Source organism: Amphiura filiformis, chromosome 1 (genome assembly GCF_039555335.1).
Source record: "Amphiura filiformis chromosome 1, Afil_fr2py, whole genome shotgun sequence".
Lineage (NCBI taxonomy): Eukaryota > Metazoa > Echinodermata > Ophiuroidea > Amphilepidida > Amphiuridae > Amphiura > Amphiura filiformis.
This window is the reverse complement of record NC_092628.1, coordinates 72,150,665-72,294,843: the sequence shown is the minus strand read 5'-3', so window position 1 is coordinate 72,294,843 and position 144,179 is coordinate 72,150,665. Positions and strand designations below refer to the sequence as shown.

At 35.0% G+C, this 144,179-nt stretch overlaps 5 protein-coding genes across 5 annotated transcripts; 4 read left to right on the top strand and 1 right to left on the bottom strand.

The window, feature by feature from the left end:
* Positions 1 to 5,631: 5,631 nt before the first annotated feature.
* Positions 5,632 to 55,406, top strand: LOC140152800 (nodulation protein NolO-like). Its single transcript, XM_072175302.1, has 14 exons — positions 5,632 to 6,223; positions 14,630 to 14,663; positions 15,751 to 15,846; positions 16,520 to 16,570; positions 17,394 to 17,553; positions 18,011 to 18,178; positions 18,486 to 18,608; positions 19,452 to 19,622; positions 20,088 to 20,197; positions 49,336 to 49,501; positions 50,236 to 50,431; positions 50,826 to 51,012; positions 54,064 to 54,175; positions 54,934 to 55,406. Exons 1-14 carry the CDS (start codon positions 6,136 to 6,138, stop codon positions 55,072 to 55,074), a joined length of 1,803 nt encoding a protein of 600 aa, XP_072031403.1. The 5' UTR covers positions 5,632 to 6,135; the 3' UTR covers positions 55,075 to 55,406.
* On the bottom strand, positions 11,592 to 14,561 carry LOC140152793 (uncharacterized). Its single transcript, XM_072175289.1, has 2 exons — positions 13,714 to 14,561; positions 11,592 to 11,834 (listed from the first exon to the last, which is right to left on the bottom strand). Exons 1-2 carry the CDS (start codon positions 14,434 to 14,436, stop codon positions 11,655 to 11,657), a joined length of 903 nt encoding a protein of 300 aa, XP_072031390.1. The 5' UTR covers positions 14,437 to 14,561; the 3' UTR covers positions 11,592 to 11,654.
* A 21,262-nt stretch (positions 55,407 to 76,668) lies between the features above and the next one.
* On the top strand, positions 76,669 to 86,989 carry LOC140162780 (uncharacterized). The gene is made up of 8 exons (XM_072186082.1): positions 76,669 to 76,740; positions 78,848 to 78,976; positions 79,666 to 79,770; positions 81,172 to 81,321; positions 82,484 to 82,783; positions 83,867 to 84,019; positions 85,442 to 85,592; positions 86,847 to 86,989. Exons 1-8 carry the CDS (start codon positions 76,669 to 76,671, stop codon positions 86,987 to 86,989), a joined length of 1,203 nt encoding a protein of 400 aa, XP_072042183.1.
* LOC140162773 (uncharacterized) lies at positions 85,506 to 90,420 on the top strand. Its single transcript, XM_072186070.1, has 4 exons — positions 85,506 to 85,592; positions 86,797 to 87,527; positions 88,704 to 88,928; positions 90,117 to 90,420. The coding sequence occupies exons 2-4, from the start codon at positions 87,004 to 87,006 to the stop codon at positions 90,418 to 90,420; spliced, it is 1,053 nt and encodes a 350-aa protein (XP_072042171.1). The 5' UTR covers positions 85,506 to 85,592; positions 86,797 to 87,003.
* Positions 90,421 to 109,318: 18,898 nt separating this feature from the next.
* On the top strand, positions 109,319 to 138,107 carry LOC140162764 (somatomedin-B and thrombospondin type-1 domain-containing protein-like). The gene is made up of 5 exons (XM_072186060.1): positions 109,319 to 109,844; positions 128,815 to 129,003; positions 129,331 to 129,421; positions 130,038 to 130,117; positions 132,694 to 138,107. Exons 1-5 carry the CDS (start codon positions 109,595 to 109,597, stop codon positions 132,888 to 132,890), a joined length of 807 nt encoding a protein of 268 aa, XP_072042161.1. The 5' UTR covers positions 109,319 to 109,594; the 3' UTR covers positions 132,891 to 138,107.
* The last annotated feature ends 6,072 nt before the right edge of the window (positions 138,108 to 144,179 follow it).

Here is a 144,179-nt window from a genome sequence, read left to right as displayed (position 1 = left end):
TAAAGTGGTTCAACGTTAAGAACGGATATGGCTTCATCACCCGCGATGACACCAGAGAAGATGTGTTTGTGCATTGGCGAGGTATCACCATGAACAATCCAGCAAAAGTTCAAGCGAGTGTAGGCGACGGTGAAGCGGTTGTATTTGACATTGTGCTTATTCCCGGACGCACTCCTGAAGCCATTCATGTCACCGGCCCTGGAGGCGCCTGTGTTCTTGGAAGTAGCTATGCCATGGACAGACCAGATAATGTACAGCATCAACCTGTGACTTCTTATACGCAGACAGATCATGAGAGCCTTTGTAGTGACAACTCTCCTCTGGATATATTGGACAGTGAAACTGACTCTGAACCTGATCATGTTGATAGTGATGATGATAAGTTTGCATACAATTCTGATGACTTCCCGTGTGACACTAGTGATCAACCATCTGAACACTCTGTACCTGATAACTTGCCGCCAGCTGATGATATTGTTCCCTTAGTTGACATTCCTGCTGAAGATCCATCATCTGAACCATCTGAATCTGATACATGTTGTGACTCTGAGTCTGAACTAATTTCCACACCAACAGCTATCAACCATGCACAAACTCTTGATAATCACCTGGTTAGCGAACATGAAAAACATTCTATGTCTCAAGCTTGGGAGAAATTGAGCAATTTCCACACTGATAATTGTTGCGATGAATTACTAGATAGAAAATTTGATTTCTTGATACTATGCCAACTGGAAGATATTTCACGTCGTGTCCCATCGCAAGATATTTTGGAAGTGTTATTGTGTTTGTGCCAAAACCTTCTAGACATTGACCACCATGGACATCTTCGTGATATTATACCATCTTTTGTGACAGTACTTAGGAAGTACCATGCTTTTATTTCCTGTGGATATGTAGCCATCAACTCTCACCCCTCATATCGCAGTTTATATTCTGATGATTCTGCCATCCTTTATTCGGACTCTGAAATTGCCAATGCAACAAGCACCAACGCAACTAAGATCTTCTGCAACCATCAACATACTAACTTGGAACAATATGGACATTTGCTTGATAAATTATGTCACCTATTTTACATTAGTAAGGAACAAGAGCTCATCGCCACTACATTATACAATTGCTATCGGAGATGGAAGATATATTACCAGCGAGCAGCAGAACAACAAAAGTAAACTGACTTTTGAAAAAACCACTTCAAATGACATTATCATACAACATTTAAATTTCAAATTATTTTGCGATCTACATATTTTTGTCATCTGAACAATATCTATCAAAGACTGTACTGACTCTATCAAAATATCATATGTAGTGTTTGTTCCTAAAATCTACATCAAAGTTCAAACATTATTTTCATCATGTTCTAAAGTGTCATTATATAAATGTCGAGGACGCCATTTCCTCGCAGCAGAGTTGAATGTAGCTGTCACCCCCATCTGAGTAACTTTATATTATGTTTGTCAAATAATAGTTCTAAATGCTTCATTTTATGATCATGATTAAGTTTGTTGTCTTCTTTGTGTACAACTTAAATTCTTAAATGATTATTTAAAGGTGTTTATCATGTTTATTTATAGTTTTGCAAAGAGTAAGTTTGAAGACGTGCACTTATTCAAACTTAGTTCCTCTTTCAAATTAAGAGTTGCGTTCCTCTTTTGTGATTCTATTATTTTTGCTCATAAAAAATCTGAGTATGTCATGGCATTTTATTAATCATGTTATTGCTTTGAGTTTGAAGCCATTGTTTACTTCATTATTTTATTTCACTCCATGTTTTATGTAGGCCAAAGGACTTAAGTTGAGCATAATAAGTGCTCACATCCAATTTCTCTTCAAAACAGAAATTTTGATATTCTCCTGTTGTTTTACATGTTTATTGATTTTCATTATGCAAACTGATGTTTTATTAATTGATTTGAACAGGTTTCCAAATTAAACCTATTGTTGTGGTATTTTGTGTTTTGGCATATTTTAGATCATTACCAAAAGTGATCCAATTTGCATGCAATTGTCAATCCAAAATTATCATCAAATCATCTGAATATTTGTATTTGGCATCAGTTATTTAAACAAAGGTATTTTTCATTTCCATCATGATACCATCTTGAGTAATTTGCCAACCAATTTATCTCATAATTTATTTTTTTGTAAACATGTCATTTGATATGATCTAAGTTATGAACTTTAACATTGTGTTCTATCATTGTGTTCAATAATCATATTATAAAGATTATGGTTTGCTAGGATTGTTTGAAGAAGTTATATTTAAGGACCTATTTGGTTCACTATTTTGTTTGAGTAGTGTAGGTTTTGTAAATTAAACCTATATTTTATTAATTATGTTTTTGGCATGTAGATCACAGGAAAAAGATGATCTTAATTTGCGCAACATGTCATCACATTTTTCCAAATAGCTACTCAGCAAATGTTTTATTATTTTATGATATCATGTCTCATTCATCATCATGATATTGATTTTATTGATATGTCATCTACATGAAAGAATTATTTGTAGAACCATCAATCATGTTTTCTATTTTGTTCTTGATTTCAATGTCAGGAATATTAATGATTAGTTAATTATGTATCCTCAAACTTAAGTTCATTAAGTTCATTATCTTGTCATCTTATAATTTTGTTTTCCATCGTATTCGTATTCATGCAAAGTTATTCACTTGTTTATTTTTGATCTGTGTCATTTTCACATGACTAAATTAAAAGTAGAATATCAAAAATGTATTCTACATTGATGTAGGCCTGTATTTTCTTCCAAATTAATCTTGTTTTAATATCATGCTTAATTCAAAATGAGTCATTGCATTCATAACATTGTGAAGTTTTGTATCTTCCAAAGTGTTAATTGGTTTATCATGAAAAGTACTTTTGATTTTGTAAGTCAGATTTGGAAGTGGTCATGAAAGTCATAAAAGTGAAGTATGGTTATTGATTCTTTTGTATTGTTTGGTATTATTTACAGCAAAGTGTACCTTTTGGATTTCATACCAAATTAGCAGGTCATAATACACTTAAATTGAAAAGAGATAGTAATTATATCGCTTAAGTATTTGATCATTATGTTTTTGTTGAAATTTGCAACATTCTTCAAATTATCATTTTCCAAATTTCATGTAAAATGCCGAGACGTCATTTTCTTTGCAGCAGGGGTGAATGTAACCGGCATCAGAATCGTTGGTCTTAATAATAAGTGTAGGGTTTGAAATGTTAGAACTTAAGGTAATATCATTATTTACCATGTTTATTATTTTGTTTATTTTGATTGTGTCATTCTTAATTAATGTAGGTTTTTGGTTTCATATCAAATTATATTTCTATCTGTTGTATGACTGTAATTAATCGATCAGGATCATCATCAAGTTAACTTATTTTCCATCATAATCATCATTGTCAAAACTGTTTTTAATAGATCATGGTTTATCTTTCATTTGAAAAGGTCATTTACCCCATTGATCATGAACATGCTGCATCCTTTGATTCTCAAGTTTATGAGTACTTTAAATGTTTATGTCTTCATTGTTTACTGTCTTCCATTCATAGAAGTTTTAAGAGCACTTTAGCTATTGATCCCTTTTATATGAGTGTGTATTGTCATCCCAATTAGTTAAGTGTGATGGAATTTATGGCCACTTATGTTTTAGCTTGAGATTGAGTGTAGGTGACCTACTTATGAATATTCATGAGAAAGTTTTATCTCTTTATCAGGTTATGTATTGTTAAGATTTGTATTAAGTAAATGCTTAGTTAAGGTTATTATTTATGCTGTTGCAGAGATGGTACTTAAGTTGGTTTTCAAGTGTTTTTCCCATATGAACTTGTCTTAGATAATTTTACCTCTCTTCCATCCGAGCATTCAACTGATTAACATCAAATCTTCCATCTTAGCTTCCAACTGGTCAACATCAACAACTTAATCTTCATATCATATTATTACTATTATTAATTGCATCCATCTTCTTCAAGAATATTGTTTCTGCGTATCATCATATTATATTATATTAAAGCCGGAGCATAACAGCGTATATATCTTCAAGTTTCCATCTGTGTGTATTTTATTTTGTGTAACGGGATTGGACATTTATTATCGCCCGAGTAAGCCCCTGGATCCAAAGTTGAACAAAAAGAAAATCACCCTAAAAATCTCTACCGTTACATGGATAAAAATTATCTAATTATATTCCTCTCATTTATAGGATTCAAAAAAGTATAGTTTGACCTATATCCGATGTATTATAGTTCTTGAGTTATTATATAGACATAGGCCTAAAGATCAAATGTCTCAAATTGTTCTGCTTAAAAATTAACCGAAGAATAGTTTGCCATATATCTGGGTAACAGGGAAATAAATTCAAAGCCCATTGAATTATGTTAATCTTGTCCTATTTTGTGATGTTACACAGGTAACAAAATACCTGAGATATAGCAAACTATTCTTTGTTTAAAATGTTGTTCCAAGCAGAACACTTTGAGACCACCTTTATACGCCTTGCTACGCGCCTGAATATCAGGGTCCATTAACAGAAATTTATTGAATACCGGTATAGCATTCATATCTACATACTAACAAAGTATGATGTTTTGCATAACTTTTATTTTGCATAAAGAAACACCGCGCGATGTGTGTTGTAAGGGTGCATACCACCAAATTAATGTCCCTCATCATTTATTAGACATTTATAATCATCCCTGAAAACAGAAACATACAGTCATGCAGCGTACACTTAAGTGTGAAACATGTGTTTGAACCTGAGGTATACTAGTCTCAGGTTTGAACAAGAACACTAATTTATGTAGGATACACCCCATGTATATAGCCTACGCCTATACGGTAGGTCTGACCAAACACGGAGAAGCTGAAGGTCACTCTGTTATTTATCTTCTACCTGACCAGCATGCAAATCCCTCAGAATTTAGACAACTGCAGGTCAAGGCCGTGTAGGCCCTATGTGTTGTTCGCTTTAGTGGATCCAGGATGGTCACTGTTCTAATATTCTCTACTTTCAAAGAATAATTTATATTGTATGTAGCCTAATACTTTAGGATTGTGGAGACAGATACAGATATTGCTAATTCATTTGTTACATACACAGTCCGCTATATTTTGCCTTTTAAAATATAAGTTACCAATCATTGTGACATGCGCCCTTATTCACAAACACGAACTGCACGGGGTTTCCCAGCAAAACTTGTATTTTTTCATAGTGACCGTAAAGTATGATATTTTGCATATGCAAAACTACATATTTTGTCGAAGTATGTAGTTTTGCATATGCAAAACTACATACTTTTGGAAAGTATGTAATTTTGCATATGCAAAATATCATATTTTGCAAAGGTATGTGGTTTTGCACGCAGCACCGGGCCAACAAGAACTTCTTTAAAAACAATAGCTGATGGAAGACAGTGGAAGCCTTCAAAGTCAACGCAACAAAGTATTTCTCAGGTCACTAAATCTTCATGCGAATCACCAGCCAGGTCATTTCAGTTGGTGTGATATGCACATAGCTAGCCTGCACTTTAATTTACCGACTAATCAAAAGAAAAATGAAGAAGAAGCTTAGAAACGGTCAGCCGAGCGTGAAGTAATTCTGTTGCTTGTGTGACCATGACCTCGGTGACAATTGTGGCTCACAACACAATTGATCATGAAGCATGTAGGTTGTAGAGACAAGAAGGTACTATAGGTATAGTACCCATGTTAGTACCTTCACAGGCACCCAACAGGCACCTTCATGAATTTATTAATCTGCAGTATACAATGCGTTTCATATTCTTTCATCCATGTCATACCCAAGGATTTCTTGAAAGGAATGAACCGCTTGAAAGATTTTCGAACCCACTTTTATAAATTCATTTAGATTACATGCACTATTGTAGGCCTACATGTACAAACGGTATATCTATACCTACATGACCAGAGCTTATTACAGTGTATGCCTATATCGAGCTGATAAATACAAATGCAACTGTAGTTCGCGTGGCAGAGTGAAAGAGACTTCATGTGATTAGAAAAACACCGATATTTAAGTTCATCATCAGCTATCATCGTATTATAAAATATTAAGTGACTGCATGTACGCCAGTGTTGAACAAAAGTAGGCCTATATCAAGAAGAAAATGAAAGTCATAGGTTTGTTTTCGTCACACGATTCCAATGTTGCTGTATCTGTGGACGGAGAAATCAAGGTGGTTCTGGAATTGGAAAGTAAGTATAGACACCCGTTGATTTGAGAACTAAACCCTGGAACTAAACAACCCCGGGCTAAACAACCCTGTCTATGAACTAAATATTTATTGAAAAACTCTAGATATTTAGTTCATAGAAGTTCTTGAAGCAAATGTGTATATTTTAAATATCTAAATAATTTGATGTATTTATTGTTAGGTGTTATGAGTGTTTGTGTGTTTTAATGTCAATAATGTGGTGTTTAAAATTGTTGATTTAGTGTACCTATATCCTAACTGTGATGAACACTTAGCAGTGTTTGAAAAGTGTTACGTACACTTTAACTCCTTTAAATTAATACTTTTCAACAAGTTATGCGTTAGTAGCCAACTTGTTATTACAGTTCGGGGCACTGCTAATTCAAAGACGTCTCTGATATCAAAGACTCTTCAGTGCCGAGTCACCTGCCAGTATCATAATTCAAAGACGTCTCATAAATCACATACTCCCTAGTCTCAAAACCCAGCCGCAAACACTATTGTGAACGTGAACTGGCGCAACGGGAATCATCATTGCGAATAGGCCTAATCAGCATGATCAGGGTTGTAGCTAGCCCAAGTGCCTGCTAGCTCCTGCTAATTTTACTATCAATTTATGAATTAAATCGTGGGCTCAGGATACACTCTTTCTAGTGAACGTGAGAATCGGAGAATGCTAAAAAAAATGTTGCTCTTTTTCATAATTGAGCTTAAATGCTGCAGAATAACTTTGCTCCCTCGACGACATTTTGCAGACCTTCAATTCTCCGGACACATCAAAACTGTTCATTGGTTATATTCGGAGCATATATTTTTTTACAGATTTCCAACTGAGCCGCGAATTTTAGTTTTAGGCCTATATGAACACTCGTGCTCAGTAATTCCTCCAATTCAGCCTAACTTTAGGCTTTTCTGTTTTGCTTGATGTGCTATTAATAGGCCTATAGTCATTATATCTATGAAAGATAGGCCTATAATTCCTAACAAATTTCCTGCGGACCTGACTTCTGCATGGGTATGAACCTGCTCAATTAGGCCTATATGGATAAATGCAAGTTAGCCTTTCTTTTTTGACGGAGAAGGGTGCCTGAGGGGGATGTGCTCCCTCAGAAGTTGGAGAATTATTTTCAAAAAGTTGTGAAAGGTACAATAAAGTCATTTGGTGTAAAAGTTTACACTTATTATTCGTATTATTTTGGGCATAACAGATTTCAACGGACCCGACTTGTGAGGGGATATTATCCTCAAACTAAAATTTTGCATTAGGCCCCTATTATTAACTTATTTTTCCGACCATCCTGATTAAGCATAGCCGATAGGCCATATAACCATGATAATGCATAATATGTATTTTAGAATGGATTTCCAGTGGATGCGACTTCCGTGTCACAAATTTCAAGCATGAACATAATTATGATGCGCAATGACTGACCAGGGCCGTTTCTAGGGATTTTGCCGCCCTACACAAAGCCTCTCTCTGCCGCCCCACCAAAGCATACCAAAAAGTGTTAAAGGGTTACCCCTTGAAAACTCATCAGTTTTGATCATTTGTATACCGTACTGCCCACGACCGTTTTTCTCAGTAGCGTAGATTTCTTTTTGTCATTTTTTGGAGGGACGGGGTTGGGAAAAAAGTCTTTAAGTAAATTCAGCAACTTTGGCGACATAATAAGTTTATGGTACCAATGCGCGCGAAGAATTTTGCCATTTTGAAGCTACACTGTTTAAATGTGGTGCAAAAAAGGATTAAATTCGCGCGAAGCGCAACAAAAATTGCACTTTTGGACAAAATGGTCAACGGTTAATATTTGTCAGAAACCCACATACAATCGTCAACATTGGGGGGGGAGGCTATTGTATGGACCAACCCCCTGGAATTTACCCCGGGATCTACACCTACGGTTTTCCCTCTTTTCTGTACTTTTTATCCCACTTTTCGTTCTTCTTCGACACTTAGTGGTTTCTTTTCTCCTCTCTTCTGTTTTCCTTTTTTCCTTCTGTTTTTTCACCGCCCATTTTCATCTTCCTTTTCTCCACCCGTTTCTTCTTTCTTTTTCTCCGCCCGTGTCTTCTTTTCCTTTTCTCTGCCCCGTTTCTTTTCTTTTTCTCAGGTCCCCCTTTTCCTTTTCCGCCCTGTTTTCTGTTTCTCTTTTCGTCCCATTTTTATTTGCTCACATTTTTTCTTTTTATCAGCCCTCATTTTTTCTCCCCTTTCTTTCTCCATTCCTACTTTTTTTTTTTCGCCTTTTTTGCGCCCTCTGCGTTTGCCGCCCTAGGCGACCGCCTTACCTGGCCTAATGGTCGTAACGGCCCTAAATGACTCAGAATGTACTCTTCCTCGTTTCTTCTTGTTTTCTTCCTTGTTTTCTTTCCACTTTCCCCCTTTCGTTTGCCTAAAAATCCCCGGATATTGAAATGAGCCTGGGTGGCTGTGGCAAAACAAAATTTTCAACCCAGTTTTGCTAATATTTTGTCCTGATTTTTGTAACATTTTCGTCCCGGTATTGGCAATTATTTTATATATGTTTTCAGTTGTCAGGATATTTCTTTCAAATTTTGGGAAATCAGACCGAAAAAGTAGACATTTTCCTTTTCCCTCCCTTTTCCGCCCTTCAATTTTTTTTTAGGGGGCACTATACTGCCCCACTGGCTATGCCCAGGCCCGTACGCAGAGTGGCGCCGTGCGGTGGGGCAAAAGTCCTCAAAAAATCCTAATTTGCGACCGTAGCGAGCAAAAAAATATGTTTTTTATGCTTTTTTAGTCAAAAAAAGGTCCAAAGTTTGTGACGAAGGTCCACTTTTTACAAAATCGCCCCCTGGAAAAATAAGAACCACTTTTCAAAACCAGCACACCCCCTCCAAAATACACTGGCCTGGCTATGCCATTGCTCTGTCACTCCCCTTCCTCTCCCTCCCTCATTTTTTTAAGACCCGGGGCTGCAGGCCCCAAAGCCCCACTCCCTGGGCAGTGGGCACGCGCCTGGTTTACCGTAATTTGTTGATATATTTTGAGCCACCTAATCATAACATAACCCTACCCCTATCAATAAAATACATGTACAAGTGTCCATATTTCTCCGAATTCATCCCATGCACATGTTCAAGAGTCAGGCCACGAGGTTAGGCTTGAACGTTTACGTAGGGGCCTACCATTTTCGAATATATTTTTGAAAACTTGCCGCCACAATGCGTGCCAAAAATCGCTCCCCTCCCCCTTCGTTGACTGGCCAAAAATTCATTGTTCCCTCCTTTTTTTGCCTTGCCAAAATATTCACTCCCCCCATGACTTGGGATTTTTTGTTACTTCAAAACGTTGGATATGGCTCGATTTTGCCAATCTAAGTGTTTTCTGGGACCATTTGTCAGAATTTGCACAGATAGATATGATGTTTGCACAGGCAGATATTTGCTAAACATAGGAAAGCATATTCCGAAACAGTCACCTTCTTTCCGATGTGCTGCATCTAGTGCCAAACTGTAAAAAAAGCACGACGTATGTGATATCACAGACCCCGTATGTGAAATCACTGACCCGTCTTTGATATCAGAGACGTCTTTGAATTAGCAGCTATATTATTATACCCTTTTCAGAAAAAAAAAGTTTCATATTTTGAAGCATATTCTCCAACACATCACAAGTCCAAAATAAAATCAACACCTTCCTTTTGGTTTACAAGTATTTCAATTTGTATCTCACGCATCCTAAACGCCTAGTGTTTAAAAAGTGTTACAGCTCTACCGTTTAGCTAATCGACATATTTCCTGTATATAACCTGTTTAGATAAATTAGATTATATACGGGTTGATGTTTGATGTCTAAACATATATAGGCTAATATAAACGCTAAACATGGTGTTTAGAATGTGGTATAAGTGTTTGGATGCGTTAAAATACTAATTCAAAGAGCGACATTGTTGATTTCAGTTTGGATTTGTGATGTTTTAGGAATATTGGTTTCCAAAAATACCAATCATTTCATTAAAATATAGAAAATAATATTTTCAGTTATTCCTAAACACTTTAACGTGTTTAAAAAGTATTTATATGTTTAAAAGTGTTACAGTTGGATATTTAGAGCCAAATCACATCAGATTCACAGTGTAAATATATTGAAATGTTGATTTTTATTTTTTACCTAAAAGGAGTTTGCCCAAAATATGCTGCAGATTCACATGTCAGGGGAGCCTCGAAATATTACGTCTTTTTTTATTTAATTCAAACAAATTAAGATCCGTTTCTTTTTAGCTTGAAAATAAAAACGGGTGCTACATTGGTTCTTTAGGGTGTACATTTAAAGATTCTCTAAAGGCGTCTTTAGAACCCCTATTGGGGCTATAATATAGGAACCTTTTAGCTCCTTTTGCTGTTTTTTCTGTCTGTCTGTCTGTCACAGTCTGTAAGAGAGCTCGAACAGAGGGAAAATGTAGGCCGCAAAGAAGGAGACGTAGACATGAGGGAAAGAAAAGAGAAGATGATACGAGAGCTGAGCTTATGAGGAAGGAAAGCGGAAGTAGGAGTATAAAATAGGACAGGAGAGGGAGACTGGGAGAGAAACAGGCAGAGAAGAGCAGCGCAACAGATGAGAAGGTAGCGAGAAAGAATCCGGGAATAGAAATTTTAATTAGGGGAACGGGAAGAGAAAGTCAAGAAACAGAGAGAAGTCCAATCCATCATACTCTTGGCTCGTTCAAACAGCTATTGCTAACAATTAGTAGGTTTTAGCGGGTTCGCCGTCGGACAAGTTTAGAACTGTCAAGCTTTCGTCAGGAGTAGCTCTGACTGCTTCAGGACAAAGTACCTAAGAATGAGACATGTAGACCGCCCCTTGTCTACTGATGACTCTGAAAAGAGCCGTTTGTTGAAGACTGCCCCTTGTCAACAGAAACTAGCATATCTCGCCTATCTGCTGATTTTGTAAGTTTTGGTGGCTCTGAAAAGAGCCGTTCAATGAAGACTGCCCCTTGTCTACAGAGAACTAGCAGATCTCGCCTATCTGCTAATATAAAGGTTTAGGTGGCTCTGAAAAGAGCCGTTTGCTGAAAACTGCCCCTTGTCTACAGAAACAAGCAGATCTCGCCTATCTGCTGAATTTGTAAATTTTGGTGGCTCTGAAAAGAGCCGTTTGCTGAAGACTGCCCCTTGTCAGCAGAAACAAGCAGATCTCGCCTATCTGCTGATTTTGTAAGTTTTGGTGGCTCTGAAAAGAGCCGTTCACTGAAGACTGCCCTTGTCAACAGAAAACAAGCAGACCTCGCCTATCTGCTAAATTAAAGGTTTGTTCGCTCTGAGGAAGAGCTGTTCAATGAAGACTGCCCCTTGTCAACAGAGAACATGTAGACTGCATATACTGTAATAGAAGTATGCGGCTTACCAGGAACCGTTTGGCCACTCATGGACCAATTGATTGATTGTATGCACGATGAGCGTTTATATCACTTAATTGCGGACGTGGTACAGATTAGCGGCTCTGTGATTGGTTGTTTGAAAATAGAGAGCGCCACATACGATGTGATAAGATTAGCGGCTCTGTGATTGGTTGTTTGAAAATAGAGAGCGCCACATACGACTGATGTCTTTGCCGTCATTTCTATTGATAGTAGAAGTTTCATTACCTAGCTGGGGGGTTTACACCCCCCAGCTAGGTACTGTAATGCTCTCCGATTCTTCTTTCTTCTTCTTCTGGCAACAAACTTCAAAATGCTTCTCCTCCTACATGTTACACCCTACAATTATGTAACTTGCACATATGTATCGCCTATATCCAGTGCCCATATGGTGCAAACAGAATTGGGATCAAAGGTCATTAAAAGGGCATTTTCGGTATATAACCAAATATATCTTCAAAATGCTTCTTCTGCCACATATTACATAGCACAATGACGTTACTTACACATGTGCATCGGCTTTACCCAGTGCCCATACCTTGCACACAGAATTGGGGTCAAAAAGGTCATTAAGGGATAAAATCTTACAATTGCATTATCTGGACATCTGTAAGGAGTATGGGGCTCAAACTCGATACAATAAATCTCATGACCAGGGAACATTTTGCGGGGTCAGGTCAAAGGTCATGCAGAGGTCAAATTTTAGAAACGCATTTCCTGGATATCTGTAAGGGGTACGGGGCTCAAACTTGGTGACAACAAACTTAATGATCAGGGGAACATGTTGGAACACTTTGCAGGGGTCAGGTCAAAGGTTATCTGGGGTCAAATCTTTATAACTTCATTTTCTGGATATCTGCAAGGGGTATGGGGCTCAAACTCAGTGACAACAAATCTCATGACCAGGGGAACATTTTGCAGGGGTCAGGTCAAAGGTCATGTAGAGGTCAAATTTTCTAAATGAATTTTCTGGACATCTGTTAGGGGTACGGGGCTCAAACTCCACAACAACAAACTTACTGACCTGGGGAACATTTTGGAACACTGTGCAAGGGTCATGTCAAAGGTCATCTGGGGTCAAATCGTAGAATTTCATTTTCTGGATATCTGTAAGAGGTACTGGGCTCAAACATGGTGACAACAAACCTCAAGAACAGGGGAACATTATGGAACATCATGCATAGGTCAGGTCAAAGGTCATCTGGGGTCAAATCTTAGAATTGAATTTTTTGGACATCTGTTAGGAGTACGGGAGTCAAACTTGGTGAAAACAAACCCCATGACCAGGGGAGCATTTTTGGAACTTTTTGTAGGGGTCAGATACCTCCACAACACCAACATGCCCCAGCTAAACCCCCCAAGGTCGGTACTGTTTTGCTATCCGATTCCTCTTTCTTTCTTCTTCTTCTGGCAACAAACTTCAAAATGCTTCTCCTCCTACATGTTACACCCTACAATTACGTAACTTGCACATATGTATCGGCTATATCCAGTGGTCATATGGTGCAAACAGAATTGGGATCAAAGGTCATTAAAGGGGCATTTTCGGTATATAACCAAATATCTTCAAAATGCTTCTTCTGCCACATATTACATAGCACAATGATGTCACTTACACATGTGCATCGGCTTTACCCAGTGCCCATACATTACACACAGAATTGGGGTCAAAGGTCATTAAGGGGGTAAAATCTTACAATGTCATTATCTGGACATCTGTAAGGGGTATAGGGCTTAAACTCAGTGACAACCAATCTCATGACCAGGGGAACATTTTACAGGGGTCAAGTCAAAGGTCATGCAGAGGTCAAATTTTAGAAATGCATTTCCTGGACATCTGTAAGGGGTACGGGGCTCAAATGTGGTGACAACAAACTTAATGATCAGGGAAACATGTTGGAACACTTTGCAGGGGTCAGGTCAAAGGTTATCTGGGGGAAATCTTATAATTTCATTTTCTGGTTATCTGTAAGGTGTATGGGGCTCAAACTCAGTGATAACAAATATCATGACCAGGGGAACATTTTGCAGGGGTCAGACACCTCCCGAGCACCAACATGTCCCAGCTAGGTTTGTGGTCTATGACCACCATTTGCCTCTAGTTAACTCTGATTTCCAACGCTTCACGGGTCAACCTCATCCCCAAGTGAGAAACTTGTGCCAGTTTTGTTGTTTCGTCCCACAGAGGTTCATGGCCTTCTTTGCAAGCATGTTCAGCTAATGCCGAGCCTTCTTCTTTCTTTTGTCTTGTGGCTCTTCGGTGTTCAGATATTCTGACCTTTAGTGGTCGTTTGGTTTGGCCTATGTATTGCTCACCACAACTGCAAGGTATAGAGTACACACATGGTGCACGATCCTTGGGCAGAGGATCTTTTGGGTGGCTTAGGATGTCTCTTAATTTGGCCGACCTAGAGTAGAATGTTTTGACCCCTGATCGGTTTAGAAACCGACAGATTTTGTCTGATACACCTTTGATATATGGCATGAAGGTAACGCCTTTGTGTTCATCGTCCACCAATTCTTCTGATCGTTCTCCTGTCTGTTTCTTGATTGCCTTGTGAATGAGGTTTGAGGGATAGCCATTCTTGTTCAACGCTTTTTCAATGTGTTTGAGTTCATCTTTTCGATGTTCTTCATCACACAGAGTCAGTGCTCTGTGAACCAGTGTATTGACAACACTGTTCTTGGCAGACATATGGTGACTAGAGTTAAAATGAAGATATTGATCAGTATGAGTGGGTTTTCGGTATATGGCGAAACTCAAGCTAGTGTCTGATCTCTGCACTTTGACATCAAGGAAAGGTATGCCACCCGCCTCCTCAATCTCCATTGTGAACTGGATACACTTGTGTTGATTGTTGAGATGACTTAGGAATTTGACCAGTTCGTCTTTGCCATGTCGCCAGACGACGAATGTGTCATCAACAAATCTGAACCAAGCAACGGGTTTCAAAGGATACGTATCTATTAGCTATTGCTAGTTAATATCTGGCTTAATATATTGGCTTTGGTTTTTTTTACAGGGATGACGGGAGTTCGCTATTATTGTTCACCACAGTAAGTTCATCATTTCAAGTTAAATGCAAATTGCTCATATATTTTGTAAGGCGCTGTGCTCATTGTTAGAGCGCCATATAAGTGTTGATTAATAATAATAATAATATAGATAGTTTAATATGAGGGGCTAAATCATCATAGCCGCAACCATGTACAATTTCGCTTCCAAGTTTGACCAGTTTCTTCAGCATTATACTCGACCATAAGCTCGAAGGCGGAGGATGCTGATATCAATGCCTGCTGGCCATCTTATAAGCCAAGAATATTTGATGAAATTTGATGATATCTTTACCGTCCTCTGCCCTATATATGAACTGATGAAGAGTTTTACCGAAATTTCGAAAATGCTGCAATCGGCAGATATACCGTAAAAATTCGATAATAAGCATATGTGCCTAAAACGGGTAGCTTGGACAAAAACGATTTTTAAGGAAGTTTGTTTATACTTTTTCATCGTGTTTCTCAGGTGGTGAACGACGTGCATTCTCTAAATTCAGTAAATTTCCATCGTCAACCGTGTAATTGAATGGGATTATTTTGACATTTTAAAACACTTGAAATATCACAAACAAATAGGCCTATGTTAATAAATAATATAAATACAAGCTAAAACCGTTGGGGTTCGATAATGAACCCCACAAAACTAACCGAGTATATGGAAAATGCCATACGGCCGGGCGGTTTCACAAGTTGCCGGCTCGATCATGTCATCCGCCGCCTGGTGTTTCTTTTAGTTAATACTAATATGCCTACCTATAACACACATATTTGAAAATTAAAAGAAAAAAATGAAAAAGTTTACCCAACTACCCTAACAATTCGTTCTTGTCCGAGCAACTCGTTAATAGGCACATTATGCTTATTATCGATTTTTTACGGTACTTCGTCGTACAAATTATGATGCCCCTAGCTCAACCATCTTTTTCGACCCCCACACCTATTCCCACAATTTGCTCTCATAAATGCGGTAGTAATTTGTCAATGCTGAATGCGGCGAAAATACGGATTACAGTCACGTACGTCTATATCCTCATACATCCATCACACATGTTACAAGTTTAATTTTCATGTTTATATAATCTAACAGATCTAAAAAGAACTTTACCTCTGATTGGAGCAAGGCAATTTCTCTCGTTACTGAGTTTACAGGGATTCAACATTTTGACGTCTGTGTCTCAAACTGGTTGGTATTAACTCATTTTCTTATTTAAATGCATTTGTAGAAGTTTGGACAGGGCAGCAGCCTAGCCATGAATCAGAGTTAAAGTAGCTCAATGTTGAAAAATCGCCCCCCCCCCTCAATAATAGTCCCGTTTTTTTACAAAAGGAACTGTGAAGAAAGTTCTTAATTGTTGGCAAGTTCCTCCGTGTCAAGTTTCGCTTCCGAATTCCAATTATTAAAAGCGTTCAAATTGTCCAAACTTGTCGCACTATCTCCATTTGGTACGGTTTGAAATTAATTGGTACTCTATAGGTCGGTAAACATGAGTAAGACTTTTAAAATCTTTCCCAAGAGAAGTCCTATACAGAGGGCTGAGCTTTCAGAACTCTAGCGAGTGCCATCTTCATATCTCCAAATTTGTTTACAAAAATTCGTGCAGACTGTCGTGTTGGCGAATAAATCCCAGGGAGGTAGGCCCTATATCCTCGTTTGGATATGCTTGTCACTGCTGCTGCTGCTGCGCCAACTTTTTTTTTCTGATAGCAAACAGAAGTCAAAATGATCTGACGTGGCATGGCTTCATTAAGTTAAAATCAGGCTAATGAGAAATTATCCATGAATATTTGTATTGAGGACTCTGCTGGCTATGGGATCAACATATGCTAAATGTTTTGAGTGCATCTTGTTTTTTCAGGTTTGGCAGAGCACAATTCAATATTATGAAGACATTGATCGATGCAGAAAGGTAGAACAATCACTCAGTCTTATACATAAATAATAATAGCGTTCATACACAGGTTGTTTTATTATCAAAGTTAGGCCTATAATGCGACAATCGTTCTATAATCGTCTGGTCAAAACCGGACTGACTTGTCAAGTTATCAATTAGTTAAACAGACTAATTGATAACTTGTATACATTAGACCTGTTGCAGCTGCATATGTGGCACATTTTGCTCGCCTCAGCATACCACAAATCCAGGACAAATCGTTGGCTCACTTTTAACCTGATGTTTGTCATTTCCCTTTCCTCTTTCCAGTGAAATGTAATATTTTGTTTCTGCTGCTGTGGAAGTGCCCATTGGAAGACCCAACATTGATGGGAAGTGGAAGGGGTCGGTGGATAGAAATGGGTTTAAGCCATATGCGATGGAAGGAGGGGGCACATCCCCTCTAAATGTTTGCAAGGGGTACGACCCCTCTAAAATCATAACAGAAGAAATCAAATAAAGCAATAATGCCTGGCATTAAAAAGATAATAAATGCCTGGCGTTTGTCTTTTTAATACAAACAACACCGTGTTTTGGGCCCAAATATGGTAAAATTTTGTGATTTTGCGATTTTTTTTTTGGGGGGCAGTCAGAAAAATATCGAAACCACCGCTATCAGTTTAGGGCAAAAGCAAAGCTGCCAATTTTTTAGCCCCCCCCCCCCCGGTAACCATGGTAATTGCTATTACCTTTCCGCATGAAATTTTGATCAAAATGTCCAAAAACTCGGAAAGAGCCAAAGAGCAAATCTGGTTTATTTTTTCTCATTGTATAATATTTCTTTTCTCGTAATCCATAGATGGGTTGAATTCGATCACCACAAGTGCCATGCATCCTTGGGTTTCTACGGTTCTCCGTTCAATTCAGCCTTGGTTATTTCCTCGGATGCTGCAGGAAATATAACTGCATTTGAAACTTTCTCTGCTACCCGTGAGAATGGATTAGTCTCACTTAAGAAGGTATGAAACCCCTTAAACCGGTTTCTCTCCTGGAGTCCATTTGGGCCCCTTCCCCGCCAAGTCTCCTTTTCCACCTTCGTCAAAGCTCATATCATGGAGATCAAGTTTCCTAAGATTCCCGCCCCTCTAAAGATATTATTATATTAACCAGGTTTCTTTTCTTCCGGTTTTCTGTCTTGTACATTGTTTGTCTGTTGATTTGTTTTGAGCAAATACTTCGTCGTGAAACTGAGATTCCCTTTTATATTTCAAGTTCAAGTCAAAAGTGTGACTTTTATTTTGATCCATCAAAGGCTGCAATTATACTTGAGTTCCATTAACCCATCACCATGCATGCATGCATATCACTTTTCACGAATACTCCTAAATTAATATACCGAGTATAATAGTTTGACAAAACATAGACGAGGAACGATTTCAGATAGATAATTTACCTGTAGGCCCTATTATTTTGTAGCCTTCTACGCATTATGGATTAACATTCATACAAATTGCTACGATGTTAGAAGAAGTAACAGGACCGAATTTTTGGGACCAAGATAACCTCGACTTTATGCCTGAAGGACCTACTGGAGGAGCGGTCAGTGACGGAGATTTCGCAAGATTTCTTGTGCTTCCCGGAAAGGTATGTATCGCTTCACCTCTCACGATCCGCTCTCTTTCACCTCTCTCTATCCCTCACCCTCTGTCTATATCTCTCGACCTCTTCTCTTCTTTCCCCCTTTTCTTTGAGTCTGAATCTCTCGCCTTCTTTTCGTCTACTGTACGTCTCTTGTAGTCTCGTGGTGTGTCCGTGTCTGTCTGTCTAGTCGTCTTTTTGTTCGTCTTATGTCATGCAGGGTTTGTGGCATATATGGAAACCATGCATGTGTGGAAAATAAAAGGAACCCTATACATCCCTATACTGTATAGTTCTTCATTTCTTTTAACAGAAAATGGGCTACGCGGCTCTCGGAAAACCGAGACAAGGATGGTTTGAATGCATGGAGGAACTTTACAAAGGGGCGTTTTTCTCTCAGCAGATATCATACACACTTCTTAACAGGTTACAATTGGTAAGTTATATCGAATAATACTGTGGACCACAATAGCCTCATCCCAATGGCATAGTCTAGTAACCTCAACTACATAATCATAGTGCACAATTTGACCTCAAGTTTTGTACCCAAATTTTCAAAGGTGATTCAATGAATGTACAAATGTATTGGGGTTTAAGAAGGGCCCCTGATAGAGGAGCATGTTGTGGATCCTAGTGTAATGCATGGAAGATGTTTCGAGAGGATAGGCCAATCTTGTGAAGAAATTGTGGCAGTCTGTTGCTTTATTCAAAAGTCTTCTTTTAAAAGAAGAAGAATTTTAGCAATGTATTGGTAACGAACTCATCTAAAATCGTCTTGCTCCATTTTGAAGTCATTCATGGTGGAAAAGGCTGCAGTGTGATATATATACTTTAAGTAATTAAAGCAGCACCGTTTAGGAAATTATCATCTGGGCAAGGATTTTGTACACAAAGGATATATATTACGCAAGTCAACAGTGGTCTTCGCTGGACAATTTGAATCAGGATTTTACATGTGTCGACCAGGACATTGAGTGTAACATAAGACTGCCGGTTATGTAAACATTATAAATCATTGTATTCATTGATGGTATGGATTATGCAAGAACATTGTCCATTTTTTGATAAAAAATTCAATTTTGTTAAGTAGTGTATTATGTTGTGCATTATAAAGTGTTTTTGGGTAAAACGGGCTTTGGCCTAATTGGGTAGGTGCTATCCATAATAGTCTCGGTACCAGCCGGTGTGTGCTCCTCCGTCACTTAGCACAAACCGGCTGGTACCGAGACTATATCCATAACAGCTGCAACATTTAGAATATCTCTTTGGCTTTGTACAGGATGAGTTTCCAATCAACGATTCGTCAGTTGCGCGTGACGTGGCAGCCACAAGTCAGTATTGGTTCACCAAGAAACATTGTAATAAAATTAGTGAACAACTTGACAGGTACTTGTCTGACCCTAATAACCCAGCCATTGATGGTATTGTGCTTACTGGAGGTTGTGCATTGGTAAGTATTAGATAACTCCTGCTCCCTAGCTCTTTCTCCCTGTCCTCATTAATATTGCCCTCCTGATCCGCATAGTCTTCCTTTTCCTATCATCTACATCACCCCGCTTTCTCCCCGGCCTAACTGCTCTTCCTTCTTTTCCAGAACCAACACGAACGACCTGTTTCTTACACACCTGCACCGTCTCTTCACCTGGTCTTTTTACTCCAACCCCATTGTCAAAAGCCAGCAAAAATGCTTAAATGTCAAAAATTGTTTTTCTTTTAATTCGCCCCTGATTAGTACAATAGTCCACCATCACCGGCACCTCAAATGTCGCCACCAAAAGTCATCATAATTTTCTCGAAGATGTAAAAAACATACAAAATTAACTTGGCCGAATTAAATCAATGTTTGCGTCCAATTATTTGTACATGATATGCGCCATTAACGATGTGTTGTTTCTTGTTTTTTTCGACTATTTAGAATGTTTTCTTTAACCAAGTGGTCGTCGAGAAGTTTGGACTCCCAGTTCACGTCCCTTGTGCTCCAAATGACTGCGGGATTAGTGCTGGTGCCTGCTGGTTAATAGAACCGTACGTAAGATTCATTTACCTAAAGTAGATAACTTTTAAATAATAATATGCTATCAGCAGTATAACTATCAAATAATAATTTGTTATCAGCAGTAGATAGCTTTTACATAATGATTTGCTATCAACAGTAGATAGCTTTTACATAATTTGCTATCAGCGGTAGATAGCTTTTACATAATAATTTGCCATCAGCAGTAGATAGCTTTTACATAATAATTTGCTATCAGCAGTAGATAGCTTTTACATAATAATTTACTATCAGCAGTAGATAGCTTTTACATAACAATTTACTATCAGCAGTAGATAGCTTTTACATAACAATTTGCTATCAGCAGTAGATAGCTTTTAAATAACAATTTGCTATCAGCAGTAGATAGCTTTTACATAATAAATTGCTATCAGCAGTAGATAGCTTTTACATAATAATTTGCTATCAGCAATAGATAGCTTTTAAATAATACTTTGCTATCAGCAGTAGATAGCTTTTAAATAATACTTTGACTAATAATTATGCAGCAGATATAGCATTTATAATGAGTTGCTTGCAACCGATAATTTAATAATAAAAACATTGCCGAAGCAATATCTAATTGACATAACTAGCTGTGCGTGAATGAAAAATACACATTATACATAAGTAATGATTTGGTATCTAAGTAGATAGCTTTTATATAATAATTTACTATCAGCAGTAGATAGCTATCAAGTAATAATTTGTTATCAGCAGTAGATAGCTTTTACATAAAAATTTGCTATCAGCAGTAGATAGCTTTTACATAATTTCCTACCAGCAGTAGATAGCTTTTACATAACAATTTACTATCAGCAGTAGATAGCTTTTACATAATAATTTACTATCAGCAGTAGATAGCTTTTACATAACAATTTACTATCAGCAGTAGATAGCTTTTACATAATAATTTGCCATCAGCAGTAGATAGCTTTTACATAATAATTTGCTATCAGCAGTAGATAGCTTTTACATAATAATTTGCTATCAGCAGTAGATAGCTTTTACATAATAATTTGCTATCAGCAGTAGATAGCTTTTACATAATAATTTACTATCAGCAGTAGATAGCTGTTACATAATTTCCTACCAGCAGTAGATAGCTTTTACATAATTTGCTATCAGCAGTAGATAGCTTTTACATAATAAATTGCTATCAGCAGTAGATAGCTTTTACATAATAAATTGCTATCAGCAGTAGATAGCTTTTACATAATAATTTGCTATCAGCAGTAGATAGCTTTTACATAATAATTTGCTATCAGCAGTAGATAGCTTTTACATAATAATTTGCTATCAGCAGTAGATAGCTTTTACATAATAAATTGCTATCAGCAGTAGATAGCTTTTACATAATTTCCTACCAGCAGTAGATAGCTTTTGCATAATAATTTGCTATCAGCAGTAGATAGCTTTTAAATAACAATTTGCTATCAGCAGTAGATAGCTTTTACATAATTTCCTACCAGCAGTAGATAGCTTTTACATAATTTGCTATCAGCAGTAGATAGCTTTTACATAATAAATTGCTATCAGCAGTAGATAGCTTTTACATAATAATTTGCTATCAGCGGTAGATAGCTTTTACATGATAATTTGCTATCAGCAGTAGATAGCTTTTAAATAATAATTTGCCATCAGCAGTAGATAGCTTTTACATAATAATTTGTTATTAGCGGTAGATAGCTTATAAATAATAATTTGTTATCAGCAGTAGATAGCTTTTACATAATAAATTGCTATCAGCAGTAGATAGCTTTTACATAATAATTTGCTATCAGCAGTAGATAGCTTTTACATAACAATTTATTTACTATCAGCAGTAGATAGCTTTTACATAATTTGCTACCAGCAGTAGATAGCTTTTACATAATTTGCTATCAGCAGTAGATAGCTTTTACATAATAAATTGCCATCAGCAGTAGATAGCTTTTACATAATAATTTCCTACCAGCAGTAGATAGCTTTTACATAATAATTTGTTATCAGCAGTAGATAGCTTTTACATAATAATTTGTTATCAGCTTTAGATAGCTTTTACATAACAATTTACTATCAGCAGTAGATAGCTTTTACATAATAATTTGCTATCAGCAGTAGATAGCTTTTACATAATTTGCTACCAGCAGTAGATAGCTTTTACATAATTTGCTATCAGCAGTAGATAGCTTTTACATAATAATTTGCTATCAGCAGTAGATAGCTTTTACATAATAATTTGCTATCAGCAGTAGATAGCTTTTTACATAACAATGTGCTATCAGCAGTAGATAGCTTTTACATAATAATTTGCTATCAGCAGTAGATAGCTTTTACATGACAATTTGCTATCAGCAGTAGATAGCTTTTACATAATAATTTGCTATCAGCAGTAGATAGCTTTTACATAATTTCCTACCAGCAGTAGATAGCTTTTACATAATAATTTGCTATCAGCAGTAGATAGCTTTTACATAATTTCCTACCAGCAGTAGATAGCTTTTACATAATTTGCTATCAGCAGTAGATAGCTTTTACATAATAAATTGCTATCAGCAGTAGATAGCTTTTACATAATAATTTGCTATCAGCAGTAGATAGCTTTTACATAATAATTTGTTATCAGCAGTAGATAGCTTTTACATAATAAATTGCTATCAGCAGTAGATAGCTTTTACATAATAATTTGCTATCAGCAGTAGATATCTTTTACATAATTTGCTATCAGCAGTAGATAGCTTTTACATAATTTGCTACCAGCAGTAGATAGCTTTTACATAATTTGCTATCAGCAGTAGATAGCTTTTACATAACAATTTACTATCAGCAGTAGATAGCTTTTACATAATAATTTGCTATCATCAGTAGATAGCTTTTACATAATTTGCTACCAGCAGTAGATAGCTTTTACATAATTTGCTATCAGCAGTAGATAGCTTTTACATAATAAATTGCTATCAGCAGTAGATAGCTTTTACATAATAATTTGCTATCAGCGGTAAATAGCTTTTACATAATAATTTGCTATCAGCAGTAGATAGCTTTTACATAATTTGCTATCAGCAGTAGATAGCTTTTACATAATAATTTGTTATTAGCGGTAGATAGCTTTTACATAATAATTTGCTATCAGCAGTAGATAGCTTTTACATAATAATTTGCTATCAGCAGTAGATAGCTTTTGATAATTTGCTATCAGCAGTAGATAGCTTTTACATAATAATTTGCTATCAGCAGTAGATAGCTTTTACATAATTTGCTATCAGCAGTAGATAGCTTTTACATAAAATTTGCTATCAGCGGTAGATAGCTTTTACATAATAATTTGCTATCAGCAGTAGATAGCTTTTACATAACAATTTACTATCAGCAGTAGATAGCTTTTACATAATAATTTGCCATCAGCAGTAGATAGCTTTTACATAATAATTTGCTATCAGCAGTAGATAGCTTTTACATAACAATTTACTATCAGCAGTAGATAGCTTTTACATAATAATTTGCTATCAGCAGTAGATAGCTTTTACATAATAATTTACTATCAGCAGTAGATAGCTGTTACATAATTTCCTACCAGCAGTAGATAGCTTTTACATAATTTGCTATCAGCAGTAGATAGCTTTTACATAATAAATTGCTATCAGCAGTAGATAGCTTTTACATAATAAATTGCTATCAGCAGTAGATAGCTTTTACATAATAATTTGCTATCAGCAGTAGATAGCTTTTACATAATAATTTGCTATCAGCAGTAGATAGCTTTTACATAATAAATTGCTATCAGCAGTAGATAGCTTTTACATAATTTCCTACCAGCAGTAGATAGCTTTTGCATAATAATTTGCTATCAGCAGTAGATAGCTTTTAAATAACAATTTGCTATCAGCAGTAGATAGCTTTTACATAATTTCCTACCAGCAGTAGATAGCTTTTACATAATTTGCTATCAGCAGTAGATAGCTTTTACATAATAAATTGCTATCAGCAGTAGATAGCTTTTACATAATAATTTGCTATCAGCGGTAGATAGCTTTTACATGATAATTTGCTATCAGCAGTAGATAGCTTTTAAATAATAATTTGCCATCAGCAGTAGATAGCTTTTACATAATAATTTGTTATTAGCGGTAGATAGCTTATAAATAATAATTTGTTATCAGCAGTAGATAGCTTTTACATAATAAATTGCTATCAGCAGTAGATAGCTTTTACATAATAATTTGCTATCAGCAGTAGATAGCTTTTACATAACAATTTATTTACTATCAGCAGTAGATAGCTTTTACATAATTTGCTACCAGCAGTAGATAGCTTTTACATAATTTGCTATCAGCAGTAGATAGCTTTAACATAATAAATTGCCATCAGCAGTAGATAGCTTTTACATAATAATTTCCTACCAGCAGTAGATAGCTTTTACATAATAATTTGTTATCAGCAGTAGATAGCTTTTACATAATAATTTGTTATCAGCTTTAGATAGCTTTTACAAACCAATTTACTATCAGCAGTAGATAGCTTTTACATAATAATTTGCTATCAGCAGTAGATAGCTTTTACATAATAGCTTTTACATAATTTGCTATCAGCAGTAGATAGCTTTTACATAATAATTTGCTATCAGCAGCAGATAGCATTTACATAATAATTTGCTATCAGCAGTAGATAGCTTTTACATAATAAATTGCTATCAGCAGTAGATAGCTTTTACATAATAATTTGCTATCAGCAGTAGATAGCTTTTACATGACAATTTGCTATCAGCAGTAGATAGCTTTTACATAATAATTTGCTATCAGCAGTAGATAGCTTTTACATAATTTCCTACCAGCAGTAGATAGCTTTTACATAATAATTTGCTATCAGCAGTAGATAGCTTTTACATAATTTCCTACCAGCAGTAGATAGCTTTTACATAATTTGCTATCAGCAGTAGATAGCTTTTACATAATAAATTGCTATCAGCAGTAGATAGCTTTTACATAATAATTTGCTATCAACAGTAGATAGCTTTTACATAATAATTTGTTATCGGCAGTAGATAGCTTTTACATAATAAATTGCTATCAGCAGTAGATAGCTTTTACATAATAATTTGCTATCAGCAGTAGATATCTTTTACATAATTTGCTATCAGCAGTAGATAGCTTTTACATAATTTGCTACCAGCAGTAGATAGCTTTTACATAATTTGCTATCAGCAGTAGATAGCTTTTACATAACAATTTACTATCAGCAGTAGGTAGCTTTTACATAATGATTTGCTATCAACAGTAGATAGCTTTTACATAATTTGCTATCAGCGGTAGATAGCTTTTACATAATAATTTGCCATCAGCAGTAGATAGCTTTTACATAATAATTTGCTATCAGCAGTAGATAGCTTTTACATAATAATTTACTATCAGCAGTAGATAGCTTTTACATAACAATTTACTATCAGCAGTAGATAGCTTTTACATAACAATTTGCTATCAGCAGTAGATAGCTTTTAAATAACAATTTGCTATCAGCAGTAGATAGCTTTTACATAATAAATTGCTATCAGCAGTAGATAGCTTTTACATAATAATTTGCTATCAGCAATAGATAGCTTTTAAATAATACTTTGCTATCAGCAGTAGATAGCTTTTAAATAATACTTTGACTAATAATTATGCAGCAGATATAGCATTTATAATGAGTTGCTTGCAACCGATAATTTAATAATAAAACATTGCCGAAGCAATATCTAATTGACATAACTAGCTGTGCGTGAATGAAAAATACACATTATACATAAGTAATGATTTGGTATCTAAGTAGATAGCTTTTATATAATAATTTACTATCAGCAGTAGATAGCTATCAAGTAATAATTTGTTATCAGCAGTAGATAGCTTTTACATAAAAAGTTGCTATCAGCAGTAGATAGCTTTTACATAATTTCCTACCAGCAGTAGATAGCTTTTACATAACAATTTACTATCAGCAGTAGATAGCTTTTACATAATAATTTACTATCAGCAGTAGATAGCTTTTACATAACAATTTACTATCAGCAGTAGATAGCTTTTACATAATAATTTGCCATCAGCAGTAGATAGCTTTTACATAATAATTTGCTATCAGCAGTAGATAGCTTTTACATAACAATTTACTATCAGCAGTAGATAGCTTTTACATAATAATTTGCTATCAGCAGTAGATAGCTTTTACATAATAATTTACTATCAGCAGTAGATAGCTGTTACATAATTTCCTACCAGCAGTAGATAGCTTTTACATAATTTGCTATCAGCAGTAGATAGCTTTTACATAATAAATTGCTATCAGCAGTAGATAGCTTTTACATAATAAATTGCTATCAGCAGTAGATAGCTTTTACATAATAATTTGCTATCAGCAGTAGATAGCTTTTACATAATAATTTGCTATCAGCAGTAGATAGCTTTTACATAATAAATTGCTATCAGCAGTAGATAGCTTTTACATAATTTCCTACCAGCAGTAGATAGCTTTTGCATAATAATTTGCTATCAGCAGTAGATAGCTTTTAAATAACAATTTGCTATCAGCAGTAGATAGCTTTTACATAATTTCCTACCAGCAGTAGATAGCTTTTACATAATTTGCTATCAGCAGTAGATAGCTTTTACATAATAAATTTGCTATCAGCAGTAGATAGCTTTTACATAATAATTTGCTATCAGCGGTAGATAGCTTTTACATGATAATTTGCTGTCAGCAGTAGATAGCTTTTAAATAATAATTTGCCATCAGCAGTAGATAGCTTTTACATAATAATTTGTTATTAGCGGTAGATAGCTTATAAATAATAATTTGTTATCAGCAGTAGATAGCTTTTACATAATAAATTGCTATCAGCAGTAGATAGCTTTTACATAATAATTTGCTATCAGCAGTAGATATCTTTTAACATTTATTTACTATCAGCAGTAGATAGCTTTTACATAATTTGCTACCAGCAGTAGATAGCTTTTACATAATTTGCTATCAGCAGTAGATAGCTTTTACATAATAAATTGCCATCAGCAGTAGATAGCTTTTACATAATAATTTCCTACCAGCAGTAGATAGCTTTTACATAATAATTTGTTATCAGCAGTAGATAGCTTTTACATAATAATTTGTTATCAGCTTTAGATAGCTTTTACATAACAATTTACTATCAGCAGTAGATAGCTTTTACATAATAATTTGCTATCAGCAGTAGATAGCTTTTACATAATTTGCTACCAGCAGTAGATAGCTTTTACATAATTTGCTATCAGCAGTAGATAGCTTTTACATAATAATTTGCTATCAGCAGTAGATAGCTTTTACATAATAATTTGCTATCAGCAGTAGATAGCTTTTACATAATAAATTGCTATCAGCAGTAGATAGCTTTTACATAATAATTTGCTATCAGCAGTAGATAGCTTTTACATGACAATTTGCTATCAGCAGTAGATAGCTTTTACATAATAATTTGCTATCAGCAGTAAATATTTATTACATAATTTCCTACCAGCAGTAGATAGCTTTTACATAATAATTTGCTATCAGCAGTAGATAGCTTTTACATAATTTCCTACCAGCAGTAGATAGCTTTTACATAATTTGCTATCAGCAGTAGATAGCTTTTACATAATAAATTGCTATCAGCAGTAGATAGCTTTTACATAATAATTTGCTATCAACAGTAGATAGCTTTTACATAATAATTTGTTATCGGCAGTAGATAGCTTTTACATAATAAATTGCTATCAGCAGTAGATAGCTTTTACATAATAATTTGCTATCAGCAGTAGATATCTTTTACATAATTTGCTATCAGCAGTAGATAGCTTTTACATAATTTGCTACCAGCAGTAGATAGCTTTTACATAATTTGCTATCAGCAGTAGATAGCTTTTACATAACAATTTACTATCAGCAGTAGGTAGCTTTTACATAATGATTTGCTATCAACAGTAGATAGCTTTTACATAATTTGCTATCAGCGGTAGATAGCTTTTACATAATAATTTGCCATCAGCAGTAGATAGCTTTTACATAATAATTTGCTATCAGCAGTAGATAGCTTTTACATAATAATTTACTATCAGCAGTAGATAGCTTTTACATAACAATTTACTATCAGCAGTAGATAGCTTTTACATAACAATTTGCTATCAGCAGTAGATAGCTTTTAAATAACAATTTGCTATCAGCAGTAGATAGCTTTTACATAATAAATTGCTATCAGCAGTAGATAGCTTTTACATAATAATTTGCTATCAGCAATAGATAGCTTTTAAATAATACTTTGCTATCAGCAGTAGATAGCTTTTAAATAATACTTTGACTAATAATTATGCAGCAGATATAGCATTTATAATGAGTTGCTTGCAACCGATAATTTAATAATAAAAACATTGCCGAAGCAATATCTAATTGACATAACTAGCTGTGCGTGAATGAAAAATACACATTATACATAAGTAATGATTTGGTATCTAAGTAGATAGCTTTTATATAATAATTTACTATCAGCAGTAGATAGCTATCAAGTAATAATTTGTTATCAGCAGTAGATAGCTTTTACATAAAAAGTTGCTATCAGCAGTAGATAGCTTTTACATAATTTCCTACCAGCAGTAGATAGCTTTTACATAACAATTTACTATCAGCAGTAGATAGCTTTTACATAATAATTTACTATCAGCAGTAGATAGCTTTTACATAACAATTTACTATCAGCAGTAGATAGCTTTTACATAATAATTTGCCATCAGCAGTAGATAGCTTTTACATAATAATTTGCTATCAGCAGTAGATAGCTTTTACATAACAATTTACTATCAGCAGTAGATAGCTTTTACATAATAATTTGCTATCAGCAGTAGATAGCTTTTACATAATAATTTACTATCAGCAGTAGATAGCTGTTACATAATTTCCTACCAGCAGTAGATAGCTTTTACATAATTTGCTATCAGCAGTAGATAGCTTTTACATAATAAATTGCTATCAGCAGTAGATAGCTTTTACATAATAAATTGCTATCAGCAGTAGATAGCTTTTACATAATAATTTGCTATCAGCAGTAGATAGCTTTTACATAATAATTTGCTATCAGCAGTAGATAGCTTTTACATAATAAATTGCTATCAGCAGTAGATAGCTTTTACATAATTTCCTACCAGCAGTAGATAGCTTTTGCATAATAATTTGCTATCAGCAGTAGATAGCTTTTAAATAACAATTTGCTATCAGCAGTAGATAGCTTTTACATAATTTCCTACCAGCAGAAGATAGCTTTTACATAATTTGCTATCAGCAGTAGATAGCTTTTACATAATAAATTGCTATCAGCAGTAGATAGCTTTTACATAATAATTTGCTATCAGCGGTAGATAGCTTTTACATGATAATTTGCTATCAGCAGTAGATAGCTTTTAAATAATAATTTGCCATCAGCAGTAGATAGCTTTTACATAATAATTTGTTATTAGCGGTAGATAGCTTATAAATAATAATTTGTTATCAGCAGTAGATAGCTTTTACATAATAAATTGCTATCAGCAGTAGATAGCTTTTACATAATAATTTGCTATCAGCAGTAGATAGCTTTTACATAACAATTTATTTACTATCAGCAGTAGATAGCTTTTACATAATTTGCTACCAGCAGTAGATAGCTTTTACATAATTTGCTATCAGCAGTAGATAGCTTTTACATAATAAATTGCCATCAGCAGTAGATAGCTTTTACATAATAATTTCCTACCAGCAGTAGATAGCTTTTACATAATAATTTGTTATCAGCAGTAGATAGCTTTTACATAATAATTTGTTATCAGCTTTAGATAGCTTTTACATAACAATTTACTATCAGCAGTAGATAGCTTTTACATAATAATTTGCTATCAGCAGTAGATAGCTTTTACATAATTTGCTACCAGCAGTAGATAGCTTTTACATAATTTGCTATCAGCAGTAGATAGCTTTTACATAATAATTTGCTATCAGCAGTAGAGAGCTTTTACATAATAATTTGCTATCAGCAGTAGATAGCTTTTACATAATAAATTGCTATCAGCAGTAGATAGCTTTTACATAATAATTTGCTATCAGCAGTAGATAGCTTTACATGACAATTTGCTATCAGCAGTAGATAGCTTTTACATAATAATTTGCTATCAGCAGTAGATAGCTTTTACATAATTTCCTACCAGCAGTAGATAGCTTTTACATAATAATTTGCTATCAGCAGTAGATAGCTTTTACATAATAAATTGCTATCAGCAGTAGATAGCTTTTACATAATAATTTGCTATCAGCAGTAGATAGCTTTTACATAATAATTTGTTATCAGCAGTAGATAGCTTTTACATAATAAATTGCTATCAGCAGTAGATAGCTTTTACATAATAATTTGCTATCAGCAGTAGATATCTTTTACATAATTTGCTATCAGCAGTAGATAGCTTTTACATAATTTGCTACCAGCAGTAGATAGCTTTTACATAATTTGCTATCAGCAGTAGATAGCTTTTACATAACAATTTACTATCAGCAGTAGATAGCTTTTACATAATAATTTGCTATCATCAGTAGATAGCTTTTACATAATTTGCTACCAGCAGTAGATAGCTTTTACATAATTTGCTATCAGCAGTAGATAGCTTTTACATAATAAATTGCTATCAGCAGTAGATAGCTTTTACATAATAATTTGCTATCAGCGGTAAATAGCTTTTACATAATAATTTGCTATCAGCAGTAGATAGCTTTTACATAATTTGCTATCAGCAGTAGATAGCTTTTACATAATAATTTGTTATTAGCGGTAGATAGCTTTTACATAATAATTTGCTATCAGCAGTAGATAGCTTTTACATAATAATTTGCTATCAGCAGTAGATAGCTTTTACATGATAATTTGCTATCAGCAGTAGATAGCTTTTACATAATAATTTGCTATCAGCAGTAGATAGCTTTTACATAATTTGCTATCAGCAGTAGATAGCTTTTACATAAAAATTTGCTATCAGCAGTAGATAGCTTTTACATAATAATTTGCTATCAGCAGTAGATAGCTTTTACATTTACTATCAGCAGTAGATAGCTTTTACATAATAATTTGCCATCAGCAGTAGATAGCTTTTACATAATAATTTGCTATCAGCAGTAGATAGCTTTTACATAACAATTTACTATCAGCAGTAGATAGCTTTTACATAATAATTTGCTATCAGCAGTAGATAGCTTTTACATAATAATTTACTATCAGCAGTAGATAGCTGTTACATAATTTCCTACCAGCAGTAGATAGCTTTTACATAATTTGCTATCAGCAGTAGATAGCTTTTACATAATAAATTGCTATCAGCAGTAGATAGCTTTTACATAATAAATTGCTATCAGCAGTAGATAGCTTTTACATAATAATTTGCTATCAGCAGTAGATAGCTTTTACATAATAATTTGCTATCAGCAGTAGATAGCTTTTACATAATAAATTGCTATCAGCAGTAGATAGCTTTTACATAATTTCCTACCAGCAGTAGATAGCTTTTTGCATAATAATTTGCTATCAGCAGTAGATAGCTTTTAAATAACAATTTGCTATCAGCAGTAGATAGCTTTTACATAATTTCCTACCAGCAGTAGATAGCTTTTACATAATTTGCTATCAGCAGTAGATAGCTTTTTACATAATAAATTGCTATCAGCAGTAGATAGCTTTTACATAATAATTTGCTATCAGCGGTAGATAGCTTTTACATGATAATTTGCTATCAGCAGTAGATAGCTTTTAAATAATAATTTGCCATCAGCAGTAGATAGCTTTTACATAATAATTTGTTATTAGCGGTAGATAGCTTATAAATAATAATTTGTTATCAGCAGTAGATAGCTTTTACATAATAAATTGCTATCAGCAGTAGATAGCTTTTACATAATAATTTGCTATCAGCAGTAGATAGCTTTTACATAACAATTTATTTACTATCAGCAGTAGATAGCTTTTACATAATTTGCTACCAGCAGTAGATAGCTTTTACATAATTTGCTATCAGCAGTAGATAGCTTTTACATAATAAATTGCCATCAGCAGTAGATAGCTTTTACATAATAATTTCCTACCAGCAGTAGATAGCTTTTACATAATAATTTGTTATCAGCAGTAGATAGCTTTTACATAATAATTTGTTATCAGCTTTAGATAGCTTTTACATAACAATTTACTATCAGCAGTAGATAGCTTTTACATAATAATTTGCTATCAGCAGTAGATAGCTTTTACATAATTTGCTACCAGCAGTAGATAGCTTTTACATAATTTGCTATCAGCAGTAGATAGCTTTTACATAATAATTTGCTATCAGCAGTAGATAGCTTTTACATAATAATTTGCTATCAGCAGTAGATAGCTTTTACATAATAAATTGCTATCAGCAGTAGATAGCTTTTACATAATAATTTGCTATCAGCAGTAGATAGCTTTTACATGACAATTTGCTATCAGCAGTAGATAGCTTTTACATAATAATTTGCTATCAGCAGTAGATAGCTTTTACATAATTTCCTACCAGCAGTAGATAGCTTTTACATAATAATTTGCTATCAGCAGTAGATAGCTTTTACATAATTTCCTACCAGCAGTAGATAGCTTTTACATAATTTGCTATCAGCAGTAGATAGCTTTTACATAATAAATTGCTATCAGCAGTAGATAGCTTTTACATAATAATTTGCTATCAACGGTAGATAGCTTTTACATAATAATTTGTTATCGGCAGTAGATAGCTTTTACATAATAAATTGCTATCAGCAGTAGATAGCTTTACATAATAATTTGCTATCAGCAGTAGATATCTTTTACATAATTTGCTATCAGCAGTAGATAGCTTTTACATAATTTGCTACCAGCAGTAGATAGCTTTTACATAATTTGCTATCAGCAGTAGATAGCTTTTACATAACAATTTACTATCAGCAGTAGGTAGCTTTTACATAATGATTTGCTATCAACAGTAGATAGCTTTTACATAATTTGCTATCAGCGGTAGATAGCTTTTACATAATAATTTGCCATCAGCAGTAGATAGCTTTTACATAATAATTTGCTATCAGCAGTAGATAGCTTTTACATAATAATTTACTATCAGCAGTAGATAGCTTTTACATAACAATTTACTATCAGCAGTAGATAGCTTTTACATATTTGCTAAGCAGTAGATTTGCTATCAGCAGTAGATAGCTTTTACATAATAAATTGCTATCAGCAGTAGATAGCTTTACATAATAATTTGCTATCAGCAATAGATAGCTTTTAAATAATACTTTGCTATCAGCAGTAGATAGCTTTTAAATAATACTTTGACTAATAATTATGCAGCAGATATAGCATTTATAATGAGTTGCTTGCAACCGATAATTTAATAATAAAAACATTACCGAAGCAATATCTAATTGACATAACTAGCTGTGCGTGAATGAAAAATACACATTATACATAAGTAATGATTTGGTATCTAAGTAGATAGCTTTTATATAATAATTTACTATCAGCAGTAGATAGCTATCAAGTAATAATTTGTTATCAGCAGTAGATAGCTTTTACATAAAAAGTTGCTATCAGCAGTAGATAGCTTTTACATAATTTCCTACCAGCAGTAGATAGCTTTTACATAACAATTTACTATCAGCAGTAGATAGCTTTTACATAATAATTTACTATCAGCAGTAGATAGCTTTTACATAACAATTTACTATCAGCAGTAGATAGCTTTTACATAATAATTTGCCATCAGCAGTAGATAGCTTTTACATAATAATTTGCTATCAGCAGTAGATAGCTTTTACATAACAATTTACTATCAGCAGTAGATAGCTTTTACATAATAATTTGCTATCAGCAGTAGATAGCTTTTACATAATAATTTACTATCAGCAGTAGATAGCTGTTACATAATTTCCTACCAGCAGTAGATAGCTTTTACATGATTTGCTATCAGCAGTAGATAGCTTTTACATAATAATTTGCTATCAGCAGTAGATAGCTTTTACATAATAATTTGCTATCAGCAGTAGATAGCTTTTACATAATAAATTGCTATCAGCAGTAGATAGCTTTTACATAATAATTTAGCTTTTACATCAGCAGCAGTAGATAGCTTTTACATAATAATTTGCTATCAGCAGTAGATAGATTTTACATAATTTCCTACCAGCAGTAGATAGCTTTTACATAATAATTTGCTATCAGCAGTAGATAGCTTTTACATAATTTCCTACCAGCAGTAGATAGCTTTTACATAATTTGCTATCAGCAGTAGATAGCTTTTACATAATAAATTGCTATCAGCAGTAGATAGCTTTTACATAATAATTTGCTATCAACGGTAGATAGCTTTTACATAATAATTTGTTATCGGCAGTAGATAGCTTTTACATAATAAATTGCTATCAGCAGTAGATAGCTTTTACATAATAATTTGCTATCAGCAGTAGATATCTTTTACATAATTTGCTATCAGCAGTAGATAGCTTTTACATAATTTGCTACCAGCAGTAGATAGCTTTTACATAATTTGCTATCAGCAGTAGATAGCGTTTACATAATAATTTACTATCAGCAGTAGGTAGCTTTTACATAATGATTTGCTATCAACAGTAGATAGCTTTTACATAATTTGCTATCAGCGGTAGATAGCTTTTACATAATAATTTGCCATCAGCAGTAGATAGCTTTTACATAATAATTTGCTATCAGCAGTAGATAGCTTTTACATAATAATTTACTATCAGCAGTAGATAGCTTTTACATAACAATTTACTATCAGCAGTAGATAGCTTTTACATAACAATTTGCTATCAGCAGTAGATAGCTTTTAAATAACAATTTGCTATCAGCAGTAGATAGCTTTTACATAATAAATTGCTATCAGCAGTAGATAGCTTTTACATAATAATTTGCTATCAGCAATAGATAGCTTTAAATAATACTTTGCTATCAGCAGTAGATAGCTTTTAAATAATACTTTGACTAATAATTATGCAGCAGATATAGCATTTATAATGAGTTGCTTGCAACCGATAATTTAATAATAAAAACATTACCGAAGCAATATCTAATTGACATAACTAGCTGTGCGTGAATGAAAAATACACATTATACATAAGTAATGATTTGGTATCTAAGTAGATAGCTTTTATATAATAATTTACTATCAGCAGTAGATAGCTATCAAGTAATAATTTGTTATCAGCAGTAGATAGCTTTTACATAAAAAGTTGCTATCAGCAGTAGATAGCTTTTACATAATTTCCTACCAGCAGTAGATAGCTTTTACATAACAATTTACTATCAGCAGTAGATAGCTTTTACATAATAATTTACTATCAGCAGTAGATAGCTTTTACATAACAATTTACTATCAGCAGTAGATAGCTTTTACATAATAATTTGCCATCAGCAGTAGATAGCTTTTACATAATAATTTGCTATCAGCAGTAGATAGCTTTTACATAACAATTTACTATCAGCAGTAGATAGCTTTTACATAATAATTTGCTATCAGCAGTAGATAGCTTTTACATAATAATTTACTATCAGCAGTAGATAGCTGTTACATAATTTCCTACCAGCAGTAGATAGCTTTTACATAATTTGCTATCAGCAGTAGATAGCTTTTACATAATAAATTGCTATCAGCAGTAGATAGCTTTTACATAATAAATTGCTATCAGCAGTAGATAGCTTTTACATAATAATTTGCTATCAGCAGTAGATAGCTTTTACATAATAATTTGCTATCAGCGGTAGATAGCTTTTACATGATAATTTGCTATCAGCAGTAGATAGCTTTTAAATAATAATTTGCCATCAGCAGTAGATAGCTTTTACATAATAATTTGTTATTAGCGGTAGATAGCTTATAAATAATAATTTGTTATCAGCAGTAGATAGCTTTTACATAATAAATTGCTATCAGCAGTAGATAGCTTTTACATAATAATTTGCTATCAGCAGTAGATAGCTTTTACATAACAATTTATTTACTATCAGCAGTAGATAGCTTTTACATAATTTGCTACCAGCAGTAGATAGCTTTTACATAATTTGCTATCAGCAGTAGATAGCTTTTACATAATAAATTGCCATCAGCAGTAGATAGCTTTTACATAATAATTTCCTACCAGCAATAGATAGCTTTTACATAATAATTTGTTATCAGCAGTAGATAGCTTTTACATAATAATTTGTTATCAGCTTTAGATAGCTTTTACATAACAATTTACTATCAGCAGTAGATAGCTTTTACATAATAATTTGCTATCAGCAGTAGATAGCTTTTACATAATAATTTGCTATCAGCAGTAGATAGCTTTTACATAATTTCCTACCAGCAGTAGATAGCTTTTACATAATAATTTGCTATCAGCAGTAGATAGCTTTTACATAATAAATTGCTATCAGCAGTAGATAGCTTTTACATAATAATTTGCTATCAGCAGTAGATAGCTTTTAATAATTTGTTATCAGCAGTAGATAGCTTTTACATAATAAATTGCTATCAGCAGTAGATAGCTTTTACATAATAATTTGCTATCAGCAGTAGATATCTTTTACATAATTTGCTATCAGCAGTAGATAGCTTTTACATAATTTGCTACCAGCAGTAGATAGCTTTTACATAATTTGCTATCAGCAGTAGATAGCTTTTACATAACAATTTACTATCAGCAGTAGATAGCTTTTACATAATAATTTGCTATCATCAGTAGATAGCTTTTACATAATTTGCTACCAGCAGTAGATAGCTTTTACATAATTTGCTATCAGCAGTAGATAGCTTTTACATAATAAATTGCTATCAGCAGTAGATAGCTTTTACATAATAATTTGCTATCAGCGGTAAATAGCTTTTACATAATAATTTGCTATCAGCAGTAGATAGCTTTTACATAATTTGCTATCAGCAGTAGATAGCTTTTACATAATAATTTGTTATTAGCGGTAGATAGCTTTTACATAATAATTTGCTATCAGCAGTAGATAGCTTTTAATAATTTGCATCAGCAGTAGATAGCTTTTACATGATAATTTGCTATCAGCAGTAGATAGCTTTTACATAATAATTTGCTATCAGCAGTAGATAGCTTTTACATAATTTGCTATCAGCAGTAGATAGCTTTTACATAAACATTTGCTATCAGCGGTAGATAGCTTTTACATAATAATTTGCTATCAGCAGTAGATAGCTTTTACATAATTTGCTAACAGCAGTAGATATCTTTTACATAACAATTTGCTATCAGCAGTAGATAGCTTTAACATAATAATTTGCTATCAGCAGTAGATAGCTTTTACATAACAATTTGCTATCAGCAGTAGATAGCTTTTACATAATAATTTGCTATCAGCAGTAGATAGCTTTTACATAATTTGCTATCACCGGTAGATAGCTTTTACATAATAATTTGCTATCAGCAGTAGATAGCTTTTACATAATTTGCTATCAGCAGTAGATAGCTTTTACATAATAATTTACTATCAGCAGTAGATAGCTGTTACATAATTTCCTACCAGCAGTAGATAGCTTTTACATAATTTGCTATCAGCAGTAGATAGCTTTTACATAATAAATTGCTATCAGCAGTAGATAGCTTTTACATAATAAATTGCTATCAGCAGTAGATAGCTTTTACATAATAATTTGCTATCAGCAGTAGATAGCTTTTACATAATAATTTGCTATCAGCAGTAGATAGCTTTTACATAATAAATTGCTATCAGCAGTAGATAGCTTTTACATAATTTCCTACCAGCAGTAGATAGCTTTTGCATAATAATTTGTTATCAGCAGTAGATAGCTTTTAAATAACAATTTGCTATCAGCAGTAGATAGCTTTTACATAATTTCCTACCAGCAGTAGATAGCTTTTACATAATATGCTATCAGCAGTAGATAGCTTTTACATAATAAATTGCTATCAGCAGTAGATAGCTTTTACATAATAATTTGCTATCAGCGGTAGATAGCTTTTACATGATAATTTGCTATCAGCAGTAGATAGCTTTTAAATAATAATTTGCCATCAGCAGTAGATAGCTTTTACATAATAATTTGTTATTAGCGGTAGATAGCTTATAAATAATAATTTGTTATCAGCAGTAGATAGCTTTTACATAATAAATTGCTATCAGCAGTAGATAGCTTTTACATAATAATTTGCTATCAGCAGTAGATAGCTTTTACATAACAATTTATTTACTATCAGCAGTAGATAGCTTTTACATAATTTGCTACCAGCAGTAGATAGCTTTTACATAATTTGCTATCAGCAGTAGATAGCTTTTACATAATAAATTGCCATCAGCAGTAGATAGCTTTTACATAATAATTTCCTACCAGCAGTAGATAGCTTTTACATAATAATTTGTTATCAGCAGTAGATAGCTTTTACATAATAATTTGTTATCAGCTTTAGATAGCTTTTACATAACAATTTACTATCAGCAGTAGATAGCTTTTACATAATAATTTGCTATCAGCAGTAGATAGCTTTTACATAATTTGCTACCAGCAGTAGATAGCTTTTACATAATTTGCTATCAGCAGTAGATAGCTTTTACATAATAATTTGCTATCAGCAGTAGATAGCTTTTACATAATAATTTGCTATCAGCAGTAGATAGCTTTTACATAATAAATTGCTATCAGCAGTAGATAGCTTTTACATAATAATTTGCTATCAGCAGTAGATAGCTTTTACATGACAATTTGCTATCAGCAGTAGATAGCTTTTACATAATAATTTGCTATCAGCAGTAGATAGCTTTTACATAATTTCCTACCAGCAGTAGATAGCTTTTACATAATAATTTGCTATCAGCAGTAGATAGCTTTTACATAATTTCCTACCAGCAGTAGATAGCTTTTACATAATTTGCTATCAGCAGTAGATAGCTTTTACATAATAAATTGCTATCAGCAGTAGATAGCCTTTACATAATAATTTGCTATCAGCAGTAGATAGCTTTTACATAATAATTTGTTATCAGCAGTTGATAGCTTTTACATAATAAATTGCTATCAGCAGTAGATAGCTTTTACATAATAATTTGCTATCAGCAGTAGATATCTTTTACATAATTTGCTATCAGCAGTAGATAGCTTTTACATAATTTGCTACCAGCAGTAGATAGCTTTTACATAATTTGCTATCAGCAGTAGATAGCTTTTACATAACAATTTACTATCAGCAGTAGATAGCTTTTACATAATAATTTGCTATCATCAGTAGATAGCTTTTACATAATTTGCTACCAGCAGTAGATAGCTTTTACATAATTTGCTATCAGCAGTAGATAGCTTTTACATAATAAATTGCTATCAGCAGTAGATAGCTTTTACATAATAATTTGCTATCAGCGGTAAATAGCTTTTACATAATAATTTGCTATCAGCAGTAGATAGCTTTTACATAATTTGCTATCAGCAGTAGATAGCTTTTACATAATAATTTGTTATTAGCGGTAGATAGCTTTTACATAATAATTTGCTATCAGCAGTAGATAGCTTTTACATAATAATTTGCTATCAGCAGTAGATAGCTTTTACATGATAATTTGCTATCAGCAGTAGATAGCTTTTACATAATAATTTGCTATCAGCAGTAGATAGCTTTTACATAATTTGCTATCAGCAGTAGATAGCTTTTACATAAACATTTGCTATCAGCGGTAGATAGCTTTTACATAATAATTTGCTATCAGCAGTAGATAGCTTTTACATAATTTGCTAACAGCAGTAGATATCTTTTACATAACAATTTGCTATCAGCAGTAGATAGCTTTAACATAATAATTTGCTATCAGCAGTAGATAGCTTTTACATAACAATTTGCTATCAGCAGTAGATAGCTTTTACATAATAATTTGCTATCAGCAGTAGATAGCTTTTACATAATTTGCTATCAGCGGTAGATAGCTTTTACATAATAATTTGCTATCAGCAGTAGATAGCTTTTACATAATTTGCTAACAGCAGTAGATAGCTTTTACATAATAATTTGCTATCAGCAGTAGATAGCTTTTACATAATAATTTGCTATCAGCAGTAGATAGCTTTTACATAACAATTTGCTATCAGCAGTAGATAGCTTTAACATAATAATTTGCTATCAGCAGTAGATAGCTTTACATAATAAATTGCTATCAGCAGTAGATAGCTTTTACATAATAGATTGCTATCAGCAGTAGATAGCTTTTACATGACAATTTGCTATCAGCAGTAGATAGCTTTTACATAATAAATTGCTATCAGCAGTAGATAGCTTTTACATAATAAATTGCTATCAGCAGTAGATAGCTTTTACATCACAATTTACTATCAGCAGTAGATAGCTTTTACATAATAATTTGCTATCAACAGTAGATAGCTTTTACATAATAAATTGCTATCAGCAGTAGATAGCTTTTACATAATAATTTGCTATCAGCATTAGATAGCTTTTACATAATAATTTGCTATCAGCAGTAGATAGCTTTTACATAATAATTTGCTATCAGCAGTAGATAGCTTTTACATAATTTGCTATCAGCAGTAGATAGCTTTTACATAAGAATTTGCTATCAGCGGTAGATAGCTTTTACATAATAATTTGCTATCAGCAGTAGATAGCTGTTACATAATTTGCTAACAGCAGTAGATAGCTTTTACATAACAATTTGCTATCAGCAGTAGATAGCTTTAACATAATAATTTGCTATCAGCAGTAGATAGCTTTTACATAATAAATTGCTATCAGCAGTAGATAGCTTTTACATAATAGATTGCTATCAGCAGTAGATAGCTTTTACATAATAATTTGCTATCAGCAGTAGATAGCTTTTACATAATAAATTGCTATCAGCAGTAGATAGCTGTTACATAATAAATTGCTATCAGCAGTAGATAGCTTTTACATAATAGATTGCTATCAGCAGTAGATAGCTTTTACATAATAAATTGCTATCAGCAGTAGATAGCTTTTACATAATAAATTGCTATCAGCAGTAGATAGCTTTTACATAATAATTTGCTATCAGCAGTAGATATCTTTTACATAATTTGCTATCAGCAGTAGATAGCTTTTACATAATTTGCTACCAGCAGTAGATAGCTTTTACATAATTTGCTATCAGCAGTAGATAGCTTTTACATAACAATTTACTATCAGCAGTAGATAGCTTTTACATAATAATTTGCTATCATCAGTAGATAGCTTTTACATAATAATTTGCTACCAGCAGTAGATAGCTTTTACATAATTTGCTATCAGCAGTAGATAGCTTTTACATAATAAATTGCTATCAGCAGTAGATAGCTTTTACATAATAATTTGCTATCAGCGGTAAATAGCTTTTACATAATAATTTGCTATCAGCAGTAGATAGCTTTTACATAATTTGCTATCAGCAGTAGATAGCTTTACATAATAATTTGTTATTAGCGGTAGATAGCTTTTACATAATAATTTGCTATCAGCAGTAGATAGCTTTTACATAATAATTTGCTATCAGCAGTAGATAGCTTTTACATGATAATTTGCTATCAGCAGTAGATAGCTTTACATAATAATTTGCTATCAGCAGTAGATAGCTGTTACATAATTTGCTAACAGCAGTAGATAGCTTTTACATAAACATTTGCTATCAGCGGTAGATAGCTTTTACATAATAATTTGCTATCAGCAGTAGATAGCTTTTACATAATTTGCTATCAGCAGTAGATATCTTTTACATAACAATTTGCTATCAGCAGTAGATAGCTTTAACATAATAATTTGCTATCAGCAGTAGATAGCTTTACATAACAATTTGCTATCAGCAGTAGATAGCTTTTACATAATAATTTGCTATCAGCAGTAGATAGCTTTTACATAATTTGCTATCAGCGGTAGATAGCTTTTACATAATAATTTGCTATCAGCAGTAGATAGCTTTTACATAATTTGCTAACAGCAGTAGATAGCTTTTACATAATAATTTGCTATCAGCAGTAGATAGCTTTTACATAATAATTTGCTATCAGCAGTAGATAGCTTTTAAATAATAATTTGCTATCAGCAGTAGATAGCTTTAACATAATAATTTGCTATCAGCAGTAGATAGCTTTAACATAATAATTTGCTATCAGCAGTAGATAGCTTTTACATAATAAATTGCTATCAGCAGTAGATAGCTTTTACATAATAGATTGCTATCAGCAGTAGATAGCTTTTACATGACAATTTGCTATCAGCAGTAGATAGCTTTTACATAATAAATTGCTACCAGCAGTAGATAGCTGTTACATAATAAATTGCTATCAGCAGTAGATAGCTTTTACATAATAGATTGCTATCAGCAGTAGATAGCTTTTACATAATAAATTGCTATCAGCAGTAGATAGCTTTTACATAATAAATTGCTATCAGCAGTAGATAGCTTTTACATAATAATTTGCTATCAGCAGTAGATAGCTTTTACATTACGTAATTTGCTATCAGCAGTGGATAGCTTTACATAATAATTTGCTATCAGCAGTAGATAGCTTTTACATAATAATTTGCTATCAGCAGTAGATGGCTGTTACATAATAATTTGCTATCAGCAGTAGATGGCTGTTACATAATAATTTGCTATCAGCAGTAGATAGCTTTTACATAATAATTTGCTATTAGCGGTAGGTAGCTTTTAAATAATAAAACATAAAATAATAAAAACATTGCCGAAGCAATATCTAATTGACACATGCGTGAAAGAAAAATACACATTATACATAAGTAATGATTTGATATCTAAGTAGATAGCTTTTACATAATAATTTGCTATCAGCAGTAGATAGCTTTTACTTTGCTATTAGCAGTAGATAGCTTTTAAATAACAATTTGCTATCAGCAGTAGATAGCTTTTACATAATAATTTGCTATCAGCAGTAGATAGCTTTTACATAATAATTTGCTATCAGCAGTAGATAGCTTTTACATAACAATTTGCTATCAGCAGTAGATAGCTTTAACATAATAATTTGCTATCAGCAGTAGATAGCTTTTACATAATAAATTGCTATCAGCAGTAGATAGCTTTTACATAATAGATTGCTATCAGCAGTAGATAGCTTTTACATGACAATTTGCTATCAGCAGTAGATAGCTTTTACATGACAATTTGCTATCAGCAGTAGATAGCTTTTACATAATAAATTGCTATCAGCAGTAGATAGCTTTTACATAATAAATTGCTATCAGCAGTAGATAGCTTTTACATCACAATTTACTATCAGCAGTAGATAGCTTTTACATAATAATTTGCTATCAACAGTAGATAGCTTTTACATAATAAATTGCTATCAGCAGTAGATAGCTTTTACATAATAATTTGCTATCAGCATTAGATAGCTTTTACATAATAATTTGCTATCAGCAGTAGATAGCTTTTACATAATAATTTGCTATCAGCAGTAGATAGCTTTTACATAATTTGCTATCAGCAGTAGATAGCTTTTACATAAAAATTTGCTATCAGCGGTAGATAGCTTTTACATAATAATTTGCTATCAGCAGTAGATAGCTGTTACATAATTTGCTAACAGCAGTAGATAGCTTTTACATAACAATTTGCTATCAGCAGTAGATAGCTTTAACATAATAATTTGCTATCAGCAGTAGATAGCTTTTACATAATAAATTGCTATCAGCAGTAGATAGCTTTTACATAATAGATTGCTATCAGCAGTAGATAGCTTTTACATGACAATTTGCTATCAGCAGTAGATAGCTTTTACATAATAAATTGCTATCAGCAGTAGATAGCTGTTACATAATAAATTGCTATCAGCAGTAGATAGCTTTTACATAATAGATTGCTATCAGCAGTAGATAGCTTTTACATAATAAATTGCTATCAGCAGTAGATAGCTTTTACATAATAAATTGCTATCAGCAGTAGATAGCTTTTACATAATAATTTGCTATCAGCAGTAGATAGCTTTTACATTACGTAATTTGCTATCAGCAGTGGATAGCTTTTACATAATAATTTGCTATCAGCAGTAGATAGCTTTTACATAATAATTTGCTATCAGCAGTAGATGGCTGTTACATAATAATTTGCTATCAGCAGTAGATGGCTGTTACATAATAATTTGCTATCAGCAGTAGATAGCTTTTACATAATAATTTGCTATTAGCGGTAGGTAGCTTTTAAATAATAAAAACATAAAATAATAAAAACATTGCCGAAGCAATATCTAATTGACACATGCGTGAATGAAAAATACACATTATACATAAGTAATGATTTGATATCTAAGTAGATAGCTTTTATATAATAATTTGCTATCAGCAGTAGATAGCTATCAAATAATAATTTGCTATCAGCAGTAGATAGCTTTTACATAATAATTTGCTATCAGCAGTAGATAGCTTTTAAATAATACTTTGCTATTAGCAGTAGATAGCTTTTAAATAACAATTTGCTATCAGCAGTAGATAGCTTTAACATAATAATTTGCTATCAGCAGTAGATAGCTTTTACATAATAATTTGCTATCAGCAGTAGATAGCTTTTACATAATAATTTGCTATCAGCAGTAGATGGCTGTTACATAATAATTTGCTATCAGCATAGATGGCTGTTACATAATAATTTGCTATCAGCAGTAGATAGATTTTACATAATAATTTGCTATTAGCGGTAGGTAGCTTTTAAATAATAAAAACATAAAATAATAAAAACATTGCCGAAGCAATATCTAATTGACACATGCGTGAATGAAAAATACACATTATACATAAGTAATGATTTGATATCTAAGTAGATAGCTTTTATATAATAATTTGCTATCAGCAGTAGATAGCTATCAAATAATAATTTGCTATCAGCAGTAGATAGCTTTTACATAATAATTTGCTATCAGCAGTAGATAGCTTTTACATAATTTGCTAACAGCAGTAGATAGCTTTTACATAATAATTTGCTATCAGCAGTAGATAGCTTTTACATAATAATTTGCTATCAGCAGTAGATAGCTTTTACATAACAATTTGCTATCAGCAGTAGATAGCTTTAACATAATAATTTGCTATCAGCAGTAGATAGCTTTTACATAATAAATTGCTATCAGCAGTAGATAGCTTTTACATAATAGATTGCTATCAGCAGTAGATAGCTTTACATGACAATTTGCTATCAGCAGTAGATAGCTTTTACGCGACAATTTGCTATCAGCAGTAGATAGCTTTTACATAATAAATTGCTATCAGCAGTAGATAGCTTTTACATAATAAATTGCTATCAGCAGTAGATAGCTTTTACATCACAATTTACTATCAGCAGTAGATAGCTTTTACATAATAATTTGCTATCAACAGTAGATAGCTTTTACATAATAAATTGCTATCAGCAGTAGATAGCTTTTACATAATAATTTGCTATCAGCATTAGATAGCTTTTACATAATAATTTGCTATCAGCAGTAGATAGCTTTTACATAATAATTTGCTATCAGCAGTAGATAGCTTTTACATAATTTGCTATCAGCAGTAGATAGCTTTTACATAAAAATTTGCTATCAGCGGTAGATAGCTTTTACATAATAATTTGCTATCAGCAGTAGATAGCTGTTACATAATTTGCTAACAGCAGTAGATAGCTTTTACATAACAATTTGCTATCAGCAGTAGATAGCTTTAACATAATAATTTGCTATCAGCAGTAGATAGCTTTTACATAATAAATTGCTATCAGCAGTAGATAGCTTTACATAATAGATTGCTATCAGCAGTAGATAGCTTTTACATGACAATTTGCTATCAGCAGTAGATAGCTTTTACATAATAAATTGCTATCAGCAGTAGATAGCTGTTACATAATAAATTGCTATCAGCAGTAGATAGCTTTTACATAATAGATTGCTATCAGCAGTAGATAGCTTTTACATAATAAATTGCTATCAGCAGTAGATAGCTTTTACATAATAAATTGCTATCAGCAGTAGATAGCTTTTACATAATAATTTGCTATCAGCAGTAGATAGCTTTTACATTACGTAATTTGCTATCAGCAGTGGATAGCTTTTACATAATAATTTGCTATCAGCAGTAGATAGCTTTTACATAATAATTTGCTATCAGCAGTAGATGGCTGTTACATAATAATTTGCTATCAGCAGTAGATGGCTGTTACATAATAATTTGCTATCAGCAGTAGATAGCTTTTACATAATAATTTGCTATTAGCGGTAGGTAGCTTTTAAATAATAAAAACATAAAATAATAAAAACATTGCCGAAGCAATATCTAATTGACACATGCGTGAATGAAAATACACATTATACATAAGTAATGATTTGATATCTAAGTAGATAGCTTTTATATAATAATTTGCTATCAGCAGTAGATAGCTATCAAATAATAATTTGCTATCAGCAGTAGATAGCTTTTACATAATAATTTGCTATCAGCAGTAGATAGCTTTTAAATAATACTTTGCTATTAGCAGTAGATAGCTTTTAAATAACAATTTGCTATCAGCAGTAGATAGCTTTAACATAATAATTTGCTATCAGCAGTAGATAGCTTTTACATAATAATTTGCTATCAGCAGTAGATGGCTGTTACATAATTTTCTATCAGCAGTAGATATCTTTTACATAATAAATTGCTATTAGCAATATATACTAGTAGCTTTTACATAATAATTTGCTATCAGCAGTAGATAGCTTTTACATAATAATTTGCTATCAGCAGTAGATAGCTTTTAAATAATACTTTGCTATCAGCAGTAGATAGCTTTTAAATAACAATTTGCTATCAGCAGTAGATAGCTTTAACATAATAATTTGCTATCAGCAGTAGATGGCTTTTACATAATAAATTGCTATCAGCAGTAGATAGCTTTTACATAATAGTTTGCTATCAGCAGTAGATAGCTTTTACATGACAATTTGCTATCAGCAGTAGATAGCTTTTACATAATAAATTGCTATCAGCAGTAGATAACTGTTACATAATAATTTGCTATCACCAGTAGATAGCTGTTACATAATTTGCTATCAGCAGTAGATAGCTTTTACATAATAATTTGCTATCAGCAGTAGATAGCTTTTACATAATAATTTGCTATCAGCATTAGATAGCTTTTACATAATAGTTTGCTATCAGCAGTAGATGGCTTTTACATAATTTCCTACCAGCAGTAGATAGCTTTTACATAATTTGCTATTAGCAGTAGATAGCTTTTACATAATAATTTGCTATCAGCAGTAGATAGCTGTTACATAATAATTTGCTATCAGCAGTAGATAGCTTTTACATAATAATTTGCTATCAGCAGTAGATAGCTTTTACATAATAGTTTGCTATCAGCAGTAGATAGCTTTTACATAATAGTTTGCTATCAGCAGTAGATAGCTTTTACATCACAATTTGCTATCAGCAGTAGATAGCTTTTACATAATAAATTGCTATCAGCAGTAGATAGCTGTTACATAATAATTTGCTATCAGCAGTAGATAGCTGTTACATAATTTGCTATCAGCAGTAGATAGCCTTTACATAATAATTTGCTATCAGCAGTAGATAGCTTTTACATAATAATTTGCTATCAGCAGTAGATAGCTTTTACATAATAATTTGCTTTTAGCGGTAGATAGCTTTTAAATAATAAAAACATAAAATAATAAAAACATTGCCGAAGCAATATCTAATTGACATAACTATGCGTGAATGAAAAATACACATTATACATAAGTAATGATTTGATATCTAAGTAGATAGCTTTTATATAATAATTTGCTATCAGTAGTTGATAGCTATCAAATAATAATTTTTTTATCAGCAGTAGATAGCTTTTACATAATAATTTGCTATCAGCAGTGGATAGCTTTTAAATAATACTTTGCTATCAGCAGTAGATAGCTTTTAAATAACAATTTGCTATCAGCAGTAGATAGCTTTAACATAATAATTTGCTATCAGCAGTAGATAGCTTTTACATAATAAATTGCTATCAGCAGTAGATAGCTTTTACATAATAAATTGCTATCAGCAGTAGATAGCTTTTACATAATAGATTGCTATCAGCAGTAGATAGCTTTTACATAATAAATTGCTATCAGCAGTAGATAGCTGTTACATAATAATTTGCTATCAGCAGTAGATAGCTGTTACATAATTTGCTATCAGCAGTAGATAGCTGTTACATAATAATTTGCTATCAGCAGTAGATAGCTGTTACATAATAATTTGCTATCAGCAGTAGGTAGCTGTTACATAATTTGCTATCAGCAGTAGATAGCTGTTACATAATAATTTGCTATCAGCAGTAGATAGATTTTACATAATTTGCTATCAGCAGTAGATGGCTTTTACATAATTTGATAACAGCAGTAGATAGCTTTTACATAATGATTTGCTATCAGCAGTAGATAGCTTTTACATAATTTGCTATCAGCAGTAGATAGCTTTTACATAATTTGCTATCAGCAGTAGATAGCTTTTACATAATTTGCTATTAGCAGTAGATAGCTTTTACATAATTTGCTATTAGCAGTAGATAGCTTTTAAATAATAATTTGCTATTAGCAGTAAATAGCTTTTAAATAACAATTTGCTATTAGCAGTAGATAGCTTTTACATAATTTGCTATCAGCAGTAGATAGCTTTTAAATAATAATTTGCTATCAGCAATAGATAGCTTTTACATAATAATTTGCTATCGGCAGTAGATAACTTTTACATAATAATTTGCTATCGACGTTGAAATGGTAATTTGCAATACGCAATATAGATATCTTTTAAAAATGATAAACAATAATTTTCTATCAACAGTAGCTATCTCTTACATAATAAATTGCTATCAGCAGTATATGGCTTTTACATAATAATTTGATATCGGTGGTCATGGTGGTAGCTAGCTTTTAAATGGTAATTTGCAATAAGTAATATAGATCGCTTTTAAACATGTTAAATAATAATTTACTATCAGCAGTAGATATATCTTGCATAATAAATTGCTATCAGCAGTAGATAGCTTAAACATAATATTTGACAATGTCGTAAGTACCAAATCAAATCAATAATAAGGCAATATTTAAATCCTATAATACTTTTGAAATATGTTTGTTTCCATTGTCAGACCGAAGAAGTTCAAGGATTTGATGTATACTGGCCTACCACTCTTCGACCATGATGAGATTGATGCCATCGCTAAAGAGAGAAATGCCCGCAAAGTAACAGTGTCTGAAATAGCTGACTTGCTAATGCAGCGTCACATTATCGGAGTAGTGAGGGGAAGAGCCGAGGTAAGTAAATTTATAAGGGTGGGGGTGTGTGGGGGGAGGGGGTGATCAAAATTCATATACCAAACCTTGCAATCATAACACATATACCATCAGAAAGTTGGTGTATCCTTGGTGTACGATAGGCCTCTTCATGAGTTAGACTGGTGCAAAGACTCTGAGGAAGCAGCCTACGGAATGAAGCTATCAACAGCAGATTTCTATGCTAGGCTAGTAAAGTCAGTGCAGTTTTGTTCGAGTCTTCAGTCTTCAATGATTTCCTCCTTATAGCCGCCATTCTGGGTAAACTAGGAGTGGTGATGCCGTTGACCTTTTCATCCGGTGCGGTGGAAATTCGGGGTTCAAAGACGATCAATTCAAATGATGAACTCAAAATGTATGCCAAAAAAGGTGTATATACAAAGTTGTGCTGGTGCTGGTGAAACATGTTGCTTAGAGGCATTTTAGGGTTGGTGGCATTCGAAGGATAAACTAGAAAGCATAGATTTGATGAACTTAATCAATGATCCATTGGTCAATCCAGTGCAAATCTCGTACAAATTTGGAAGAAATAGCCCTACTATACCAATACCATGAGTGAATGGGTGGCTGGGTGGAACGTTTGGTGTTGGTTGTTTAATAACGCCAACAGGAAATGTGCTATCAATCATGCCTGCGGAGGTGTTATTGATACCAGATCTTGAAGATAATAATCCTCGTGTTTTACATGACAATTTTAAACCATGATTTTTGTGCAGTTTGGACCTCGTGCTCTAGGCCACAGGTCTTTATTAGCGTATCCTGATCAGCCTGAACAGTTGACTCGCGTTAACCGATTGAAGGGAAGACAGTTCTATAGACCAGCATGTCCCTCGGTAACCGAACAATCTGCTGTAAAGATATTCAAGGGAAGGAAGGAGAGTGATCGATTTGTTTCACATGAGGACGGTCTGGGTAAGTGGGGTCTTTGCGCACTTGGCTATTGTCATTTGTTTGTTTGTTTGTTTGTTTGTGTGTGTGTGGGTGTGGGGGTGGGTGTGTGTGTGTGTGTTTGTGTTTGTTTGTTTGTTTGTTTGTTTAGTTGTTTGCTTGTTTGTATGTGTGTTTGATGGAATATAGGGGTGGGGTGTGTGTTTGTTTGCATTTGCTTTTGCAACTTGTTCTTGGAAGAAAGTTCCCTAAGAAGTTCAACACATCCAGAAATAATGTATTTTGCTGTTTAATATGTTTAATGATCACTTCCACACCCCAAGCCTCATTAATTGCTTGAATCGGCAACACATGTTATGTAATATACTCACGGTCCCTTTTCCTATTGCAATCCCGGTTTGTGTATTATTACCTACAGATCTATTTGATAGTGATGAGCGGTTCTGTAAGACTACATCTCCTACTGAAGGCTGTTGTCAATTCCCGGATGAAACAAGACCAGATAATTTTCTGCCACGATCTCCATACATGTCATTTGCACCTACGATGAGGGATGAATGTCGTAATATGTTTCCAGCAGTCTGCCATTTTGATAATACTGCAAGGTAAAATTACTGCACGCGATGATGCGTCTGTTCTGGGGGGGGCTTGACACAAATGACCATACAGGTAGGGCCTATATATGTTCCCTCAAACCCCTGTTTTTGGACTGTGTCGCGCCGAATGACCCCTAAATCGTAGCGATAAAGACGATTACAGCTCTAAACTAGAAGGCTATATATTTGTACACAAATACGGCTATACCCTCATGTTATCGGTGTACCCAAACTTACAGTCCTTATTTGCTGAGGACTTAATATTAAGAATGTGTAAAAAGTCGCCCAATTGGGCAGAAAATGTGTAAAAAGTGAAAGTCCAAGTCACAAGCTTTAATTGAATGTAGGTTGCACTGTCGTAGAACTTTAAATAAAGAAATTGTAAAAAGTGACCCCCCACCAGGGGAGTCGTCTCTCTTACTCTCCATAGGTTGCTGTTGTCAGTATCTCTTACTCACAGTGAGGCTATGCAATATGATAAGGGAAACTATTCCAGAGGGAGTATGTAAATTAAATGTAACAGCTATTTCAGAGGGAGTATGTAAATTAAACGGAACAGCCTATTTTGGGACCATTTCAGAGGGAGTATGTAAATTAAATGGAACAGCCAATTATGTAATTTAACTGGAACAGCCTTAACGCTTCACGCTGGTATTTCCAATTACCGGTAGTATATTAATAATTATAATACGGATAAGTCTGTTTAGTCCTACATGTGTGGGGGGGTATGTGAGTGTTAGTAACAATATAATTCTCAGGTGCTACTGTGTACATGTACAAATTCTGAGCCCGGAAGCTGCTTTATTTGATGAGAAACGGCCGGCCCTTTGTTTTAACATTTGGGGCCTTAGGGCCCATAATATTTGACTTATGAGGCCCATGGATATATGTTGAAGTTTAATTCTCTAGTGATATCAGTAGACGCAAGCTGGGCACTGTAGCTGCTTTATTTACTGAGTAACGGCCGGCCCTATGTTTTAGCGTTTGGGGCCCTGGGGCCCATATAATGTAATATATGGGGCTCACATGTACATATAATAATGTGATTTTCAGGTGCAATCTGTGTATTAACTCTGAGCCCTAAAGCTGCTTTATTTACAGAGTAACGGCCGGCCCTATGTTTTAGCGTTTGGGGCCCAGGGGCCCATATTATGTAACATATGGGGTTCATATATACATATGACAATATAATACTGAAGACCTATCTGTGTACCAAATCTGAGCCCTGTAGCTACTTTATTTGCTGAGAAACGGCCAGCCCTTTGCTTTAACATTTGGGCCCCTGGGGCCTCTAGCCTTGTACATCTGGGGCCAAAATGGGCAAAAGGCACATCTACAATTTAGGGCTTATACATGTACAACATATGAGCCCTAGTGCCCTTGTAGCTTTAGAGCTAGGCTTGTCAATCTGTTGGCCCTTATTTTTTAACATTTGGGGCCCTGGGGCCCATAATATATAACATATGGGGCTCATGTATACTTGTATTTATAGAGTACCCCTAAGGCTATCAGTGTACCAACTCAGGGCCCTGAGGCTGCTTCATCTGATGAGAAACAGCATGGTTTGTGGTTTTTACATTTGGGCCCCTGGGGCCCGTGACCTTTGACCTCTGGGGTCGAGATGGGCAAAAGGCACATCTACAGGGTAGGGCCCATAAGTGTACCACATATGGGCTCTGGGGCCCTTGTAGTTTTAGCGCTAGCCTTGACAGAATGATGTGTTTGATAGGAGGAGAAGGAGATGGAGGAGAAGGAGGAGATGGAGAAGAAACCATAGAATGGCAATATACCCGTCCATGCTTCGCATGCGGGTATAAAGACCCCCAAATTGCGAATTGTATTCAAGGTGGTTTTTAACCAGAAAGCCAAGAACTACACTGTAAAAGTCATAGAACACTGACATTAGTGTTCTGTCTCTGTTTCCAAGATTAGTTATGAAAAGATGTCTGCATATCCATACTAAAATTTGCCTTAAATAATGTCTCCTTACCTTTTACTATCACAACAAGGAAACATTGCTACATTAATATTTGATTTTGACAAATAAGACAACATTTTCAAAACTTAGAACACATAATTATGTAACACATTTTGAACACTTGACACGTGTTCAAAATGTCCTTATGTCTTTCTTTGTTTCATTTGAACACTGGTGTTCTTGTAGTTTGAACACTGATGTTCTGAAATATTTTAGAACACTTATTACACAAGGTGTCATGTGTTCAACTAGCTGTATCTTATGAACTCGTTTCAGGTGTTCACACTAGTGTTCTCTAAATAAGTTGAACACGTGTCATGTGTTAAAAAACCGTTACATTAATGAACGTGTTCCATGTGTTCTGGCCAGTTTACAGTGTAGACCCTTGGATTTGACAGCTCGTAGCTCCGAATACCCTCTTTAACCAATACGCCGTCAGCTCACAAAGACTCACCATTTCTACCATTTCTAGTTTCGCGGCGAATATATGTATACCCACCAAAAATGATGATGTGGCCTCCTCTCCCCTCTCCGTGGTCTATTTGCGGGTATACACTTGTTTACGAGTAATTTTCACTCGTTTAGGAATAATTTTCACTCTTGGAGATTGGGGTTTTCACTGTTTTACAATGAGTAGCCTTTCCCATACCCAACCTTATATACAGCCAATCATACACGCACTAATGAACTCACTCCGTCTGCATGTCATTTTCGGATTCGCTGCACCAGGAAAGCTTTCATTATTGAAGCCTTTATGCAATGTTTTAAATTTTGACAAATAGGACATGCACTTTTTGTATTGCACAATAGAGGTTATCCATGTTCTATAAGCTGCAAATCCTATCAGCGACTGCTATACCTTTTTTAGGACTTTCAAAAGAAGGTAACTCCGAGGTCATGCATTGAATTGGTTTGAATGAGGAATACTACGGGAAGTCACACATGAGTAAAGTGGATAACCTCTATTGCAATTTACGCTCATGCACAACTTGAACTTGTCACACGACTGCCGATAGCTTGATGTAATCATGCATCTTGCAATCTTTATCAATAAATATGTTTTGTTTTATCGTTGTTGTCAGACTACAAACAGTGTCCAAAGAGTCCGAGCCGTGGTTCCATTCACTACTGCAAGAAATTGGGCAAAGAAATGGCGGTTACGAGATACTTATCAACACGTCATTCAACGTTAAGGTAAATCATAATGCATTGACTACTCTGATGGTCCAAGTGATGCGGTGTTACCGACAATCCTGGTGGAAAATGTTGCCACGCCATAGCGTAAATTGCCGAACGGTCCACACTCCCCTTTTGCAATGTTAATTGATTTGGACAACGTCATCACCATTTCATAGTCTCCCAACATTGAAAGATGGATGGAGTTGGGGAAGGGGACAAGGGGAGAGTGTAAGCTGAATCTTCATTTTGAAGATTGCGGATGTATACGATATGGTTCTAGCGAGTGCATGCATGCTGTTAACAACCTAATGTGGCAACGAATTTCTGCCAGGATTGAATGTCCGTGAAATCTCTCCGACCGATGAGAATACAATTATGTGATTGTCTGTGCCATTTGGGTGAAAAATGGGCTCTGGGTAATTTTGTTCACACAACTTTTGTAAATATTCTCTTTCATTGCAAAATGTATGGCGAGGGTTTATTTGGCACTCTTTGACAATCCCAGAATTCCTAGATTAAAGTTTATACAGGCATTCAAACTGTTCAAACATTTTTAAACTAATTCCAGCAAGGTATAGATATTTGGGATCCATACAGGTCAAAATAGAACAATTCCTCTGATTTACCAGTCTTGTCCATATGAACAGCAGAAAACTAATGGTTAGCTATCAATTTTGATATACTTCCTACCCGATACTGCCAGTAATAAGCAAATTTTACTCAATGTTTCAAAAGCATTTTTGACACCTGTTTTGCTGTTTTGTTAAATTCAGGGCAAACCTATCCTGAATGAGTTGAAAACTGCATTGGAAATCATGGACAATGAACCTGACGGTCTCCTGCCATATGTGGTGTGTGAAGATTGGCTGTTCACCAGGAAAGATGGCATTACTAATGGACTCATGAAACATTGAAGAATGAAGGATTCTGATGACTCATGGGGAATGTCCAGTGTGCACTATAAAGCAGCAGCAGCAGCAGCAACAACACCATTTGTATGCTGTAGCAAGTTTCACTTTTTGATTGAGTTATGTAATCCTTGCTCTTTTGTTTGAACGGAACGAGACAGCAAAGAACATTCAGTATCCATCAACATTATTATTGGGTAAAGCATATTGTAATTTCTTTCAATTTACATTGTTTTTTACGTAAATTTATCACATGTTTTAATTGCTTTTTATTATATTAATTATAGTATCAGGATTTAGATACTTTTGGCAAAACATGTAATCATTATTCTAATTCAAGAACATGAGTGCTGGCTGTGTTATTTTGGAATCGGGAGTAGTTCAATGATATGAAATGTGAAATTCTAGCTGACATAATGAAGATCTTGTTATAACCGAATTAAATGTGCCTAGGTGAGCTACGTCATCAAAAAGTTTTGGTGTCAAAAGAAAGTTCATATTTTACTTTTACTGACCCCCGAAAATCTGAGGTATTTAGATATGAAAGTATAAAACTTGGAATAAGAATGCTTCGGTGACGCATGACGTTTCTCTATTGTGTCCATGTAATTGAAAACGTTTAAAAATGTCAAAAAGTAATGATACATTTTGGACCAAGACACTAGAGTAGTACAATATGACATAAATGTCGCCATCTAGGTTTATAGATATTCAAACGAGAGATGGATGCATTTAGTACATGTTTAAGTTTCTAGTATTTTTGTTTTCAATGTGGTCATTGTGCAGTGTGCACCATGTTTCTATTATTATTGAAACGATAGACTCCGGCACTGATTTTTTTTAAATCATTACCTTTGTAATATTACTTTCATCATGGAAGTACTGCTTTCATGTAGTAAATAATGTAAGCGATGGAAGGTGACATCGGATAAGTCATGGTTTCCCGGCCTGCAGTAAAACCCCGAGTAAAACTATACTTATTCTACAATTTATATAGCAGTATCTTGAAAAAGTATAGGTTTCTTGAAATAAAACATTTTACTGTATTTACACAAAACATAATACGAACCGAGTCAACCGACAATAATGTTACTGTGTTATTTGCGCAATAGCTTTGTATTCGTGTAGAATCACCAAACCAAAATTAAGACGATTTTGCGGAACTTTCTGTATAATCATTAAGGAGAAATTAAGTAGGAGAATTTTTATACTACAATGTATCATTTTATAACAATCTTTGGTAAACTCTAGGGATCAGAAATTTGTTAAAATGTCATTTGCATTTTGCAGGCATTGCTGAGACCGCATTATCAAAAATTACCCATACGGTCGAAAAAAAATAGACTAATAAGGAGACAAAGGTAAATTATATTATGCGATAATTGAACAGAGAAATGGTTAGTTTTACGAGACAAATTTTAATCAACTAGATGAAAACAAAATTATCGAAAATTTGGAATACTGTTTACATAATTTGCGAAAAAAAACCCCGCTTGTCGATTTAATATCAATCAGAGTCTCCCTATAAAAGCTGCCCATAATCTCGGTTTAAATGTTGAGCAAAGGACGGGATAGGATACACATTCTCACGTGTTCATGGCACTGAATGTTACGTTACCGTCTTGATCTTGAGATAGATCGGCAGTGATCAGGTCGATCAGATTGTTTGCACTATATTTCAAAATTCCAATGATTGTCATATTTTTAAAGAAGATTTTCGTCGGCTTTATACATAAAAATGACCATATATATAACGGTGTGACATCATCTTGACAAGATAGAGCCTTTGGCATAAACAGTCCTTTCAGCATCTCGATAAAATGCCGTGCAATCCAGACGATGGGCTTCAATCCAGATTAAAGTAGAACATACAGAATCGGTATAATATCATTATAATAACGATTGATTAATTAGGCAGCAAAATAATTTCAACAATCTTTACAATTTTACATTCAATCAATTATAAGTGTTTGTTTGTTTGTTTGTTTGTTTATTTATTTGTTTGTTGGAGCGTTTGTGTGTTTGTTTTGGAATAAGGTGTACATTTTCTCAATCCAGATCGAACTGATCGTGTGGATGGTGTATCATCCCACTCATCACTTCGGGGTAAAGACCATAGTACCCTGTCACAGTATTGGATACAAACATTTGGACAGTCTGTACAGGGTGTTTAAAACAATCAGATGCAAAATGTGAAAATTGACGAGATTTGTTGTGTAAAAGCCTATTTAATGTATATTTTCTGTGGAGATTTTTTCGGATCAGTGGAAGTTTAGCATGTTTCCCTCGAGAATCACAAGACCTCACAGAATCTGCACAAAAATACAAAATGCTTTTAAACAATGATATAAAGGTGCGAACTTGGCCGCGATGTGGCGTCCAAAAGTCATGACCCATTACTAAAACTTCAAACGATTCAATCAACCATAATCCTGGTGAATTCCTCATCATACTAGTCATGTTTTGTCGCTTACAACCAGCAGTAGTTTTAAGGGTTTTATTAAGGTGAGTTGGAACCTTCAGGTCATATTGGTCAAGTTTTGGTTATTCTTGTTTATTTCTTTTTTTTTTTTTTTTTTTTTTGAAATGACCCAAAAATCACCAAAATCTATCAATAATTTGCAAAAAATCACCAAAATCTACAAATAATTTGCAATTTGAGAAAAAAAAAAATTTTTGTTCCTGAAATTTCCGAAATTTGGGTCGGCATTCATTTGCACAGGAAAATGTTTTCCCAATTTGTTCAAAATCTGGGTCGGTCGGGCCCGTAGAACAAGGTTTTCTTTTTTCTTCGCCTTACAGGAAATTATTCAAGGAATTCACTTGTCACATTTATAAGCATATTTCCATTGTATTGAAGTTATGACAAATAATAGTCAAAACGAAAGTTTTCGCTATTCTTCCCCTCCAGTGAAAATCATTCACATGGGGGAAATAAAACTCCTTACAATGCGCCTTGAGATCTCATGTATTGAATCTATACCTTTCCCTATGAGTGTGTGTTTTATTTTGCTCAATATTGAGCACAAATTGCACTAGCTCAGGCACCTCTCCGACTCGCCTTAAAGAAACTCTCAGAAAGTTTGACATAAACATATAACTTCATGTGAAGAAATAATTCAAAACGTCCGTAAAAACTTTTTTGTTTGTATAATATAACAAATAACATGAATAAGACGGACACAAATATCGGCAAATGAAGATCATGGTAAAACTTATTAAAAGTGAAAAACAAGATGGCGCCTTAATTGGCAATGGCAAACGGTACCAGACTGATAATCATGATCAAAAGGTAATAAGAATGATGAAAAGCATTGAAATATTGGTAACGTAATATGGAAACAGCCGAATGACACGTGGGGTGGAATTTCAAATTAATGGACTGTCAAAAATAGTTTCGGGAATCTTCTGAGATATTTTCTTTGGCAAGCGTGCAAAGTCATGAAAGTGTGAGTCACTTGTATACTGAGAATCATTATTTGGAAGATTTCTTTCACTGGTTACATGATTTGCTTCGAACTTTACGGCAACACTAACTTTTCAAATTTTTGCGACGCCGATTAGAAAGCTTTTGAACCACAAGGTGACTTTTGCCGCTGAAATGTTGCCAGATATTGATAGCAAAATTTGATAAAATAGGCCTACTAATGAAACATTGGGCAGCGAAAATATCCTAAATGTCCATGGAATTGTGGCTTGGGTATGTTCAGCAAAAATTAAGATGAATTAACAATTTGGTCCCGTAATCATCTCAGGATATGAGGGACGAAATTTTGGACATGTCTAATGTCTATGCCCATATCGGAGCAGTGTGTGCTCCATTTTAGTTAGGGGCCAATGACTCGCTTCTCTGTTACATTTAACCTAGGGGTTTGTAGATGCCTCGAGATAAATAAAAAATTCCCTTTAAAAGGGAAACCCGGACTTGGTCAAGAAGAGGTCCTGCATACATTTAATGTTAATTAAACCTGCTTGTAGCTTTGACTCTGTTACACCATGTTCTGAATTTTAACAGAGTGTGCTTTTTTTAAAGAAATATGACTATCAATGTTGATATCCCTTTTTTTTTGCACCCAACCGCGTTAATTAATTTGCCATGTTTATATTGGTCTCATGATAAATAATGCTACATCGCCAATCGACGTATAACAATTGAATGAAAAGGTTCGACATGCAATGTTTCTGAGAAGATCGTAGCAAAGAATTTCAACTTGACCTTGAAATCAACAAAATCTGTTGCATTAAAGGTTCACCGAGATGTCGTTCTGGATGAGATGAATATTGATATTAACAAGTCTGCCTCGCTCGCACAAACAGGAATTGCAATCAACATCCCATCACCATTCTTGTATTTCAGCTATTCACATTATATTTACCACGCATGCTGATGGATTTTTAAACTCACGACCCCGGGGGGTCTCTTCAAAAGAGTTTTGTACGGGGGTGTGCCACGCAGACTTTCGGATACTGACTTTCTCTATACCTAATTTTTGCTGCTTTTGCTACCCATCAGTATACCAATTTTCAACAAAAAGCACCCAAAAATCACCAAAATTTGTCCTAATTGGGCGCTTTTAAGGGCAATTTTGCCAAAATGCGCCCAAAACTGTAAAAAAACACTCCAAAACACGGTATACCTTCAACCAGGGATAGACCCCCGGGCTCACGATCTTGTGTAACCATACCGGAAAACGGTGCCTTTTGGTTTTGGCAATACTGTCTTGCAAACAGACCCGTCTTCCTTCAATTCTGCAATAAAATCAACAATAGAAAAATACATTTTCGCTTTAGAACGTTATTGACCCATGCATTAAAGCCATAATGTACGATTCCGTCCAATTTTAATTGTGTTATTCTTTACCCAAAATGCTGAAATAATATTAGTAATAACTGCCGGGAATTTGGATCTATAGTTTATAAATTAAATTTTCCGTCACAATCTTCACAACCTTGCTATATCAAACTTGACGGCAAATGGGAAATACTATAGTCAGCAGCCAGCTGCAATAACATCTACGCTGGATGACAGAGTTGAAGTCAAGTTTATTTTCATCAAATACTCTCTCATTTGTATATTTTGAAATTGTGTCAAAGAAATGACCTATTCGTTTGCACGTACCAATTCTCCCCTATACATTGATGATATCCTGTTAGATCACCACTAAAATTCTTATACAGAAACCTAAATGTGAACTATAGGCATAGGGGCCGGTTTCTCGAAGCATGCCATGGTTAGTGGTCAGGCTTACAAAGCCCAATTAGTCCAGTATACCGATGCTTATAATTTCACATCGCACATCAACTACAAAGATAAATCAATTAAATGGATCCACATTGGTAGGGCTAGAGAGGCTGGTGACTCTAGAAGCCTATCCATTACGACGATCACAAGATAATGCTAGTGCATGCCTCCGCTCCGCATTTCTCAAGTAGGCCTAATGTGTAAAATTGGTGCAAATTTGACATCAATAATTGTCAAAATAACATGATGAACAATTATTGTTGTATATGTTGAACAAGATGAATGAGTGTTCAACTTAGTCTCTCAGGTTTTCAGACTGGTTTTGAAATTTAAACCTATTCAGAATCTCTCTAAATGTTGATGTGACAAGTTTGGCAAAATTGGCAAGAAACTAACCGATCGGCCATTGTACCCCAAACATTGAACTTGAGGGGATGTTAAAACATCCCCTCAAGTTCAATAAAACTTTTAAGGGCTTTATATATAAAACGCGAACCTGAAACCATTAATCGACACTTCTATACCACAAAAATTTCATTGGAAGGGACGATGCACATTTGTTTTCTTGGAAAAGTTGCAGTAATCTGCACTCATTCATCATCTTGTTAATGGCCTAATCAAATCTAACACAAGTAATTGTGGTTTAAGTGTAATATTCAATTTCTCAAGAAAATGGAATGTCTTCATATCCAAATTCCTGGTATGTAATTCCGAAAGATTTCGAAACATTTCTTTCTGATGATCCAGGAATTTGAATTTTTTGGAAGAAAGGCAAACACACTTTATGTGACGTGGGTAAAACTAGGCTAGAACTAAAAAGAGGAAGCATATATATTTGTACTGAATTAGACTTCATGATATTATTCACTTTCATTTTGCGTTAGATATGTGTGGCCTATGCGTGTTTGCAAGTTTGTAAAGTTTGGACCAACAAACGTTAATGTTGAAATTGAAAGTTGAAATTTGAAATTTGCGAGTTGCCAAAGGCAGTTGCGAGTTGATTTGCGAGTTGCGAGTTGGTATTTGGTTTGCGAGTTGAAATTTGCGAGCTGCGTGTTGAAATTTGCAAGTTATGAGTTAACATTTACGAAATTTTATGGAGCATCATTTAAATAAAACACTCTAAAAAGTCTTAGGAAAACTGTAAGAAGACGTTCAAACATGCCAAATTTCCTGCTCGCTACGGTTTTTTATGTTTTGATGTTGAAAAAAAAGTTTTGTCTCATGATGTTGAAAGAAAATTTGATATTATATATGATTTCCGGTGGTTTCTATACCATAGTGATTGACAGTGAGTTACTATATATGTTATTGTTATCATGGTTGTGTAGTCCGCAAGAAACACATAAACTTCAATATTGTGGAAGACTTCCGATATTATTAATATCATTAACATCATCATATAAATAATAAAAGGCCACTGAAGGGCCTCAAATTGATCCTTGGGGTACGCATTTGATTTGTAAGAATTTTATCTTTTTCTTTTATCATGGTATAGTGGACGTCACGCGTTATTAGTAATACATGGGGCTGTGTTTGAGGGTATTATATCTTGCTATGTTTTTTGGGGGGTGCATTCTTACACCTCATAATAATAAAACTGGAATTGATTCCACTTTTCTGTATGTCACCTATGCTTCCCACGGGAATCGAAGATCATAATGGAGCCAAAACTTACACTATATTATGTTGATGTACGTCGTATATCTCAAATTTGTCCTCTCATCACTAGAAATTAAAAAAAAAAGTCCCAATTTCATTACATTATTAAGTTACAGATCAGGTCGTGTATCCAATATTGCTTTCACATAATGATACACTGTAAAAACAGTGTCTAGAGATTAAACTCTATTCTAGACTTGTCCTCGATTTGTAAAGATGTTTAAATGCTAAACGTGTTTCGGAATTTGATGCCTTTTGTGTTGAGATTATTAAACATGCACTTGATGTTTTGATGTTGGACATTGCACGTGTTTACAAATCGAGGACAAGTCCAATCCGTAGACGTATAAGCAATAACAACTCAATGGGCCAATATTTTTTGATACATGTTAAAATGTTGCCTATAACACCATCACCCCATAATGTATAGGCTACTTTTATACATTGTACTTTCTTTCTTGTTATCATATAATTATACTACATTATGAAATTTTATAAGGGATAGGGATGACTGACCCTTTATACATCAGTTCAATTAAAGACGTGATGGCAAAGAATGAATCACGCAGAGCATGCCGGGTAGTCACGCATGGCATGCTGGGTGGGAAAATAGCAAGTATGCTGTGCTTGTTATAATTTAAACAAAGTGGAACACAGAAAAAAAGCATCGACCAAACCTACGGTGGACTATACACGATATGGATTGCACACACCCCCTACACACCGTCAAAATCCCCACACCCATCCGACCATGCCCCACACCCTCCCTCTAGTCCACCCGGGTAGTCCACCTCCAGCTTCATGACGAGCTCAAGCACCAAGACAGACTAACACCAGCAAAGATAGCCAACAAAAACACGCTATAAACCGCTAAAACCCCTTTGACATCTCCACCCCGAACATTTTGTCGGGGGAGCGGTCACTGTGCGTGAGTGGGGGGGGTTGATTTTGATAAAGTGGACTTTTTTCCAGGGGCGACGGATTTTGTGAAAAGTGGATTTTCTCTCAAAATATTTTGGACCTTTTTTGACCAAAGAAACGTAAAAAAATGATGTTTTATGCACGCTAAGCTCGCAAATTGTAATATAACACAGTCATGATACAAAGATACGGGATGCAAAAGTGTGCACACAAAATATGCACACTCCAAAAAGAGGTATTTTAATGTAGTTCTGAATGGGGAAGGTTCACGGGGAAAGCGAGAAACTACTACACATTAACATTGCAAATATAGCCACTAAAAGATATCAAATGACATGTGTACTTTTTGGTGGTGGTATTTCTGCCTCCGATCACGGTAATTATATCAACATATCTCTTCCCTACATTCCCCAAGGGTATTTACATAACAAAAAGTTAAACCAAAAGCAAACTTTATTTTAGAATACAATCTTGATTCCAATACGTATATAGCTCACTTTAACAAGCTCCTTAAAATGCGCTTCTATAGTTACCAACGGTTTCCATGGTTACATTATCCTCTCAATAACTGGTAAATGTTGTTACCTTTACTTTTGACATAGGTCAATAAAAGGTTTCAAACAAAACGCCTTTTAATTTTCTGCTGAAGACATAAGGAGAATTTGAAGAAACTGTCTCGAGGGAGTTTTGCACACCAAATTAATATTATGACAATAGTTTCTACTTCACCATGTTCACACGATGATTGAATTGCTCTTCAACATTGTAAAGTTAATTTGTTCGAGTACGTTATTTGGTTAATGAGACCCGTATAATGACTGTTATACAATAAGTACAAACAGTCAATGAGCAGAGAAAACAATGGTTTATTTGAGAACCGGGTTTTGTAGCACACTGAGTGCCTCGGGAAAAGAATTTAGGAAGGATTTTTTAATGATGCGAGCTAACTTGAGGAAATATTTTCGGAAAAGTAAAATTACTTTGACATGATTTTGATGTTTGTTACGCAACGTCAATCGTTTTGAGTGTATTTCTATTCTCGTGGCACACTAGTTAAGGTCTTTGCCTTTGATGCAAGAAGTTCCGGGTTCAATTCCCCGCAGGACAAAAAAAATCTTATCCGCTCTCCATGTGGCTCATCTGGTAAAGGCGGGGGCAGATTACCCACTTTTAAAGACCTCGTTACAGTCGGTTCCGATCAGGGTAACAAGCCCGATTGTTGGCTACACTTTACTGTCCTGTAAAAATTGCTCCGACCAGTTATCCATGTCACTTGTGCCTGGACGAAGATTCGTCAGCGTTATCTCCTAGATTTCAGCTGCAGATAATGCCTAGATATGCTCGACATAAAAAAACAACTTATTTTTCTATTTTTGCCTATATGTTTGATTTGTTTGTAAATAAAACGGAAACGGAAACTGAATACTTCTGCAAATGCTTAAGATCTCGAATTATAATGTAATAACATTACATTAGTATTCACAATGAGTAATTAAAACATACAAGAAGGATATTTTCGTTGAAATAACTCTTACATGTTTATATTTGCAGGTTATTTCAATCTGGGTTATGATGTCAGGTAAATGTTAACATTATCACCCGATTGTTATCTTGACTTCGGGCTTTGCTTGTTAAACTCCTATCCAACCTTTCTGTTCTGTCAAAATACATCACATATATACACGAGTTTAAATTAGAAAATGTCAGACAAATTGTGGATAAAGTTTTCAAGTTGGACTGAAGCAATATTGCAAGATCTACAAGTTGTATAATTTATGTAGATCATGACCCGAAAGGTGACGCATATTATAGGCTATCTAACAACGAATTATCAGTGATTATAGGAAGATGTTACAATATCCAACATGATCTTAATGATCTTTGTGATCACCCGGGGATGATCATCAACATACCAAAACTTGTTTGAATTGCCGTTGAGGTACCTCAGAGATCTCCGGGGATGGTATTATTTAGAACAATCATGCAATCAATCATCAAAGCAACATGAAAAATAAACTTGAATGAGTTCACATTAATCTTGTCATTTTTAAGAAATTATCGTGATTTGTGTTATTGAGGTTACATTTATGATATTTTGTTTACGCAAACTAAGTATATGATTTACTGTTATTTTTTCTGAGCCTGTTTATTACATTGCATCATGGAAACTACATAGCAACCACTGTATTATATGAAGATCCGAACTGAGGCCTGCTCTCGCCCAATTCTCTACAAAGAGTTGTTACAAAAATGTCACGTTGTGAAACTTTTTCCTTAATTCAACCCATATAATCATTTTTGAACCAAAGTTAGATAAAAAAAAGTATATAACTGAGGTGTACGGTCTGTTTCCATGGAAACAAGCTCCAACTTTATTCCTCACAACAGGTTGCTTGCCTTCCAAAGCACGTTGTTCTCAGATACATCAAATATTTCAAATTTTGCTGAAATGGTAGAAAATCGTGAAAATAATAATTGTACTCATCATGATGTTGTTCACATGTTGTACAAACACTGATAAACTTTTTCACATAACATAACAACGCAACGGCGCTTAATATAGCGCAATACCAAAAATATGAACATTGCGCTTTACAAACAAATACAAAAAATAACACAAAATACATTAGAAAATATATGTTTTAAGACCCTTTTTTTAAATGGCACATAGTTCAAACAATTCTCAAAATAACTGCACAGTTATCAACATTAAATTGGCAATTATTTAAGTCGAGTCTGTGCAAATCTGTGTCGTGCAACATCGAACTTATTGCTATTTTGAACTTGAATAAAGTGACCTGATTCGCCCCAAATACAGATTTGTGTTTGAATTGATGGAAACGCCTCAAAATCCTTAACATTACGAGGGATTTATCTATTCACCATGTTCCTAAAAACTTTTATGAACACAAGGCTCGTTTGTTGCTCAGTTTGGCATTAATAGAAACGTGCGTCCGATTAACGTTTGCGTTGTGCATTTGGTGGAAAGTTTTTATACCAGCCAAATGAGCTAAAGGCATGCATTATCATGAACGGAACGAAGGCATTGGGCTATTCCAGATGTATTCCGCACCCCCCTATGGAAGACACTTCCGGAATTCGGGTCTAAATTGACAGCCGGAATTCACATGTCAGGAAAAACCCATGGAAGACACTGCCGGAATTGTGGTAATATATGTCTAATATGGCCAGCCGGAATTCACGTAAATGTAAATGTCTTCCATAGGGTTCCAGCTGGAATTAGAACATTTTTGTTTCCAGTCAGAATTCAAGTAAATGTCTTTCATAGGTTAATCGAGATGGTGATCATAAGTGAAGATTCTGCTGGAATTGGAGTATTTTTGACCATTTTCCAGCCGGAATATTAACAAATGTGAATGTCTTCCATAGGCACATCATGGCCTTTCACAATCCCCACTCTTGTTTTGTCGTTTATTTTAGCAGCCGGAATTTCACCTAATCTCAATGTCTTCCATACCCTCCAGCCGGAATCTTTGCTAAAAATGACTGCTGGAATTCTAGACACATCTCAATTCCAGCTGGAATTGTATTTTTTTTAAATGTCTTCCATAGGGGGGTGCGGAATACATCTGGAATAGCCCATTCTGGTCTAAAGTTAAAGCTGCCTTATAGAAAAAAATGCATGGCTTAGCAAACATTTGAACGGCTCAGATGGTTAAGTATATGGGGGGGGGGTCAAAAAATGATAAAAAAGACATCTTTCAGAGGTTTATGGACTAATGGTGATCGATTGGTCGGGCATCTATGAAGCGGAAGTCGTTGTAATAGTTTACAGGTGGAGATCCACAATAGCAACCAATGAATACATGCGATGTGAACCAAGGACCTCGACCGGGAAAGTCCGATGGTGGAAGTCGGATTGTAAGATATATCCCGAGCCACACCACACGCGAACAAAACTTAATTTAATGCAAACGGCGTTTTTACCGCGGTGATTCTATAATGTTATCATTAGACACGCCCCCTCGATTTGGCCACGAAACTCAAATTGTCGCTGATCGTTTACTGTGTGTAAGTATAGGGGATTTATGGAAGTACGGATTAAAAGTTCAATTGTGAAGAAAAATGAGCTTGACTCAATTTCCTTTTTGACTTTATGGTAAGCTTACATTGTGCATCGACGATTTTTTCTAAAATTTGATTGAGTCAAGCTCAAATTTCGGTAAAAAATGCATTCTTAATCGGGTGTGCAGTGTGTGTATCGCAGTGTCACTGATCGGCATTGGCCCTGTCAACGACGTTAAACATGTCAATGCATGATGAATGGCATGGCAAGATATTAAACATGGCGGGATGGCGATGAGCGCGCGAGCAATGTACTACTAATACTAGACTAGAGCAAAGCAGCTGTACCAAAACTGAAATTGTGATGAAACTTGAGATTACCTTGTCTTTTAGTGTCTTTTTTGTAATTATTAAAGCAATATTATAACATTATCATACAAAATAGATTAGTATTTCTTTGACATAAAATGTTAGTTTTACTGTCAGATATATCCCTTTTATTTTTGAGCGAACAACTACGTCAAAGCAAAGAAAATTGGAATTTACTACCAGCGCCAGATGTCGCCAATACGTACCACTCCTTCGGTCATGTTATGGTACGACCCTTTGTTGTGTAGATCACCGTCCTGCACTGTGTGTTATGAACATCGTGTATGCGTTTGACTAATAATTCCATCGTAATAATAAGGCGCCGGTTACGGGCGCTTTATTCAAAATATCGGATTTTGACAAAACTACAGCACCTAGAGTCTTGATTTTTGCAGGGTATATTGGTTTAATAAAGTACAATATAATTGTGTAAAAAATTAATTTTAAAAAATCAGTGAGGGCGTCCAAAACAGCAAATGTTATAATATGGCTTTAAGTGATGTTTTTGTCCCAATTACTAATTAGAAGAAATCAGTCGCTAATTTTTATTTTAAAAAATGCATTATTTTCTTGTGTGTCTTTCATTAGGCCAAAATTATAACATGTATATCGTCCGCCGTCTGGACTTTTTCAAAAATCAGTGAGGGAGGTCCTTATTATTTGTTAAATTGTGTTATTTTTTTACCATTCATTTCTGTGTAAAATTGCAATTGCAAAGTGTTTGTCAACACATCAAATCGGGGAGGCCCCCAGATATTTTTGTTATTTCCCCAAAGCCGTACTCCTAAAGTCTTATTCAGATTTCATTTGACAGCTTAACGATCGCGTATACGTGCGCGACGTCAAGCGTGTGCATTGGACCTTGTGCAAATAATACGCGCTGGACAGGTAGCAGTACGCTTATAAATTTGTAAAAGGGAATCTGAATAAGACTTTAGCTTGAAGAACATGAAGAAAGTGTTTGCAATGTGTAAATTATAAATGATATTCAAGAACTTCTGAACATGTCTTTTCATCACAACAATTTAAACAATAAAGTAAGGGAGCAAATAGGAAAAATAACAAAAATATTTGAAAATCTCCAAAAATCGGTGAGGGCGGGGACAGCCCTCAAATTAACCCACGGCACCCATGGCATTTTGCCGTGGGTGCCCATTCCTACTGCCGTAATGCCCTCAAAATATGTCCTTTACCCAAGGCAGTCACTTGCCGTGCCCTCTAATGAAGTTGCCGTCGGTGCCCCAGCCCTGCCCCTTAAAATCATCTATCTATGTTTGTGTGTGTTTTCTTGGTTATTCCTTCATGTAATTTTACACGAAATTAGGGTTAGTTTAGGATTAGGGTTAGGATTAGATTAGGGTTAGGGTTAGAGTTAGGATTAGATTACGAAATAATTACATGAAGGATCGACCGCTTTTCTTAGCTTTTGAGAAATTGCGTTGGTGCCCTTCTCAAATTTTCAACAGTTGCCATGATGCCCTCTAGAAATATTACAAACTGCCGTGCTGCCTTGCCTTTTCAGTGAAAATCCAAGGCAATTTTCAACTTGCCCTAAAAAAGTTGCCGTGCCCCTTCAGATCCTTAATTCGAGGGCTGGGCGGGGACGATAGGCCTATACATGTTATTTTTGTTACTTTGCCTAATAGCATGTTTAGAAATAGTAAGTTTACATTTGCATCAATGATTTTTGCTACACCTACAGTACAATTCAATTGGAAGAATCTACTACGAGAAGTCGTGCTCTAATAATATCCAGAACAGGTGCACTGTGTGTGTCAGGCTATATACTGATTACTGTGTGTACGTAACATTCATGTATGCACTACAATGTATGTGTCGTATGCATGCCCTCGGCCCTCAAGCAACATGCACGTCACATTAGCATGAGCCCAAGAAGTAGCTGAATTCCTTTACAATCTGTATACTATTATAGTAGTACCTTCCTCAAAAATCAAAGTAAGTACAATACTATAGCTAAAATAACAAATTCTCGAACATGAGAGGATGTATCTTCTGCGTAGGCGTACTTTTCATAGAATAACATGATCGCTGCGACCTGCATTTTGCCGTGGGTGCCCATCCCCACTGCCGTAATGCCCTCAAAATATGTCCTTTACCCAAGGCAGTCACTTGCCGTGCCCTCTGATGAAGTTGCCGTTGGTGCCCCAGCCGTGCCCCTTCATTGTAAAATCATCTATCTAGATGTTTGTGTGTGTTTTCTTCACTGTTGAGAAATATTGCCTTGGTGCCCTTCTCAAATTTTCAACAGTTGCCATGATGCCCTCTTGAAATAATTACAAAAGCTGCTGTGCTGCTTTGCCTTTTCAGTGAAAATCCAAGGCAATTATCAACTTGCCTTAAAAAGTTGCTGTGCCCCTTCATATCCTTAATTTGAGGGTTGTGTGCGTAGGCCTACCCAAGTTTGCTCTCATGATCGAGAATTAATTATTTTGGCTACAAAGTGAAATCTAATTTTTCTCAAAAACTGTTGTTGTTTTTTAAGTGGGACTATCATCTATACCATTGATTTACTGTCATTTACGTAGATAAAGTAGAAATTTACAGAAAGTTAGTTTCAAGTTTATAGTTCTACCAACCCATATGATCAAGGGGAAATCACATGTCGGCCCTGGTCGAAAATGAGTTTTATATGAGCTTTCAGAAACTGAAAACCCCATGTTGATAAGACTTTTTTTTGTGAAGTTATATCAATTTATCAATCACTGAAAACAATATAAAACCAAAAAATTTTACACTTTCTTTGCCAATTATCTAAAAATCAATATTAGCGACATCTGACTCATTTCCCTTGATTGTGTCACATATTAGTAAAATAACTGTCAGCAAACTTCAACTTCATGTGGATGCATTTGGTTTATTCTATGGTTACTCAAATGCATTAGGGTTATTCCATATGAAATCAAGGAGGCGCCCCACCTGACCCCCTCAGATTTGCTTTATATTTTGGTTGTTGTTGTGGACCAAATAATAATAAAGTATCCATAAAAACATGTACATGTCCGGCACTTTGACAGGGTGATTCTTTGTTGGATTATTTGATCCTATTTGTGACCTCTTCAGGCTCTTCTCATAATTTTTACTTCCTTTTTCTCACAACTCTGCAAACATAGAGTGCTGTATGGGCTGACAAACTATGTAAGCTTAAGCTTATCATGTGTGTGTACACGTTGACGCAAATTCATTGAAGAAAGTAGAAAACTTAGAAGTATGACTATATCTCCTTAAATTTGCCTCTGTCTTGCAAACTAAAACAAGAATACTTTTAAAATAAATACGAATATGAGAGTATGCCTATGTGAATTAATTTAGATGCCAAGACAAACTGATATACAATGTAGTAAAAGTCACCGGTGCTTGCAAAAGTTATGAATGAAGGCTGTACAATGGTTTATACTCGTCACATGTGTAATTGTGTATCGCCATGGTCGGCTTACGTAGGCCTATTTGCATGCTTGTCGTGGGTTGACCTGGCTAAAAATCCTGTGCTTTGGCGAATGTGGCAACCAAAAATTCTGATTGTCGACCTGGGAGAAACTGATTTACGATAACTTAGGTGGTGTACTATACCCGGTGGCGATAATTATTTTGGGTCGACCTGGGATTTTTTTCTCCCAGCTTGACCCAAAACGCTTTATTAATAGCCTTAACTTGCTGTTTCATTTTCACCTAATCATATTTACTAAATGAGCTCTACACATCAAACATTGACACTGTTAAGGAAATCAATTACGGTACTTGTATTACGCAAAAACAACTTCATGCCCAAAATGTACATGATTTCAATTCAAGAGTGTCCTCAAACATTTACCAGCCGAGTTTAATGTACTAAATATCTCCTGTGAGTGACACAAGTTTAAATTTGGGTGATAGAAAATATGAAGTAACTTCAAGTGTAGCTAGATAGGTGAAAATCTGGTTACTTGCATTTAATATGTTTTGTTCTTTTTGATAGCACACAGGTTGGTTGCAAGGTCACAACTGATACTCCTAATTATGGCTGAAAAAACAATGACACCAGCTTCTGTAAGTATAGCATAATGATTCATTAGGTTCAGTTGTTTTATTTACTCGCTATATGTCCAATATTTCGTTTTTTTTATGAAATTATTGTTCCTCCGCAGTGTCGTACCGTGGCTGAAGTAGAAACAATTTTGCCGCCCTTCCTTAACAGCCCGAAAAGGTTGACCCAATTTTTTTCACGGTCGTTTGAAAAAGTGAAGAGCAAAAAAAAAATAAATAAATAAATATTTTTTACACAATTTTTTATGCTTTTTCAATTTTTGGGGCATTACACTTATTATTCTGCATTAATGTAAGTTTACACATCCTACACTTGGGCCTGCACCTGAAGAACATCTGAATCAATTTGCATCCTGGGATATGGTGCAATAAAATCCCTGTGTAGCTGGTGAATGTCACTAATCTGTCCTCCCACAATTAATGCTATAAATTAAATGCATAAACATGTTACCATTTCCAGGTGTGTTGAATGGTTCCACTTTAAAGAGGGAGATATATTGCATTTGGATTTTTATAAATCTTTTCAATATTGTGTTTCATAAAACCCTTCAATCATTTTTACACAGTCACCTGACAGGAAGAGGAACAGAGACCAAAGTTCCCCGACCAAACTGACTCCAAAAAAAAAACAAAAAAGGTAAATATGGATAGATTTTTCTCATCACTTCAAATATGATGTTTTTTTTCAGCAGTGTCCTTGTAAATGTTTTATGATAGTTTGTACATGAATGATTATATGTGAAAGGTAATCACTTTTTTTCTCCCATTCACTTTTAGTCATTGCAGGTACAGCAGATAACATGCATAATTCAATGAAACAAACGTATATGCTATCTACAGTGGATAGCATGCCGTGCATTGCATGGGTCAATGCAACAAATGCTTTGTACAGTAGATAGCATGCATAATTGAATGCAACAAATGCTTTCTACAGTGCATAATTGAATGCAACAAATGCTATCAACAGCAGATAGCATGCATAATCCAATGAAGCAAATGAAGCAATCACAAGTTAATGCAACAAATGCTATCTACAGCATATAGCGTGCATAACCCAATACAACTAATGCTATATCTACAGTAGATAGCATGCATAACCCAATGCAACAAATGATATCTACAGCAGATAGCATGTATAAGTCGATATACGTACAATGCCTATTATTATATCAAAATTTGATTATATAGCACCAGAAAGAGCTTACAATTACGGTACCTTTGATGATCAATCACCATGTACATGTATTGAACTGATAATGATATCTTAAAATTTTCACATGTAGCCTGTAATACATTCAGCTTCAAGAGCTGTCAGGAGTGGGTGGAGTCCTGCCGAAGAAAGTTTCCTGCTGGAATATCTTTTAAACAAAGAGAAGGAAGGAAATTTTAATGATCAGCAGTGGCCCACATACAATGAGAGAGAATTCTGGGATAGTGCTGCAACAAGTTTGAGATTGGCAAACATATCCAATTGTAAACGAACAGGCAGGTCTTCAATTGTGAATTAATTTTCGGCTTCAAGTTATTTCTTTTTACGATTCTGATTGTTTTGTTATTGGTAAATTTTGTGCTTGTTGCTTTTGAACTTAATTTCAATATAAAGTTACATGTGTACACTGTACACACATTAAAATTAAAGGAAAGTGACCTGATATATTTTATATTTGGAAAATCAAATTCTTTAAAACCTACATATAATAAAATATTGTCCCTGTCAAACATTCATGCAAAAAGAACACATACATGTTCCTTGTAAATGTGACTAATTCCTTATAGAATTACTGATATTTTACAGTATGATACTTTTAGTCTACAGTGTTTTTATTAATGATAATCATCATGATCAATTGATCATGTAATAAATTGATATCAAATGAGAGATCCTATTTTTCTCAATAACATTATTGAAATTAGTTACAAAGCTGTGTATTTCCAAATATATCACCAAGAAACTGTTGAATTAGTCTCAAACATGGACACAACTCACAAGACTAATTTGACAGTTTTTTGATGATTTTTCAGGAAATATACCAAAAGTCAATATATGCTAATGAGAAAAATGTGAGCTTTCACCTAATACCAAAATCTCCATTTGATGGGGTAAAGTGGGAGGGGGGAAGAGGCTGTCTATCAGGTTACCCACCTTTAATATGTTTCTTGTACTCATTTTCTTAGCTTTGGTTCAATGACCTTTTTCACATGGTTTTATTTAATTAGTTAATTTTATTTCAATATCATGTTCACTAATTTTCTTTTGTTTAATTTCATTGATTCATTGATTTTATAATCATTTATGTAGTTAAATATGCACCTACAATCTTGGCGGAAAAGGTTGCCACACCAAAGCATTAATTGGCCAACATCCATCCCCGCCCCCTATTGCAATGTTGATTTGGACAAAATCGTCATCATGTCTACATTTCAGTCACCCAACATTGAAAGATGGGGGGTGGGGAAGGGGAGGGTCTAAATTGAGTGTGCATGCATTTTTGCAACTATTATACAAAGATAATGCAGTACTGTGACATATTTAGCTCTGGCGATTGCTTTATTTTAACACCAGCACGTGCTGGTGTGGCAACGAATTTCCGCCAAGGTTGTCTCTATGACACGCAAAAAAAACCATCTGAAAAATTACGTTTTCGTTCATATCTTTCGAACAGAATATCGGATTCATGTGTAATTTTCACAAAGTCTTAGCCTGTTTATGTACTCTATACTGAATAAAACTTTTTTCATGTAATTTTTACATGCCTTTATCTATGTGTCCTATTGATTATAAAGATGCCAAAATAATGCCAAATATGTGGGGAAAAAATCGTGAAGTTTAAGGGTGGTCTTAACCCTGGAATTATGGAAACTTTCGGGCTTCATAACTGCTAAATTATTAGTCTAAAGAATATAAAAGTATACATTTTTAGACTGGAAATGACTTGCTGAATTCATCTGTGAGGTCCAATTTGGGCCAAAATGCTCATTTTGGAGAAAATCCCAAAAACAGGTTTTTTGGTCCAATTTTTTCGTGCAATGTAACAAAAAACTGTTTGGTCAAAAAAAATTTTTATTAATTTTTAAAAACTAGATAAAAATATCTAGGGACCGTTTCTTACCAACTTTGAGAAATTTGCACCAAAATGGTCAAAAATGCAAAATTAAAAAAAAATCATAAAAAGCCTGATTTTCCCCAAATTTCAAATATTTCACATTCAGCAAGATACAAACAGTCAAAAATAAGGAAAACCAATATTTGATCAATAAATCAATAACTATAATATACATATCTTACTTGTCACAGAAAAATGCAAAAATAAGCAAAAAATTGGCTAGGGGTGGTGTACCCCCTTAAACCTGTTACCTTGATGCAGTTGGAACTGTTGGTATTGACTGTCTATGCAGAAATGGTAGTACAGTACTTCTTAAAATGAGGTATGGTTAAGCAAAGGGGAAATGCGCGTGCCAGTTTTGAGAATGTGCATTTTGTTACCAAATGTGTGATTTTTCTCCCCAAAAAGTTTAAATATCATATGCAATATCAAAATTTATTACCTAGCTGGGGGGTTTTCAACCCCCCGAGCTAGGTAGGCCTACTGTTTTGCTATCCGATTCTTCTTTACCTAGCTGGTGGGTTTACTTACCTAGCTGGGGGGTTTACACCCCCAGCTAGGTATTCTAATGCTATCCGATTCTGCTTTCTTCTTCTTCTGGCAACAAAAACTAGGTAATTTCAAAATGCTTCTCCTTCATGTTACACCCTACAATTACGTAACTTGCACATATGTATCGGCTATATCCAGTGCCCATAAGGTGCAAACAGAATTGGGATCAAAGGTCATTAAGGGGGCATTTCCGGTATAAAACCAAATACCTTCAAAATGCTTCTTCTGCCACATATTACAGCTCACAATGACGTCACTTACACATATGTGCATCGGCTTTACCCAGTGCATATAACTTACACACGGAACTGGGGTCAAAGGTCCATCAGGGGTAAAATCTTACAATTGCATTATCTCGACATCTGTAATGGGTATGGGGCTCAAACTCGGTGACAACAAATCTCATGACCAGGGGAACATTATACAGGGGTCAGGTCAAAGGTCATGCAGAGGTCAAATTTTAGAAATGCATTTCCTGGACAACTGTTAGGGGTACTGGGCTCAAACTTGGTGACAACAAACTTAATGATCAGAGGAACATTTTGAAACACTTTGCAGGGGTCAGGTCAGGTTAACTGGGGTCAAATCTTATATTCAACAACTCCTCCTATACCTTTGTACAGGAGCCAACCGTTGTTAATCCGTGATGAATCCACACTTTTACTGTAGCGTGATACGCAAAGCCGAGCGAGACTACGGCGTTCTACGCGAGAGCGCCAGAAAATTCGTCATGACTGGAACCTTTGCCGTTTTATTCTGTAGTTTTATTGATGATATTAAGAGAGAAATCATCGAAGTTTTTGTAAGGCTTAGTGACAATGATTAACTGACATTTCCTCGTGAAATAATCGTGAATTATCGATCTTTAGCTTCTTTTCGTTGTTGAAAGGATTCAATCATGTTTCACCGTTGTTCATCACTATTTAACAACTCGCGTCCGGCCCGTCTGCGTGGTTTACTTCGTTTGGGCAGAGCTGCCCGAGCGAAGTAAACCACGCAGACGACGCGGCCACATCGTTGTTAAACGGTGATGAACAACGGTGAAACATGATTGAATCCCTAAATCTGTAAGGGGTAAGGGGCTCAAACTCAGTGGTGACAACAAATATCATGACCAGGGGAACATTTTGCAATGGTCAGGTCAAAGGTCATGCAGAGGTCAATGTTTTGAAATGCATTTTCTGGACATCTGTAAGGGGTATGGGGCTCAAACTCCGTGACAACAAACTTACTGACCAGGGGAACACTTAGGAACACTGTGCAGGGGTCAGGTCAAAGGTTATCTGGGGTCAAATCTTAGAATTATATTTTCTGGATATTTGTAAGGAGTAAGGGACTCACAATCTGTAAGGGGTATGGATTATGCGTTGCAGATCATTATGGATTCTTTGATTTTAGTGAAAACTTCAGGTTTTTGGAAAATGAGTTCTTGAAAAATAGTTATTTTTGGCAAATCTTAAAATTCGCAGTTGCGCCTAAAATGTGTGATTGTACCCAAAATGCGCAATTTTTGGTGATTTTTGCGCATCGCACATTTTCCCTGTCCTTAAATATGGTGTACTTTAATTAGCATTGGGTTATACTTCCTGGATTGTTTTTGACAACTAATGTGGTTATAAAACTTTAATTCAACTATTTTTCTTCACACTCTTAGGAGTCTCGTGCCGTATGCATATAAGAAATATGGAAGATGAAGGCTCAATGTCTCAGATGCTTTCAAGATTGCAGCTGAAGTCATCATCAACAACGCCGTCTGTAGGTGTACAGACGACACTGTCAGAAGTACAGAGTATGCGGGATCCCAATGCTCTTCACCTGATGTCTGCTCTATAGGTATACAAAGTGCGCCAGCAGTAAAGAATGCTTATTCAGAGGCACATCCCTCTCAAGAAAGATCTGACGAATCTCTCATTGATGACTGTGCCTCTCTCCTGGAGATCCTCTTCGAAAGGAGAGGTGTGCCAGTTGGTGAGAGGAGAGGGCGCTGCCTTTGTAACTAATACAATAGATGCAGTGGCTAAGCTGTCCAGGGAAGGCAGGTAAAACGTCCGGTTTGGGTTCAGCAAGGTATTGGCAAAAAACAAACCAGGGAACCAGGAACAGGTGATGCCGTTTCACCGAATGCCATACCAAATGTTCGAATACAACATTAAATTTGCAAATGGTGGCCGCCAGTCCTTTGTAAGTATATAAATTTATACATTAAGCCTCTTTGTAGTGCACACCCTTCATAAAGGCTATAGTATGATTATCAAAATTACTGTTCTTGACAGAAGAGTCATGTTTAAGTTTAAATGTGAATAAGATATTTGAATAGTTTTCATTTTGAATGCAAATTATACTAAAAGACAAAAAAACTTAGTGGGCATCATTTCAACCCTGTGTTGTTGGTGATTGATAGGGATGGGGCAGAAGAAGCTCTTCAATTTAAATTTGTGGACTGTCTAATTCGCATTCCAAATAACACATTTCAGAAAGCTTTAATATTCTTTGAAATCACATTTTGTATTGGCTGATCTGTAAGTCTTGTATAGTTTAGATGAGTTGAGATACTATCACGGCTGATAGCTCAAGTGGTGAGCATTTAGATTATATCTAAATTAGTTGGTTCGAACCCAGCATCAGCCTATTGTGTCTTTGCTGGTCTTCACTTCAATTCTGAAGAAACTCCTTACAGCATGTTGAAGAGATAGATATTGGAAGTGTCTTATGATTCAGTTTTCAGAATATTATGTAATTGTTAATAAGGCAATGAAAAATGGGCTAACAGACCTTTGAAGTAGGTCGGTTGGTCAAGGCCTTTTTTTTTCCAAAAAGGTCCCAAAATCAACAAAATTTGTAATATTTTGCAATTTGGGGCAATACAAAAAAAACCTGTTTTTGATTAAAATTTGGGTGGGCATTATACAGGAAAATTTTGTTTCCACAATTTTGGAGAAAAGTTGATAGGGTCCATAGAACAGGGTTTTCTTTTTTTGTTGAGAAATTGGAAATAATAAGGCACCTACTGCAATTAATTTAGTCCTTTTGCTGGAACATAAATCTCTGTAAATAAATATATGCAATTTAAAAATTATGTCAGTCATTTGCATTTATAAAATCTAGCAATTTAATGTCCAAAGTTTACCATTAATTTAGTTTATCATGTAATTGTCTAACTTTAGTCTTGTTCACAGATTGCATGTGGCTCAATTGCAAACAGCCAGTATTACGAACGGCAGACACCATGGTGTGAAAGAGACTGTTTTGCATATGTGACATGATCAAGGGGAATGAGTCACTTGTCGGCAATTTTCTAGCAGTTTACAAATGTACATTTTGATGCAAACCCCATCAAAATCGGACATCTGGTTACCAAGTTATGAGCAATTTATCAATGGTTGAAAATAGAATTTGAACACTGTTTTTGCCAATGTCTCGAAAACAATATTAGCGTCATCCGACTCATTCCCCTTGATCATGTCACATATTTGCTCTGTTGAAGTTAGTCAGAAATTGACCTCCGGTTGCCCTGCTTGTTTTAATTATTGCATCGTTCATGGCTTTTGTGTAAGAATATGGAAGAGGTATATATATAGTACATATGGCATGATGGTGGTACAGAGGCACTATGTTATTCATGTGAACCAAAGATTATACTTGAAAGATTATACTTGACGCAATTGAAGATATTCAGTCCATGGCGTGCCTCAATAATGTAAAAACCTCATTCCCTAGTAGTTGGAGGAGTATGGAAGTGTGTTTGATTTCTTTTTGTATTTTGTATCGCTGTGTCTATTTGTTTGCTGTGTTATGTTTTGATTGTATATTCATCGGAATGTTTGTTTTTTAAATAAATTCTTCTTCCTGATTATATTTCTAGCCAGCATGTCCACCTGCATATTTCACTTGGTTAGATAGTATGTACACTCAATTTGGGGGAAGGTTTTTCCGTCTGTTCAGAGGACCATATTACGAAGGTATACCACCTGACCATCAATACCCATGGAATGTGAGTAATATGTTATCATTTGAACGTACATACATGTAGTTTAATTTATTCATTTCAGTTGGTTGTCCATTTCACATTATTGCATATATTATATTGTAATTTTGGTGATACCTGTTTTAAGTTTAAGCAACACTCTTTTAAACTTGTTAAATTATTTTATTTTGTTATGCTTTAATCCCGGCTTTAATATGGTGTTGTTCCACATCAAAAGTTATTGTATGTTAAAATATTAAGATAAAAATGGTTCATGATAAGGACTATAAGGAGATCTATTTTTTGCTACGTTTCACCATGTGCGAAGCGGCTCTGCAATTATTATGAGGTTGAGGGTAGAGTTGCAAGAGATTTTTGGCAAGTGAAAATGGGGAGGGGGAGGCAATGTTTAGCTGGGTAAACAGGGTGGGTCATAACTATTGCACTATACCCTTACATGCAAGTCCAAATCTTATGAAAATTACCTTATTCAGTAGGGCCTTCAGACTTGTACCATTATTGATACACATGTACTCATTGGTAAATAAATAAATACACAACAGCAACCATAGAAATCCATCATAAGACATAAAAAGATATTTTAAAATGTGTCATTCTGGCAATTAATACACTGTTTTAAAGCAGACCAAATATTATGTGAAAAATTGTTTTGCATGTAATGTTTTGTTATTATATCTTATATGATGTTTTGCTAGTGTAAATTCAATGTGGCATGCATAAGCCCAAGAGCAATCCAGAAGCAAAGAACCCTGCAACAGGAAAGAAATGAACACCTGTTTTCTTCAGATACATCTATACAGGTAATGAATGAATGTCATTAGGCTCCAGTGCCATAATAGAATTGATCACAACTTGAATTCCTTCATGATGTACGAGTAGGACGTAATTTTGGCAAGGGATTTTATGTACAGGATACATACCGTTACATCTTGAATGTAACAACATGAAAACATAACATTGATTTTGCCATTATAACATTTATAGCAATGCATAAATTTCATACAAAACAAACTGCTAGTATATCATTGAAATGACCAGATCACAAGGCTGTCATTTTATCTAGTGGCAATATATGACACAGATGGATCAATCAGTTTAAAAATAAAGATCCTTTGTGGCCCTATAGTGCACATGCAGTATAGTGCACAGTAAGTTAGTTTTTCCTAAGGTAATTCTGTTAAATATTTGACAGTACAAATGTACTTGCACATTACGAGAGTAATTATTAATTACCGTTCGTACACTCTAAGATGGTGAGAACCAATCAGAACAAACATTTGTAAAATACTAGCCATGCATAAATATTGTATAATTGCATTAGCGCGCACTCCGCGTACTACATTTGTACGCGCAGTGCTTTCTGGCTCATTCACTTTACTTGCGTGTGGATGCATCCCATTTTCAACATTTTAGTGACAATTTTGTTATTACCGGTAAAATAGCAAACATCACATGATTTTTTCCTTGTGTATGAAATAGCTTAATAAAAGCGTATCACTTGTTGCTCGAGAATTGTAAAAATAATGCACTTATACTGAGATAGCAATGCGCCTAATGCACTTCCCCTTTGGGACTCATGCATTAGACACATCAACATCTCAGTATGCGTGCATTATTTTGTATAATTTCATTTCCAACAAGTGATATGCGTTTATTAACCTATAATTGATTTGGTCCTAAAAGGAAGCAAGACATGACCAGTTCTGTTATGGCAATGCAACCTATATCTAATATCAAGTATCATCAAGGTATACATTGTACTAGACACTTCTCCAATTTTAGTTTCAGTATTAGATTTAATTTTCAAAATAATGTTTTGATCTACTGGATGAATAATCTACATTCTACACCAAGATACTTCTCAAATTGGTTCCTACTGATTGTGAAAAATAAAAAAAAATAAAAAAGGTTCAAAATGTTGGAATAGCTCAAGAGAGCTGTTATTGTTAAATTTCAAGATCAGAGCAAAAAACAAAAAAACTAAACAAAAACAAAAAACCAGACTGACTGATTAAGCCCATTTGATTGTGGTCAAAACGTTAGGAAATTCTGCAGATCAATTGGCATAGTCCATTTGATGATGCATTTATGTCACTTGCATAGCCATTGTTGCATGAACATTGTTGCCCCTGCATACATGTATATTGTTGTACTTGAAGTACAGGGTATTTTACAAACGATTAGAACCTTTTTGTAAACAGGTCAATGCCCTAAAGGAAGTGGTGAAAACGAATCCTGGAGGACGTTATTGGATCAAGTCGGATGCAACAGACTTAAATCCATGTCTTCAAGAATCTGGCAAACATGATTGGTTCGGGGATGCTGACTTAGGTGATGGAAAAGTAAAAGAGGTAATTAAGGAAAATTAAATATGACCTGTACATTCCAGCAAAATGTACCAAGAGTATAAGAGTAAGTTAGACTTCTTTGTAAGATGTGGATAAATTGTTAGATTTGTAATGAAAACTTTTGAAATTGAAAGTTCAGCTTAATAATTGATGTCCATTTATGGCCATAGTATTATTAATTGTAATTTTTTTCAGAAATGAACAAGGAATCACACTTTGAGGTAAGATTTGTGCTAAACCAAAAATGTGGGTTACACAAAATTTGTTAAGACACAGACAAAACAGTTCTTGGTAATTTTAGGTTGATTTTCATAAAGAAGACATACAAAAAAAATAGACTTGTACATTACCCAACAATCAGATAATAAAGCTACATTTTGCTTGCATAATGTTTGATTAGTCAATCTTATAACAATAATTCTGCAATCTTGTCAATTTAAAGCAATAATGTGTGATTTGCATAAAGAATAGATTCTTATTTAAATGTTTGTTTTCACTGATCACATTATCCCCTTTCAATTTCGAGCCAAACAAATGAGGTATAAGGAAAAATGTGATTCATTCCAACGCCTACAATGCGTGTACTACGCTCACCTTACATGTAACTGCATGGAGCATCGCGCTACGACGTGTGTACATACAAGCTGACATCCACGGTACATGTTAGCAAGTACTTGATCGTTGAACTCTGAATAAAACCCGATCGACCGGTTTTAATACAAAAGTTAAATTTACTGTTATTAAAGCACTGCAGGCTTAGTCTTTTATGTTGTATTTTAGTATACCACTGGGCATTATAATTATGCAAAAGGAGGGTGTCGCTGTAAAGCAAATCACACATTATGGCTTTAATGGAACACTGAGAAAATTAATAGCAAATTAAAAAAAAAAGAAATATAGGTGAAGTTTGCATGATAACATACTGACAGAATGCATTTGTTGCAAAACCTGTATCTGATATGTTCCATTTGCTTTTACACTTGTCTTTACTTGGACACATACCAGTACCAAGGGTGAAAATAAGAGCTTCTCTACCAGGACTCGGTATGTGAAAAAAGTAATGGGCTATATTATATAGTAGGCAACTCATGGACCAGAATAAGACCTGAAGCCTGCTTACTTTCACCCTTGCATACACTCTACTTTCATTTCCACTTTCACAAAGATGCATGATGAGTACATAACCAGGCTAGCAGATGTGACTGCCATGTCACAATCTGGTAATGAACAGAATTTGACAACCACGCTCAAACGAGAGATGGAGCAGCTGAAGAAGAATGTCATAGAAATAACATCAGGGCTAGAGAAGGCTAGGAAAGAGTTCACCACTAAGTCTTCTCTTGAGAAGACCTCTATGCAGAAGCTAAAGAACTTGTGTTGGACAGTGCACGAGCATGAGGTCATCCTGGAACAGCTCAATGAAGCCTCAGATACTCTGACGTCATTGAAGAAACAACTGCTAAATGTAGGTGGATGTACATAGTATGTTATGCATGATAGTGTCTACTTGTTGGTTCTTTCATTGTACAATTTGACACAATTATAATTACATGTATAAAACAGTTTGTTTTTTGTTCACCAGATTTGTTTGCAATTTGAATTTGTGAACAACTTCACCCAGCTGCAGCTATGAGTTGGAGATGGGGGTAAATATTTTGATAATGGGGATGGTCCATGCACTCATCCCCCATGTTAATGCCTGTATGTGGGTTTCTGAACAAAATAACCACATATTTAACCTGTTGCTATCAGCAGTAGATTGCAAATTGCCTGTTGCTTTCAGCAGTAGATAACATACTGTATTGCCTGTTGCTATCAGCAGTAGATAGGAGGAAATATCTAAATTTGGCACTTTTGAAATTCAACCATTATTCAAATGACTGTGTATATCTTACCCGTGGTATAAAGGTATCAAATTATGTATGCATAACAAATCTCTCCATCTATTAACTTCTTTATTTTGCAATTTAGATTAAGATATGACTTTTGTTAAATTTTTCAGATACTTTTTGGGCATAGTATACTAAATATGATCAATCATTATACCAATCATATTTGGTATAGATTCATGTTGGAGATCATTTTGATTCATGTTTCTGCCTTAATGTGTGCTTGTCTTTCATATCATTTGATCAAATTCACAGATGTCCTTTACCTCGACCATCTGTTAATGGATACATTACTTCTTTCTTTCAAAATTATCAAGAGAAAATTATACTCATATTACCTCATGCAAAAAAAGGCTTTGAAATTGTGCTGGAACTTCTGCTGCTAATTTGTATTACATGTGCCTTTTACAATTCAAATTTCCTGACAATTTATTTTCAGTGTACATTGACCAATGATGCCAATGGTAATGCAAATGATACTATGTAATTAAAAGTACTCTGGCCTGAATTGTTGTGTATTTTGAAAGATAAAGGTATATTATTGTTGATAATTATTGTTACTTGAGTGACACATGTGACAGAGATTTGAATTCATAATGGTTAATTGAATTTTTATGCCCCTCGTATAGTGCTTTTATTTATTTATTTTTTGAATGCAGGGCAAACATACAAAAGCCATAGCGGAGGCTGTCTGTGAGTATAAAGCAGACTATCACAAGCTACTTCGCAACTGTTATGGCAGCTACTCATGTTATGGTGTTTGCCATATCGCAAGAAGAGCGGAGAAGGAAACCCTACTGTATCCCTGTGAGGTATATAGCATACACAGGGATGACAGATGCCTTGATGAGAAAATTAGTGGATGAATTGAGAGAAGAGATGGTAAATGTTGGGTTGGTGCCAGTAGGTAAGTTTTTGCTTGTGAATCATTAATGTTTAATACCATGATAGGTTTTTCACTTCCGAATCAAATTTATCACATTCTTATAACTTACAGATAGATTAATTTTATACAATATACAACCATAGTATTAAGGGGTCAGTCACCCACCTTTGCACAGTATTTTTTGTGTGACCTGAGAGCACATCAAACATATCATATTTCATTTTACATACGAGGAATGTTTTTCTGATATCAAAAAAAAACATTTTGAATACGAGGAATGTTTTTCTGATATCAAATAATTTGGATTTTTTTATAATTCAAGATAAAATAAAATTATAGGCCAAAATTACAACAAATTAGAATTTTTGAAATTTAACAGTCCTCAAAGTAAACATAAATCTAATGACATGTATTTAAAATGTATGTAGCTGGGATGAGAAGTTGACCATCAATTAAAACATTTCATATCGAAGATATATAGATTTTGTCTCCAAAGGACCTAAATTCTTTTGGTGTTTTGGGGAAAAAATAATATCTTCAAGTTCAATACAAAATGTCCAAATTGTCATATGATGGACGGCTTTTCCTCCTAGCTACATAAACTTAGATTTATAAAGTTTACTTCAAGGACCTATAAAATTTGTATTATATCTTGAATTGAAAAAAAATCAAACTTATTTGATATCAGAAGGATGATACCTTGTATTGAAAATGCGATTCGATATGTTGTTGGAAATTGTTGGAATGCCCAGCAGGCTTCAGTTGCTTGTAAATACATTTGTCCCCTTTTCCTTTCTGACAAATTGAAACTCTCAAAAATTTAAAAAGTTTTACTTCAACTGCTTTCTTTGTTTTGGGGGGGTTAAATGGTGATGAACATTCCTTGTTCACCATTTATTCACCCTCTTCTGAAATTGATTTTGGTGAACAGATTTTGATAACACCGCAAATGCTTCATTAATTATGTAATAAACAAATTTTATGGCATTTCACAGAATTTTTCTTTGGAAATAGCATGGTTTATTTACAACTCTTGGTTCAGTTGCCCTTAGAGCAAATACAATGAACCCCATTTGTATTATTGTCATTGGAGGATCTCTGTAATTCTTACAAAAATTAATTAGTGTGAATGTAAATGTAGAGTGAGATACAAATTTTAATGATGCAATTAATGATAGCTCAGTAAAAAAAATTTGAAGCAGTTGCTGTTTTCAGTAACAGAAATATAATATGGCATGAGGACTATTATAGCCAATGCTCTTGTTTTTACTTCAAATTGTATCAAATTTTTTTTATAATTATAGAACCATAGAAACACTGTATCTGTTATTTTTGTCAACTTTTACAGGTAGTGTCACTGATGGTGAGTTCCACACCTGCCGAGATAATTGGGCTAGATGGCCAGCCAACAAGTATTTTCAGGTTCCGTCAGCTTGCCAGAAATAAGGTTGCCCACATGCCAATGGATGCTCTGCTAAGAATGCTGTTGACAAAAGAAGGTACCCTGTCATATATATTTATGTATACAGCAACTTCAAGGCATCATTTTGTTTTTAATGGGTATCCTTAAGTTGTGCTTGCTTTGGCATCTCATCAAGCAATATCATGACTTTTTTAGCTCCAAAATAATGAGATATTTTGGTAATTGTTTTATTCAAGAGGGGGGGGTGGAAAAGCTCTTCCAGTTAAGTTTTTGGACTGCATCATTTCGACCCTGTGTTTTTGGTGATTGATAGGGATGGGGCAGATCGAAGAAGCTCTTCAATTTAAATTTGTGTACTGCCTAACCCGCATTGCAAATAATATATGCATTTCAGAAAGCTTTCCGTCTTTTGAAATCACATTTTGTATTGGCTGATCTGTAAGTCTTGTATAGTTTAGATGAGTTGAGATACTATCACGGCTGATAGCTCAAGTGGTGAGCATTTAGATTATATCTAAATTAGTTGGTTCGAACCCAGCATCAGCCTATTGTGTCTTTGCTGGTCTTCACTTCAATTCTGAAGAAACTCCTTACAGCATGTTGAAGAGATAGATATGTCTTATGATTCAGTTTTCAGAATATTATGTAATTGTTGATAATGGATTCTGATGTAGTGATTGACATCATTTTGGGCAAGACAAGAGAGGGGCAAACAGTTTTGGGCGCACATTCATGGGGCGCCTTTAAAAAAAAGCTACGGAAAAAATATTCCTGCTTGCAATATCTAAACCATATAACGTTTGCGATTAGGGAGCCTAAAAATTTAGCATGTGCGAGGGGCAGGGGCAAAGATAGTTGGGCAGGCCGATGGAGTGAGACAAGCGATGCTCGACAGCCAAGAAGGGGCAAGCTTTTTTGTTTGGTTTGAAGTTTTAACCCCTGGGACTCATAATTATTGAACAGCCTCTCAAATCAATTTGATATCCCAGATAACTTTGAAGCATCTGTGGGTCTGGGTTCTTTGTCTGAATGGGGGTTTGGAGAGAAAAGGGGAAGCTCTTCCAAGTAATAGTTTGTGGACTGTAATCCGCATTCCAAATGATTATATTTCAGAAAGCTTTTCAAGAGTGTTTGAATTCACATTTAATGATTCATATGTCGGAATATTTATAGTATATTTAGACGTCCGTGGGTCCGATTGTAAGTATTTGAAAATAATTGTATGTTTTTGAATACATGAGTTTGATAAAATGAATTTCAATTTTGATATTTTTTTCCAGTTGTAAATGGCAAGAACATTGCAATTGATGCCAATGAAATCATCCTCAAGAGGTTCTTCAGGAGGTGCAACAATTGCATGCAAATGGTGTCAGTCTTGAGGCAATACTGGCACAAATCCGCAGCAAGCTACTCAAACCACCACACAAGCTTTCTCTCTGGCCTGGAGAGGAAGCAGGCGAAGAGAGTCGCTGAGAACCATCGTTGCCATGTTTATGTACATATCCCTCATCAACGACAGCACCAAAACGGGAAGAGATCACACTGTATATGCATACATCCCAGAATGCATTGCAGGATCCGACTTCATGGACCGAGGCGACCATCACCACATTCACAAACGAATTGCAACCAGTACCAGAATGGGTGGTCCAGAAGAACTGGAAATGTCATCACTTTCAGAAGTTCTTCAAGATCCCCATTCTGGTCTTACCCACTCAGCACTTCGGGGAGACAACAAGCAAAGTGTGCCTGATGCCGAAAGTCTGCTCTCCCACAATGTTGCCAATAGCCTACATAAACTTGGCTACCAAAAGGAAGCCAAGTACATCAAGACATTAGCAAATTGGCACGAGGCCCATGATGGGCGAGCCATCAAGAGCAAACATCAGTCCCAAGCTTCAAAGCAAAGAAAGAGAAGCCAGTATAACTACGAGATGTTGAACATGATTTTAGACGAGTACATGCCATGGCACCGTACTTGCTATGACTTCCGATACATCGATATCAATAGGTAATAATGTCAGTCAATTCAGCAGCTGAAAGAACTATCCCATTATACTTTGCAGTATAAAAATTAACTGCACATACCATGCATGTATACAAAATGCCTTACTTCCTCTTAAAAGTAGTCACTTAAATCACTTCATGGGGGGGGGGGGGCTCTTCCAGTTAAGTTTGTGGACCGGCTAACCCAAATTTCAATAATATATGCATTTCAGAAAGCTTTCCGTCTTTTGAAATCACATTTTGTATTGGCTGATCTGTAAGTCTTGTATAGTTTAGATGAGTTGAGATACTATCACGGCTGATAGCTCAAGTGGTGAGCATTTAGATTATATCTAAATTAGTTGGTTCGAACCCAGCATCAGCCTATTGTGTCTTTGCTGGTCTTCACTTCAATTCTAAAGAAACTCCTTACAGCATGTTGAAGAGATAGATATTGGAAGTGTCTTATGATTCAGTTTTCAGAATATTATGTAATTGTTGATAATGGATTCTGATGTAGTGATTGACATCATTTTGGGCAAGACAAGAGATTTTGGGCACACATTCAAGGGGTGTCATATAAATGCTCAAAAAAGGCTTAGGAAAACACAGTTAAAACTTCATATGCTTCATATGCAAAGTATTGTGTAACAATCCATGTAACTCCAGAAATGGCTTTTATTTATTTTATTTATTTTTTAGTATACATGCATTTGTTATGGCGAAAGCAGAAACACTCAAGCTAATTTTGTTAATCAAATTCCATTCTAAAGGTTTATTTCATGTTTTTATTGTTCCATGTGATTCTAAGAAAATCCAGTGGCAAAGTGGCCAAAAAAAAAGAAAAAAGTAACCCAAAGTACTAGCCATACTGAAACACCATTTGTATTTATCTTCACAGACACACTAATCATTCAAAGGTACTACAATGTGTTTTGTTTATTCTCAATTTATTGTAGCATGTTAATAACATGAATGATAAATATATGCCTTGCTCAATCACAGGCTACACTACCTTAACATGTAGAGGGTGTCCCCAAAGAAGAGATTCCTTATTGCACCCTCTTATTATTAAATTGATGGTCACACTCAGAAGGACATGCATACATGCATAATTGTCTGCTTTGCATCATGAGCACAATTGTTCTTTTAAAAACGTTACTTAACAAATCAAGATATTTCGTCTTTCTCGTCATTACAGGCCCCTTAAAGGTATCCTTGGGATGTCTATGGAGACAATAATTGAAGTTATTACCAACATTGAGTGCCAGGAATTTAGGAGAAGACAACTACATTTGCCCCCTGAACATCCCCGGGCGGGGTATACCAATGATAGCGAGTTGTTGTTCTCAATTTTCAGGGAACATAATGATGGCATAGCATACACACTGAAAAAATTTCAGAGCACCTGGTCACCTCTCTGCAGGTTAGTAAGGCGATATAAAACAAACATGTTTTATGGACCAGACTAAGTGTACACAGCCTCTTCCCAACCAGGAAGTAACTCTCTACATCCAAATACACACTGACTTTTTGTACATACTGCTATTTATAGCTCAATGTGCAAATTGTGGAGAATGTACAAAACAACCGTAATTTTAACGTTAAATATCTGTTTGCACCAGTAGAACATGCATGTGTTACGGCCTGTACCTATAGACAAGGGCACAGCTTTAATAATTGGTTTGGCTAGGTGTCCATGAAGTTTATCCTCAGCCTAGCTGTCATGGGAAAGGTGGACCTGTGTAAATAGGTACATGTATGAGCCCTAAGGATTGTAGGTTTGATTTGATTTTATTCGGTACTCAGTCAATACAATGTTTACATATAAATAGACAATTAACAATAATATAAGATGTACACATTTTAAAAACAACACATTAAAATGATAAAACATTATAAAACAGCAGAGCACCGAGGATAGCCAAAAAGCTTTTCAAAAGAAAAGCTTATTTCCATTGGGGTCCTTAAACATGTGAGAAGAGGGGGAATGCAAAGAACACTGAAGACAAAAAATATGAAACACCAACACAAAATATTGCACATGAAGTGAGACCAGCTCACATTAATTAGCTTGACCAGCAAGGTGTTTTTTGAGAACAATTTTGAGAAAAGTATTGATTTTATTAACTTGCTTGATTCCCTTTGGCAAAGCATTCCAATGATGAATAGTGGTGTTGTAGAATGTGTGACTAGCTTGACCTTTACAAAGAGGAACAACAAAGTTGTATGGGCTACCCCTGGTGCTGTGCCTGTGAACTGCAGATATACAACTAAAATGCAATTTTAAATATTCAGGGGCAAGATTATGAAAAATCTTAAACGCATGATTTAGTTTAAGCTGAATAACCCTATCATTGACTGAAAGCATCCCAACCTTAATCAACTCTTTTGACCAATGTCGGAACGGGCCCAATCCCAAAATATATCTGACAGTCTTATTTTGCATGACATTTTTTTTTTAATGTTGAGAAATTGATGCCACAAGACTTGAAATTCATGCCACAAGACTTGAAAAATATGGCATATGGATAAATACATACATGTATTTACAAATCTTCATATGCTTAAAATTTACTGTCATCAATCTGCTTTCTCTTTTTTTCTTTAATAGTGAATTTTTGAAGCAGTTGGACGAAGATTTACCATTTTGGTATGAAACGCAAAACCAGCGTTTTTCGACAGGCTCCCTTGAAGCACCAGAAGGAACTTTTGATGAGGAGACGGAGGGCAACCCACTGAGATTGCACACTCTACGGGTCAGGGCCAGGGACTGTTCGGCAATATTCATTGCTGGACGTGCTTCCTGCCCAGTACCACATGCAAAGACAGTACGCACACAGTTCCACAAACTACCCAGTGAACTACCTGATTTCAAGTCTTCTAGAGCCACAGATCATGATTATCATTCACACTGATCTTCTTTTGCTGTGAATAAGCACCATGGTTGAAAATTACCGCAGCAGCATCTGCTGCAACAGAAATATGCTCACAAGAATTTTGGCTCTAGCCTGGCCTATTATAATTAAAGACAGAATAAAAAGACTAGTTTGCATCTGATGTCATCTTTCAATCAAACTTGGGTATAGTTTGATTACAAGTGTCGTGGTGATGAGTTGAGTGTTCATATAAACACAGCTCAAGAATTAAGCCCCCCTCTCAAATTTTGTCATAACATGGTAAGGCTTTGTTTTGTACCAATAAAATTACCTTTGAAATCATTATACACTAAGCCAAAAAAAAGAAACTTATAATTTTTCAAAGGTTGTATCTTAAAATTCTGTCCATCAAAATTAACCAAAATTACACACAGTATTGCCTCAATACTCTACTCTAAACACATCAAGCAGTTGTCCAACTGACACAATAGCAAAATGCACTGATATGGAACAGCTTCCTGGACCACATTCACAGCCCTATTGGCACCCAACAAACGAAATCTGTGAGAACGGCATCTTGAATCACCAGGATCATCATGTCAAATGTCCAAACAAAATAATGAAGTCCATTAGTAACGGGTATGTCCACCGTGCGCTTGCACGCATGCTGTGCACCTGCTTCTCATGCTTCTAACCAAGTTCCTGATGATATCCTGGGGAAGATTGCCCCATGCTTCTCGTTACTAAAGGACTTCAGTATTTGTTTGGACATGTGACATAATGATCCTGGTCAGTTTGTTTTGACTCTCTTCATGTTTTTAACTTAATGTTGTTAAAATTGGTTGCTGTGACCTGTGATTCAAGATGCCATTCTCACAGATTTCTTTTGCTGGGTGCCAATAGGGCTGTGAATGTGGTCCAGGAAGTTGTCCCATATCAGTGCATTTTGCTGTTGTGTCAGTTGGTCAACTGATTGGTTACTGACATGTGTTTAGAGTAGAGTATTGAGGCAATCCTGTGTGTAATTTTGGTTAATTTTGATGGACAGGATTTTAAGATATGGCCTGGTGAAAAATTATAAGTTTCTTTTTTGGCTTAGTGTAATGACTGTTGTGTAAAAATGAGAGATTTCCATGACTTCAGGGCTGATTGAGCCTAAATTGAAGGCAAAAACTGCCCTTTTCAAAAGTCACAAAGTATATGCCTATGCTTCTCACAAAAGTTGATTAATGGCTTGTTACTAATGGAAAAACTTGTGTGGTTGAGTGCAGTTTAAAATCCTCACCAAGTGAACATTTACTGTAATGTGTATCGATTCTTGATCATTCAGCCATGCAAATCACCTTGGTGCAGAGTTCAGCACAGTGAGTTGTAAGATGGCCAGTTCCATTCCTTGTCCTAATACACCTTATAGTTAACAAGCATAGTCCTACTTTGTGATTTTTGGCAAGGGCAGTTTTTGTCTTCAATTTGGGTTCATTCAGCCATGAAGTCATGGACACCTTTTATTTTTACACAACACTTAGTAAGCACTCGTATAATTATTACTAAGTAAGTTTTATTGGTACAAAGTTTTACTTTAAGATATTATGTTGACATTTTCAGAGGGGGACTTATTTCTTGTACAGCCTGTCTCAAAAAAAATAATAAAAATAAAAAGCACCCTCTATGGCATTTAGAAAATATAGTTGTGACATCATGCTCACATCAGCGTCAAGAGCGTAGTCTTAGCTCTCAAATGCCGTTTGTTCTGTTCAATTTGCTTAAATCTTGAGATATGTTTAGTTTTAAACAACAAAAGGGTAAAATCACAGTTGTGCCACTTTTACTAGGTGTAAGCATCATGTCACAACGGTATTTTCTAATTGCCATAGAGGGCACTTTTCAATTGCACAATTGTTTTTGAGACAGGCTGTATGTGTTTAGTGGGAAACTTTTTTACCTGAAAGCACCATGTCAACAATGCCAAAAAAGGTTGCTTTTTACATTTTTAAAAGTACGTAATTTTTCACAATTTTCTACGATTCCAGATGAATCAACCTTTCTTTTACACACTATGTACAGGTCATAGGGAGTTTGATTGACAGTGACTTCAGATGCACTCTTAATATTTTAATTGTCTATAATTATACTCATGTTATTGCATCATATTACACAGTCAGTCTATCAGTTAATGTACAAATTACCTTAAATGAAACTCACAAGGTCATAAATCCTGTCCATAAAATGAACCAAAATTACACACCCATAGAATTACTTCAATACTCTACTCTAAACACACATGTTAGTAACCAAGCAGTTGTCCAACTGACACAACAGCAACATGCACTGACATGGAACAGCTTCCTGATTGGTACCCATCAAAAAAAAGCATAGAAGATCCTTAAACAGGTGATAATTTCCAAAGAGTAGGTGGAATAGTGTTAGAACAAGGCTGCTTCTGCTTTTCACACTTTCTTCAAGAAACAGGTTACTGACCAGTGTTTTAAGAACAGTATTGAAGTAATCCTGTGTGCAGTTTTGTTTCATTTTTATGGACAGGATTTTAAGAGATCGACATTGTGAAAAATTATAAGTTTCTTTTTGATGCCAGTTTATATCCATTATACCATTGCCCTGCACTACAAGCAGGTTGCACTCATCACCTGTGTATGTCTGCAATCATAGATTGAATACCATAAAGCGGGGTGACTTTGGACACTGGGGTGACTTTGGACACTGGGGTGACTTTGGACACTCATATAGGACAGGGTTGCTTGATTTAAATCACAATTTTTTTCAAACAAATCATTGATTTAAATTCAAATTAATGATTTTTTAGAAAAAAGTCATTGATTTAAATTGAGCAACCCTGTCCTATATGCGTGTCCAAAGTCACCCCGCTTTACGGTACAATACCGCTCTTTTCAGAGATACTAATCTTACACTTACAGGTGTAAGTGGATCAGCATATATGGTTTAATGGCTAGGTACCACTTGAACAGGGTGATATAGTCAAAAAATGTATTTATCTATGCATATGTTAAAAATTCAAATTTTATTTTCAAGACACAAAACAAGTAACACTTTTTTCAAATTTTTTTATTTTTTTCTTTGTTTTAAAATACCTTAAGACATCCATTTTGGATAAAAAAAAGTTAAACTGTTATCCTTTTTGATCAATATTTTTAAAACGAAGAAAAAATGTTTTGCCCTCTGTCTCCTCATCAAAAGTTCTTTCTGGTGCTTCAAGGGAACCTGTCAAAAATTTGAGAAAATCGTTACTTGTTTTGTGTCTAAAATTTGAATTGCACAGTTTACTGTTTTGAGAACACAAATGTGACCAGAGCTCCAACAAAACCCGGAACAAGTTGCCAGTCATGTTTTTGAGTTATAGGCCTTTAAAGATGACATTCCCATAAAAAAAAATCTAATTTTGGAATTCTTAATTTCATAGTATTTGACCTTGGGACTGAGCGGACTTTCAAATCCTTGAAAGTACTGAGGTTTATTTAATCAATAATTTACAGTTGAACTATGATAATCCCTATTTAATCCTGTATAAAGCAGGAAACTAATGGCTCATTACTTAGAACAGCTGTTACTCAAAAATATCAAGGTATCATTTACAAAATGATCTTAGAAAGTATTGATGTTATATATATAATTCTGGTACCATTTTGAAGCTTATTGTCATGTTTTAATATTTTTAATCAAATCATGAAATATCAAAAATGCGACTTGTTCCTGGTTTTGTCAGAATGGGTCACAAATACACAATTTTTGTCAATTTGAATATTTATGGTAACTTGTTATGGGGGAACCAAAAAAATTGACGTAGAAAATCAAATTTGGTGCTTTTCTCAAAAGTTGCTCATATTGGCAAAAATCTGCCATGCTAGTTGGATTCATTGCATCATTTGCCTTTTGACTTTTATGTACTGGAACTTTCATCATTACTTTTACTTTTACAGATAAAATACAAAACAATGTCTAAGATTTCTCAATTTGAGTAATCCTACCTGCTCCCTTAATGTAATGTTACATAGAATGTTATTAGTCAAGGAAGTTGTGTACCAAATTACAACCAGGGGTATGTAGATTCAGAATCGCGGACGCAGTGTGCCAAGAAGACACCCTTATGCAAAAGTTCTACCTTTATTAGTCTCAAGGAGTAAAAAATTCAATGGTCATATAATGCTTAATTAACGAGGTATAGGTAGAAATAGGTCAAATGGTAAAATCAAAATTATAATTTATAAAAGGGTAAAGTTTGTAAATTACAAATAATATGATACTATTTCTATTCAATTTGGAGCATTGTGAATATTTGATCTATTACATTGTTATTGTTATTGTACCTTTTAACCTGTACATCATTGATTAGGCATCATGGAGATACATGACCATTGACTTTTTTATTCACTGGGACCAGGTGAACAACTTGCTGTATTGTGCATATTCAACTTTAATCCCCCATATGTGACATAATCTGGTCCATGGGGCCAAAAGCGGCAAATTTGAAACTGAGATAAAGGCACAAATATGGAGTAAAAACAATAAAATACATAAGAAAATAGACATCAAAAACTTCATAACTTTAGAACCAAGTATGCTAGACCTTTGGTGTTTTCAGTAAATGATAGCCTATTGTATGTATAAAGTAAATGCCTCCTTTGGCCCCCATGGACCAGATCGTGTCACATATGACCTTTGATCTCAATAACTCAATTTGCGCAAAGGTTCCTTCCTGGCACCTGGCATATTTTGAATCTTGAAACCCTCCTCTAATACTTTAAGCAAAACAATTGCAATTAGTACACAACTTCACGGTTGTACTGGGCTTTCAATGATCTCTATCTTCGATTATTAATATACAAGATGAGTCAAAATGATATGCCCAACTTTAACAATTATTGCATCTTGCATGGAATATTTCAATAACCAGAATATTAACAGTATTTGGCAAGGTCCTTCAGCTGTGTCTGACTGCTCTTTCTGATTTATCGCATAAAAGAACAACGTCGTGTGATACTATGTAGCTCGATCAGCAAATGATGTGTCAGTGTGATGATGACATTAGCCTCTTAGATGTTAGCCAATCAGGAACCCAATTCCGTGTTTATACAGTCAACATGCCAAATTGGCAGGCTGAGACCACTGAAGAACCTTGCCAATAACTGTAAGAATGTGCTGTAAAGTCATTGGTAGGATATGATAGCTTTTAAGCAGTGTTGCCAAAACTTTTAAGTGCCAAGGCGCGATGCATTGACTCACCAGGCTGCAGTAGAGGATTCTTAAGTAGCACAATTTTTAAGCTTCAGATTTACCTGAAATTAGAATGCAAATCACCCAATTGGGTGGAAAAGCACTTGACTCTGGTACTTACTGGCAAGTTACTGACCGATCAATAAAACCCACTGCAATTGCAATTTGGAGATTCAAAGACTCAAAATCTTTATAAATCGGCTAAATTGAAAGGAAAACACATCAAATTACTGCCGCGACCTGACACTGGCTTAAGTAGCCCAATTTCAGGCAAGTAGCGGCAAGTGATTGCCAAGTATACCAAAAAGAGTGCTTTGGCATCACTGCTTTTCAGTTCAGCATTTCTGGCAAAATCAAGAAAATTTCATCAGGCACAAAATGTCTGCTGTCTACATTGGATACAAATCTACCACAGACATTTTATACCAACGAGAAGCCTTACAAATACTCATTTACTTAGGATGAGTTAAAATGGATTGTTCAAACCTTGTTTTGTGCCAGTATATATCTTCTGTGGTGTTAGTGGAATTTTTTGGAAAATACACTTTTTTTTATATATTTTGTTTTTTATTTTAAAATTTATTATATGTTGGATTGTTTCTGGACGTATTCAACTGTTTAATCACAAACAGAAATTATGTTTTGCATTTGAGTTAACCTCAAAACTGCAATGAAATGACTAAAATTAGTCATACGAATTAAATTCAGTCAACTGAGGGGAGTGTTGATGTCAACACAGATTCAAATGGAATGTATGTTTGTGCTTAATATAGAAAAAAAATATGACCATTAAAACAAGGCAATTATGTAGAACAATTAATAATAATGAGAGAATAAACAAAATTAATCTAATTTATAAAAAATAGGAAAAAGTAAGTATTTTCCCAAGAAGTACCACTTAACGCCACAGAATATAATATATGTGACACGATCTGGTCCATGGGGGCTAAAGGAGGGCATTTTGAAAACTGAGTTACTCTAAGTATTACCCTAAACAAATATTAGGCTATCATATACTGAAAAACACCAAAGGTCTAGCATACTTTGTTTTAAAAAGTTTTGTGATGTCTATTTGCTTATGTATTTTATTGGGTTTTTTTAGTCCATATATTTGCCTTTATCTCAATTTCAAATTTGCCGCTTTTGGCCCCCATGGACCAGATGGTGTCACACATATAAATAAACACTGAACAAGTATTAAATAAGCAATGACTTTCATCTAATACAATGTAACTGATCTTATATCGACTTTAATTTGTGTAAAATAGGAAGATAGGAAGAAACATTTTTCATATTAAACTGTGCAGGAAAATAATATTGTTCACTCAATCATGTAAAACTGAGCTGTCAATTTCTTGGTAGAATACGATTGCCATTAATATTGTGACAAGCTTTGCCACCAAAATTCTTTATCTAGGTTGATGATGTTTGACGTCTGCACGATGAGGCCACTATATCCACAAGGGCACGAGTGTTGGCTAATGAAGACATGATGAAATTTGTAGCAAAAAGAAGCCTTACAAATGCAATTGTAACAAAGGCTTCACAGACAGAGAAACCAAATATATACTTACACATGGTATTATTATTCTAAAGAAAAGCCTTACAAATGCCAATTTTGTAACTTTGGTTTGGCAGAAATGGTTATCTATGAACAAGCTTACACTTAAAGGAGGATTTCGTGATCCTAGCATGCTCTTTTTATGACATTTTTCAATAGATATCCACAAAAAAGGCTTATTTCCAAAATTTCAGTTGATTCCGATTTTATGCTTATGCGAGTTATGCATGATTATGTGTATTACACTGCTCCATAGACAATGTGTTGTAATTTCGTTCTGGTGCACCAGAACGAAATTCAAATTTGGCGATATTTTTGCTAAACGAATTAATCTGCAAGAAATATTTGGTACATAAACATTATGTAACCAGAGGTATCCAGTGGTGTAAAAATCTCAACTTTTTTTGGGATAAGTGGGGGGGATGAGGCTGTGGATCACGAAATGCCCCTTTAAGAGAAACCAAATATGGTACACATGGTATGGAGGTTACCTTATTATAGAGAAGCCTTACAAATGCCAATTTTGTAACTATAGCAGAGTTGGGTATCTATGACCATAGTCACAATTCAAAGAAACCAATTATATGGAACATTATGGTATGAATGTTAGCATAAAAAGAGAAGCCTTATAAATGCAAATTTTGTACCTACATGTATGGTCTATATATTTACCTCCAGTCACCGGCACTCATCATGTTTAGATTTGCGTTACTTTGTGCGTATACATACTTTAATATGGGCGATCAAAGTGACGATATGTACACGCAGGAAACAACGCTAAGCCAACGCAGCACACACTGTACTTAAAAAACTAGTGCTGGTGACTGGAGGTGATATAGCTTGGCAGAATTGGATATCTATGAAAGTACTCACACTTAAGAGAAACCAAATGTTTGGTACATATAGTATGGAGGTTATATGATAGAGAAGCCTTACAAATGCCAATTTTGTAACTTTGGCTTGGCAGAATTGGTTATCTAGGAAAGTGCTCACACTTCAGAGAGACATATGATACACATGGTATTATATAAAAAGCACATGGTATTATATAAAAAGAGAAGCCTTACAAATGCAAATTTTGTAACTATAGCTTCACAGAGTTGGGCATCTATGAACGTGCTCACATTTCAAAGAAACTAAATATGGAACACATGGTATGGAGGTTATCATATGATAGAGAAGCCTTACAAATGCCAATTTTGTAACTTTAGCTTGGCAGATTTGGTTATCTATGAAAGTGCTCACACTTCAGAGAGACCAAATATATGATACACATGGTACTATTAAAGAGAAGCCTTACAAATGCTAATTTTGTAACAAAAGCTTCACATATACATGTATGGCAATAACATTATACTGCCGTAGTTGGCTGTGATAATGAAATACATTTTGCCCTTTAAGGTTTAAGATAAACATTATTAGGGTCATTGGGCATCCACTTATTTTTCTTTACAATTTTAACTAAAGCAAAATAACCAGGAATTCAGGCACTATGACCATATTGGGGGATTTCCATTTCTACATCAATAATTTCTCTTTTATCAATTGCTGATCGCATTTTAGGTAATTTATGGACAGATACATAGCCGACTGTATTCCATGAAGGGTCATCAGATAATTGAATTTGAAAAGCAACTGCATTACGATCCACTGCATTTGTTGGCTCTGGCTGAACACAAACTTGTACAAGAATTGTACCAAATATATGATACACATGGTACTATTAAAGAGAAGCCTTACAAATGCTAATTTTGTAACAAAAGCTTCACATATACATGTATGGCAATAACATTATACTGCCGTAGTTGGCTGTGATAATGAAATACATTTTGCCCTTTAAGGTTTAAGATAAACATTATTAGGGTCATTGGGCATCCACTTATTTTTCTTTACAATTTTAACTAAAGCAAAATAACCAGGAATTCTGGCGCTATGACCATATTGGGGGATTTCCATTTCTACATCAATAATTTCTCTTTTATCAATTGCTGATCGCATTTTAGGTAATTTATGGACAGATACATAGCCGACTGTATTCCATGAAGGGTCATCAGATAATTGAATTTGAAAAGCAACTGCATTACGATCCACTGCATTTATTGGCTCTGGCTGAACACAAACTTGTACAAGAATTGTACCAAATATATGATACACATGGTACTATTAAAGAGAAGCCTTACAAATGCTAATTTTGTAACAAAAGCTTCACATATACATGTATGGTAATAACATTATACTGCCGTAGTTGGCTGTGATAATGAAATACATTTTGCCCTTTAAGGTTTAAGATAAACATTATTAGGGTCATTGGGCATCCACTTATTTTTCTTTACAAGTTTAACTAAAGTAAAATAACCAGGAATTCTGGCGCTATGACCATATTGGGGGATTTCCATTTCTACATCAATAATTTCTCTTTTATCAATTGCTGATCGCATTTTAGGTAATTTATGGACAGATACATAGCCGACTGTATTCCATGAAGGGTCATCAGATAATTGAATTTGAAAAGCAACTGCATTACGATCCACTGCATTTGTTGGCTCTGGCTGAACACAAACTTGTACAAGAATTGTACCAAATATATGATACACATGGTACTATTAAAGAGAAGCCTTACAAATGCTAATTTTGTAACAAAAGCTTCATATACATGTACACCAGGCACAAAAAAGAAACTGTCAGTTATATTCATCCTTGTTGTTCAATAACTTGATAATTTTGGATTATTCTGAAATATACATTTTGTTAATTGGACTTTTCTTTCTCATTTGACACCCTGTTCGTGAACATTGAGCAAGAATTGACCAAGATATGCGCCTCCAAACTTTCAAATCCCAAAATGAAAAGTTGCAATTTTAACGATTCAATTGTGCCTGTTACACTGTGTGCTTTATTGATTGGCCCGTGGTACTTGTGTGCAATACAACGATGTGTTCCCATTGAAAATCGTTGAAAATGCAACTTTTGATTTCGGGGTTTGAGGCTTTGAAGGCAAATATCTTGGTCAATTCTTGTTCGTTTTTCACAAACAGGGTGTCAAATGAGAAAACAAAGTCCAATTAACAAAATGTATATTTCAGAATAATCCAAAATTATCAAGTTTTTGAACAGCAAGGATGAATATAACTGACGAGTTTCTTTTTGTGCCTGGTGTATGGCAATAACATTATACTGCCGTAGTTGGCTGTGATAATGAAATACATTTTGCCCTTTAAGGTTTAAGATAAACATTATTAGGGTCATTGGGCATCCACTTATTTTTCTTTACAATTTTAACTAAAGCAAAATAACCAGGAATTCTGGCACTATGACCATATTGGGGGATTTCAATTTCTACATCAATAATTTCTCTTTTATCAATTGCTGATCGCATTTTAGGTAATTTATGGACAGATACATAGCCAACTGTATTCCATGAAGGGTCATCAGATAATTTAATTTGAAAAGCAACTGCATTGCGATCCACTGCATTTGTTGGCTCTGGCTGAACGCGAACTTGTACAGGAATTTTTTTAAGCATTTGACACCTACACATCCGGAGTATAAATTGGTAGCTTTGCCTCATGTTGCATCCAGTTAATCTGAACTCCTCCTTGAATACTCTAGTTGATTCTGTTAAATGTTGCTGCAACTGCTTTAACAACTCGTGCCCTTGCGGATCGTATTTGTTATTTGCCTGTGGCCCTGTTGTGCTGATATTATCTGTTGTGATAGTAGATGTATCAACTGCATTCATTGCTACCTGTAAAGAAAAGGTGTACATTATGTGTATTAGACAAGAGATAAATAGAACTGTTACATAAGGTGATAATCAAAATGTATCTTAACTTGAGAGGTTAAAAGCATATATAGTTGCTTGAATTTGGGGATGTGATTTGGGGAATTTTGTGACAGCACAAAGATGTATTTAAATCATGTTGAATGTTTACAGTTTAAAAGTGGATTACCTAGTTGGTAGACCTGTACCACATCCCCAATTTTAAGCTGAACAATCTTTAGGAGAGGGTATAAACTATCAATTTTGTTAAATTTTATAAAGGTAAATATAGTTTGTAAGTCTGTACATGGGCAAATTAAAGGTAAAATAAATTCTACAATGTATTATGACATGGCTGTAGAGTTTACAAGTGAACATTATATGTCTGTGCTTAAAGGTGTTCAATTTATACACAATTTAACTTTCTAATATTGTACAATTTGATGTTGAACAATAAATGTAACATGAGCTTCTTGCACAGGTCTGTTGACATTAAGTTCTTTGCCAAATTCACATTAAAGGTTACATGTACATTGGGTTTTGATATTTGGAACATTGTTATAGATCTTATGATGGTTTCATACTTCCTGCTGCTTGCCACTGAGCGGTGTGACTTTTCATAATGCCACTTCGAGGGTTGACAATCAGAAGGTCTTAACTCACAAAGGAATATCCTTTGTGAGTTAAGGCTTTCTGATTGTCAACCCTGACTTGTACTTATCTTATGAAAGCCAAAGTTGCTGCTCAGCACTGCTCTCTGCTCATTTGCCAAAAATTGTATCCTGTTCTCATACGTCAGAGCAGCAAGTTGACTTAAAGTGATCGATATATTAATTGGCTTGCTGCTGGTATGCGCAGTGAAGCAAAATTGTCGTCAGAGTGGCAGGAAAGTATGAAACCAGCATTACAGTTTCATAGTCATTGACTCAGAAAGTAGGCCTACTGTACAGTGTTTGTAGGTACTGTGTAAGAATATTTTGTGTGAGGAGACGTATGTATTTATTTTTCCATTTATGATAAGTTGAACTACCTTGGTAACATCATACAAGTATATCAGAGGAATTTCATCAGTAGTTCCATCTTTGGCCACTATCTGAAATACAAAGATGACATATATGTGTTAACAAATAAACTAAATATGAGTGAATATATATCATGTCGATGATTGATATTTATTTTAGTACCAGCAGTGAAATTCTGTTTCAACTTGACTTTGGTGATGACATCAGACTTGCCTTTATGCCTTTTTCTATTGGTACCCAGAATTTATATGTTGGCACACATAAATTTATAAATGTGCATCAAAATTTTGATTGAAAAATCAATGTTGCTCTAAACCCCTTCTCCCCCCCAAAAAAAAACACACATACTTTTTAAAATTTCTTGAGCACATTGTGCAAAATTTAATTGGGGTTAACAAATTTATCGTCACCCCACCTCCATGTTGCATATCATTATGGATTCTTTGATTTTAGTGGAAACTTAATGTTTTGGAAAATGTGTGTAGACTTGAAAATAGTTGTTTTTGGGAAATCTTTTAGATTCGTGGTACCGATCGGACAGGATAATACATGAGTACACCCAAAATGGTATTATAAAGTTCTTCTGTATAGACAATTTCAGCACTAAAAAAATTGTCAGTGGACTTTGCAAAAATAAAGAAATAAATTAAATATAGACCTGTAAAATTCTGTCCCACCACATTTTGAGGTGATTTTTTTAATGTTCCAGTAGGGACGAAAACAAAAATTTAGTCAAAGCTTTTCAAAATATCAACTATTATGGTACCGTAATAAATATAAATCCTGAGTACACAGAAATTGAATTCATCAAATTCATCAACTTTGCTATTTTAAACTTCTTTTTCAGGCCTTACATGGTAGGAATAGGAATAGGATGCCAGCAAATTCCATTTTCAGGGTCTATGGTGTAAAACATGGCCTGCCACATTTTGAGATGATTTTTTAAGTTCAGGAAGGGATGAAAAATTTCTTTCTTAGTCAATATTTTGCAATTGGAAGTGAAAAGACAATTTTGTCAGCTTTAAAGTGAATCAATTGTTTTTTTCTTGATACCAATGTTAGAAACAAATGTTTTGTCCCAGTAATTCAACAAATGTACTGTGTTCACAAATACATGAAGTTTATCATTCCGTCCCGCCACATCAATGAATTTGTGTTACCGTGGAAACTATTTTTCTTGTACATGTGAATGTACAATGTAGTCTGTAACTTACTTGTTTATATTAAGAACATGAAGAATGCATAAAATAAACAGTCACAGAGCTACAATTTAAAAGGTCTATCAAAATTCCAACCCGCCACAAAAGGGAATTTTGGCTCTGGCCCTCCTTTTGATCGTGTTATACCATGTAGGGATAAAATAAGCCGCTTCTTTTTTTATATAGTAAATTGTAATATTACAAATATATCAATATCATGAGAAATATTTGGGCTAGAAAATAAAAAAATAATTTGAGCTTAGAAGTTCAGTGTGATCAATCTGAGACTAGCATATAGTGTTACACAAATGTAAGTCCAAAAACTCATGTACGGTATCGTCGGTATGGTTTCCCTGTGCGATAGCAATGAGTTATTATAGTTTCAGATGGATGAAATATTATTACAAAGCAAACGCATAGTAATAATACTGTGTACGTAGGTGACCATTTCATTATTTATTATTTTATTAAATACCAACCATTTCATTATTACATCTGTTACAGGTGTAAACCATGCAACTACTCATGTTTCATGTATAATTCAACCACTCCCTCTATACCTTTGTACAGGAGCCAACCGTTGTTAATTCGTGATGAATCCACACTTTTACTGTAGCATATACGCCGAACGCCGAAGCGAGACTACGCTTACGCGAGAGCGCCAGTAAAATTCGCCATGCCTGGAACCTTTGTGCGTATGCAAGCTTACAAGTTGAATTCAGTATTTTCAGAGAGCGCTAAATTTTGCCGCTTTATTCTGTAGTTTTATTGCTGATATTAACAGAGAAATCATCGAAGTTTTTGTAAGGCTTAGTGACAATGATTAACTGACATTTCCTCGTGAAATAATCGTGAATTATACGATCTTTAGCTTCTTTTCGTTGTTGAAAGGATTCAATCATGTTTCATCGTTGTTCATCACCGTTTAACAACTCGCGTTCGGCGCGTCTGTGTGGTTTACTTTGCGCGGGCAGCTAAAGCTGCCCTCGCTAAGTAAACCACGCAGACGATGCGGCCGCATCGTTGTTAAACGGTGATGAACAACGGTGAAACATGATTGAATCCCTAAATCACATTTGTAGTTTAGTTTACAACCATATGAAGGTGATTGCAAATTATCAAAAGTTTCACAATTTATATTTTACGGAATGAGATCAGAGCAGATTAAAAAGTGCGGGCCAGAGAATTGAGTAAGCCCCCCTACCGTAGGTATTCATTACTAATTTATTATTAACTATATACCATCATCCTACTTAAAGAAAATCCCTGAAAATCAACAGAAAGCGATTAATGATTTAAAGTAAAGTAAACCACAATTATTTATTTGTATTAAAGTTTGTTAGAAATCAACATTTTATTCAAAATAATGAAATATTTGGAAGGTAGTTGGAAGTTTTGAGCGGAGTTGGGTAACGGGAAACTGGGAATCAACTTTCACAAGCCCAAATGTGACATAATCTGGTCCATGGGGGCCAAAGGCGGCAAATATGTAACTGAGATAAAGGTGAAAATATGGAGCCAAAAACAATAAAATACCGTGACAAGAAAATAGACATCAAAAATGTCATAACTTTAGGACCAAGTAGGCTACATATGTAGACCTTTGGTGTTTTCAGTAACTGATACTAGCCTATTGTATGTATGGAAATACGTTCAGTACCAGTAACTCAATTTTCAAAAATGCCTCCTTTGGCCCCCATGGACCAGATCGTACGTGTCACAAATGATGTGGATTGATGACAAATTTGATTTTGCCTTTTAGTAAATCATATTTTCATCATTCATACAATGTATCAAGCCAGGATATAAGCTTATTTAAAAGGAGTATTTCGTAATCCTTGCATCCTCTTTTTATGTCATTTGTCAGTACATCCACGAAAAAACTTATTCCGAAAAATTTCAGTTTCAGTTTTACGCATGATGTGTACACTGCTCCATACATACATACATGTAGATAATGTTAATATGTTGTAATTCGTACCAGAACGTATTTCAAAATTCACAACATTTTTGCTAAACATTAAATTGATCTGCAAGGAAATTTTTGTACATTTTAGCCAGAGGTTTTGGATAAAAGTATGATATAAAATTGATTGATTGAGCCCATATTTATTGGTCGAGCTATGAGTTTTAAAATATTGGACAAGACATAGTCGACGACAGACATAGTCGAGTCCAATATTTTAAAACTCATAGCGAGACCAATAAATATTGGGCGTAGCATCCAATTTTATCATTATTATGTGTTGGATCCAATATTATCACAACTTAGATCCATCAAAACATAATAATGTATTAAATTGTGTACTTGCATATACACTATTCTCTCGGTCGGGGCGCCACGTCACATCCATGCATTTGGAGTGAAAACAACTTATTGCATATTATTTGCAGAGAGTCGAACCTGGCACAATAGTGTGATAGCTTGTGATACACTCCAGAGTTCAGTGAATGCGAATGTTGTTCACTCCAGTGCTATTATCAACCGGTTCATGCCCGGATGTCCGACCGACAGAATACAATTACAGCCGTTCTTCCGTGATAAGTAGGGGGATGAGATTCTGTGGATCACGAAATGCCCTTTTAATTTAATAATAACTACAAATACAACACAGAAAGAAAATCACTCTTATTCAGCAATATCATAAATCATTGAATGATGTAACTTGCCTTGTGGCGATATGATAACTTCGGTACAATCTTTACTGGCAAATCCACTTCCTTGACTTCTTCATTCCTTCTACACCAAGAGCAATCACGAACTCCACATTGACTCCTCCTCACCATTCTCGTCTACCACATCACCTTGCACCCATCGCATATTCAAATTTATCATCTCCTGAGCCCGTAGAACTCCTTTTTCATCTAACTTAGTAATTGAAATCATTTTGTAATGCTCGAATTCGTTCTTTTGAACCAACCCAAACCCCCATCTACTCAACTCGGTCTGTACTACACGCACTGCCATTGTTGTTGTTGTTGTTGGATATTCCTCCTTTCAATAGGAGCACCTCCGAAGAGTAGATTTATGTTCAACAGGTACACTTATTCACAATCACAAAATAGTCACTAAAATAGTTCACTTGACGAATACTTATATCACATTTATCACTAGTTTGCACACACACACATAAAAGTTAGTACGAGGGTCAGGTATAATACTGGCAGCAGAAAGTTCAGGCGGAAGGATCTCTTTCGCGGATTCCTGGACGTAGTTGAAGAGCGATCCCCACTACACAGGCAGGTATCTCAGGCAGGTTGGCATCTGTAATCAATCAGACATACATTTATAAGATGAGTTAGGTTGAGAGGAGCAGGCGAAGCAGGTTTAACTGTCAAGTAGTGTACAGGCATCATAATCATGCATTATCAGAACAAATGTCAGGAGCGTGCAGACTACAGGCAATCATAGAGTCAACAGGCATGAGTCTACAGTCATGCCATCAGCAGGTGGGCGGGCAGTGTCATAAGTATAGCACTGGATTCAGGTATAAGTATCCTGGGCAACATATCCCCAAATACAATTATTAAAGCAAATGTCATTAAAGCGTGCAGGGATCACAATCATGCAGTAAGCGAATGTCAGTATTAAGCGTGCAGGCAGCAAAATGTCATGCAATCAAAATAATATAAACAGAAGAAAACTGTGATGTGTCAGTATTCACATAATCAGTGCAGCAGCAGTGTTCGTTCAGCACAGTGTTATTTCCAACATTATTTCCATACATACCATACCATAGTTCAATATATGGCACATCACAGTTTTTCTTCTGTTTATATAATATTTGATTGCATGACATTCTGATTGTGATGCCTGCACGCTAATGACATTTGCTGGACCATGTAATAGGACTCAATGGCATTTGAGATTGCCTTTTTTCCTTAATTCTTTATCTTCAGTTATCATGGTCATGTTTCTTCTCTTCTTTCCATTCATTGCAGGCTTACTTGCTTATGCCAACATGCTTTTTAGGCTGCATGGCTTGTGCATTTGCTTGAGCCTGGACCCATCACGATCCAAGTGTGGTAGTGTTTAAACAAACAAACAAACAAACAAACAAACAACATCTCAACAACAACAATCATGACAGTGCATGCCGCAAGAGAAAGGGCAATTATAATTTGGAAAGTAAAGTCGGCAGCTATACAACTTCCTTACCAATGCTATACACTAATCGCAATATCCTATAGCTGTCGAAAAGTGAATATTAAAGTCGACATTTAAACACTGAAACATACTTAACATATATTTCTCTCCGTAAGGGTCAACAAAGCACACTAATTCAACGTACTACCCCGTCGGCACAAGACTCAAGTAACGTCTGAAGCACTTTTTCAACAAGCCAGTGAATATGTTATAAAAATACTTTGTACTTAACTTTTCTTAAGTCTCCTTAAAGCATAAGCATGAGTACACTATTTAACATGTTTAAGCTTTTGAAAATGAAGGAAAAAATTAACATCTTGTTTTTTAAACATTCAAGATATCACGAGGTTCTAAATTTGCTAACATTCACTTTTCTTTTGTTTAACAAAGGTAGTTCTATTGAATTTAACACTTGCATTTTTTCCATTTTACTCCACAATTAAAGCACCTTTGATATCGTCTTTTTCTTCTCGGATAACTTATGGTCCATACAAAAAAAATGAACTTTTGCTATTATTTTTCAAAACAGTATAACTATACACTTTTATCTAATCAAACATTATATGCTATAATATACGTGTGATAATAAAGAAAATTGAACTTAATAACAATTGACTTTGATGGTAGAAAAATATTGACTTGAGACCGATTCATATGTTGTATTTGTAACGAATGAAAACGTCTTAAACACCTAAATTATATCAATAACCTCCGGGACGGTACAAGCAAAATATTGTTCGTTTATTTTCGAGTATGTTCTTTTATTCAAATTGGTGAAAAAATAACTTAAGGTGGATCTTAAGGTGGCACTACCCTGGGAGGCAAACATACTCAACGCTGGAATCGGCAGAATGGTAAGGATTATATGCAAATAGTTTGACATGTATTTAAGGCGAGTGGGATGGCAGGCCGCCATATTTTTCCAGGTTTAGCCAGTGTACTTCTTAATATTATTAATAATCTTATAGGCAATGAGTCAAGGAAGTAAGTATATCACATAGGCCTATATATTTCCATACGTCTTGCGTTTAGGCCAATAATATTTTCAAAACAAGAGTGTCGGGCAATTTCTCGAAAAAAATCAAATACGCATCAGGCAAAAATAACACCCCTTGTGTGTCAGCTATATTTGTCTCAATATTTTAGTGCAAACTCCGCTAGTCATGCCCCCTCCATCCCGCCTTAATTCAAATTAGGCACATAATATATATAGAACTTTAAACAGGCTTTTCAGCTTACTATACTTCTACGTCGGAGACTATTCTCTCCTTTTCCATGTTTACCCTCACATTGCTCCCCTCTCCTGCCTCTTCTCTCCTAATCTCCCTCTGTCTCCGTCTCTCCCTCCCCCTCTCCCTCCTCTCCCTCCATACCCTTCCTCGCTTTCTCAATCTCTTTCAAATCTTTTTTAAATTATTCTTTTAATAAATGAACATGCTATATTAGTTTTAGTCATATGTCATTGTAAAATGAACATGCTTATGAATGTACCTGAACAACTGCTTTTGCATGAGGCATGTATCGTGTACATAAGTTGAGCACATTAACTTTTTAGACTAAACCAAAACTTATTAGTTTATTAGAAATGTACATGATATACACACCATCCTCATCCCCGTGTAAATTCTTCAGGTAACCAATACTCCAATACTATTAAAAACTATCAAATTCTCCTGCACCACAAATTCAATTCTGTCCATTAACATATTCTACAGTTCTAAACAGTATTCTTTTCAAGTTCTTAAAATAGCCCTGTAGCGGGCCCTGTAGTTCTACTTTAAAGAGTAGCATTTCTATTTATGCCATGTTGAATTAACTTTCAACTTAAAGGCATTATATTTCGGTCCAGTGAAGTCGAAGTTACAACAAGCTGTCATCTCGGATATTTAAGAAGCGCTCGCTGAATTACCGCCAACCTCTTTTAGGACCCGTATTCAGCCAACCAATAAGCATCAAGACTTTTTACCAGTCTCATATTCATGATATTTACTCTGGCCACAGTGAGTGTATGCCAACACATTTTATACCCGACTCGAAGTTGACTGTGTGCATGCCATATCTGTCCAACGAATGCTATGGAGACTGATAAAACATCCATTGACAACTTTTCAGATTTCAAATTCTGACGAAAATCAGTGGAATAATTCTATGAGCTAGGATCTACAGAAGTATTTTCATATCTTTCCTTTGGATTTATAGGCTATATCGCTGGATTTGATTGGATAATACTAGCAGTGTATTTCTCAAATACCTTTTGCTTTACTTTAAAATTTAAAGATGAAGATATACCAGGAAGCATTGATGGAGGTGGTCTCCTTGGTGATGTTAACCTTTCTAGTGAGTGGAGTTTTTGGAGGATGTCGTGATGGTGGACCGTATGGAGACACTTTATGTTGTCAAGGCAAAGACTTATCTTGTAGAACTGACGGATATGTGCAGGGACAACGTTTTTATTCACAATGTTATTGCGATTCAGCATGTGTAGAAAATGAAGATTGCTGCTCAGATTACCGAGCAGCATGTCCGAGTAAGTACAAAATAAAAACTTATCGAAATATTTTCATCTGATGACAATCATCTGTGTTTGGGCAAAGAAAAAATCAACGTAGTGTATCATATTGATATTTAAAATTATCCATTTATCTCTGATTCATAACCATGATAACATGGGATGGGACAGATTACAATCAACAAAAACCAAAAATGTGGAAATATTTGTTTCTTCACCAAATAGGTTAATACAATCAATAGATCACTTTTTAGACTGAAAGTCGAGCTGAGCGTTATTGTAATAACTCTTTAATGTGTGGAAATGTTGAGCTATGTTGGATATTTGCTTTTCAAGAGTTTAAAACAACATTGATGTTAACGCAGATCATGATCGACATTTCAAGAGGCACACGAATGTCAATATTTTTGTAAAACAAAGCTACCGATAAAAAATATCAAAACAAATCACAAGTTTGCCATGTCAGGGACGATTTCGTTCAAATTTGAGTTCATACGTGTTTTCGATGGGCGATGAGTGATGGTGTATCATTATATATGTATGGCCGTTAAGTTGTGTGAACGCGCGTTCGAGTTTCGCACGTAAATTTACGTGCCTGTATGATCGCGTAAAAGGGGGGTACGGTGTAGAGAGGGGTATAATATAGGTGCATGGGTGTGTGAATAGTGTGCAAGCCATAGAGTTAGAATAGATGTTGTGCAACTTTGTGCGTATGTAGCCTACAGTGCTGGAGTGTGGGTGTGGGCGGTCTGGGGCACATGGGGTGTGTGTGGAGGTTCAGTGTGTGTGGAGGTTCAGTGTTGGAGTGGGCTGAGTTGTGGGTACGTGTGGTGTGTGTGAAGGTTTGTGTATTTGTTTTTGTTTTAAGTCCACTATTCCGAGAGTTGATACTTTAAAACATTATCTTACCAGATCCAGCAAGTTCTTGAAATATGTGTTTTGTTTCGTAAAGAGGAGAACAATGAGAATGCAATATATTTTTTTACATTTATAATAGTACACAAAACAAACGTTTCAATGTTATGGGAACGCATCATACCTGGTCAATTTCACATAACTATGTTATCATTCCAAATAATACATAGGCCTAGATGTGAGACATTCATTAAAACCCACGCATTGACGGAACTATTTACTCTATGAACATGTATGTAGAAGGTACTGCTTTCCCATTTGGACCATCAAATATATTTTGTATATAGGTTTAAGCCTATGTAAAATGCACTCTTAGAAAAGAAAGTTCCAAAGGAACCTTTTTGTCAGGAGAACCATTTTAAGAAAGAACCATAAAAGGTTCTTATGGCCGATTGAAGACATTTGTTGTTCTCTAAAACTCATGCACCTTTATTGGTTCTACTAAAAGGTTCTTAAATTTTCACGAACGGTGACGAACCTCGGAAGAAGGTTCTAAAACGACCCTCCCTATTCAAGCCTTTAAAGGTTCTCAAAAATTAAGAAACATTTGGAGAACCAAAAAAGGTTCTAAATGACATTCAAAGAACCAAAAGAGTTCCTCAGAGTGTCCATCCTCAGCTCCTTTATGGTTCCTCCTAAGAACCTTCAAAGGTTCTCTGTTCTCCTATAATATGCCTAAGAGAAACTTCCTTTTCTAAGAGTGTAGTGTGCATCAAAATCATTGGTACCCATGCATTAGTTTCAAGACTGCAACATCAAAATACAGTATTGGATCTAGTCCACGTAATTGGTCTAAAGTATAACACTGTAAATCACAGTCATTTAAAGTTGATCCAAATGTCATGAATGTTGCCTTTAAATTTTCTACAGTATACTGTGTGATATTTGGATGGAATATTTATTTGATCAAAGATAATGAAAGGAAGTTCTGTTTAGTTGAGGACTAAAATCGTGAATACTTTAGCGATCTTTGTTTGCTCGCGATCATGAAATAATGTTCTGAATATTTGAAATAGGCAAAAGCTAGCAAACAAACCATGTAAGAATGTGCACGGCGAAGCAGCTATGGCATTATGTAAGTGTCTATAGTCTATTTCCAAAAATTTGCCAAATATTATAATTTGACTTTTATTGCCAGTAAGAACTAGCTAAACATGCTAAAGGATTAGGATTTAGCTCTGTTTCATTTGGCAAACAGGATTAATATATATTTTTTCAAAAAATAACGTGATGTAATACATATTGAGTATCTTTGGTCTACGACTCTACGTACGTCAGGTGCGTGACAATTTGTCACGTATATAGCTTTAATCACTGACAATACCATTGACCAGTCATTGCGTTGACGATGGCATCGATAGGTGACATTTCAATGGTGAAATGTTGAAAATGTCACGTAATATTACACGCGATGATACCTCCTCACGCATCATCCATTGGTATGACGTATATAGTAGTATTGGCCACGCAGCAAGTTTCAAAATAATGATAGACTTAGAGAACGTCAGAACAGGATTATTTTATTTTTTTAGCAAAGGCAATAATATTTTAGAAACGGCGAAGGAGAATTTCGGACTGCCACCCAAAGTCTGGCGGTCTACCGCCATGGCTTGAAGTTAAAGGGCAAGCTGCAAGCAAATTTGTATTATGTTTCAAGTAGGAGCTAAAGTAGGCTTACATGTATATGTTGACGAATACCTTCATGAACACCATCCTTGAAGATGACATTTTCCGGCCGCATCCAGGTCTTGCATCTTTCCTGGTACCAGAGTCCTGAGTGGAATTCTGCAACAGTTGGTATAGCAGGAAATCTTGGCTTCCTCCCCACATTGCATCGTTTATTCTGATCACGTGGCACATTGCCAGGTGTTCTGCAATATGTTGCAGGCTATCATGTTTACAAATTGTTTGTTTGTACCTGGTTTGTTTATAAATAAAGATATCAACATCAAGTGGACATGGCATTTCAATAGCTATACAACAGAGTGAAAATCCGGGGTGAAAATGTGATTTTCATTATCTAAATCAATATATTATTGAAATATAACACTTTGATGTTTTGCAAAAGTTCATTCTACAAATCATATACTTTGAAAACTTGCTTGATTTATTGTTGTTAATGAGTTATGTAAGTTTTACAAAAGTGTTGTTGTTTCAGCCCTCTTTGCAACATAAGTCAAGAAGCACATGACCTATATTTGAATTCTTCTACACACTCGCTATGAATTGATCAATGCAATTTTTGCCGCGAAGCTCATTGCACTACCATTCGCAAGATGCTGATGTGAACTACCAAATCGCAGCAACAGTTTAAAATAGTTGCTAACCTAAAAAACAACAAATGGTAGCTATATTGCACGTACAGTGTTGTTGCGTGATATGTAAAGCAATAATTCAACATACACATGCCATGAGTCTCAAATGAGATACATTTTTGACGAACTGACGAAAAACAGCTCTGGAAACGTGCAGCTAATATTTTGTCTTCAGTCTATAATTCAAAATCGTTTCTTACCATCTTCTCATCCGATAGCCAATACCAACAATCAATTGCTGGATTAATTAACCTAATTATGATAGTGCCATTCATTAATTTACACATGCTGTTGACCAATTTCTCATATATTTGGAATAGTACACTTAGGTGACATGAAAATTATAAACAGTCAAATAGATCTCAAATTTTTCCTGGTGATAAGCAATTTCTTTCCTGAAAGAATATAAAAATCAGACTGAGAAGACAGCATATTGTATTCGATTTTCTGCCATTAGCAGGTTCAGATGCGTTCGATTTATGTATTAGGTGGTACTGGATGTGCACTGTTTTTCAGTCACTTAAGGAAGGGGTATGAACGTTTGGACAGTATTTATTGTGGGACATTAGAGCACATCAGACATATCGAATTGCATTCTTAATACGAAGAATGTCCTTCTGATATCAAATAATTTAGATTTTTAGAAATTCGCAATGTAATACACATTTTATGGCAAATCATTAAAAATTGATATTTTTGATATTTAACAGTACTTGAAGTAAACTTTTTAAATCTGATGATTTATATTTAAAGTGTATGTAGGTAGGATGAAAAGCCGACGATCAATTGAAAATTTTGACCTTTCGTATTGAAGATATGGATTTTTCCCCAAAATACCAACCAAAAAATAGGGTCTTTTTGGGAAAAAAATCCATATCTTCAATATAAAAGATCAAAATTTTCAATTGATCGTCGGCTTTTCCTCCCAGCTACATACACTTTAAGAATATATCATTAGATTTATAAAATTTATTTCGAGGACTGTATAATATCAAAATTTGAAAATATCAAATTTTAATAATTTGTCATAAAATTTGTATTATATCGTGAATTTCAAAAAATGAAAATTATTTGATATCAGAAAGACATGCTTCGTATTCAGAATGCAATTCGATACGTCTGAGGTGCTCTCATGTCCAACAAAAAATACTGTCGAAACGCCATAAGCGCTCATTCTAGATCCCTTAAAGTTATTTGTTCCTTGATCTTACGCATTTGGTAATTGAATTTTTACTTCATGATTTTATATAGTGTATACAAACTAAATCTGGTTCATACTTTGCAAGCTTATGTATTTGTATTGTAAGTGTATTCGGAAAGTATTGTCTCACCGGAGCTACAATTGCAACTATCTTGGCTATTTAAAAAAATATTTCACTTTATCAACAAAAAAATTGAATTCACCGGCTACTTTGTTCTTTCTATTAGCTTATTAGCAGGTTATTTTAAAACAAAATTCTGGAATCAACGTTTTGCATCTCTTCGTGCATCGTCTTTTCCAATATTAAACACAACAGTATTCTGGACCTTATTTGCATCGCGGTTGCATGAGCTTAGAATGAGATTGTGTCCATTTGTCCGAATATCATAATCGTCGGCAAATAGCATTAATCGGTTCACAAACAACAATTGTATAATCACCAATGTACTTTGCAGCTTAGGTATGTCTAATTAGGTTAGGGTGCTATGTACAATAAGTATTAAATCCATATGTTGGCATAAAGTAGACCAAGTGTCTGTAATTAATACAGTGGGAAAGCATTAATTAAAGCATTTTATTTTGAGAGAAATCTAAATTTAATGTTTATATTCCAGATTTTCTTTCAATTGAATGTTACTCTCGGTGGTTTTTTAGCCTATTTTGAATACGAGAAAATATTTCTACAGAATTATGACACAAATATATTGAAATGCAAAGAAATCAATGCCAGGTGTGTTACAGGATAGGGGGCGTTAAAAGAAGTTGTGTTAAAAAGCAGATATTGACCCAGTTTAAGAATGTTTAGAACTAGGGTTAGGGGGCTGGGGGTAGAAGTCGAAAAAACAAGAAATTATGCTCATACGAAAACGTACTTGATCTTTAACATGACCGACCTAACATTAACTATGGTAACAAGATTAACGCCTACAGAAGATTCAAAATCATAGTATTACGGTAATATCGTGTATGTTGCTGTTAAAACCGTTATTAATCGAGAGCTTGTAACAGGTGCATGTACCATGTTACGCAGCTATTGAAGATGGAATGTCAAATTGAAACATTCAAAATATATGTGCTACAAAGCCTTTAAAATTGTGAAAACGATTATCTCAATTTAGAGTAGTAGGGCCTATGCTGAAAATGTAATGAAAACCAATTCATTATCGAATACCGTAATGATTCGCGTAATGGCGCACATGGAGTCCTTTACATTAGGGTAAATATCACGTACAAATAGGGAGCTATTAGGCGAATCTTTACGGTATTATGCAACAATTGCTGAATGACAGAATATTCAAATAAAACTCAATATTGGCCAATGTAATCCTCATTATTATTCCACAATGGTAGCTAATGGCGTTCACTGACTCCTTAAGAAACAAGAGCTCTGTGTGTATTATAGGTTTCATCAAAATTTCACATTCTGCTTTTATATTATGCATAGATCATTGCATTGCTAGAATTCGGTCTCTGACTTTCGAAACTACTTTGGATTTGATAACATTGAGCCTAGAGCTTAGAGGTCCTGCCCTTAGCCAAACTCATTGATTTTGATTTCAAATATCATGTAAACTATGAATGAATTGACATGAAAAGGGGGCAGGTGAAGAGCCTCCCGACATTAAAGCGTCCTCATGTTCCCAGCAGCTGTTATGGGGTTCTCACCTTGTCAATTTACGTTCCGGTTTGTTTGACGCGACCCAACCAACGTTCAAGTTCATCAAAATAAATAATGAAGTTAAACCCGATCGGTCCTTTGCTATTTTATCAAAAGATGTACTCTAGGGAGGAGACTGGAGTAGTCGGACACATTGTGTAAATTTTTAGAGAAGATGAAACATCTGCATTGCCCTGAGGAGGTTTTTCAAATTGAGGGATATCCTGGGTGAAGAGGTAACACAAGCATGACAAGACAAGAGTCCCCCAACGCAAAGATCTTCAATTTGATAAGATTGTGTAGTCTTGTACTATTGTAAAGAACAAAGTAAAGATATACGATTATACTTTTCGTCACCAATGATGTTTGTTTCCGAATGTGCTTATCGAAACCTTAACCATGGCGTGGTTCAATACAACATGCCATCTTCAAGGCAAGAGAATCAAATGCTTTTTCAAAACCAATGAAAGCAACTTTTTCTTTTCAGCTATAATATTATGGTTGGAATTAGAATTAGGAGTAGGATTAAACACAAACTTTAAAGGTATATTCTTGAGTGACATGTCAATTTAAAGAAATGATATATTCTCTTTTCGTCACCTATGATTTTTCTTTCAGAAATATGCTTATCTAACCTAATATTTGATTTAATAAAAAATAACATTTTAAGTATCCTCAACAGAATCAAATGCTTTTTTAAATTCAATGAAATCAACTTCATTATGTCTGTGAGTATGTCCAATACGGAATATTCACAACACAGTAACACTGCTATACATTTCTTACTAATTTCTGACTTGGTTGCTGCCAGCAACACTAACGCAATATTGGTATGTTTGAATTGAATAAGTCTTGAATATATATATGTTATCGGAACTCGCAGCCGACATTGAATATCAAATAGACATGTTTTAACCATTGACAGGAATCAGGATGCATGTATAAGGACTGCAATCAGTTCACACTGTAAATCCAAGTGTTTAGGGTTTCTGTTCACTTTTAAACACTGCTAGGCGTTTAATTTTTCTTTACACAGGTATAGGACACCTATACACCCAAACATCGAAGTAAACACATACACACCAAGAGTAAACACATGAGAGTATTTAGATTTTAAACATTCAACGTGTTTACTTTCAAAATTGTTTAGAAAGTAAACGCACCAAATGTTTACAAAGTAAACACATGCGCATTCACTCTCTGAACAATATGAAAGTAAACACATTGAATGTTTAGAATCTAAATACTCTCATGTGTTTACTCTTTGTGTTTAGGTGTTTACTTTGGTGTTAAAGAGTCCTATATCTTTACTGTGCAAAGAATAAACGCCTAGCAGTGTTTAAAAGGTGTTACAGAAACCCTAAACACTTAGATTTACAGTGCAGGGAACACTGCAACAGTAATACAGCAGCATACTTTTCAATCACTCTTCGTGGTTAATTTCAGTGTGGAATGAAGAAAGTAATATCAATACAAACAAGAAATTCCGATCCAAAAACAACATCAACATCAAAAGTAGTTCAGTGATGACAGCCATACTCATGATAATAGTCGTCAGAACAAACCATATTGCTATAGTTCGTGCGTGTTTTGGTTGGTAAGAGACAGTGAGGACTAAGAAACGAACGTGTCAGAATGTTGTTTACCTGTAATTGTGTCTACAAAGGTAGATGACGATTATAGACATCCTCAGCATACGCGGTAAAACATCATCAGGCGCAGGGAGCATTATATTCAGATATTTGAGAGTAAAAACAAACAAATAACAAGTTTTGTACTTGAGGCTTAAATCTAGATTTGGTAAATAAAACAAATTAATGATTATTGTATTCAGTCATATTATTATTGTATAATGAAAGTCAAAATACCGATTAGTTAATAAATCATATCAAGTTAGTACGCTTTTAAACCACCAAATCCGTTTTAGGGTTAGTTACTTTTTTAAGGTGGGTGTTAGTGTGATGTGCCCTGAGTAATTTAATTTGATTATTTATTATTGTTTATATCTAAAAGCTATGTCAAAAATAATAGAAAGGGGAAACCAAACGTTTGTGTATTATTACATGTTTTGGGGGAAACCCCGTTGGTTACAGTAAACAAACTCAATCAGAGTTATTTTAATAATCTTTATTAAAATAATCTTGAAAAACTATTCCAGAATATCCATTGTGTTGCACAATTGTGGAAATCCCCAAGATTGTAAAGTGAATATGACATCATTTTGGGAATCCCTCAGGAAGCTGAATGTGACAGAATGGTCTGTTAATAGATTGTGCGTATAAAAGGTGAACGCTATTGGCAGAATATGAAGAGAGATTGTAGACTCTCTATGTACGTGTGTTGGTCGTCGTTGTGCTTCAAAAAGAGGTATACATTTGAACCATCAGTTTGCATAGCCAATAATGTGCTATTTTGATACAGCAACGAAAGAGATTTTATGAAGGTATTCCTCCTCCCCAAAGGAATAAAGTTTTTCTTTGGACTTGCTGGAATCTGGTTTATAAAACAACACATCTGTCAATAAAAAGTATCAGTGCAGAAAGAAGCCTGTTTCCTGGAGAAAGAGAGTGATTGGCGAAAGAAGCATCATAGTTGGAAAAAGTGTCATCTGTGCGGCCGGATTTAAGTATTTGGAGAAAGTAGCACCATTTCTGCGCGAGGATTTTATACGCAAAGGATATATAAATGCATGTATTCAGTGGACTTCGCTGAGCAGTGATACTTCGCAAGTGAACAAGGAAGCCGTCCATGCAGAACATTACAACAGAACTCTATGATCAACCAAGAAGAAGACTGCCGTATTGAAAAAAGTGTGATTATATTGCTATGTAGGCTCATACGTTCCGGTAGTTAAAATAACCAAGAAAATTTTAAAACTTTCAACGGAAACTGAAGGCAAATAAATAAATATTTACCTGCTAATATTTTCGGTAACTAACTGTTACCATCCTCAGGCAGTAATGACTGGCTGACTGTCTTCTTCACACTTGGATGATTTTGGTGTTTCTAGAAGACAGTCGTAAATTCTCGGAAGATCCCGGCCCCCGTCTCTGTTGAGCTTGACTTGTTTTTCCTGTCTGATGGCTATGGACTCCTTTATCTTGCGATTTAGGAACTTGCTCGAGAATTTACGACTGTCTTCTAGAAACACCAAAATCATCCAAGTGTGAAGAAGACAGTCAGCCAGTCATTACTGCCTGAGGATGGTAACAGTTAGTTACCGAAAATATTAGCAGGTAAATATTTATTTATTTGCCTTCAGTTTCCGTTGAAAGTTTTAAATTTTTCTTGGTTGTGATTATATTGTTTGTGCACTATTGTTCATGTACATGTGTCAATCATTTTACTGTCAATTAAGACTTACATTTTGTTAACTCAATCAAACAGTGTATCATTGTTGTGCATTCGTGTGAATTTGGTTAAAAGGTGATTTTGGCCTTGAGTCATTACGGCTCGTATAAGTTAGGATTATGATTAACATATTAAACACCAACTTTAAAGGGTTTTCTGGAATATGCCTCAAATTCGATAGGACATGACATTTTACTCCATGCACTGTGGTTGAACTCACACGCGATTAACATTTGTTCGCAAAGTGTCATTTCTAATATACCACCCATCACAATATGAACGCAACGCCCAGAATTCGCGTATTACCCGTATAATAAAAATGAATACTGCAGTTCCCGATGAACATCGATGAACATGAATCTGTATGAAGCTCAGAATGAGTTATTATAATTTCATTATCAAAATGTCAAAATTGAAATTGTTTTACTTTTGAATTTATGAGTAAATTACGAGTTCGAGAGACTGAGGGTAGGCCTATATATGAAATTTGTCAAATTTATACATCACATTATTCGAATGGGCCAGTTGTAAGATCAATAATTGGTTAAAATGTGTTCCTTTTCTATTTATCGAAACATGTACTCCAGAGAGGAGACAAGATGGAGTAATCGGACACAGTGTAAATTTTCAGAGAGGATGAAACATCTGCATACCCCGAGGAGTTTGTTTTTTCTAAATTGAGGAATATCCTGGGTGAAGAGGAAAAGTTTTCACACAAATGAAACATGGTCGTAGCAAAAAGTGTCTCAACCGAATCAAATGCTTTTTCAAAGTCAATGAAAGGAATTCATCATACCCGATATTTTGTTCAATATCTAACAACCAACGAGACACATTGACATTGCACAAGTTGATGGTCAATACATGTATGTGTGTCGGTAAACTCGGTATGATACCGTAAAACCTCGTCTACAAGCATATAGTGTGTTTTTGATGAAAGCTAAATTAAAACGAGACATTCGGTAATATGCCAATACAATAGATTGGTCTTACAATGCATATGGTAATTGTTTGTATATGTTTGTATCGGCAATTAATTTCCTCGAACTCCGTGATTAACATTATAATTTTGTCGATGGATGGCGTCTGGATTAATTTAGCTTTCATCTAAAGCACTCTATAATTATGCTTGTAGACGAGCTATTACGGTATATGGAATTGCAAAAAATTAAATTAAATGAAGTATAGGAGGAGCAGGTCGATATTGCAAGCATGTATTTTCTTGTACAATTCCTTCATAAAGTGTGCTTCATAAATAAAATTGAACCTCTACAGCATGCTACAGCATGTCCATTTCCGCCAATCAGCTGCAAACGAACCAAACGCCAGGTATATATTTCTTCATGATTTCCGACGTGGTTGCTCTTGCAACACTAGCGCAACTGTTTGTATTGAATAATGAGTCTAAAATATTATGTTATCGGAATTCGCAGCCGAAATTTAATATCAATTATGTTTAAACTATTGCCAGGAATCAAGAGGCAAGTAAAAAACCTGCATCAGTTCAGGCAACATCACAGTGATCGTGGTGATCCACTCCAGCATAGTTTTTACTCACTCTTCATGGAATTTCAATGTGGAATGAAGTATTCAAATTATATAAATCAATACAAAAAGAAATTCCAATCCAAAAACAACATCAAAAGCAGTTTAGTTTTGAAAGCCATAATCATGGTAATAGTCATCAAAACAACCCATATTTGCTACAGTCCGTGCGTGTTCTGATTGGTAAGAGACGGGGAAGGACTAAGAACACGAAGAAACGAACGTGTCATAATGTTGTTAGGTCTGTAATTTTGTCTACATAAGTGGATGCTGAATTTAGACATCCTCAGCATGGTCAGTATAAACATCATCAGACGCATTGTACATTTATATATTCAAATATTTGAGAGTAAATCTATTTGAGAGTTCATGAGTAACATATATCTGTAAAGTTTGCGCCAAAATCATGAAAATAATCGTCCCAGATGCAAACATTACAGATGTTACTCGTGAGTTTGGGTACAATGGCTTCCCATTCCATCGGAGTTTCTACGAGTTTTAAAGAGCTTAGAGGAGGATAGAAAAAGAAACATGTCTTCTACTTCTGGTGTAAGAAATGTTAGATGGACAAGACATGAAGTCAACAACATGTCACCTGAATCGTGACCCCAATGACCTATGAAATTCTTCCGATTATCCACGTACTCATGAATGAATGACAGCGTGCTTGCCGCCAAACTCTATATGGCTCTATCGATGAACTCTACAGCAACTTTGTGTCTACATTATTTTAAATATCATAACAGCAAAAATAACTATTTTACGCAATTTCAAATAATGGCAAATGTAATTGGTTTTGAAGATTTTTATTTTTTCAAATTATGTAATTTTTATTATTTAATACCCGGTCCACATGAAGAAATACGAATTTAACTATACCATTCCAGTCAATTAGGTCTTCTGTTTTTTATGTTAATTTAAAACCTTTGGAACCTATAGACACTACCCTAACATCCTAGCTAGTCATTTAGGGATTCCCCTCCGGTCCAATGGGAATGACCAAACTTATTTCATAGCATGTTGAAAATGTGTCCCGAATAAGTTTAGTAGAACTTGTGACACCCAAATGGTATATGTCTGTTAAAATGGTTCTACGACACCAAATATAAGCAACATTTAAATTTCCATTCAGTCATTTTGTTCTAGAAAAGAAAACTCTTCCAAAAGTCAATCGACGCTTCATCCTTCATGGTATCAGCAATGTCTGTCAGCATTACCAGAATGTACTGCTTGTAGTTAATTCACACATACCGTCCAAGATATCTATGCCCAATACTAGTATATCCATTTGTAATACGAAGTAATGTGGACTATTTTAATATCCTGGTGTCGCATCAACTTCAAAGTGTTGAACTTGAGGACATCTGAAAGACGAACAGACAGAATTAAACTGTACTTGAATTTATTCTGATGTTGAAGTAATCAAGAAAATAATCTACTTTAGTAAGATCAACTATTCATTTGGTAAAATAACAAATACATCTTTGCAAATTATTACATGAAAACACTTTAATGCCGCAAAGAGAAACGTAATGTTAATGTTTATGAGAAGCATGATTTCTATATTTTGTTTTATATAATATTGATAAGAAAAACATTTAACACGATCAAGTTTGACATCAGGAAAGTACAGGCTGTATCAAAATGATTGGTACCCATTAATTTTGATGTTTATTAAAAGGCTGCTTTGTCCAAATGCAACATTAGCTCCCAGCAAACACAAAAATAATAATTATATGGCTTTAAATATAGCATTACGCCTCAAATTAATGTCATTGTCAAAAAACGGGAATGTGCTACATAGTTAGGAACCGGGGGCTGGGGCAGGGGCTCAGCCCCCTCAATAACTTTGGTGCGGGGGCTAGAATACCCCCCTCCCTCCATAAGCCTAGGTGTTAAAAAAATTGTGATAAAATAAGAGGGAAAATGGGTGTTTGTGACCTATAATTTGCACAATTTTCTGAATCCGATGGGGGAATCCCCCTCGGCCACCCCCAGAGTGCCCCAACAAAATTCTTCAAGTTTCAGCCCCCTCCTTGTTGAAAATCTTCCTAAGCCAATGTACTACTCTGTACCATGTAAGAGTGAATCACCGATGTTAACATAATACCTGTGATAAAGATGCCTGGTTGCTCATGTTGCTTATTTGGTTTTTGTGAATTCCCATTTTTAGTTAGACTTGAATTTCTGGTCAGTAGTTGTTAGGTATTTAAACTTTTTAAAGTAATTGTCCGCCACTTAAAATATAGTGGCTACTAAAAGGTGACCACTGTTGAACTTCGTATGACAGTAAAAGATACCTTGCCCCGTAGTGGTGTTATTTACAATGTAGTGAATTAGTGAATAGGAAAGCTGGAGGCGTCCCCGGTTTAGAATGAAATTAAACTTGACAATTGTGACCCCTTGGGTATCTAAGTGAATAATTGGTATCAACGAGAAGTGTCTTTAAAGGGGATCTTAAAGAAGTCACTCATGTTTTATCAATGTTTTATATGTTTTGTGTTGTAGTTCGTAAGTGCATTAAGGTTATCACATACTTCCCATATTCAATACCCCGGGTCAATACCCCGGGTCAAGACCCATTTTCTCGGAAGTGAGAAAGACATGATGTAATTTTGGTTACACTTCTTTGGGTAGCTTGGGTTTGTCTTCGATTGTCTCTGTATTTTCCCGGTTTAATTAGATTCTTTCAATCCCTCGTTTCAAGTTCTGAGTTTTAGTTTCTCATTCATGTCTTTTGTTCAGACATCAGGGGATTAAAAGCAGGCGTAGATCTTGCCTGCAATTATATTAACACCGAAAGCTGAATTTATACTTCATCGCTGATCGATAGCGATTTGTTTAGCCAATGAGGTTGAGCGCTTTTTGTTTGTATGCTTTATCGTATGCGATATGCATAAGAATAGATCCATATCACTCGATTGTCTATTCGTTTATAATCTTTTGAAATATTTCGGTGGTCTATATTTTTTCACAGTGAAATAATCCAAGAATTATTTGAACATCTACACCACGCTTTCAAATGTAGATTGACTTGCTCAATTTCTCTGCTCGTGAATATTACACTGCGAAACTTAAACACTTCTTTTGTATACTTTGATCAAGGTAACTTCAAACCAACTGATTCTGCGGTCATGCGATTATGTAACAAACTGAAATGAAAACCGAAACTGCTCCTACAATTTACAAGTTTCTAACAAAGGGTACAAACAAAGATATCCGTAATGACGTCAGTCAAGAGCTTAGGCAAGATAATAGGAAACCACGTAACTTGAAACTACCGAATGTTAAAAGTTCCACCATCTGTACACATTTGACCATTTAATATAATATTTTGATTTTATTTTATTTGATTTGTTCGGGTTTTGACAACCTGGATAACCCAAGAAAGCCTCTATTGAAGCTTATTTCCATTGGGGTCCATTTGAACACCGGGACGGGTTGGGAACAGTCAGGGGTTAACACTCTACTCTTTTCGAAACTGGCTGCGAGATACATGTACAGGTATGGCTATCTGTACACGGGACCGACGGCTTAACGTCCCCTCCGAAGGACGGAGTACTTTCATGATTCATTTACCCAATTCTAAATGAACCAGAGCGGAAGTCTGAATTTAATACAGAAGTTGCCAATTAATTTCAGACTTTTTTTTTCCAAGTCAATATCCCAGCAAATCGCCACCGCCGGGAATCGAACCCGGGACCTCGTGCACTAAAGGCGGTTTTTTGTGTTACAAGTGGAGTATCGAAATCATGAGCAGAATATTTTATCTTACCGAGGGACTATTTTCAGATATTCAGAATTTAAGGCGGTCGGAGGGGATGATTATAGTAAGGAATGGTATAGGTTAATAAAGGAGATCCCAAGGTTGAAACGCCCAAATCTTTCGTTTTGGTATATTATTAGACTTAATAACTCGAAATCTGCAAAACATATGGAAATACAAATGAGATTATTCTCATATTAGTATTTTAGTTAATTTGGCTAGGCAGAAAAATTTGTCTGAAACGACGCCAGACGTGTCTCAAAGTTTCCTGGTTGATTGTAGGTTGCTTGTTATATGTGGTAAACTCCATCAAAACAATGACAGAATCATTCATTTGGCTCTTTGTTTCCAGGCAGTTTGGGTATATCATTAGATATTTAACACAAAATAGCACCGGCTAGCGAGATCCATTGATAAAATTACTTTGATGTAAATGAACGTGTGAGACAGAAAACACTAATTGAAATTGCCCAACTTTATTGTAGTAACCACTGGTGATTCAAACCACAGTATTGTATTGAAACCTTTTACCTTTAAGCGTCAATTACAACTTTTCAATATTACACAAAATGACCAACAATGATTGGTCAGTTATCAATCAAACCTATTCAAACCACACCTGTCAACGGATCTGTAAAATGACCTTACAGCAAATTGCATAATTTGCTGTAAATGTAAAATGTATAATTTACTTGGTATGTTGCTTGCATGGCACGCGTTGCAGGTAAAAGGTATCATATACATTTGATGTATTCATACACTTGCTTCTTTATGATAATATTAATAACCACAGATATAACCGCAACAAATCTCCTCCGTGTCCTCCAACGACTTCATCTAAACTGTTTCTTGAATCCACTCTCCATTCCTTCAACGTCATTCTGTTTTTTGACAGCTCCATTAACTTGTTAAAGTGTAAAGACTTATAGCGCTTTAACACTATATAAATAGAATTTAAATAAACAGTAATATAAATTATCGCTTAAGTACATCTCAAAGAAATGATATACTTCACACTATGCATCCTCTTGCCCAGTGTTTCCGTACGAAATGACTTGCCTCTTATAGGTTACAATTTGGGAAAGGTAACCTACAATCTTGGAAAAAAAAGTCTTGGAACACTTTCGTGTAAAGAACGGAACTCTATCACCCCCGTCTCACGTTCAATGTTAAGAAAGGCCAATATCTTCAGCAGTTTTTCAATGTGTTCCAATCATTGCATTGTAGATGCCATGTTTGTTCCAAACCACAATATGACGTTATTTCCTTGATCATAACAAATTCTGCACGCGGAATTTCGACAAAGGGTGCCAAGTGTTCCAAGTACTTTTTTCCAAGATTGTAGGTAAAACAATTTGCGTGTACGCGTGTTACATAATTCATTGTTTCAGAAAAGATATGATAATGAACATATGAACATGATGAAAGTGAGCATGATAAAAAAATATCGTGACCATCAGAACAATATTTGTTTTTAGTTCACTGGAACTTGCCAAGTTAGATTCTCCTTTTGACCTTTATGCTCAATTACATTTCCACCGAATACAAAGCCACTGTTTGTCTTGAATTGGATTTGGTTTGAATGTTACTCGTCATTGCAGGAAAAATAAAGAGTTAACATAAAAATGTTGACAATTGTCGAAACTTTGCCAATTGCCAAGGTCGTGACATTGCATTGACCTCTTCAAACTCTTCACAAAGGCTAAGAAGAAAATAATAAGCAACTCTCGATCTAAAGTAAGTGAGGACACGTACAAATTAGAGCTAAAATGGGTAAATCAAGAGTGGCTCTGCTGTATACCACGAAATAGTACAATCGCAAGAAAATGCTTGCAAGGAGAATGCATGTGATGGCAGGAACCATATAGTTATCTGCCGCACTTTTTGACGATGTGCTATACCAACATCTTAAAACCTCATCAACTGGGAGTAGGAAAACACACCCCTCCTCCTCCTCTTCAACATCATCACCCAATGCTCGCTCACTGATAGATATCTTACTTGTAAAGCATCCCAGCTTGTTTTACCAGCTGCCGGTTGATTTAACTTTCTGGTGCAAGTCTACTAAGGATCCCTAAATCGTAAGATAACTTAGGATAACCCAGTCTTGAGCTGAGTGATGTAGATCTCGGTCAAGTCATCGATAGTGGTATGCGGCGTGATGCTGATCATCGCAGTATCTATCAATTACAGCAATTAAGAGACACAATACAGAAGTGAGAATACAACTGATGCTGCCTGAAGAGTCCTAATCTAAGGCACGTTTTGGGTTAATAGGGCCAAGTTACAGATCAGGTAGTCAATCGTGTTATGTCATTTTTACTGCATATATACATCATTTCAAGAAGGGAAAATTGACCGATATTCGATATCCTTGGAACTTACAAGTCTTGAAATCCCATCCAGGGTCATGTTGGTGTAAATTTGTAAAAATAAAATCGTCTATTTAATTATGAAAAATGGGATGATTTTCCTGCTATAGGAGAAAATGTCCCCACCCACGACATGACAAAACATAATTGGCCCACTTTGCACAGACTACGTTTTGGGGAGGAGCAATGTGATGTTACAAAGTGATGTGCAGTGGAATACAAAGAAATAAACAAATGTAAAGTGTCATTCCATTATGTTGTGACATTTCACATCATCAAACGAAGATTCAACAAGATAGTTCAATGTTTGCTGAATGTTTATACAGAGTGATCAAAATCTTTACAAACAACATCAGGTTTCACTGGTGACGCTGAAAGTAAAGTAATTGTATTAACATATATTATATGATCAGTGTGTATCCATCAACATCATTTTACCATAATAGCAATGATCATCATTGATCTTTCCCAAACCAAAATCATCTATTTTGGTAGAAGGTGGAAGTATTTTCATTACACGGAAAGAGCCATGGAATGTAAATTGACAGACATGTCCAACCATCACGGTCATTAACCAACTGGATATATTCTGGTGAATGGTGATGTTCTGGACAATACCAGAACGAAATGAAATACATACTTATTTTTGAGTGTCCAAGACCTCTTTAGTTTCGATAAACAAACGCTTTAGATTTCGCCCAGGGGTGATGATTTAGGATTTCACCTCTCGGCTAAACTGACAATTATACTAATTGCACCATCCATTACCGTGTATATACCACAATTTAGTATTGTAGCACGTACATGTATGGTATGGATTTTGAAACATAAGAAATTGTTCAATCCTGGGCGGGCGGTTGAGTATTTGAAAGCACAACAAGAGAGTACACTGACCCGGTTTTTAAGATTTTGTTGAATGACTGAAGCTTTAAAATTGAGTTGACGCCAAACACGCGGTTGGAACCTAATGAACTAAAGAGGGAAAGGTTGTCTTTTACTTAATGCAAGATGTTGAAATTATCCAAATGTGAGAAAGTATGAAAATAGAATAAAGCTTGAAAAATTAAGCCCTGAGTGATATTTTACCATTTATCTCGCGATTTGTCAAAAAAAAAAAAAAAATTGAGAAGAATGGTTATGTACGAAAAGCACGTGTGTGTTGAACTTTGATTCGCATGTAAGAAACATTTCGTGTGTGTAAATTTGATGAGTTAATAGCACACGTGTGGAGTGGGGTGTGGGGGAAATATGCCTATACCCGTGTGTTTATATTAATTATGTGCAATGGTGGGTGGGTTAATATGGTGGATAACTGGGTATTTTATGTTCCTTATAGACCCTATTTATAGAGGAACGTCTATCCGCGTGGACTGAAGGTGTGCGGATGGGGGCGTGGGGTGCGTTTTGTGTGTATGGGGTGGGATGGGGTGTGTGTGGGGTGTGTTGCAGATCTATTTTGTACATTGCATTTATCGGACATAATCTCATGCAACGCAAATAAAGCGATACCAGTTGAAGGTTGGCCATCCCGGTTGACCATAAGCCCTACATGACAATTGTGATAGTAAGGTCAACTTACCAACCTTTGCAATGCCGCTCATCATGAATCGCAAACGCAAACATCACAGGATAGTAGTACCAGTGTTTGAGATGCCAATATGTGCCGTGTGTATAACTTTGTGTAGGGTAGAGAAGTGGTGGTGGGGTGGGGGAGGTGGATGAGGTGTGGTCATGGGGATGCATGTACGTGACCTTGGGCTCTGAATCGAAATTGGTTAACAATTTGTTTCAAAACTTTATCATTGGTCCCCTTGTCATAATACATAATTGACTTAATCTTACTTAATATTATATATCATCTTTTAGGTGTGGACTGTGAGCAATCCGATTGGAGTTTTTGGAGTGGCTGTTCTGTTAACTGTGGCATTGGTGTACAAGAAAGACGCAGATATAAGATTAAGGATCCGGTTAATGCTGGGGTAAAATGCGGACAACTAAGAGAGATCAAGGCGTGCTACAACACATATTGTGGAGACAATGAAATCCATGGCAATAGTAAGAAATATGTTTCACAGTTATTACTATTATTAAGCATATCTTTATTATTGATTTATTATTATTGTTGTTGTTGTCGTTGTTGTTGTTATATTATTATTATTATTATTATTATTATTATTATTATTATTATTATTATTATTATTATTATTATTATTATTGTTGTTGTTGTTGTTGTTGTTGTTGTTGTTGTTGTTGTTGTTGTTATTATTGTTGTTATTATATTATTATCATTATTAGTGTTATTATTATTTTTTTTATTAATTATTATTATTGTTATTATTATTATCATTTACTGATGATGATTTCCCCGTTTATCCATTACAGGTGTTGCATTAATTCTACCTCATTACTACGGAGAAGCACGTGATAATCCGGAGCTAAATATTATGACAAACTTTCTCAACCTTGGTGAAGAGTAAGTCAGAAAGTAACAATTCGTTTTTAAAATATGTTCCATGTATTATATATTAGAAGTTAACTTCATTTTGAATTTCCTGAACTAAAAATGATTAATTCAGTTTGGAACTGTAGGAGTGATATATATACCATTCTGAGTTTAAGAACATCACGGTTGAAAGCAATGAGCTCTATTCACATTATGAATTATTGTTATTGGCCGAAATAAGTTTTTGTATATAGGCCTACGCGTGTAACTCACAAACCGCTATTAAAAAGCTTGCGGAAATGTAAACTTCTTTGGGATAGCGTGGTAAGTTGTTTTAAGAATCATTTGAAATACCAACTTTGCTCTCGTCTCCTACATTACTTGAATATTTCCTCGAATGTCGCTCTTAAGGATACTACCGTAATGCGAGGCAATTTTATGATCTCTATTTACTTATGAAGTCTCATTACGATGACAGTTTTATACATTGAGCAAAAGTAGTTTGGGATTCTTAGCTACCTTATAAAAATTAATGGGAGTTATATGCCTACTCGTCACTTTATACGTCATACTGAACTTATGCCATACACATATATCACAAATTGTTTGTTTAAACTGCCTCTTACTTCATTACAGATATAGGGAGCTATTGTGTGAATTTCAAAGTAACCAACTACCACAAGAAGGGATGTCGTAGTAAAGGATGGCCAGATGCTATCTATAAAGGTACAAATCATGTTTGCCTTTGTAGCATACCTACGTCACATTCAATACCTGTCACATTAATTGACCCATTCCCCGTTTTGAAGTCCTCTTTCGTATCCTTTCCAACGTCCCCATCTCTTGCGGCATCTTGTTGTTGTGATCATATAGATAATGGAGACGACGGAAAGGATGATAATGTAATCTATATGAAGGATGACTTCAAAACGGAGAATGGGTAGGCCTAAATTGTGACAGGTTTGAATTATTTGTAGTGATTGTAAATGCATTGTTGTAGCCTGACACAATTCAAACTAAGTTTGAACTAGAACTAGAACTATTGAATGTGACGTAGGTAGAGGGCACGGTGGCTCAGTGGTTACGGCCTTGGACTCATAATCCGAGAGCTTGCTCGACGTGCGTGGGTTCGATTCCCCGTCCCACCACCGTGTTGCGCCCTTGGGCAAGGCGCTTTGCCTCGCTTGCCTCACCCCACCCAGGTGCAATGGAAGCTGTTAGGGGTAGTCACAGTCGTTGTACTGATGGACCTTGCGCCACTTGTAGGCTGCAAACGTGGTTCCGACATATTCTAATGACGGCGGAATAAAAGTATAGCGCTTTGAGGCTGTTTACGGCATATAGCGCTATATAAATATCTACATTTAAGTCTATGATAGATAGGCCTACGTTATCATTAGGGATCATGTCACAAAATGCACGCAAATCTGTATGCAATTCTGGTGGCAATATTGCACAGAGCCTGCAAACACTGATAAATATATCCGCGTGCAATTGGGCTTTGTATCAAACCCACTGTAGGCTGCAATTATCTGGCCCAGTATGGTCCTTTTCCCAAAGGTAATCTGGAGTTGGAGGAGGAACTTGACCTTATACTTAACCCTCCCGATAAAAATATATTCCCAGTGCACATTCTCAGATTTGGCTGGCAAAGTTTATAAACAGTTTGCCTATGTTTTACAATAATATTATAGGGTCTATGATTTTACCACAGATGATATAATGTTATTATATAAATTTTGTTACAAAATAGAAAATGTGTGAATTGTGCATTTTATTCTTTATATTATCCCACCTAAACAGTCTTTTTGAGTTAGGTATTCCTTATATGTATTGCACTTGGACATAAACTATATCTTATTATAATAGCAATGCATTCATTAACATGAATTTGATAACGATGAAAATTTTCTTTTAATGCACAAGTGATACACAAAAATAAACAAGAGTCTTCCACTCTTCGCAGGTAAGACAATTATATTATATTTGGGTAAATTTTAATGTATCAATAAAATGAGTGTTATTTTTTAAGTTTTTAATTAATACGTTATAATTATAGAGCCACGGGCACTGAAACACTTCAACATCCCATTTATGATTGTCAAGCAATATGTGTTCCCTGTTGATTAATATTTTATTTCAAATACTGACGGCTAACTTACAGTTCCCATGTAAATACAGCCAAATTAAAAAATCGCCACTAGTTCCATCCCCATTTAATAAGAGTCTGATGAGTTTATGGCAAACATTACGAAACTACATTTCAAATATTAAAAAACTGTTAACAAAATACCAAAACATTTTTGCCGTTTAGCATTATGCAAATGTTTCCTCTAGTTTAATCAAAACTTACTCAATATGATTTTTGTTTTCTGGATCAAAATTCAAAGCGGCCAGCGAGGCGCACAGGACTGGTGGATTTCGTAATGTCAGAGAGGGGTTGTTATGGTCCCATATATACTAGGCACTGAACAAGTGCTAATTAGTAGAGGCATATTCACATAAATATGTAATAAAAATGGAATGGCAGAAGAAAATTATGAGAATGACAACATCACCATGACAAGCATGTGTCAAATATCACTGGCTTGTGTTGCACTGACTGTGAACTCCCTGAGGTAATTACTACGCTATTAGCATGATTAGGGGAGAGACCAGTTCACAGTCATCAACAGGTCAACCTCCTCCAGCGTGCCAGTGCTAGGTCGCAATTTCCAGTGCAAGATGTTATTGCCTGCATGCAAATAGCATTATCCGTGTGTGCAATTTTGCACTCTAGCCAGCAAAATTGCACACAGGAACTGCGTGCATTTTGTGACATGACCCCTTATAAATCAGAAGACATCGACAAAGAAATGTGATATATCTACCTGTCTCTGTCCAAACCGGTATGTCCAGAAGCTTCCAGAATTCCAGCTAGACAAGACTGGGTTACCATTCATTTCATTCCACTGCGGAGCAGGAGACTACAAAGTTTCTCCAAGCACCACAATCCATAGCTAGTGAGGCAATATCATATGGTTGTAAATCATTACCCTGGCCTCCGAGAGAGACAATTCTCGGATCGTAGCAAATCTCGGAGGCAAAAGTGACTCGAGTTTTTCTAGAGTTTGATTACAATCAAGGAGCTGATACAGCCTATATTTATTATATTGCAATTATATAGGATAGGGTTACATTTTCTTCGTGGGTTTTCTTATCACGTTGAAATCGTTTTTCAAAATGCTATAGATTCTTCTAAACCCTTCGTTATTTTGCACTGTGACTAACTCAACCAATTATTTTCTTCCTTTTAATTACAGGAGTGATAGTGTGTGTCCAATGTGAATATCCAGCATACGGTGACGATGGCCGATGTTATGGGGAAGGAATAAGGAACAAGAAGTCACGCTGGAGTGCCGTTGATGTCCCACGTTGTCGGGGATCATGGAAACAACAACAAATAATAAAAGATTGCACATGTAGATCTGCTAATCAAATGGACTTTATTTTCATATGACCAAAATTATTAAGCAAAAAAGGAAAACATTACATGGAGCAGAATTGCCTATAGCCTATTGGTCAACATCATACCTTATGTGTAGGCTATGAATAGACCAATCACAGTGCAGCCTGCTTTGATTAAGCAACAGATCAACACATGCAAGGCATTTGTTTTAAACCTTCTGTCCTACTATGTTTAAAAGCAATTTCATGTTGAAGCCCCCAGAAATGTCTTCTTGAGATGAAAGTACATTGTAAATTCATTTATGGAAACTTACACCAGACTGGTCTCAGATGAAAATGAGACAGCTAAGGGTTTACTGGGATAATTGAACACTGTGTATGGAAGAGATATTTTAGGCTAGCGCCTAACAACCATACTAGAAAATGCGAGTCTAATCAACCATGTAATTTAAATCCGACCAGACGTTTTTAAGTGAGTATTAAGGCCTAATATTAAAATTAACACGATATCTAGTCTTCCAATATCCTGCGTCATTGTGATGCAACTTATTACATGTAGTTATGATATAGGCATAAATAAGTAGTTATTTTTTAATAATTTAAATCTAGATTTATATTAAAATATCTCAAATTGTTAGAAGCAAAGTATTTGAGGCTCAGACTTCATACGGCAAAATCAATACTATAGCGATATGGTATGAAAGTTTCATATGGTTTGAAGATAACTTGTCTTTAAAATGTTAAAGGTCAACACAACACTTGATCCCTTACAGGTAACAGGGACATACGATTGCAATTACACAGGCAACGCAAATGTAGGCCTAATGAAACTGAGATTGTCATTTTGGACCGTTACATCTATCGTAGTAGAAAGCAGGTTAATGTTATAGCTATCTTCAGTAGATAGCAGGTTAATGTTACAGCTATCTTCAGTAGATAGCAGGTTAATGTCACAGCTATCTTCAGTAGATAGCAGGTTGATGTTACAGCTATCTTCAGTAGATAGCAGGTTGATGTTACAGCTATCTTCAGTAGATAGCAGGTTAATGTTACAGCTATCTTCAGTAGATAGCAGGTTAATGTTACAGCTATCTTCAGTAGATAGCAGGTTGATGTTACAGCTATCTTCAGTAGATAGCAGGTTAATGTCACAGCTATCTTCAGTAGATAGCAGGTTAATGTTACAGGTATCTTCAGTAGATAGCAGGTTAATGTTACAGCTATCTTCAGTAGATAGCAGGTTAATGTTACAGCTATCTTCAGTAGATAGCAGGTTAATGTTACAGCTATCTTCAGTAGATAGCAGGTTGATGTTACAGCTATCTTCAGTAGATAGCAGGTTAATGTCACAGCTATCTTCAGTAGATAGCAGGTTAATGTTACAGGTATCTTCAGTAGATAGCAGGTTAATGTTACAGCTGTCTTCGGTAGATAGCAGGTTAATGTTACAGCTATCTTCAGTAGATAGCAGGTTAATGTTACAGCTATCTTCAGTAGATAGCAGGTTAATGTTACAGGTATCTTCAGCAGATAGCAGGTTTATGTTACAGCTGTCTTCGGTAGATAGCAGGTTAATGTTACAGGTATCTTCAGTAGATAGCAGATTAATGTTACAGCTGTCTTTGGTAGATAGCAGGTTAATGTTACAGGTATCTTCAGTAGATAGCAGGTTAATGTTACAGCTATCTTCGGTAGATAGCAGGTTAATGTTACAGCTGTCTTCGGTAGATAGCAGGTTAATGTTACAGCTATCTTCAGTAGATAGCAGGTTAATGTCACATCTCTCTTCAGTAGATAGCAGGTTAATGTCACAGCTATCTTCAGTAGATAACAAGTTTATGTTACAACTATCTTCAGTAGATAGCAGGTTAATGTTACAGCTATCTTTTATTACAGCTATCTTCAGTAGATAGCAGGTTAACGTTACAGGTATCTTCAGTAGATAGCAGGTAACCGTATAGGTATCTTCAATAGATAGCAGGTTAATGTAAGCGCTATCTTCAGTAAATAGCAGGTTTATGTAATAACTATCTTCAGTAGATAACAGGTTAATGCGATAGCTATCTTCAGTAGATAGCGGGTTAATGCTATCTTCAGTAGACAACAGGTTAATGTTACAGCTATTTGCAGTAGATAGCAGATTAATGTTACAGCTATCTTCAGTAGATAGCATGTTAATGTTACGGCTATCTTCAGTAGATAGCAGGTTAATGTTACGGCTATCTTCAGCAGATAGCATGCTGACATCAAATTAAATAATGCCACAAAATGTTGTTCTCAATCGAATTTCAAACCTTAAGATTTGGTTCCTGCATGTCTTTCACTTCATAACAGCCAATCTTCTGAAAATTATCGCGATACTTTACTGTGAATTTATAAATCGGTCGTTTTTGGCGGATTATGCATAGGTTACATTTGCAAAGTGACCTAACTGTGTACCCATGCTGCATCACGTGTCCTACAATCGCCCAACAGTTTGAATCAAGGTCACCAGTTCGATCCTAGGTTGCCCTTGCGTCAATGTGACAACAATTTTGTTTTTATAGATGTACAATACTTCTAAAGTTGTAGAATATTATAGCAAAATGTGTATTTATTTGTAAATAATTGTGTACAATGGTTAACTTTACATTAGGTATAGGACCTTTCTGGTTTGTATATTCTTTAATATGAATCATTATGTATAATATATAGGTTCAGATGCAGATCATGTTTATGCTTGAGCGTCCCAACAATCACTCACCTCACATGATTTCGTCCCAATTAAGAATTCCAGCATGAAATAACGAGATGTGAAATTTGTCCTATCTGTGATGCACATTTTAGTCCCATTGTAACTATTTAAGATGTTGAGTCCATCCATGCGAGTATATAGGTAATGCTTTTCTAAATTTACCGTGATAAGAATTCGAATGGCAATTGCAAATGTATCCATGAGCGTTGTGCTATAATTCAATGCTGCAATGATCTTATTTGTCAACATTCAGAGCCGCAGCTCAAATCCTGAACATTACGGTATACCAGGAAAGTTGATTTCTCAACTTTCCTGGGTATACATAAATATCAGTGCATTCAACATGTTCACACGACTTATTTTCAGATAGGTTGATATCTTAGACAAACAGGTCTTGATGATAGGCGTATTCACACACATTATAACAAACCCAGTCGATTGTTTTTAATGATGGCTAAAGAGGAGTTAATGGGACATGTATAGAATTCCGTTAAAAGCAGCTGGTCACATCAATGTCTCCATAATTATAGATCAGAGCAAATCTCAGCAAAACAAAATAATAATGTGAAACACATCAGTATGTATTTCGTCTTATCATTACCATGAATGTCAAAGGTGTAAGTTATACTATACCTTTTGTTTGTTGAACTTGGCATCTGGGTTTGATATTTGGAATTAAATGAAACTTGCAATTAACAATTATGACGTACATCTATTGCTAAGTATAATCTATAAATTCATTCCTACGCAGGTCTGTAAGCTTTTATAGACTTCCACGTAATTCATATGCGGATATGCCATATGCAGCTCCTCTGACAGTTGATCATCTGTTTACAGTTTCGCCAAATGCCAAAAATAAAGTGATGATTGTAGATGCATTAAGAGTGATACAGCTGTGTTTTTTGCTTACTAAATGTGATATGGACCGTGTCGACGCTGAATCTCTGGTATAATAATTTATCTGTTTCCTCTTTGGGTAGCAACCTTCCCTATAATCAAAATAGAATATGAATTGTGTATAGGATATGATTTGAGTGTCATAACTAGAATAATATTGAACAATTCAGCAATATTGTATTGTATGTTTAGGAAAACTTGACTGGAAATTACACAATATACTGATGATGTGCCTTAGCTTTGGTGTTTAACAGGTTTAAAGTAACTTCAACAGGTTTAAAGTAAATTTAGTTAATGGTAATACAAGCAATTATAATCAGGTAGGAAGAGCATTTCGTTCGGTATTTTTTTGTATTGCTATAATTGTTTGCAATAAAGAAATTGTAGTAGGCCTGTGACATAAATAGCAATTCTAAAAAGTCATTAACCGCGAGGGAAAAACATTATCTATAGTGTAGAATTATACCAATGGGATTAGTGTGATTGTTTTCTTTTAGGGAAATATATATACAGTTATAAAAAATAACAGGACTTGAATGGCCTATGTGAATGTAATGTAATCTGGAATCCGCGTTTTATAATTTGTTATAACATGATTAATTTGTATAATATTGGAAATTAATAAGCTGTTCCCCGAACAATAAGTTTAAAGTTGTAGTAAAGTGATGTAGTTTATAGCGCTGGCATATAAGTGATATTATCCCTGGTAGAATGTAAAAGTAAGTTATTGAAGGAATATACAGTCATTTAATTTTGACACCCAAACTTAAAGGAGGATTTCGTGATCCTAGCATCCTCTTTTTATGACATTTTTCAGTAGATATCCACGAAAAAAGCTTATTTCCAAAATTTCAGTTGATTCCGATTTTTCGTTTGCGAGTTATGTATGATTATGTGTATTACACTGTTCCATAGACAATGTGTTGTAATTTCGTTCTGGTGCACCAGAACGAAATTCAAATTTGGCGATATTTTTGCTAAACGAATTAATCTGCAAGAAATATTTGGTACATAAACATTATGTAGCCAGAGGTATCCAGTGGTGTAAAAAGCTCAACTTTTTTGGGAAAAGTGGGGGGATGAGGCTGTGGATCACGAAATGCCCTTTAAGACCAACTATAGCGCTATTTGGAAAAAATATGTAACTTGTAATTTAAGCAAACCCTACCCTACTGTTGAATTCGACTCAAAACTGTTTTTCATGTTTTTAAAACTAAAACGAGCAAGATTAAACAAGGCCAGCTAAAACAGAGTACTCTTGAATATCGAATATTCTTAGTGCATGGCTGCCATCCTATACAGCACAAGCAATTCTTTATTGTTGATATTGTTCACCTTACTCCTTGAATTGAAACTTTTGGTTTGAAAAGCCTAATTGGTTTTATTTTAAGGATGTCAAAATTGAAATCTATTTTGTTGGCAAAATGACTGCATGTCCCTTTAGAGTTACCTACATACTTATACTAGCCTCATAAATTGTGTATATATTGTTTGTATACTTAATCGTTGATAAAAAGACAGAATGCAATAGTTTTAGATCATTGTTTTTCCTATATCACAAAGAGTGTTTTAAAGGAGACTGTTGTTTTTATAATTATGTTATGAGATATATTTTAAATAAAAGTTAATAAAAGTTTACTTGGGTGTTGGACTTACTGTAATTACCGTGTACAGTTTATATAAAATAGTATACCACAAAACCTCGTCTACAAGCATATAGAGTGGTTTTTATGAAAGCTAAATTAATCCAGGCGCCATCCATCGACAAAATTTAAAAAAGAACATTATGAAGTTTTAGCAAATAAATTACCGATGAAAGCATATACAAATAAGTACTATTGTAAGACCGATCTATTCCATTGGGATATTTATGGCTGCTTCGTTTTAATATAAAATAACAAAACCACTCTATTTGCTTGTAGACGAGGTTTTACGGTATTTCTATATAATTCTATGAGTAGGAAATAGGCATGATTTACCGGCACCGCAGGATAGGAATAGGCCCTATATTCAGATATACGCCTGATCCATTTATTGAGGGCATTCGGTGACAGAACACGCCAATGAAAATATAGGATCTCATTTTCGTCAAAATCCCTCCCTTGAAAGTTGCCTTACCTCCCCCCCCCCTCCCCCACCCCCAAGTCCTGGCTTCGCCACTGTCAAGAAATCAGACTATGTGGGACCTATATAACATTAATATTAACATGATTAATGTGCACTCCCAAAACATTTTTCCACGTAAAATTATGCAGAGATCATTGCATGCTCACTGTCGATGTCGTTATCCATCCATGAGTCAAACAGGTCTGTTTTATCTCGACAAAAATATTTAGTCTTATTCCTAAATCCCCATGTTCAGCGAAAACGAAAACTTTCCCACGTTCAAGTATTAGGCCTAGATAACGTAATATTTAATGTAGGCCTATCAGTTTACATCTTGTGAGAAAATACAGATTTGATACAAAACACCGACAAATCTCCCTACCTGAACCAACAGATCAAACCTATAAGTGATTCCAAATCCACGCATGGCATAGATCCCAACTCAGGGGACAATCAACTTTCATACCTTGGCCTATCCTCGATCAGTGCAATGGGGATTTATTTTGGAACTGTTTTGGATAATAAGTAATAAGGAACTCAAAAATCTGGCAAATCAACATATGAGCCTACTCGGAGTCAGCTTGAAAAACAGTTCAAATTATGTCTAATGCAAATGGTATTGGGTAATTATTTTACTACATTATTGGGTACTTTTTGTCCATTTGGTGGGTAATAGTTAGCTTTACCCACTGGTAATGTGCAATTTCCTAATGGTGTTGGGTAATTATTTTCCACATTGGGTAATTTCTGTCCAGTTGTTGGGTAAGCCTTGTACCCAATGATATTGGTTAAGTTTCCTGAGGGTATTAGGTATTTATTTTACTATATTATCGGGTAAATTTTATCCGTCCTTTATCCAATTCAACATTCAACACTTCTATGGCGTCGTTTCGATACATATCCCAAAAAATAAAATAAATAGGAATATACATTCTGTGATGTTGTACTGTTTATTTTACTACCAAACTAATAGGTAAAAATAGAGACAAACTGTTTACCCAACCACTGGGTAACGTCAATTTTACGCAACCTGCAGATATTTACCCAATGTTGGACAAAGTTTACCCAACCAAATTTTACCCCGTGCTCTAACAGTGTACTATAGCTTGAGCTAAGCTCGAACCCAACGATCTATGTCGTTGGGTAAGGATCACCAAACTGTGTCAATAATGCCGTATAAGTGTATACATCGCAGGGACCAGGGTGGTGTTTGTCATGTTTGTGGCGATGTGCCCCTTTCAAAAGTGGAAAAGTTTGGAAAGTTAAGGTCCAATCATGCCATTTGGTGCACCATTTTACTTGAACAAAAACTGTACGGGTTTTCAGAACAGAGGAAGCCAAAGCAGCCATTAAAAAAAAAAGAAGGCAACGTAGATCACAGGCCTACCCAGAATTACTCGGCTTTTAAAGGCTTGGGCCTACGCAATTACGTCCAATTTAACTGTTCTACTACTGATTTCTCCCTTGTCTCTTCTCTTTTTCTCATTTCTATTTTCTTTCATTCTTCGTCTTCGTCTTTTTGTCCTGGGGTGGGGTGGCTTGTGTCTGCGCCTGCATGACTTATTATCGGTTTGTTGATTTTATGAAAAAGGGGGTTCATATTCTGTGATTTGAAAAGAGTACTTTTGGAACTTATGAATCAATTTTCAGGTGTTTTTAATGCTCTTTCATTGTGGTGTGCGATGTATACACTTTGCGGCATTATTGACACAGTTTGGTGATCCTTACCCAACGACATAGATCGTTGGGTTCGAGCTTAGCTCAAGCTAAATTTTATCCGTTAGAGCACGGGGTAAAATTTGGTTGGGTAAACTTTGTACATTGGGTAAATATCTGCAGACAGCTCTTTCATTATATGACAAAGAAATCCATAAACATACCATGCAGAAGCTGATTTTGTTGAGACGCATATCAATCTATTTTAATGTAACGTAGCCTAACGATATGATTCTGATCATGAAGTGTTTTAAGGAAATCTACTGAAATGTGTAAGGAGCAACTGGTACCTCAATAATTTCAAAGAAGTACTTTGACCCGCAAGCAATGGTCAGAAGGTGTGCAGGTGGAACAGCTCAGTAATAACATTCATGACAGTTAAACCTGCATTCATTCATACTCATTTAAGGCGCATCAGGTGTCGTTAATGGGAAAGAAATTTTCAGCCACAAAAGAATTCGTCCTCGGAATATAATTTCTTGGTAAGATATCCTTTTCAATCTGTTTCTAGGACTAAATGCCATGGTGTATGAAGCTATATCAATTTATTTAACTATTCTCTCAGAAGAGTTTTCTCTTCCTACAGCAAATCAAACGTCCCCTTTCCATCACTTAAATGTGACCCGTTCTCACAAAGCGAGGAACGTGGCAGACCTACTTTAAAAATAATGGTTTTTAATCTCAGTGGTTTTTGATGTAATACCAAACTTATCAAAACACACGAGTTTGATAGAAAAGGATTCTTTTCTCCATAACTTGTCAGCTGACTACCTAAAGAACTCTTGACAAATCTGCACCATATCTTCAAAGGTATATAGACCATTCCTATAATTGGCATTTTCCTGCCGTTAGTGGGGCGAACATTGATATCACATATTAATAAAAGCGAGGACAATTCACTCTTTAGGTTCCAAATGGGTTCTTTATTGGTCATCTCAGGTTCGTTAAGGGTATCATAAAGGATCTTTGATCACTCTGAGGAAGTTGTTTTGGTTGAAAGAGGCTCCAGAACCTTTTTGAGAGTTAGTGTGACAGTTCTCCCAGGAGGATACTTCAGAACCCCTTTTTTGTCGAAGGGTGAAGAAGGGTATCATGTTATTACAAAATAACGAAAGCGATGTCAAGAAGAGTGTGATATCGATGTTCACCCCGTCAAACGGCAGGGAAGTGCAAATTATAGCAATGGTATATCTGGCGCAACATGACATGCTCCGAAATTTGTGGGAACGGGTCACATACAGCATCGACGTTGCTACAGCGCTATAGGCCTTTATTACCATGATTACAGGCAAGTCATAAGCATTGATAAAATAATTTAGTCCTATTTACCAATTGAATTCCAGTTTATAAGGCTGCTCCTGGTGAGCATGCTGTGCGATGGTGTGAACTTTTTAATTAAATCGGGAGGTGAACTGTGAAGAATCCTCTGTAAGAAACCTTCATTTAATCAATCCGTACATATACATACACCTTAATTAAAGCGGTGTTTTTGTCACCAGGTATGTAATTACTGTACAAAAAGTACTCCTTTGATTGTAACCAAATAATGTTGTCGCATACCAAACGTGCGTGGAGTAGGGGTGGTACGGTATACGTGTTCTTTTTTCAACTTAAAAAGTGCAAATATTCATGAATAAAAAAATACAGATACACCCAAAAGTAACTTCACCCGACATATGCATTTGGTTTTAATATAATTATGCGTAAAAGCGTTTTGCAATTAAAAAGCAGACAAATCACATCTGGATCATGGTATGAGTACTTAAATTAACCTCATCCACTAGATGGCATATCAAAGTCAATACGGGTTACTTGGCTGCATTGACTTGAGCCACCTGGTTATTTTGACGCGTCAATAGAGAACCAGTATGCAGGCCCTAAATTGAAAAATAATGTTTTGGTTCAACATATTAATCACGATTGTACAACGAAAATCATTATTATAAAAAGGGAAAACAATTATTCTCCACGACGATGGTATCAAACCATAAATGAATCCAAAGATATTGGAGCTGTATACCTGCTGTACGAGGGGGTATCAAAAAGTTTTTGAAATCACCCAGAAGTTAAGGAGCTATATCGATGAAATTTTGTCAGTGTAATCATCTGAGGTGTAATCACTGGTCCTTTTGTACATTATGGTCCAAAAATGGTCTCATAAGTAGGTTTACTTTCTTTACAGGTGCCCTAGATAGGATCTGGACAGGACATGTCTTGCACTTATATAAATCAGTGTTTTGTTTTGTGCATATGCACTGTACATATTCAAATGTGGATTCCAACAGATGCTTTAACACCCAAAAACAAACTTAAATTCAATTAACACTTTTTGATTTTCTCAATGACTGTTTCCAGGATAAGCAGCAGTATTTTTATTACCGAATTTGTTCCATTAACCGCCCAGGGCGCTTAACAAAGTCATTTTTGGTGGCACAACCATTACAGACGCACCCTTATCGTTCCTACACGAGTTCAAAATTATGAATGTTCGCTATTTACAGGCTTTGCACTCTAAGGAAGATCTGTACGTATAGTGAAACTGCAACATCGTTTGTATTGGATATCGTAACATATCGGTCCCTTGGTATTAAGATGATCAATCATCAAACACCTCGACCTCGGGACCAGTGTTTTACATTATTTCTCTCTATACCATGTTGTATTAAGGGGTACTACACCCCTGGCCAATTTTGTGCCTATTTTTGCATTTTTCTCAAAATTATAGCGCATAGGTGACAAGTAAGATATGTATATTATAGGGGCAAGGACTACAACTACTGCAATGAAAATTCAACAACTCAAGGCAAGTAGTTATTGATTTATTGATCAAATATTGGTTTTCCCTCATTTTTGACTGTAACTCCACAACTGTTGTCTGTGCTGAAATAAATTTCCAGTGCAGTAGTTCTAGTCCTTGCCCCAATAATATACATATCTTACTTGTCACCAATACGCTATATTTTTTGAGAAAAATGCAAAAATAGGCACAAAATTGGCCAGGGGTGTAGTACCCCTTAATAATATCAAATTTGTCATCTCCTGATAAGATTAGCTCTAAATTAGCACTGACACATTTGTCCATAGTAAGAGTTTAACAGAATTAGAATTTTCTTTGAGCCATCTTATAATAAATATTATTTGAACTTAAACATGCAACACACAAAATGACCACTCTCTGCATCACAATATTTTTGGTTTGATATTTTATTCAGTCTCCTTAAGGGGTACTACACCCCTGGCCAATTTTGTGCCTATTTTTGCATTTTCTCAAAAATTATAGCACATTGGTGACAAGTAAGATATGTATATTATAGGGGCAAGGACTACAACTACTGCACTTAAAATTCAGCAACTCAAGGCAAGTAGTTTTTGATTTATTGATCAAATATTGGTTTTCCCTCATTTTTGACTGTAAACTCCACAAACGTTGTCTGTGCTGAAATAAAATTTTCAGTGCAGTAGTTGTAGTCCTTGCCCCTATAATATACATATCTTACTTGTCACCAATGAGCTATAATTTTTGAGAAAAATGCAAAAATAGGCACAAAATTTGGCAGGGGTGTAATACCCCCTTAAGGAGGCAAATGTGTTCATTTTTTTTAACCGGGCACAATTATATACCTCAAAAAAATTAAATGTTGTTTATTGATAGATTAATAAATCACATGTTGACCCCCTTTCACATAGCAATTAACTATGTTACAAGAGATTGAACCAAATTGTTACACTTTTTGTTTCTATCAAACACCGAGTACATATTACAATACATACATTATATACCAATGTTACCCACTTGGGAGTCACCCCAATATTTGCTTTGGAATTGAAAATCATTGTATGACCAATACAAAGTATGTCGACATGGTGTAAGATACCCTATTTTAGTGA

Bases quoted from the DNA above. Each gene is read 5' to 3' on its own strand.
- LOC140152800 (XM_072175302.1), top strand. From the start codon at position 6,136: ATGAAAGTCATAGGTTTGTTTTCGTCACACGATTCCAATGTTGCTGTA. The intron at 14,664-15,750 runs GTAAGTTCATCA...ATAATCTAACAG, and splicing joins CGCTATTATTGTTCACCACA to ATCTAAAAAGAACTTTACCT. The intron at 54,176-54,933 runs GTAAATCATAAT...TGTTAAATTCAG, and splicing joins ACACGTCATTCAACGTTAAG to GGCAAACCTATCCTGAATGA.
- LOC140152793 (XM_072175289.1), bottom strand. From the start codon at position 14,436: ATGGAGATTGAGGAGGCGGGTGGCATACCTTTCCTTGATGTCAAAGTG. The intron at 11,835-13,713 runs GTTAACTAGAGG...CCCCCCAGCTAG, and splicing joins GTGAAGCGTTGGAAATCAGA to GTAATGAAACTTCTACTATC.
- LOC140162780 (XM_072186082.1), top strand. From the start codon at position 76,669: ATGGAAGATGAAGGCTCAATGTCTCAGATGCTTTCAAGATTGCAGCTG. The intron at 79,771-81,171 runs GTAATGAATGAA...TTTTGTAAACAG, and splicing joins CTTCAGATACATCTATACAG to GTCAATGCCCTAAAGGAAGT. The intron at 82,784-83,866 runs GTAGGTGGATGT...TTTTGAATGCAG, and splicing joins TGAAGAAACAACTGCTAAAT to GGCAAACATACAAAAGCCAT.
- LOC140162773 (XM_072186070.1), top strand. From the start codon at position 87,004: ATGTTTATGTACATATCCCTCATCAACGACAGCACCAAAACGGGAAGA. The intron at 87,528-88,703 runs GTAATAATGTCA...TCGTCATTACAG, and splicing joins CGATACATCGATATCAATAG to GCCCCTTAAAGGTATCCTTG. The intron at 88,929-90,116 runs GTTAGTAAGGCG...TTTCTTTAATAG, and splicing joins ACCTGGTCACCTCTCTGCAG to TGAATTTTTGAAGCAGTTGG.
- LOC140162764 (XM_072186060.1), top strand. From the start codon at position 109,595: ATGAAGATATACCAGGAAGCATTGATGGAGGTGGTCTCCTTGGTGATG. The intron at 129,422-130,037 runs GTAAGTCAGAAA...AGATATAGGGAG, and splicing joins TTTCTCAACCTTGGTGAAGA to CTATTGTGTGAATTTCAAAG. The intron at 130,118-132,693 runs GTACAAATCATG...TTTTAATTACAG, and splicing joins GCCAGATGCTATCTATAAAG to GAGTGATAGTGTGTGTCCAA.